Below are 144,179 nucleotides of genomic sequence, written 5' to 3' on the forward strand. Positions count from 1 at the left end.
AACAAACACGATTGCGAACAATAAAATGCGACGCTGTTTAAAGAGGCGGACCCAGGTTACGAGGAGAATTATCAGTATGGCATACACACCACGTGTCAAGCTTTTGCAACATCTAAAGAGACTAAATATGGAAAGTTGCCTTTGTAAGTTAACATGACAGTACCAAATGGAGAAGCCACACGAGAGAACAATTCATCGTGGGCTAAAGAATGTGTTTTAAATATTATACACAGCTTTGCAAGATAATATCGACGAGTTTTACTCGTCTAGGTGTGGGAGGTGTAGGCCTGATAAAATGCGATGTTGCTTCAGAGCCTTCCTTTCGTAATATGGCAATTTTATTCAACTATTTCAAACGCGGCACCGTAAATTTCTACTGGGTGCTCGAACACGGCAAGCAGGTCGCGGGGCAAAATCTTTGTAACATTTTATTACCGAAACAGCGATACTAGCAATGCTTGAGCTGCACTTGCTGTTTTCTAAATTGTAACCTCCTCAATCTCATCACTGTGATCAGGAAACAGAGAGGAAAAGTATAGCAGTAGTACGTAGAGAAATATTCAATTTCAAGCCCTTTAGCAATATCATCTAAACAAATTGCCAGTTCACTGTTGAATTCTCGATGGAAACAAACAGCTGATCAGGGACGCAAGCTTGGCTTGGCACTGGCTTGGCCGTTCATACAGAGCCAAAAGCCGCTGCAGGAAACTGGATTGCGGATCGTATTGAGACAAAATATTTTATACATTTTTGTTTTCTTTGTTTCATTTCTCTAATTGCTCTTGTGATGGCGTGGACCGCGCTTCGTGATCTCATATACCGGCGCACTGTTTTTAAGTTTAGTATGGCGCACGATAATACATGATTGCGTGCTTTAATTTAAAAAGGTTCGCGAGTATGGCAGCAACACTGCAATGTCGGGAAGAGGCACGGGGAAGAGGATAGTAGTAGAACCAGTAGCAGCTGCATGCCCGGGTGGAGCGACTGATGCCCAGATGGAGGAATGTCAACCCGATGCCTTTTGTGTTGGCCGTTCTGGCAGTTCCGCCGACTTTATAGAAAGAGACGACCCCGTCGCTTGTCCTCTTCTCTTTTCCTTCGGGCATCGGCGACAACATTGACGGACGACGTGTTCGACTTCGCCGTGCACGTGAGTATAGGTTGGTTTTTCATTCGAGTGAATTCTTGTTCAGATTTGCAACTTGTCGACTTCATCCTTATCACCTGTCACCGGCAATAAGTCACATACGTGTGATATTTAGGTGAAATAAATGATAATGCACATTTTCTGCTCCATTTGCGTGACTTAGCTACACCAGGACATGAGGTAAAGCCTTTGTCGCCTAGCCACTAGCAGGCAAGATCGATCACTCGCATCCTTCAGTTCACGAATCAACGCGCCTGCCTTAAAATTAGTAAGCTGCTCGCAAAGAAATCTTACCGAGGCAATTTTGTTTTCTGTGAACAATGCACCGTAGATTTGTCTTGAATAACGAAAAAAAAAACTTGAAAAATAAATGTTGCGACCTTTTAGAAAACGCCGTGTCTAAGAGCTAGACGCGGCATTTTGTAAAAGGCTCATTAAATTCAGTATGTTTTCGTAGTTTCTGCTTGAAATTATTATTGTCTATGAATTTCATGGCCCAATCTTTTGCTTTGGCTGAAAATCTCGGTGGCAAAAACTTTGTTCAGTGTCCCTTTAAGGGCAGGTGTAGATGCCATCATTTCAGTCGCAAATCTTTTTGCTAGTCGGTCGGCTGGTTAACAATAAGGGTACTAACTAGAGTTCCAGATTTCATCAGCAACACATCGTCATGGCTTCATCAGATGCTGCATTATATACATTCTATCCTCGTTTTTAAATAGGTGTACCGTATGGTCCACTGTTACAGGAAACAAGCGAGCTCATGGACAGTGAGCCATGTGGTGCTAACTGGCAGCGAGGCTTGTGAATGGGACGCATGCGCATAGAATCGGGGTGCGCCCAGTTTTGTCTGCCATTTCTCCGCCTGTACGCATGACAGCATTGGAAAGCGCATCCGTATTTTAGCTGCGCAATTTATCTAGCCCAGTGCTTCAGGGATTTCCTGTGAGCACAAAAAATGCATGATTTTAATCGTTGCTGCAGTGTTTTGCAAGTTGTCACCGTAAAGCACATCATATTTTTCGCATAATGCTCGCTGCAACTAGCAAGTTTCGATGACTCAAAATGCTGTTCAGGTCTGATGTAGCAAACATTTTAAGCTCGTCTTCGTGACCATGAAATATTGGTTTAATAAATAATGGAAGGCAGAGTTGGTATCAGTTGATTTACAGTGTGAAAATGAAAACTGCGAAAGACCGTGCCTCGCAAGTAAGCCCCGAGAGCATGAGCAGAGAAGTAGCAGATGAGGATGCTCATGCGCTGCATTTCCAAATCTCACCAGCACTAATGCTTGACGGACTGCTGGCCACGCACTAGCGTGTTCTTTCTGAAACAGGACTTTGGCCCTGTAAGCAAGTTCTTGAAGGGCATAAGTAAAACGTAGAATGGGCCACCTAAATGCACCCATCCTTGAACCATTGGGCTTATGAATTAGTGCCCCTTTCAAAATACAACTATTCTGAGCTATAAATTGTGACAGAACAGTGCACGAAGTTTATAAACGGGAAAAAAGTCTTTAAATGTCCCCTTTATACATAGTGTTCTTGTGATGTCACTTCTGCCGTTGTCGCCCTCTCCCGCCATGCCCGGATAACTCCCTGGGTACCTACGGCAGTTCACGTGCTGCAGTGCGGTTTGTTGGGGGCTCGTCATCTGTTGCTGTGAACGATGTGGAAGCATTGTGGTTTTTTGTTGTCTTACTCTAACGAGCTCATTGGATTAGGAAGGCCTCGCTCGTTCACTCGATACAAGACCAGATAATCAAGATGTGCGACACATATACCAGCCACGGCGTACACCGGCTGCCCGCCACAACCTATGAGGGCCTATTATCTTGCTTTCACTACAAATTGCCTGGCCCAAAAACAAGTGAAAGCTCAAAATCTCTCGAGCCGCAATTTTAAGAGTGGATGTGCGAAGCGCAGCTGCTCCCATCGAAAACTAGTCGTGCAGAGCTAGGCAAGTTTACAAGAGATATAATATTATGAATATATTGTCACGGCCTACGCCACCAAAGTAGCAATGCCCCCCCCCCCCCAAGTGTTTTAAACAGTGCTGATGTTGAGCTTGAGCCTCTTTGATTGCAATTTGTGGAAATAGTCGAGGAAAATATTATACAAGGCAGATAGCGACTTTGCGTGGTGTGTGTCGCGGTAATGCCAGTCATCACTTTATTTTTCGCGTATGCTTTAACACACTTTTCACTTTGTATTTTGCTTTTGTTGTACGCTAATGTTCAGTGGAGTCACTGAACATGATAGAGACCGTGTATAGAATTAATTGACTAATTAAAAAAATCCTGACGCCCAATTTGAACCGATCGGCTATACTTCAAAGTGAACTAATATTGTTTCCCATTCTTTATAGTTTGTTTCAATGCAATACCAAATCTCCGCGATCGCCATCACGATTTTAACCGCCTTCCTCGCCATCATGATTTTAACTGCGGACAAGTTTGTATGTACAGTATCTTGGTAAGCTATATCTGTTTGCAGGTAAATACTTGGCTATGGCACTTACCCGTAATGAAGTTGCACCTGAAGATGCAAATATTGCAAAATTACTTCAAGTAGCTTTTGTTAATCTGCACCAGCCAAATACGCTGGTACTTTTAGGAAAATCGGAATGTGCGTTCTCAATTTCAGGTTATAACTTTCAGCGAAGAAACACCCTAAGCTCTGCTCCCTCTGCGTGGACTACTAAATCAACTTGCCTCACTAGCAGCTCGTAATTTCTCAAACTTGCATCGTGAGGCAAAACTAAACGGGTGCAAGCACGAGGAGACAACATGGCAGTTGTAGGCGATAGATTCGGTTGGTGCCAGGGCATGTTGGTGGCGCATTTCGGAAGTGACGAAAAGGCGCTGCGAGATGCATGTGCACACTTTGTATAGTTGCTGTATTGGACAGAAAACTTTTTTTCTTATCTGAGCAGTTTTACCAAAGGAAGCTTCATCATATGGCGTGATAAATGAAGCGAATCCACAGGTTGAACCACATCATAGCCTCGCTGTGCTTTTGTACTTTTTTTAGCTCGCAAAATTTATTTGTACATATAAGTGACAACTTGCCAGTAATAAGGCAGCACTTGTTTCTTTACCATATGATCATCTCCGGTGTGCTGCTGCCTCAATATTTCAAATTCTAAGCATTTACACCATTGTATGCTAACTTTTCCTTCAAAGTGAGACAAGCCACATGTGTATCGTAGATCAAGAAGCATGCCAGTTTTACGTACTTGCAAGGTAAACATCAGAAATGCACAGTTGATCAAAAATACTAGTTTAATGGTGCATCTACATAGCAAAGCACCTGTGGCACCTTGGGAACAAGATAATGCCACATATGTTACAAGAGATAATTAAAAAAGACAGGGGACGTTCCGTGAACAAATAGAAACAAAAATAAAATGGCACGTGGCAGCGAGCGAAGGCGGCAAGGGGGGGGGGGGGAGCCCGTGGGACTTCAGCGGATGAACGTAAGGTGTGTGTTTAATATGTGGAAGAAAAAAAAATTCAAAATCTTGGCGACTGAAATGAGGGTGACTTAGTGAGTGCGCTCATGACGAGAGTAAACACGGTTATTATTATTATTATTTTTTTTTCAAATCTCTTTTGAAAGCCACAAAAAATCTGTATGTGGTGCAGCCTAACAGAAGGTCTGTGAAGGCAAATTATGAATTCGTCGTCGTACAAAGGCCTTTTTTTTTTTTTTTTTTTTCATGCGCACCATCCCCGCCGCGGTGGTCTAGTGGCTAAGGTACTCGGCTGCTGACCCGCAGGACGTGAGTTCGAATCCCGGCTGCGGCGGCTGCATTTCCGATGGAGGCGGGAATGTTGTAGGCCCGTGTGCTCAGATTTAGGTGCACGTTAAAGAACCCCAGGTGGTCTAAATTTCCGGAGCCCTCCACTACGGCGTCTATCGTAATCATATAGTGGTTTTGGGACGTTAAACCCCACATATCAATCAATCAATCATGCGCACCATAAATAGTGCTCAAAATTTAATTGCATATGTTGTTTTCATCCTCGCTGTATTCCGTGCTGTTTATGATGTAAAAAAAAAAAAGTAGCACGCTGAAGTGGTGCTGCTTTTGGGCAACAGTTGAAAATGGCGGGGTGCATGAATGCGGAATACTGCCGCTTACACTCAAATCACTCTTGTGGTCACCTCCCACTGTTTGCAGCATGTGTTGTGTATACACAGCTGCATATTTCCTAGCTAGAAAAATTTGATTTTAGGTGTTTCACGCCATTTTTCATGTAACTATTCCACAATTGCACACACTGATCAGCAGGCTTTCACTTGCGCTGAAGGACACAGGTGCCATAAAATTCATAGTCGATTCTTTCAAGAAACCGTATGTAAAGGCTGAAGCTTCATGCGTACATACACACACACATACCATATTGTTTTTTGTACTTTATGAAAGCTGGGAAGGTCTCATGTGCCTCCAAGCGTAACCTGTCTTATTTATTCTCCATCACCCCAAAAGTTTTGTGAGTTTCAAATAAAAGTACTTTGCGCATGGCCACTTTTGGGTAATTTTTTTGTGTAGGTGTTATTTGAGCAGCCTACAGTGTTTACTTTATAAGCCTGTATGTATATGTTGCATTATAAAGATGCAGAATGTGTGTAGCTGTACAATATAGATGAAGTGTAAAAATTAAGTGTGTCTATTGTAGTGTTCTTGCAACCAATCTTACCCCCGTATTCTAGAACGTCCCTCCACTCAACGCTTCACCTTCACTTGAGATGGCTGATGGAAGCGCCGTCTCTAAGCAGAGAAAATTGCTGCATGTCAGCAATACTCTGCTGTGATTCTCGAGTAGTGCAGCGTCGCTTTCAAACGAGCAGCAGCACAGTGCTCAACTCTGTCAAGTGAAGGGTGAAAGTCGAGTTAGGGAGCGTTTATGAATATGGGGATTAGTTTTGTTGTCTTGTTAACCTGCCATTAACACTGGATTGATGCTACTTTGCTCTAGCTGTACAGTGCTCTCCAAGGCTCAAGGAGGCACCGCACGGGGAAGGCTCGGAGCAAACCAAGCGTGAGTTTCCTTTCATTGTTACACTATGCACGTATTAAGTGGTAGACTTTAATGTATGCTATTTGTATTGTGCAAGTTTTTGGGGACATACAACTTCCAACACTTATATGTTCTGACGAAAATCACGCAAGAATGAGAGAAGCTTGTGCAAAAATTATGCAAGAGTGTAAGAAGCTTTTGCAGAAGTCTGTGAAATGAAGTTTTGAAATTTTGTGGCAATGTGTCATTGTACAGTGGTCAACAGTCTTGCTCAGCATGCTTGACTGCAGGGCTCCCGGCTGCACAGGCGCATCTACGGAGTGCCTTATGCATGATGGGCCAAATGTCAGCCTGCACACTGGTGCCTCTTATCCCCGTTTGTCTGTTACATCAGTGTCTCTTGTAAAGGGGATCAACTGTGCTACCTTTTTTTTTCGAATGTAATGAGTTCTTTTTCCAGATTATTGTTGTTTTAAGGTAGAGCCTCACATTTCTATCAAATACTGAAGATTCTATTTTCCCTTCTAGATGCTATGAAGTCACTCCTTGTGTTACAATAGAGTGAACACTGTTATGAGAAAAGCTACTTTATGGAGTTAACTCACTCCATATTGACTTAACACACAGAATTGGTGAAAACTACACTCCATTCCAGCTGCATTAGGAATAATATTCATTTGCATACTTCTGTTTCTTTTGTTTGTTTGTTGGCTGGAGGTTTGGAGTATAGGGTGGCCAGACAGAGGGCACTGTGTAGTCTTTCTTCATCTTCCCAATTTTGTGAACATCAATTGATAGCCGTATGCGAAGCAGCCAGCATGCTGAAACAGCGGTGCAAGCATGCAAGATGTTCACCATTGCATGCAGTCAGTTGCTGTGAGCAACCTACTGCATACAATTAACTGCGAGTGGTGAACTAACGCTGCACTATGTGTGCCTCCTGGAAAGCTGCAATGGTAAAGTGCCACAATCGTATAGTAACATGGATAACATCGCAATTTGTTTGTTGAATAATTTTGCAACAGAATCAATGGAGTTTTGGATAAATTTGTGTATCTGCCTGGTTCATCAAAGCTACAGAGTCAAATGCGGTATATACTCGCGTATTATGTGTACTTTTTTTGTCAATCCGGTCATGTGCGAAGCTAGTAGGAATCGCTGGCCTAAAAGCTCAACTGGGAATATATGTTGCAGGCGCTGTCACAGCTGTCTCAAAGCGGATTGTCATTTGTTTGCTAAGCCTGTTCAAATGCCCCCATTTTCTTGAAGTTCTTCCGAACAGTGCTCACAAAAACCAGTTCCCACGACAGGGTTATACCAGAGAACATAAGTACTCTCCAATAAATTTCGGGAACCCAACGTAAAGTAAGATGCAGACAAGGAAGCGCGATGCCAACACAGTGCTGTGTGTGTCGCCCTTCATGTGTGTGTGTGTCCATTCCTTGTCCCAGTCTTCTATTGCGTTGTGTTCCCTCCGATATCTAACCACCACACCCAAGCTTCTATGCTAAGTCTTATTCAACGCACTCTTCTGCTGGCTCCCATACTGAATATTGCATGTCCAAGAACTCCACGCTGATGTGCTTAGCGGTAGCACGGTTTCAGTTTTCTTCGGTAAGCTTTATAACAGCAATCTGCCTCGTATATAATTATTGTAGCCTATCACAAGGAACGGTAAAAACGCAATGGCCAGATGGCGAAACCGAAAAAAAAAAATGAGTGCGAAAACCTGTCTCATCTAGTTGATGTGACAGGTCCTTGCACGCGTTCAACATCTGTGCTGTGTCTCAGGAATACATTCTTGCCGTGGAAGAGGTGGGAAGATAGGAGGCAAACCTTTAGGCATTTCGGACTACACATAAACAGGTTTCAGTTTTCAAGTTCGATATTCTAGGGAAAGCATAAAAGTTCATGGAAGAAGGGACCTTGCACTCAGTCCATTTTGTGTAAGACTGCCCTCGCCTGCTCGACAAGAGATGTGCCTGACCAGAGCATCATGAAGTCAAATGTGTCTGTGTGTGTGCTGGCAAGGTGGCTCGGGCTGGTTGGGGAGGGCAAAGTATGCAAGCAAAAAGTTTCTTGTAGTAAAGCAGGCTGGCTAATTATACTGGCGAGCAAATTATGTGAGGATGCAAATTGTGCGAGTAAATATGGTATGTATTCTTGTATGTTTCAGCTCTATTGCTACGGATCCTGCGGATCCAACTTGGCATCCGGCAGCAACAAAGACAGGTTCTGCAGGAGGTGCGACAGCTGAAGCACAAGGTACGGCTCTTGTCCGTGCCTCAGCACGCCCAGCCAGCACAGTGCCCCTCTGACCTTCCCCGGCTGCCTGCTGGTACAATTGGAGAAGTGGAGGCAGCAGAGGCAGCTGTGCAGAGTAAAGCTGTGGCTGCGGCTTTGGTGTATATTTCTTGATTTTTAATATGCCTATGTAACATGCAGAAATTTAGTACTGCTTTAAGATGCTGTGTTTCGGGAAACAAACTAGTCAGGTTATCTCATGAGCCACTGTACTACAGTCGAATATGAATAATTCGTACTCAAAGAGGCCAGAAAATTTGTTCAAATTAAAAGAAGTTCAAAATAATGAAAGTTACCGTAATTACTTGAATCTAACACGCACCTTTTTTCCGGTTAAGAGAGTTCATGAATCGCATGTGCGTTAGAATCGAGTAGGAAAAAAAATGAATATGGTCATTCTATTGCCATCGCCACTTACAAAATGGCCGCATCCTACGTGCGTCGGCATGGCGCGTCGGTCATTTCTGCCTATGTGTTTCCCATGCGCGGCACTTCATACGTGTGCTGAGGAGTTCGTCATCTTGTAGTACATTAGCATCGACGGCATGGTAGGGTCGACTCCAAGAACTCGACGAGTGCACCACAATGCTGCTTCTAAAAGAAAAGTCGTCGCGTGTGCCGGAACGGACAGAAATCGGGCCGCATTGTGGTCATTCGGAGTTCCCGAAACGTGCGTGCGGGACTGGCGGAAACAAAAGCAGAATATTGTCGACAGCAAAGATTCACGCAAAGGCTTCAGTGGACCACAGCAGGGTCGGTTTCCACAAATTGGAGAGTTGCTCGGCGAGTATGTGATTAAGCAGTGAGCGGCACAGCGGCCCGTGACGACAGAACTGCTCCAAGTGCAGGCTATGCAGTTAGCCTTAGAAAAAGGGCTAATGCAGAGCCATTTTAAAGCGAGCAGGTGCTGGCTAACGAACTTTATGAAGAGAAAAGGCTTTTCCCTCCGAAGGCGAACGGGCATATGCCGGAAGTTGCCGGAGGAGTACGAAGAAAAGCTTCAGAGTCTTCAGAAGTTCTTCCTAAACTTGCGGCACAACAACGGCTACCTGCTTGGGCAAATCGGGAATGCCGATTACACGCCTCTTTACTTCGACTTGCCTGGCACCAACAACCGTCTAGGAGAAGGGGGCGAAGCAAGTTTGTGTACTGGCATCGGGCCACGGTAACACTAGAGGGACAGCAATGCTCTGTTGCACGTCAGATAGGCGTAAGCTTCCCCCGTACTTCATATTTAAACGGAAGACGCTCTCAAAAAGAGTCGTTTTCGCGAGTGGTGTGATCAAGCGGGCCAACGAGAAAAAAGGGTGCGCGTTGCAACCGATGTCTGAGGTTTTTTTTTTTTTTTTTTTTTGTCGTGGAAACCGGGCGCGCGTTACAATCGAGGGCGCGGTAGAATAGAGTAAATACGGTAAACGAGCGGAGGGCTCACCATGCAGTGATGCATGTGCATGGAGAAGTTTTATTCACAAATTACAGGACATCCGTCATTAATTAAAGTAGTCAATACATGTCTGTACACGTTGGCCTTGCAACGAGTCAACAAGTTTTGCGTGCAGTTTGCAAAGCATTTGTACTTCGGCTTCAGTATTCTCCTGGCAAAAGAAGTTGCGCGCGGCAACGTCCAGCGCTGACACTCTTCGAAACAGTGGAAACTCTGTTTCCACTGTTACCATCTGCGCTGCAGCCGGAGCGTGGCCAGCACATGATGAGAATGGAGGAGCGTCTCCACCTGGAGAAAAGCAGATCGGCATTCGAGAGAGAAACACTCCGCGGCAGCTTTTTTTTTTCTCTCTTCATGCGCGGTGTTGAAAGGAGAAGAGTCTCTACATAGCAGGAACGAAAAACAGGGAAGCGTAACACCGGCGCGTTGCAGATCGGCATGAGAGAGCCAACTCTCTGCGACAGCTTTTTTTCCCCTCTTTCTCTTCATGCGCAGTGTTAAGAGGAGAAGGGTCTCTACGTGGCAGGGACGGAAAAAGCCGAAGCGGGGCACAAGAATGTCGCAGATTGGCATTTGGCAAACATTCCCCCGCAGTCTTTTCTTTCTTTTTCTTCATTTTCTTCTTCAAGCATAGCGATGAGGTGTCTGAAGTGCCACCGCAGGATTGGGCGGGGTGCTGAGAGCATTTTTGGAGCGCGGTATAGCTTTGATAGGACCACAGCGTCAGTTCGAATTGAGTGTGTTGGAATTAATGAGATTCGACTGTATTTACTATAGTCTGTGAAGTCCGAGTGAACTGTCCTAAGCTAGCAGACGATGTAGGCGGCATCGTGTGTTTGATGGGCAGTGACTAGCAATATCCTGCTTAAAACAGACATTCAGTAATTTTGTTCATTTATCACCCTATTTCGTGTGCGCTGCGGCTCTCTCTACTTTGAGCTACAGTTCACCCTGCCTTGTGTTAGCTGATTTCTTACCTTTTAAAAATCTAACATGCACCCAATTTCGCAGTGTGAAGAAAAATGCACCTTTGTTTATTGTGATGAGATTTCTATAGCGACATGCCTTTTTGTTGGCTATCACAGAAAAATATAAACAGCAAATGGTGCGACAATCTAGTGCGACCTTTATTTTTCTATCAGTTTCATCTATGACCAAGATTTGGTCGCTCAAAGGTTGCCTCTTAGTATGCCTTGATCATGTTCATTTATCTTGTTGTGCTCTGCTTACAATGCATTGATTAATAACATGTCCAAGCTTCTTTTTGAATTCCACATATTTTATCGTTTTTCACATGTAGAAGCTACTCCTGGTCAAAATTCAGGCAAAGACATTGTAACCTCGAAGAAACGTGTATTGGAATTTGAGCACTGTACAAAGTAATTATACTATTTCATAGCTAGAATCAATATTTATTAAGGGTTATAACAGTGTTGCATTTGATTTCATAACAGCGAAACTGCATTCAGAGAAGGACTCTGAAAGGTTCTCACACTGAGTGTGAGAGGGCTGATGTGGAAACCATTTTAGGTCAAGTGAGTTGAAGTTAGCGTAAAAAAACAATGAAATGTTGTGATGCCCAAAAATTCAAGTTGTTGTTTTCAGTGTCCTCTTCTTGCAGATTTTTATCATATAAACATTTCGATGTGCTGTTGCGTTCACCCCAGCTATGCTTCTTGCATCTTTTTACAGTGCAATCACCTCCTGCAGATTGGGGGACGTGGCCTCCGAGAAATTAGTGTGAATGCCATGAAGGCTGTATTGGCACATGACGTGCAAGTGCTGTACAGCCTTCATGGCAAAAAAGGGAAAAGGGCCTTTGTGAACCTGAGGCTCTGTAGATTAGTGACAGGTTAGACTTGTTCATTGTTTTATGTGTGTGTACCCTTGTGTATTCTCTGTACTGCAGTGCTTCATGTGTACTATGGTATTTCTGTTCTTGTATGCAGATGTCATCTGCCAAAAAGCAGGGTGCGACCAGGCGGAGGCCCTCAACTTTATTAAGAGGTGGCTGCCAGGGTCTGGTGATCGCTGTGGAGGCAGGAAGCGGCGCTTCAGAGAAGCATTTGTTGTGGAGCAGCCCGATGATCCCCACTCTCAGAGTGCAGATTATCGGCTGCTCGCGGCAGCTGGCTTCCTGCCCAGCCACAGCAGCCAGGGCCTTGACAGCACCACTGTCACTGTGCCCCCAACGCAACCTGACCTGCAGTAGAGCGGGCCTTTTTTAGTTGTGTATATATATTTTTCAATGTATACATTTTTTGTGGTACCAAATAAATAAAAAAAAACAAAGAATAAATAGTCTGCAGACTGTCGGTGGTGCACTGTTCGGCTAGCTTATGCTGATTCGGAAGCACCATCACCATGTTTTAGTTACAAAAAAATGCTCTAAACTATAAATATTCTCGATTACCATGTGGAGGACATATGTGGGGATTGCAAGTGGGGGACATACGCTTTGAACATTTACTTCCTAACGACTTTTTTCAATCTGCTGTACCAAATACCAGTACCAAATAAAGCACTCGCTATTGCAAAAGATAAATTGGTAAAAAAATAAACTACGCTTCTAGTGTTAGCAAAGGGAATAAGGTATAAAAGATGAAATAGATCGAGTAACTGCTTTCAGTTCTCAGCATTCAATTTTCTGTTGCCCCAAGTATACAGGGCTGCAAAGCTACAAGAGCGGGTCATCGAGGCATATTGTTTAAATCTTCCGGTAAGAAAAATTCCCTACTAATAATGGTTACATAATGGCAAGCCAATCAGTAGCCAATATTCGTCGTGCAGGAAACATCGGTGTAATAACGGCATTTGATTGGCTGCAATGTGGCCCTGGATTGGTCCAATGTCGGTCGTACATCCGTAGCCAATATTCGTCGTGCAGCAAACATCGGCGTAAAAATGGCATGTGATTGGCTGAAATATGGCCCAATGTTGGCCGAACATTGGCAGCTTTGTCGGCAATACGATGGGCCTTCGTCGGCCCGATGTTGGTTGCATACTGGCTAAAACATCGGCAAAACGTCGGCCCATCATTGGCTTGAACGTCGGCCCGACACTGGAACAAGTTGCACTTCCGACGTCGGCCCGACGTCGGTGCCGATGTTAGCCGATGTTGGTCCAAGATTGGTCCAACGGTGGCGTGCTGCCTGGGTTGCTGAGAAGGTGACGCTGCAACCACCTGAGCGTATGTCGGCTTTGGAGTGGTATGCGAGCTCGGAACTTGCTCATACGTCATGGATGCCAGTTCCTTCCTGACGATGTTGAGGAGGCTGCCCGCAGAAGGTGTTATGCGGAGCTCACAAGACGACGAGGTGGCCTGAAATTGCAGCTCCTCGCGGATCATGGACCGTATCAACGCACGGAGCTCATTGTCATGCGTTGGCCTGAGATCTCCTGTGTCAGGTTGTAAACGTATAAGTTGAAGGTCGTCAAGTCGCTGAAACGTACTGATGATATCCGTGACCGTGGTAGGGTTCTTTGCCACCAAAGCGTTAAATGCGACTGCGCCTATGCCCTTGAGCAGGTGGCGAACGCGGTCATGTTCCGCCATCGAGCTGTCGACGCGACGGCATAGGGCGAGGACATCTTCAAAGTACGAAGTATAGGACTCGCCGGAGTGCTGGACACGTTCAGCCAGCTTCCGTTTGGCGATGTCTGCACGTACAGAAGGGTTGGAAAATATCTGATGGAGCTGCTGCTTAAAGGTAGGCCAGTCGGGGAAATCCAGCTGATGGTTGAGAAACCATGTCTTAGCGACCCCCGTCAGATAGAACGGTACGCGGGACAGCTTCACAGAATCATGCCAATAGTTAAGCGCACTCACACGGTCGTACTTATCCAACCAGTCTTCAACGTCTTCACCGCGAAGGACAGCGAACATCGGGGGATCTTTTTGAGGGGCGTTGACGGTCCATGAAGGCATGCCCAGGGGTGTAGGCGGGGTGGATGGAGCCGTGTTGTTGTTGTGCTCGTCTTGCGACATGACCGTGGGCTGACTGCGCAAACGGCGACCCGACCGGAGCTCCATGGATGGTTGGCAGTCGAAGATAATGAAGAAGCGCTGCAGGGAGAGGACCAGGGGACCGGAAAGCACTCTCCACCACTTGGAAGGTAACGTTTTTGCTGCGGACACTTCTTTTACTTGCCGAGCGTCTGCCCCACAACACAGGTCAGACTGATGATGATGAGTATGTACATATGACAAGATGACGCGCATGAATAATGCTCACAATATATATATATATATATATATATATATATATATATATATATATATATATATATATATATATATATATATATATATATATATATATATATATATATATATATATTGGAGAGAATAATTCCTCGTTATACAACAAAATATTTTATAGAGTATTTGTGAGACGGAAATGAAGTTAGATGAATGAATTCATAATGAAATACAAATAAAGGATTGATAGATAGATAGATAGATAGATAGATAGATAGATAGATAGATAGATAGATAGATAGATAGATAGATAGATAGATAGATAGATAGATAGATAGATAGATAGATAGATAGATAGATGAAGTTCGCGAAGAGATGTTTTGCACGTACAAGTTGGATGCCGCAGCAGACACCTTGAGATTTTCGAAGTGCCAGGTACTGACTGTAGTTTAAATAGGCGCCCATGTAATGTACATGCATCCCGCAGGAGTACGGTCAATAACGTGGGTTCAGTCTTTGCGAGCTGCAAGGCCTCGTTCACCGTCGCCTCGCGTGACTAACGTCGCAGGACAGGACATGTGAACAACCGAAATAGGAGAAAAAGCCCGCGCAATTGTGATAGCCTGATTGCCGACAAGATTAAACTGATGAATAACCAGAACGCGCTTACGATACGGCTGATGAAAAATACTGACACGATAGAGTCATACCAGAAACGCTCCGTAGTCGCGAGCTTTTTTGAATCACTCAGAGTGCAGCCCATTATTGTTCACCAGCAGCGAGTTACGCCAGGCAAGCTCAACATCAATTTGGCGGACGATGGTGTGCATACTAAGATCACTAAGGTCTGCTTCATCGAACGTGTTTTCCAAGCGCTGCACTATACAGCATTGTCACGTATTCGTGACAGTTAAATGTTAAGTTAAGATGTTAAGTCAGCATGCGCCTGACGTTGGGTCCGACGGCAGTGACAACGCGCCTTTGTTGTCCTGACTTGCAGCGACAGTGAGTCATCAGTGTCCGATTGTTGCGGAATTCTCGTGAATGACACGTATATAGTGCAGCAGCCAAATGACGGATAGCAGCAGCGAAGAGCGATCGTTATCTGACAACACGAGTTGGTTGATTTGTGGGGTTTAACGTCCAAAACCACCATATGATTATGAGAGACGCCGTAGTGGAGGGCTCCGGAAATTTCGACCACCTGGGGTTCTTTAACGTGCACCCAAATCTGAGTACACGGGCCTACAACATTTCCGCCTCCATCGGAAATGCAGCCGCCACAGCCGAGATTTGAACCCGCGACCTGCGGGTCAGCAGCCGAGTACCTTAGCCACTAGACCACCGTGGCGGGGCTGACAACACGAGTTAACCACCACGAATAACGACGAACTTCTCACCTCAACATAGTTCTTGACAGCCACGCAGCCGTTGCTTTGGTAGACACCCAAGCTGACTACTCGGTTATGAGTTAATCTATTGCCACCCACGGGAAGAAAGTTCGTACGAGGAGCGTTCCCATATGCAATTTGATGGAGGATAATCAATTACCATTCATTGGCGTCGATTATGGCCGTTTGAACAAAATCAAGAAGCAGCAAAAGTACTGCCTCCTAAGGACAGAACGCAACACTCTGAAAGCGCTGTGCACTGCAAAGTACAGCATAATAAATAGCGTGTGACTCTTTTTGAAGTGTTCTGTCTTGCCCCGAATACGACTATAAAGACTCACAGTGAAATTTTGTGGGTCAAAGACGGTAGGCTATAGCAGAGTGTCATGATTGTCTTGCCAAGAGTAAAGTGACTCTTAATCAAAATATCACATCATCGCCTCTGAGAGCAGTTCGGTGGTTCTGGCCGGCAACACTCCTACGTGGGTAAGGTCACACCAATCGAAGCATCAAGCGACTCTACCACAGTTGTGGGATAGTTATTTGAACCATGCTCTTCTTTTTCGTGACTATTGTTGGAAATAGTGAAGTATTCATTGTAAGCAAATGCAATGATACTTACTGTTGCACGGAGTGACGGGAAGTAATAATAGTTCAGCTTTAGCAATACTTTAATAAAGCTCCTCAAAAGAGTACAGCTTCTTCCACAGAGTAATATAGGAAGCATTAAAATGCTCTGCAATTTCCGATGAACCAGTTGAGGTAATCATGCTTTGAGTTCTTGTATGAGAATAGCCAACCAATATGTGTGATTATCGTGGCCATTGTGTGATTTTATGCAAAAGAAACTGCAGAAATTTGCATCATGATCTTTTGTATTTCTAATGAATACATAGAAAAAAGGTGATGGATGAAGGCATCGAACCGGTGACTTCATTGTAGTGGCTCTTCTTCAGTGTGAGCCCCCCTGAAGAGCGATACCTCGAAAGCATATGAATAATATGATGAAAAAACATACTAGTATTTAAAGTTTGCAAAAGCTACAAAATCAGAGATTTACAGAGACATGACGAGGGCTCCCAACAAATGAACAAGTACAAAATGCATGTTAAAAACTTTGTTTGTTTCCGCTTTCGTGTAAAAGAGAGCTTATAAACAGTAACTTTTGTAACAACTCCCAAGACAGCAGACTTGCAGCACAAAATCATGTGAGCCTCTTTGAAACAACCGCAATCGGTTTAGACTCCTTTGTGTGGATGCCACTCTGCTCCTTATCCATGTCACCTTGCCCAAAAAAAAAAACAAAATGTCTAGGACCGACTGTCATGTTGACAGGGTGAAGGGCCGCTCTCGAGTTTCCCACCACGAGCAGTGAGACATCAGAAACCAGCGACACCTTCGTTTTCGCGAGGACAACTGTCAAATGAAGTAAAGTGGTGCGAGAAGCAACCCGGTGTTGTGAGAATAACCGACACATATACCCTGATTATTTGTATTCAAAAACACCGTTTCTACAACAAACTGTTATCGTTGTTCAACACACCTGAGACGATTGTTTCGTTTTAAATAACTATGCAAAGAAAGCAAGTTTTCCCGTAAAAGAATGCGGGAAGCTTGTTTTGCAAGTGGTTATGGCAATGCACGAATGCACGAATGAAAGAATTTCTTTTTAAGAGGAATTGCTTCGAAATTTGCTTTCATAACATTCCTGTCGTTGTGCCGGCATATTCGAATACCGAGGCGCATCTTCCGGCCGTCAGGGGCACGCCGTGAGCGGGTACTGACCATGCGATTTACAAACGTAAGCCACACTTAAATACCCAGATACGCACATGTGAGTGCGGGAGAGACACGGAGCGCGTGCGAATGCTATGCGTCAAGGTAGGATATCTCCTATGTAGACTAGTTGTTGCAGTCACGTACAATCCCTCAATTTCGTTGTAACGCAAAGCATCAACGCAGATGTATGCTTCGTCGGGAAAGTTGGTCACACATTGTGAAATAAGATCAAAAGAATTGACTGAAAAGAAAAAAAAAGGTGCTGGTGAATCTTGCCGCTCAGCTATCTCAAGCGAATGCATTTGCGTCCGTGTAACTTAGGTCTCTCGTGGATCGAGCTAGAAAAGCTCGCACTATTTATCATAAATTAGCTGTTGTAGTTTAACGGCCCAAAACGACGACATCGTTATGGAGGAGGTTCTGGTAGAGGGTTCAGGAATTTTCGACCACCTGGTGTTTGTTCTCAAACAGTTGTAAGTGAACGGGTATCCTGTGTTTCGGCTCGATGTAAAATGTGGCCGTTGCTGCCGGGATTCGATCACGTGAGCTTCATGTCAGCGGTTATAACCGCTAGATTTATAATAATATAATAATAATAATAATAATAATAATAATATATTACTAATTTGTGTTTTGTGTCCCAAAACCTCGATATTATTATTAGGCATGCCGTATAGTGAAGGGCTCAGGAAATTTCGACCACTTGGGGTTCTTTAACATGCACCTAGAGCTACGTACACGGGCGAAAACCATTCTCGCCTCTATCTAAAATGCAGCCGCCGTGGCCGGGATTAGATCCCACCACATTCGGGTCAGCAGTCGAGTGCCATTACCTATAGACTAACCTGGCAGGTAGGCCGCCGTAAAAAAATTTTTAGTACGAATAGTGCATATATTTCTAAAGTCTGCTTAAGCTCACCCTAGGTTGCCTCTGTCACCAGTTATTGTTTTAACGTAAAGTGATATAAGCGGCTCTTGCAAGTGTTAAAAAAGACTGAGATGAAGAAATAGGCTTGTCAGACTACGTGCTGACGTTGGTCTAGTTTACTGGAGTTTAAGTAATCTGCATCTTTCCACGTCCACGTCACGCAACCACTCCGCTCAGATTTTTAGACGTATTTATTTATCTGTGCGTGGATATGAACTGCTTGTTTGGTAAGTAATAGTAGTAGGAGTAGTAGTACACTTTAAAAAAAGAGCGAGTAAAAAGGATGTCTTTTTGTCCCACAACAATAATCGTCATCTATATTGCGTTCCATCCTTGCGCTATCGCCCCGCGCCTGGTACATTCCGGTCACGATCGACATGCCCATTATCAGGGTTATATTGCATTCTCGATAGGAAAGTGGCCAGCGCTGAGTTTTCAAGAAAGGAAGCGCACGCGAGCCTGATGACGATTATTGTTCTGGGACAAAAAGACGCCCTTTTTACTCAGTAATTTTGAGAGTGTAGAAAACTTTATTATGTACATAATCCAGACGGGCTAGAACTCCAGTGCCCCTAGGAATATACAGGGTGAAGAGCGAAATTTGTGCGGCAGGGTGGTGCCCCTATACCAGGGCCCCACTGTAAAAAATTACTTTTAATTCAATCTCGTGATTTGTATTTCTTCTAAACAAAACGCTTACGTTCACGCCCCTGCATGAATGAAGCAATAATTCGCCACTGCTAGGTGTACGTTTCTATGCGAATTTACATTTTAGAAGTTCTATTTCTAACAGAGTTGAAGCATTAGCAGCGAAAAAACTCAGATTGAGGAGCAATAAAGCGGTCTTTTGGCTGTACACCAACCACTTGTTGGCAGACGGAAACCTTTCCTTTATTTCAGTAAAACGGCGTTGCGAAGTGCCTTCGATAAGGCTGACTGAAGGAGAGCAATCCATGTCCAAACCGCGATAAAGGACTCAGTTTTGTTGGGGTGGCGTGTTATCGCTGTAGCCTACACAAGCGAGACATGAAAGCAGAGTCTGAAGTTTAGTTCCGCCGTGAGGGCGTCGCGAACCCAAATAACTGCTGTTTGTATTTCTTCTCGCCACCGGGCTTCGTTCTTTTGCCTTCAGTGTCTGTCGATTCACTCTCCCCGTGTTCATGAAAGCTCCTCGCGTCAAATTCCGTCCTTCGCTTCACAGAGGTAAGCTCTGCGCCGTTGTTCGACTGAAAATGACGCTTTGCTTCTCAAGAATCGCTGCAGACTATCGCTGATATGCAGTGGCTAGCTCTGCCTAGAGACGGAGCTCCCATCAACTTTCTCAGGGGAAGGTAAAGCATTGTGCACACGAACGTTCCAGAATACAGGTGTAGTATTGCAGAATTCGTGCAAGCGCTAACTCACGATGAAAGCCCGCATGCAAGACGGAGTCGTGTACTCTCCTTTTCCCAGCGCGGATATTCCTTCTTGTTCAGCCTACACGGTCATCGAGGAAGCTCTATCCAGAAATCCGGAACGGGTGGCATTTGTGAGTTATTTCATTGTATCTTTTCACGCTGCATTGCAAGGCCTGGTGAACGGTAGCTTTCAATACTTCACGCTGTGCATTTTCGGGAACATCGGACCGAAGTTTCGCCACAGTCTTGAAGAAAGATGTTGATGTGTAGCAGTGCTGCGTACGGACAGAATCGCACTTGTCTAGAGCCGCGGAGCGCATGCCTGTGGACGCTGTTTTTCCCGACCGCTGCTATCTCACGTTCGCTACACGCTTCCGTTCGCACTTGAGTTAAAGGACTTAGTATTCAGCATAATTATGTTAGGCATAATATACGGCGGCATTCTTTGGAAAATTCAGCAGAAAACGGCAGCTGAAACGGCTCAGCTGGCCGCTTCAGACAAGTGGGATTCCATACGTCAATCGCTAAGCTGTCTATTTATTTTCTGTACATGAATGTCACAATAATTTGTGGTAGAGTACAATATAAAACTAACACGCATTGTTTTGATTGCCAGAGTGATACATTGCTTGCGTGGGCGGGAGTTTTGGTTCCGGCTTTGTCGCAGTGAGGAAGAACATGTGGTGACTGGAGGTGTTGTTCAAGCTCCTCATTTTTTTTCTATCTGTGGGACTTCTCACAAGAAGTGTTTAGTATATCTAAATGTTTATGCACAATTTCCATCAGTACGTCCATGTAATCGTGGCTTTTAGCTTCTAGTTTTGCTTAGTGTAGGGAAGTTCGCGATGCATGAGGTCTGTGGATTCGGCCAAATTTTAAACTGACTGAAAGCATATCCTAGGGAGAGCAGCTTTCGTGTGTGGAATGACGTTTCCTTCTGTTCACGGTAAGAACCGCAGATTTATGGCCTGTAACGTCATCTGAAGACGCTTTATGTAGTAGTCGGAATTTTCTGAAAAAACGACGATGTCTTGAGTAGACCAGACAAAAATGGTAGTTCATGCCTACCTGTGTGGCATCGATTAGTGCGTTGTACTGATGCAGTGCGTACGAAAATGGGAGGCGCTGAAGAAATAGCGAATGACATGACCTTAAGCTCAAATAGGATATCTAGTGTTGCCATCACAGTTCCTTCTCAATCTGTCTGTGTGACTTTCAGTTTGCCAGTAACCTGTCAAGAAGTTCATCGACGAGAAATACCTTGAGTTGCGCAGCTGATCCGCAGTGTCGTTTGGTGGTAAAAAAAAAAGATACGAGTCATCAGGGATTACGTTGATACGGTGGTGGTAGGTGCAGAATCGCAAGAATGCTATCTTAGAATTGACGCTTGGGGCAAGTTAAACGTGGTTATGTATTTTTTAAATGGGCAGCTAAAAAAAAAAGAGGGCGCAACAAATATTGCGCAAGGCCTTCTCACGAATAACTTTATTTGAAAGAACGCACAAAATTTAAACCACGAACAAATGTCGGATGGTCATACTTGATTGATAGTCAAACAAAATACAGAAAGACGTGTTCCAACAAAGATCAGAAACAGCTCGAAAAAAAGTTTTAACATGCGCGCATTGTACTAAGGGCTGAAATGATTGAACAAAAAATTCATAGTCATTCATTGCTACTGAGATCGTGCTTTTGCATTGATTGCCTTTTTTTTTTGTTAAAGGGGCCCTGCAACACTTTTGGATCGTGGTCAAAAAAACGCCGCCCATCGGTAGTAGAGGCTCCCGGCAACACACGAGCCGAATAATATAGCGCACCCCATGGCCTGTAATCTACAATAAATGCTAAGAGTCGGCTACAAATATAGCTTTCTCTTCTCTCTACAAATCATGGCTTTAAGCCCGGTAAGCTCATCTATGAGCCATTGGCTGATTTGAACACGGCGCACTCGGTCATTACAGAGGTCGCCGCGGGAAGCCACGACTTGTCCACGCGCGTGCGCGATCACCCTGAGACAGCCACGCATTCAAAAAAAAAGAAGAAAAAAGTGTTTAAAACCAGAAGGCGCGAGTAACGTGGTTTTTTTTTTTTCCTTTCCATCACTCTCTGCTTAGCTTCTAGTAATTTCGTCGTGACGAGAGCAGAGATAATGTAATTGCAGTAAGCGACAAATCTTTGTAAGTACACTCGCACTGAACGAATTCTTAAAATTTTTGTGCCGTTGAATTCGTAAGGCAATGAGCTCTTCCGATGAATTTGTTCCGTGGTTGCTCGAAAAAGTGTTTCAGGGCCCCTTATATTGATGAGACTAAACAATGTCTCTTGTAGTCTGATTCTTATGCCTGAAAAAACAAATGTTATCACAAAAATTAGGGGTGCATCTGCGTTATGCATGGTGACAGGCCACATGTGAATACGCGTTGCCTTATAGCGAACGCTGGTGTTCGGACCTTACATTGAAACAACGGCCTTTTTTTTTCAATGTACACATCAACACAGGAAAAACTAAACCTGTATACTAAAGTTATGCCTCGTACAAACGGTGGCGTATGCTGTGCAGCCTTGTTTTTTTATTTTGTGTCGCACGTGATGTTTTTTCGCCAGCTTGTTTTGAACTCTACATCAAGTGTTATGTTGTTTACTCTGCTCCTAAAAATGAATAGCATTGGTAGTATAGCTAAAGAGAGGTCGGTGAAAAAAAAAAGATGACCAAAAAATCTTTACCGTAAAGCACACTTAACCGTATGTGCCATGAACAAAGTGACTTGTACACTAAATTGGGCTTGTCTGTGGTCATGTACACATTGAAAAAACTCGCCATTGACTGAAAGCAAGACTAGAGAGGGACAACCGCTAAGAAAACTTGCTAGCTTTGCAACTGGCTGGACAAGCAATCTCTGAGGAAGAGACCGAAGGGGTCTCAAAGCGTAGGGTCAGTTTTCATTCCTAAAAACTGTAAACTAAGTGTAAGGACAGTCTGATTATTCGTATAATTATACCCAGCCAGACAGATCTGTATATATGTTTACCTTTAAGAAAAATTTATATATATGCCGTTGCTTGTACGTAAGTCTGGCACATCTTCGGTTAGAAGTGGCTCGGATTTATGTCAGATACCCATCCTGCCAGCAGTTACGACGTTAAAGGCATAAAACGTTGTTCTGCATGCCTATTTTGAGCGTATTTTTAGTGATTATGAACGACTCCTGCAATGAATAATATGGGCCTGAAATTTGATTCCACACAGATTCAAGGTTCTATCAAAACAACTAGAGCGGAGTTATTAGCGCTCATGAAGTGCTATGCCGTGGGTTTCCAACAGCAAGGCATCGGTCCGGGGGATCGTGTGTGCGCCCACCTAAAGAACAGCCTCGAGAACCTTGCGGCAATGTACGGCTGCATTTTCGCTGGAGCAACACTGGTGCTGGCGAAGACTTCCCTCACCGAAAGTGCGTAGCCAATGGGCGGCTGCTAATAAATTCTTAGAAGTAAGGGAAGAAGAGGGGTTCGAGGTTTCTCTTTCAGAGGAGTAGCTAAACTGCCACACCCATTCGTCCATTTTCGGAGGAACTGTGGAGGAACCTCTAGTACTCCCTCCTCCCAATGGTTACTCCTAAAGGGAGCAACAGTTGATTTCGGCACAATATGATAATTGGATTTTGGTTGACTTAGCTAGAATATTTTCAGTGTGCGCATGCCTGTGATTAAATTCACAATCTGCATGCAAGCCAATGAGGGTGGCGATTTGGGCTTGTTGGTATGGTTGCATGATGATGGATGGTAGCGCAGACAACGAACACGGACAAGAGAAGGCACATAGACACAACACAGCGCTAACTTTCAACAACAGTTTATTACACGCAGATCTCCGTGGTGTATGCGATCCACCACGCCAACGTCGCACGTGCGTAGCTCTAAAAACCATCAAATATAACCAACGCGCGTGTTCCAATACTTTACAATTTTATATTTTTCAATCTTTTTTTTTACTTTTTCTTTCTTCCTTTTATCCCATGTTACCACAAACCCTATCGCGAATACATGTAATCAAGTTCCTTATCTGTCAACACCACTGATGGGCTGCTCACACACGTGTCACCTAGCTCTGCAATTCTGCCGGCCTCCAATACCAACCGCGTCATCTCGTGCCTACTTCTATTGATTATAACCGTTTCCTTGAATTTCGGTGTGCACTTACATCTCTGGCAATGAAGGGAAAGAAAACCATCAGGAACAACACTATTTACTTTGTTATTGTGCTCGCGCAAGCGATCGTTTATGCATCTACTGGTCTGACCGATATAACACTTTCCACAAGTAAGTGGAATGAGGTATACAACACACATGATGCACTCCACAAATAGGTTTCTATGTTTCTTTTGGCATACATTTGATTTTCCCTTGTCTGGTCTTGTGCTTCTGCAAAGACTCACCAACTTATTGGGTGCCGAGAAAACTACGTTAGTGCCACATTTTTCCGCAATCTTTTTTATCCTGTGAGAAACCTTATGCATGTATGGAATTACGGCAAAACTTTCCTTTCTTGAGCTCACCCTATCCATCCCTTCACATCTTTTCTCCAGCACTTTTCTGTGCAATCCTTCAGCAACGGACACGACGAGGCTCTTGGGGTACCCGGCATTGCTTAGCCTCGAGACCTGTTGTCTGAAGCTTTCATTCATGAGGCACCGGCAGGACTTCTTTAGTGCCTCACTCAAGCACATCTTCGCAATGCCTCGTTTTACCAGTTTAGTATGCGCTGAGTGAAACTGTAGTAAAGGCTTACTTGCTCTGGGCTCGTAACACCAGCATGTCTTTTCATCTGCATGCAAGCATTGTGTTGAGAAATAAATTTCAGAATATTGAGAGGAAACAGGGGATTTGAGTTCGCGGCTACTGAGTCAGCAAGGGTGTACCACACCACGTTACGGCGCCGCTTGGAAACAAACTCGCATATGTAGGCAATGGGGCAATGGGGGGGGGGAGTCGTTTGCACACGGCGCGAGTACTGCAGTTACGAAAAAAATGGGGGTGGGGTGCTTTCCTTCCTTGAGGAGGAAAGCGCCCTTTGGCCTGCCTTGCGCAAACAATTGTATACATGTTTTCTTTTTTTGTGGGGGGGGGGGGCAAAGCCCTTTTTTTGGTGCACGAAACTGGCCTAATTTGAGTGTAGGCGCACCAATGTTTGAGAAACTGTACATAAAAAGATCTGAGGAGATGTTTGTGCCGCTGCTCGAAGGACTGCAAGGACGCAGTGGCATCAGTTCAATGAAGGAGATTGCTTGCGTCGCTTAAGAAACAATGAACAGCATGCCACAGGTGCGGGAAGAGGCAGCTCGCAAACGTAGAGAAGCAACAGGAAGTAAGAAAAAGAAGCGCTTTGGATGGACATCCGAACCGCACAAGGGGCAAACCTGTAGGTGGTATCCCAGTCAGCACCTGGCATATTTCCACTGAACAGTTAAATTTTTCACTGTGGTTGTGCCTTCTTGGAGATTAATAAAAAACCCAGAAAGGAATTAGCGTGAGTTGCACTTGAGGCGCAACGGTAAAGAGGCAGTGGAGCTAATGGGGAGCTTAGAACATAGTGATGCAAAGCCTGAACTAATTGCGTAGCTCATTGGTGGCCCTATTTGTTTCTTTTTTTCTCATCTTTTTATTATCTGTCTTTCTTGTCAATTTCTACTTATTCCATTCTCATCTCCTTTCTTTCTATTTCTTTCTGTTTGGTTTTGCGTTCTTTTTCTCGCAATTTCGCACTTTCTTTTTTTCTTTTTTGATACTATTTCTTTTTGATTTTGTCTTTCTCGTTTAGAATTTCTTTTCCTACGTTTCTCTCTGTCACTCCTCGCAACAGTCTCTTTAGAACACGTTGTATAGCGTTCATCGATGGGCTACACACTTTAAAAAAGGTAGGCAAATATTATCAGTCTCATCATAAGTACTTCAATGTTCTATGTCTTTTTGACCGTGTGTAGTTAGGTTCGCACAATTTTGTATATATATATATATATATATTGTAATGTACTAGACAGAGAACAAGAACAAGAGACAACATCCGATCCTGAGCCAGCTGTTCTTATTCTGTCTTCTTCTTCCTCTACCTTTTCTTAGCTGCCCAAGCGACCGAGCCCCAGCGTCTTTCTTCGCCTTGACACTCAGCCATGACTGCGCGCGCGTGGAGCTGGCGGCAAAGTTTCTGCTAGGTGGGCTTGGCTGCATCGTGGTGGTCGTCCCGAACCACAATGCAACATGGAGTGACGGTCTGGGGGAAGCGTCTCTGGTGGACGACACTGGCTGGCTCGAGCCGGTCGGTGAACGCCACGGTGCGCCTCTGCTTGAAGACCTGTCTGTGTACTCAGGCGGGCGGAAATGGCTTTGTCGCTGCTGTTGAACTCGTCCATGGTACAACGTTTCCTGACAACTCGTAGAATACCGCTCAGGCGGATGGCCCTGACTGTTCCAGCAAGGTCGCAGAGTAACCTGGAAATGCTGGTGTTTGTCCAACTACTGTTGGTGGACTGAACTGCAGTGGGACGCTCTGTGAGGCAGCCGTGTGGACGTTTGTGCTATTTCTCGAAATGAGTGGCGACGCAGCTCATGGTTGGGCATCAATACCACAGCAGAACTCTCTGAAGTTGTCCAGCTGGTGGCTTCTGGCGAACTGTCGCGTGCAGACATGGTGGGCTGGGAGGGAACAGCACGAGGGCTGGTCTTCGACAAGTTCTCAATGGCAGTGGCCTCAGCCTGACTAGGTGTCTGGATTTTCTCAAAGGAAACATTCCTTGGGAGCCAAGTGTCTGCGTGGCTGAGCGTATGTGCGTCTTCGAAAATGAATGTATGAGCCGTCTGCAAACATGGCTGTGTCAGGTTAGGGCGGATCTTGTTCGCATCCTCGGAAAGGCCTCCTTTGTGAAGCGGTAAAGAGTGCATTTTGTTTCCGACGATCATGGTCTAGTGGGGTTCAGTTGTGTCTGGTACGATAGATGTGAGCGCCTCCATGTCTTCAAACGACAACAAGCGCGAGGACAGCATCTCCTGAGGAAGGTCTGGTGGTGATGTTTCCGGCTCTAATACCAACGCAGAGTTCACGACCTGCAGAGGAGGACTGTGGTCACTTTGGTCAGGCTCAACAGCAGGAAACTCCTCGATATACTTCATTTTACGAGAGGTGTATTTTTGCAAGGCGGAAATGCTCTCGTGTTCAGTTACTGAAGCAATCAAAGCGTGCAGACCCGCTTCCGTCTGATCAAGGATGAGCGTGTTGAAATCCACAGGCACGTGCGTTTGATGACGCGGTAAAATGTCCAGTAAAATGGAGGCTGGCACCTCAGCATCTACCGAATGGTCTGACGACTCCGGATGGCGTTCGTTGGGGCCTGTCGCAGGGCGTTTTGCAAAACTTGCCGTGAGAGACCTACCGGACACAGGTGCACCATCGGGCAGCTGCTCCAGGACAGCAGAAATGCCTGTGCAAGGCAGAGTCACACGATGGTGAATGATCTCTAGATCTTGGTCACCGAGAGATGACAGGGTGGTAGGGGCTCGAATTGCATCCTCTAGGTCGGGCTGTTCCCGAGTTCCGTCCTGAGAGAAGGTTGAGTTGCATGGGCAGGTGGCACAGGGAATCGGACCGAAAGCAGCTATGAGCTTGAAGCTCCCCTCCGCCCATGACTGCTGCTTCCAACCTTCATACCGGTGCCACGTCGCTGGACCTTCCCGAAGACGGTCTTTAGCCACGGTCCATTTCTGAGATTCCGTCCAGGCCTCACGCATAGCTATCGTGTTCATGGTTGCCACCCAGCTGTCGGCGTCATTCCGGACCCCACGGAATTCCGGTAGTTCGCAGACGGCTGGTGATTGTGAGGTGGCAGGTGGCGACGCAGAGATCACCGACGCGTAGCAGTCGAGCTTGTGTGAGAGCTCGATCAGAGAAGACCGTAGCTCCCGGCGTCGCTCCGGTGTGCTTGCCTCAAGGTCGTGTGAGGCAGCTACATCCAACACTCCGTTAATGTCACACAATGCTGGCAACATTGTAGGGGCTCGCTAGGCCATCAACGCTGTCAGTATATTAGTCTCGGCGCGGAGCAGTGTGATGGTACACCGCAGTTCAATGGCACTGTCGCACGAGGCTTCTGAACCGCTTTGGTTCGCGTCCGTGAACAACGTTGTTCTAGTAGTACTCACAGTGGTGACACGCACGTCTAAGGAAGCATGAACAGCGTTTCTTGGCGGCTCGTATGTTGGAAGAGTACCGGACAGGGAATGCAGGCCGTGGGAAGCTTGAACAGCATTCCCAAAGGACAGGAGCCCGTGCGTATTACGGCCACGAAGTGGTAGCTTGGTGTCTATTTGGTGATGCCCTGGTACCACAGAGGAGCCATGGACACCGTCCACTGATGGTCCGATGGGCAGCTGAAGCGGCGGCCGGGCTGTTGACTCCATCGCCAAAGAAGCGTGAACGGCGTTCCTGGATGGAGAAGCCCGCACGGCCGACGAATCATGAAGACACGTACCGGTGGCTTCCCGCAGAGGGTTCACTTGTCGGCTTGCGCTGACGGCAGAATCCATAGCCAAGGACGCGTAGATGGCGTTCCTTGTGAAATGGTACCGGTAACGTGTACTGCAGCCGCCGAGGAGGCCTTGACGCCGTCCCCGAACGGTGGTGGCATTGGCGGCAGGTGAACAGCTACCGAGGAGGCCTTGACGCCGTCCTCAAGTGGCGCTTATCACGGCTGTCCTGGATGACGAGCCGGGACGTAAGACTTCTTCTCCGTCGACTGTGCCATTGTAATGTACTAGACAGAGAACAAGAGACAACACCCGATCCTGGGCCAGCTGTTTGTTTGTTTGTTTGTTTGTTTGTTTGTATCTTCTAATCCATGGCTCGTACCCACTCTGGGGGATTGGCCAAGAGACCATATAGTCTCAGATGGACGATAACTGCATTATTGCTTACAACGAAAAAAAAGGGGGGAGTTGTATAGTGAAGACAGTATGTTAAAAAAGAAGAAAGAAACCAAAGATTCAGATAGTGAGACAAAAGAATCAACGACAAAGTAGACACTAATAGCTATAACGTGATTTTGGGAGCCGACCAGACAGCTGGTTTTGCCAAACGCGATTCTTATTCTGTCTTCTTCTTCCTCTACCTTCCCTTAGCTGCCCACGCGCCCGAGCCCCAGCGTCTGTCTTCGTCTTGACAATATATATATATATTGAAAAAGGGTTTATTGGCGACTGTTGCGACGGTGGTCCTACGATAAAACACGATCGGGAATGAGCAACGGTCAAGCAGATGCCGGCGATGATCAGCACGAGCCGAGCGAGCGAAGCCCAGGACCCAGTACCCAAGCGGAGGCGATGTTGCTTGCCAACGATGCAATTTCTTCTTCACAATTTTCCCCCTCCGAAAAAGAGCCATCCTGGCGACCTAAGAGTCTGGAGGCCGAGGGCTATAATATGGCTTAAGGCGCGCGACGTGGACGATGTCACGTCCACGCCGGCGCATGTCGTCAGAAGGAGAAAGTGGCTCGATGAGAAAATTCACCGGTGAGGTCTGCTCCAAAACGCGGTAAGGACCCTCGTACTTCGGGACTAGTTTTGAGGAAAGGCCGGGGCTTTGGTAAGGAACAGCCAGCCATACAAATGATCCCGGGGAATAGCTGTGGCTTCGTGAAGAGCCGGCGTTGTTTTCTTTCTGGCGCTGCTGTTCTTGTGACGTAAAGGTGCGTGCGAGTTCACGGCACTCTTCCGCTTTTCGGGCAGCTTCGGACACAGATGGGCATTCGGATGCGTCAGGACGGTATGGAAGGAGAGTGTCGATGGTGTGGGATGGTCCGCGTCCATAAAGGAGAAAGAAAGGTGAAACTCCAGTGGTGGACTGCGCCGCGGTGTTGTATGCGAACGTGACGAATGGAAGAATGCGATCCCAGTTAGTATGATCAGATGTCACATACATCGCGAGCATATCGCCCAGTGTGCGGTTAAATCTCTCCGTGAGCCCGTTAGTCTGCGGATGGTATGCCGTGGTCTTGCGATGAACAACATGGCATTCAGAAAGCAGAGCCGTGACGACTTCTGATAGGAAGGCTCGTCCTCGGTCACTTAGTAGTTCTCGAGGAGCACCATGTCGTAGTATGAATCGATGGAGGACGAAGGACGCTACGTCCCGCGCAGTGGCACTTGGAAGGGCGGCGGTCTCAGCGTAGCGTGTTAAATAATCCACAGCGACTATGATCCATCGATTTTCATCTGATGTTGTTGGTAGAGGGCCATAGAAATCAATTCCGATTCGATCGAAAGGTTTGGCAGGGCACGGAAGCGGTTGAAGTGCACCGGACGAGTGAAAAGGCGTTGATTTGCGGCGTTGACATTCAGGGCAGCCCATAACGAATTTTCGAACAAAATTATACATTTCGCGCCAGTAGAAGCGAGGGCGAATGCGTTCGTAGTTTTGAAAACTCCAGCATGGCCACACTGGGGATCGTCGTGAAAGGTGGTGCATATTTGTGATCGCAAGCTGCGGGGGACAACCAAGAGCCACTTACAACCTTCAGGGGCATAGTTGCGTCGGTGTATCAGCCGATCACGAATGGCGAAATGAGCAGCTTGACATCGGAGAGATCGTGATACCGAGTGGTTGACGATCCAGAGAGACAGTCAAAAAGGGAAGCGATCCATGGGTCCTTGTGTTGTTCACTGGCAAACGAGTCGAGGTCGAGAGATGCGATGGAGTTGGTACCAGTGGTTCCGCAGGCCAAGTCGGGAGGTAAAGGCGAACGCGACAGGGCGTCGGCGTCAAAATGCTTGCGTCCGCTGCGATAGATGACACGAATGTCGTACTCCTGGATTTGCAGTGCCCACCGAGCTAGGCGGCCAGAAGGATCTTTCAATGTGGCGAGTCAACAAAGTGCATGGTGGTCCGTTACCAGGTCGAATGGGCGACCGTACAAATAAGGACGGAACTTGCGAAGCGCCCACACTAGCGCTAAGCACTCTTTTTCAGTGACGCTGTAATTGGCCTCAGCTTTAGTGAGCGTGCGACTCGCATAAGCGACGACATATTCGGAGTAGCCCGGCTTGCGCTGGGCGAGGACAGCGCCAAGACCAACCCCGCTAGCGTCTGTGTGAACTTCCGTTGCAGCTGCTGGGTCGAAATGCCGTAGAATGGGAGGAGATGTTAGCAGATTACGGAGCGTGGCGAACGCGACGTCGCAGTCAGGAGACCAGGATGAAAGGTCTGCGTCACCGCGTAGGAGGTTGGTCAGTGGTGACATGATCGACGCAAAATTTCGAACGAAGCGCCGGAAGTACGAGCATAGTCCGATGAAACTGCGTAATTCTTTCAGTGCAGTAGGTTTCGGGAACTTGGTGACTGCTCGCAGGTTTGCAGGGTCGGGTAGAACACCATGCTTGGACACGATGTGCCCTAAGATGGACAGCTCTCGCGCAGCGAAGCGGCACTTTTTGAGGTTCAGTTGGAGCCCAGCGTTGGTTAAACACGTCAGAACCAGTTGGAGCCGAAGCATGTGTGTAGGAAAATCGGGAGAGAAAACGACAATGTCGTCGAGGTAGCATAGACGCACAGACCACTTCAGTCCACGCAGTGTGTTGTCCATGAGTCGTTCAAACGTGGCAGGGGCATTACAAAGCCCAAAAGGCATTACATTAAATTCATACAGGCCATCTGGTGTAATGAACGCAGTTTTCTGGCGATCAGCTTCTGCCATAGGGACCTGCCAGTATCCTGATCGTAAGTCTAAGGAGGAGAAGAATTCGGCTCCTTGGAGGCTGTCAAGGGCGTCGTCAATGCGCGGTAATGGATAGACGTATTTCCGCGTCACCTTGTTTAATCGCCGGTAGTCGACGCAAAATCGAATTGATCCATCCTTCTTTCGAACTAGAACGACAGGAGATGCCCAAGGACTGTGCGATGGTTGAATAACACGACGACGTAGCATCTCTTCGACCTGGTCGTTGATGACGTGCCATTCTGCAGCAGAGACACGGTACGGTCTTTGACGCAATGGCTGGTGCGAACCGGTGTCAATGTAGTGGTGCACTGCCGAAGTACGACCCAATTGCGGCTGAGAAACGTCGAACGAATTCGCGAAGTGCTGGAGGAGATTAAGAAGCTCGGCGCGTTCTTGAGCACTTAAGGTGTCGGCGATGGAACTCGAGAAGGTGTCACTCGACGAGCATTCCAGTGGGGAAATGGCATGAAGTTCGGTAGAGGCGTTACTGCACGATTCGTCTGGCATTTTAAGGAGTAAAGAAGAATCAAGGTAATTCAATCGACCGAGACATTCGCCGGCAAGTAGCGTAAGCGGTGCAGGAAGGGGGTTGTGGATGGAAATATTGCTTCAGCCAGCATTGACGTCAAGTGTAGCGAAAGGCAAAGAAACGGCTCTGCGGCTCATGAAAATGTCGGAAGGTGTAAACATTACCGTAGCATCGTTATAGTCATCGCAGCATACCGGAACAACGGCAAGAGAGGCTGGCGGAATTTCAGTGTCCTCACGCACGACAAGTTTTGGCGACCGCTCAAGGGTTTCGTGCAAAGGTTCGTCACACAGGTGCGAAAACTGAACTTCAGCGCGTGCGCAGTGGATGATGGCATGATGATTTGACAGAAAGTCCCACCCGAGGATAACGTCATGCGAGCACACCGAAAGGACGATGAACTCGACAACGTACATAGAGCCTTGGATGAATATGCGGGCCGTACAGGTGCCGAGAGGTCGAACTGGTTGTGCGCTAGCTGTACGAAGCGATAGTCCAGAGAGCGGCGTGGTCACTTTGCGTAGGGTGCGGCAGAGCTGGACGGCTATAACAGAAACGGCAGCACCTGTGTCGACGAGGGCAAAGGTAGAAACACCATCGACAGATATGGCGACGACGTTAGCTGGTGAAGTGCGAGGACTTGAGCATTTTGACGACGGCGCAGTTCTTGCCTCTGGAACTGTGGCGTTCAGTTTTCCCGGTTGGAGGAAGCGGGTCTAGGACGCATTGGGGACAGTGATCGCCTGCGAGGAGATGGGGAGCGGGGAGAGTGAGTCTGAGGTGAGGGCTGGGGTGACCGAGACTCAGGAAGGTTAGTGTATCCATACTGCGGTGATGGATAGGGAGCAGGTATGTGCATGGGCTGTGGGTCATACGGTAACGGCCGAGTAGCGTCGTGGAGTGGTTGCAAGCGACGGCGACAATATCGTGCCACGTGTCCTGGAGTACCGCAGGCGTAGCAGATCGGTCGATTGTCAGGAGTGCGCCAGGAATTGCTGACTCTTGGTGCGGCCCAAGGTGTCGAAAAAGGGGCGGAGTGGGGAGCAACTGAAGACATGGGTGGCAAATGCTGCTGGCGGGGTCTGCTGCGTACCACCTGGGCATACGTTAGAGGCGCGGCACCGGGCTGCATAGCAGGCGCATGGACAACAGGCATGGCCAAGGGCTGCTGGTGGGCAGCGGCGGGAACAGCCTGAGCTACCTCTTCGGCAATAACGTCGCGGAGTGGTGAGGGCAGACGAGAGGACGGCGGCTGCTGCGTGAAGGGAATCAACGACAGTTGCCGAGCTACTTCTTCACGCACGAAGTCTTTAATCTATTGCAGGGTTGGTGAGTGGTCGGGAACGGAAGTGAGACTGGAGGGCGAGTCGGCGTGTGAGGAAAATGGCCGAGTCAGAAGCGCTGCTTGCTCAACTCGTCGAAACTTTGACACAAAGTGACAAGTTCCGCAACGGTGGCAGGATTACGGGCCAGGAGCAGCTGATATGCACCATCATTTATCCCTTTGAGGATGTGTTGAATCTTCTCCGACTCGGGCATGGTGGCGTTCACACGGTTGCAAAGAGCAATAATGTCTTCGATATAGCTGGTGAAAGATTCCGTTGGCTTTTGTGCGCGAGTCCGCAAGCGTTGTTCGGCTCTGGACTTGCGGACAGCGGGTCGGCCAAAAACGTCAGCAAACAACGTTTTAAAGATGGACCACGTCGTAATGTCATTTTTGTGGTTGTTATACCACATTTCGGCCACGCCAGTGAGGTAAAAGATGACGTTAGTCAATTTGTCCGCGTCATCCCACTTGTTGTTTGCGCTCACCAGTTCGTAGTTAGCGAACCAGTCTTCCACGTCGGTCTCATCAGCTCCGCTAAAGACCTTGGGCTCTCGCAAACGAAGAACGCCGGGGTTGCTGGGGGATGTAGTGGAAGAGCCAGGTTGCGCGTTGTTGGTAGCCATGATGGGAGGTAGTGTTCGGTTGCGCAGCTCCAGCTTCAGGCGACGGCGAATGGCAGCACCCAGGTTCAGGCGACGGGGAATGTCAGCACCCTCCACCAATTGAAAAATGGTTTATTGGCGACTGTTGCGACGGTGGTTCTACGATAAAACACGATAGGGAATGAGCAACGGTCAAGCAGATGCCGACGATGATCAGCACGAGCCGAGCGAGCGAAGCCCAGGACCCAGTACCCAAGCGGAGGCGATGTTGCTTGCCAACGATGCGCTTTCTTCTTCACAATATATATATATATATATATATTAGAGGAATGACACAAAAAACACCGTCCTTGTTGATTTGTCTGACTTCACTATTTCCTTCCTGTAGCCGAGTATGTGCCCATTCCAGAGCCCAGCGGCTCTGTCATCCTTAAATTTGGCCATGACTGCGACGTAGCATGACCAACTGTCCAACCAAACCATCTCTGGTGGGCGTCACCGATCCCGCCGCGGTGGTCTATCTTGCCTACGCTGTGGGCTGTCTTTCCGAGATGCAGAACTTTGGCGGGACCAGCAATGACTTTGACGGGGTGGCCGCCGCAAGTCTTCCTTGCGCAGTGGCTTTCCTTGTCTCACTGCAAAACATTCTGGGGAATGACAAAGGCTGTGTGGCGGCGGTCTACCTGGGCCTCGCAGCCACGTACTTCGGACGTCGGGCAATGAGGGCACCAGTGGGCACCACTAGCTATTTCGAAACGGTCATCACACGCCTATCAGCAGAATACGCTGTCGCTGTTTCGGGCTTAGGTGTAAGCCGTGCTTGCAGATGCTAACGTGCTGGGCAGGCCCGTATTTGCCCAACGAAGCATGCTTGTGAGTCCGCACAGGCTGCGAGACGCGGCCTCCGTGGTATGACGCTGAGGCCTCTGAGCTGCCGTCTGACTCTCCAATTCCATCAAGAAGAAAAGACGCTCTCTGGTGACTCCGTATCACGTTCGTATGAATTGACGCCTCCGGAATCGAACCACATGAGGCAGACGCCAGCGCTGCAGAGAGGCACCATGTTGCCGCTTCCTGCGAGTTGGTCGCCGTCTGACCGATCAGTGTCGTGTTTCCCGATGACGCATGCTACCTGCAGGAGTGCCATACGGCACTGTTGTTGTGCTCGGGTGCACTGCCCATCATCGTCATCAGCGGCGAATGCCAGGCTGGCAGATCCCGACACCACAAGGAAGTGTTGGATAGATGTGTTTTCGGCATCCATGAACTTGCGTGCAGTTCGAGAACACTCGGCCAAAGACTGCCGTGGAGTCTGAAGATGTATCTCCTGCTGGTGAATAAGGATGTCGTTTATACAGGACATCTGTGGTTGGGATGCTTCAAAATTATGTTTTGGGTAGTAAATGTCCGGGGTCAGAGCGCAGCGATTTACTACACCTCCATACATGATAAGCTGAACCTCACCAGACAAGAGGTTGTCTGCACCCAAAACCATGCCCGCGTGCAATTCTTCGAGGATGGGAACGGCGGCAAAGAACTTGCCCCCGGCGTCGGTTCACAGCTGCAAATCTAATGCGCCAAAAGACAAAGCGCTTACACTGACGCCTCCCAAGGTTTCCCCGGACCAAATTGGGAGGGTAACGGGGGCATGGCGTTGGTGTAGCGCAGTACGGGCAGCTCCAGTTTGTACAACATCCCTAAGGTCCCCGATTCCGTCGACGTGGCCTTGTACTGTAGGAAGTGGTCGCGTCGGGGATATAGTAATTCAATGTGGTTCATAGGGTTGATTCACGTCACCGATATTGTCATTGAAACTCGGCGGTAGGTACTCTTTCTCGACTGGCTGTAAAAACAAGACGAGTTTAGGGTTCGTGTGAGCGATGGATTCCGAACGTCCTCTCGGCGAGCTGTGCTGTTCAGCTGCAGCCTCGAGGATGAGCCCCTTCTAGCTTCATCCTCGGTAGTATTCTGGCTGAGCGCACATGGGCCATGATTAATCCGGCCGAAAACAGCAATGAGCCTTTGCACTTTATTACAGCAAGGTCCGTTGCTTAATCCCCTCGTATTTTTGCCATTACAGAAAAAAGGCCCATGGCCAAAGGAGCGTGGACGGCGTCGTTTTGTGGCTCAGGTGAAAGTAGAGTGAATGTTGCGATCCACGCTTTGGGAAATGCAAACCGCGTTTCTAGGAAGGCGCCCGTGCGCATTGTAGGTGTGAAGTATTACGCCACCGTTCAAGTAATTCCCTGGGACTATTGTGGAGGCCTGGACGCACGCCATCCGTTGGTGGTGGGATGAATACTTGTGGCGGAGGCCGACTTGCGGGTTCCATTCACGAGGAAGCCTGGCCACGCTCATTAGGAAAGCGCGTTACCTCAAGCAAGCAGTAGGAGGGCGCCAAAGAATTTTGATGACTGCGCCATGGTAAAGGAATGAGACAAGGAAGCAACGCCCATGCTGCGGGCCACCTGTTTTTTTACTTTGTTCTTCTGTTACTCTAGCCGAGTATGCGCCCGTGCCAGAGCCCCAGCGGCACTGTCATACCATATATACATATATATATATATATATATATATATATATATATATATATATATATATATATATATATTGTTATGGCGTTTATTAGCCGGCACACAGCGAGTCTACACAATGGCGACAGTAACGGCCAAAACACGGGGTCTCCGCGCGAGCGGCGTTCTCTTTGGGCAGACCCACTAGAAAGCACATAAGAGTTCGACCCACTTCAGTGTTCGGCGGCTTCTGTACAATTACCCCGGGGTCGAAGAGGGAGCCGCCTGGCGACCTAACAGCTTGTCACTACGAGCGGGTCATAGTAAGCCTTCAGACGCTCCACGTTGACTATGTCGCGCCCGCGGCGGCGCATGTCCGAAGATTGTTCAATTGGCTCGATAAGATAGTTGACCGGAGATGTGCGCTCGATCACACGGTAGGGACCTTCATATTTCGGGAGTAGTTTGGAAGAAAGGCCAGCTACAGAGGTCGGGATTGAGAGCCATACAAGGGAACCAGGAAGGAAGGTGGGCTCAGAAGTGGCGGAGCCATCACGAATACTCTTCTGCCGCTCTTGCTCATGCGTCGTAAAAGTCTTGGCAAGCTCGCGACACTCTTCAGCAAGCCTGGCGGTCTCGGAAATAGGTGTACACTCAGATGGATCCGGCGTGTACGGGAGTATCGTGTCGATGGTGTGTGACGGGTGCCTTCCGTACAGCAAAAAGAAAGGTGAAAAACCAGTCGTGCTCTGAGGGGCGGTGTTGTAGGCGTAAGTGACGAAGGGCAGTATGGTATCCCAATTCGTGTGGTTGGCGGCGACGTACATCGACAGCATGTCGCCGAGGGTGCGGTTAAAGCGTTCGGTCAGACCATTCGTCTGCGGGTGGTAAGCAGTAGTTTTGCGATGGACAGAATGGCACTCAGTGAGAATGGCATCGACGACTTCTGACAAGAAGACACGGCCTCGATCGCTGAGAAGCTCCTGGGGTGGACCGTGGCGCAATATAAATCGATGTAGTAGGAAGGACGCAACATCACGCGCAGTAGCCGCAGGGAGAGCGGCGGTTTCGGCGTATCGCGTTAAATGATCTACGGCGACGATGGCCCAGCGGTTGCCAGTGGACGTCAGAGGAAGTGGTCCGTACAAATCGATACCTATGCGCCCAAACGGACGGTCAGGGCAAGGTAGCGGTTGCAGACCGGCTGGGGACATGTGTGCGGACGGTTTGCGGCGTTGGCAAGCGAGACAGGAGCGAACGAACTGCTGGACGTAGCGGTACATCCCGCGCCAGAAGTAGCGTTGTCTAATGCGATGGTAGGTTTTGAATACCCCAGAGTGCGCGCACTGTGGATCAGAATGGAAGGATTCACATATCTCCGACCGCAGACTGCGGGGTATCACGAGTAGCCACTGCCGGCCATCGGCGTCGTAATTGCGTCGGTGTAGGAGGCCGTCACGAATGGCGAAATGGTGAGCTCGACGACGCAAGGCACGCGTGGATGGCGTTGCGGACGGATCAGAGAGCAAGTCGATCAGTTGGGCGATCCAATTATCCTTTCGCTGTTCGGTAGCGATGATGTCAACATCAATGGCAGAAACAACAACCGAGGATACTGAGCAGAGCACGTTAACTTCAGGCAGAGGGGAGCGCGAGAGGGCGTCGGCGTCAGCATGCTGGCGTCCGTTGCGGTAGAGGACGCGGATGTCGTAGTCTTGTAAGCGAAGAGCCCAACGGGCGAGGCGGCCTGAGGGATCCTTCAATGATGACAGCCAGCATAGTGCATGATGGTCAGTGACGACATCGAATGGGCGACCATACAAATAAGGTCGAAACTTTGTAAGAGCCCAGACGATTGCCAGGCACTCTTTTTCCGTGACGGTGTAGTTTGTCTCAGCTCTTGTGAGCGTACGGCTTGCATATGCCACAACATAATCAGGGAACCCGGGTTTGCGCTGCGCCAGGACAGCGCCGAGGCCTACACCACTGGCGTCCGTGTGCACTTCTGTTGGGGCCGTAGGGTCATAGTGGCGGAGAATGGGAGGAGACGTCAACAAGTGGCGGAGCTTCAGGAACGCGTTGTCGCACTCTGACGACCACGAATTGAGGGGCCCGTTACTTCCGAGGAGCTTCGTCAGCGGTGATATAATCGTGGCGAAGTTTCGTATAAAGCGTCGGAAGTATGAGCACAGGCCCACGAAACTACGCAGTTCTTTGACGGACGCAGGTTTTGGGAATTCGGCCACGGCCCGAAGCTTGGCTGGGTCAGGAAGAATGCCATCCTTGGACACGACGTACCCTAGGATGGTGAGTTGGCGTGCTGCAAAGCGGCACTTCTTCAGATTTAGTTGCAAGCCGGCATTGCTCACACGTGCGAACACTTCTTTTAGACGTTGGAGATGGGTGGAGAAATCTGGAGCGAAGACAACAACGTCATCGAGGTAACACAAGCACGTGTGCCATTTCAAGTTGCGCAGTACGGTGTCCATCATGCGCTCAAATGTCGCAGGTGCATTACACAGACCAAACGGCATGACGTTGAATTCGTACAAGCCGTCGGGTGTGATGAAGGCAGTCTTCGGTCGAGCGTCATCAGCCAGGGGTACTTGCCAGTACCCCGAGCGCAGATCGAGAGAAGAAAAAAATTGGGCTCCGTGAAGGCTGTCAATTGCGTCGTCGATGCGCGGCAGTGGGTAGACATCCTTGCGAGTGATCTTATTGAGCCGTCTGTAGTCCACACAGAACCGCACAGAACCATCTTTCTTCGCAACAAGAACAACAGGAGACGCCCATGGACTGTCCGAGGGCCGAATGACGTCGCGTCGGAGCATATCGTCAATGCCCTTCATGACGTTCCGGATCTTGTCTGATTCGGACATGCTGTCGTTCGACTTCTTGCACAAGTCCAGGACATCTTCAATGTAACTGGTGAATGACTCACCGGCCTGCTGAGCGCGTTCGCGTAAGCGCTGCTCGGCTTGCAGCTTGCGAACGGCAGGGCGGCCAAAAACGTTGGTGATAGCAGTCTTGAAACCGGACCAGGTTGCAAACTCGGACGCGTGGTTGGTGTACCACAAACTTGCAACGCCCGCAAGGTAGAACACCAAGTTTGTCAACTTGCCGTCCTCGTCCCATTTGTTGGGGACGCTCACGCGCTCGTAAATGGCGAGCCAGTCCTCCACGTCAGTGCCATCGGCGCCCGTGAAGATGGGTGGATCGCGGATCCTGGGGACACCGGGACATGGGGGTGGCATGGGAGGAGGCGTTTGCTGAGAGGCGTCGTGGGACATGGTAGATTGCAGCGTACGTGAGCGTAGTTCCAAGGGCATCGAAGGGGATCGTAGCACTCTCCACCAATTTGTTATGGCGTTTATTAGCCGGCACACAGCGAGTCTACACAATGGCGACAGTAACGGCCAAAACACGGGGTCTCCGCGCGAGCGGCGTTCTCTTTGGGCAGACCCACTAGAAAGCACATAAGAGTTCGACCCACTTCAGTGTTCGGCGGCTTCTGTACAATATATATATATATATATATATATATATATATATATATATATATATATATATATATATATACATATATATATATATATATATATATATATATATGTATATATATATATGGGAAAGAATTGTATACTTATGGGCTTGTTTTTTTTCGTGTTCTAACACAATATTGATGAAATCTAACAGACAATAATGCCTAATGCCAAGGAAAGGAAATAAAGGGGAGGTTTTTAGACCGAATTGTGAGGTAAATTTGAAGAAAGAAAAGTGAAGGAAAAGATAACTTGCCGTGGGCAAGAACCGGGTCCTTCCCACGGCAAGGTATATATATATACATATACAAGCCTTAATGTAGGATTTTTAGGGGGAAAATCACTAAGAAAAGTTGCTAGCTTCGGAGCTGGGCGGAGAAGCGCCGCCTGAAAAAGACCGAAGGGGTCTCGAAACGTAGGTTTTGTTTTTATTATACTATGCGCTAAATGCACGTACACAGTCCGCTTATTCGTATAAGTTTACTTAGCCAGACAAATCTGCCATCGTGTTTACTTTTAAGAAAATATCTTGATTGATATGTTGGGTTTAACGTCCCAAAACGACCATATTAATCCCGTAGTGGAGGGCTCCGGAATTTTCGACCACATGAGGTTCATTAACATGTATGCACCTAAATCTGAGCACACGGGCCTGCAGCATTTTCGTCTTCTTCGAAAATGCAGGCACATCAGTCGGGATTCAATCTCCGTCCTGCGGGACATCAACCAAGTACCTTAGCGACTAGACCACCATGGCGTGGCAAAGTGGTGAAACGTAGGAACTTTGCAACTATGCCTGTTAATGTGATATATCCTACCATTCTTATGTGTGTTTCAAGACGGTACTGCGCCCTTTGATGACGATTGTTTTTGTCAAATAAACCAAAAAACATCAGTGATGCTACGTCGATTTTATTGTTGATCTTTTAGGCACTCATAGAAAAACCAGTTCTTTTATATGTGTTACTTTTGTGGTCTATCATTTCGCAGGGGAGCTGTGTGGCCAGATCGTCGACAGTGACAGCACACATGTTCTTACAGACGTTGAACTGGCCGAAAAAGTGACGAAAGCAATTTTGTCTCTTGATCTCAAGGTACGTGAATTGAACAAGCATATATTTTTGAGAGAATATGAGCGCTCATATGAATTGAATAAATCTTTGCTCCCAGATAAACTATTCACTTTGAGCGAACAGTATTGAGACTATAAACGTTTGCATAAAATGGTTTATAGATGAGTGTAGGTGCTTCTCGCTATGGCTTTTTGGGTGCATCACGGCCCGTAGTGATAGATTAGTATAACATGCGTTCCCTAGTTTTCAATGTAAAAGGTTATATTTTAGTGGTTTATTTATTTTATTCATTCTAAAATACTCTTATGATGAGCGATTTTCAGCGCAAAGCAGCCTTAAAAATTGTCGTTTTACTAAATGTCGATTTTCTATTACTTATTAATAGGACTCCTAATACGAAGCTGATCAAGAGATCACTAAATTATGCTTGAATTTCAGCCACCTTTCTTGGCTCATTTCATATGCCACGTAACTTCTATTGAGGGTTCATGACTATGTCGAAGCACATTAAGCAGGTATGATAGGGCAAGTGGTACATGCCAGTTTGAACCGAATAATTTAGAAGCCAAGTGTGCACATATATGCAAGTATGTACATGATATTTCACATGTCCACCAAGAATGCCACTGGGCACCACGTGATATCCTCCTCTGTAAAGGATTTACCAGGGTGTAGGAGCGCTGGCTTCTCCACTTATTCACCAATTCTGTACTGTGCCCGGCAGTACAGAAGCATTTCGATTCGGCCTTCTCGGGCACATGCTGCACTGTGCGAAGTCTTGTGACACATATCAAGTGTTTTGGGCATGCCCTTCAAATTCCATCTACCCCCCCTTAACCCCACGCGAGAGAACTGAGAAGCTGTGCTGCTCAGCTTCTCTGACTTCCAAGCCCAACAGGCCTTAGGTGCTAGAGTCCAAGGCGCCACGCAGCTTCAAGGATACCGCACTAGGGATCCTTCTAGGGTTTATAAAAGGTGGGCCCTTTAGACTCGCCTTATTCATACCTCTCACTGTAAATATAATAATAAATGCTTTTCACCACTACCACTCGTCGACGGTTATTAAAATGGGTTGGTGGGTCGTTCTGCCATAAAAAACCTTATCACACAGCCTTTCGCATTCACCTCATGCAGTTATTAGGGGCTAAGCTCTTTAAGGCGTAGGTCTGTCAATCCTCCGTCGCTGCCCTACATAGCCACCGGGATGCGAGATGGGAGATGGCGGTACTTGGTGTGTTCCCTAGATGAACGCATTGAATGAGCGCATGGACGCATGAAAAGACAGACTAGCAGATGGACAGACGGATGGACAAACGCATGGAGCGGGTATGTGTCACAGGGGATGCGAGATGGCGATACTTGGAGTGTTAACTAGATGGACGCACGGACGGCCGGACAGAAAGACCAGAGGATGGATGGACAAATGAATGCACGCATGGACAGATGAACGGATGCATGGATGGACGCACGGATGGTCGCGCGGACGTACGGAACCAAGAACAAATGGACGGACGGAAGCATTGATGGGCTGACGGATGCTTGGCCCCACTCATCATCACTCATTCCGTGAATATGCCGTGATTTTTTTTTCTCGTATATCTCTTCGGTACTTGGTATAGAGGGTGCCAGCGGACACTCAGTTCGAAAGAGTCCAAGAGCTTCATCAGCATGTTGTCGTGAATTGCAGCATGACTGATCGCACAGCAACGCTGTTGATAACGGAAAAAGGAGAGGGAGAGGTGAAGAAAATCTGTACTTTACATCAGCTGAACCGGCCCACATGTAATGACTGCTTAGATCCTGCTGGTTCGATAAAGGCCGACCAAGTTCAAAAGGGTCGTTAAATTGAAGAACGTGGGATAAATCGAATATTCAAAATCTACACGCGTGCATGTTTATCGAATAATTTTTTTTGTATTTATGCGAAGGCACAGAGCACTATAGATGATGTAGGACACATCCATGACGAATGCAGCATTCACCCTCTGTATTCCCGCTCAAAAGCACGCCAAAAAAAAAAGTCGCATAAAGTTGTACATGCCAGCGGATGCCGCTAAGTGACTAAATAAGGTGACGCAACAGTGCCGCAAGGTCCAATCAAACCTTGGCAGAAGCGTGACGTCGTGCCTCTGAAGCATCAGCGAAAATGCTTTGCCCCTCCAACTTTTCTAGAAAACGTTCCACTAAGGCATTTATTTCTCTGCATCGACGCTCACAGTGGCGTGACAAAATTGCCTGCAGGTATAAACGTAGCTAGCGTTTCTGTAAAGCAGGGCCTATAATTAGACAGCTCATAGCTATAAATAGGTGGCTGTGAGGCGAAAGAATTGCGCATGTTTACTGCGATACCGACTGACTCTGCGGCCTGGCTCCCCTCACTCAGTTACTGTTAATGGCTTGTGGTTATATTATCTTGACTTGCATGCCGTGTCAATGCAATGTCTTTGTCTAAATTTTGACTGTTATGTCTTTAACAGTAATTTGTTCCCTGGTCCACTTTGTTATCTCCTTTCGCATATAACGTTACACTTTAAATTTTCCTTTCAATGACTTCCCATTTTCGGCCCGCCCTGATACGGTGAAGTAGTGGCTAAGGTTTTCAGCGGCAGACCGCCTGCGGAAGCAGGATTGAATTCCGGCTGCGGCGGCTGCATTCTTGATGGCGGCGAAAATGCTGCGGGGCCATGGGCTCGTGTTTGGGTGCACGGTAAAGAACCCCAGTTGGTTGATATTTCCAAACGCCACCCCTACGGCGTCTCTCATAATCATATAGTGGTTTTGGGGCGTTATTCCTCGAGTATCTATCTAAATTTCCGCCACGTTTCTGCTCCGTATGTAAAGACCCGTAAGATGCAGCGGCAAAATTCAGCTAATTCCCTTGAGGGATAGAAGTTAACTGCAAATCTTGATTCGAAAATGCCCGCCTAAAGCGCCATACCCTATTACTTAGTACTGTTTGTATGTTCTACAAGAACACAATCTTGTGCAGGGTCAGTTAGCAATGGGTCCTGTGTCTGGTTTCGTGGATGCCGCATCATTCAAGCACCTGGACCAGTCCGCCTTCAGAGAGTGCCCTGTCGGAGATCCGCGAGAAGCCGTCTTCGTTGTTGTCGACACGTCGGGAACCATGGGACTTCCGAAGGGCGTCGAGCTCACTCACCATAGCTTCGTTGCCAACTTCTGCATATCGAAGTACGTAGTCTTATGAGTGAATGTCGAACGATAAGCTTGTATCGCCGTTACATTTGTGTGACCGCATAAAGTTTCGCAAATGGTAAAGAACCGAGAAGCAATGCTAGTACACTCTTGGAGAATGCAGTGTGGCAGAGAGAATAACGTCAAAAATGGCGTGAACTGTACAGTGCGCATGGCGGATGAGCTTAGTTTTTTTTTAGACACGCAAACTGACGACAATAAAGAGGGCGAATGAGCATGCTTCATCGTATAACCCCAATACAGTGCACTTCATGTGCTTGCGCTTGGCGCTTTCCTTGATAAGACGCTTGGCGCACATGAGCTAGCGTATGCACGACAACAACACTGCAGTCGATATTGCAAGAAAGAATACAGTCATTATGAATGTCTTGGAAGCTTCAGGCGATTGTTTTTGTTGGTCATCTCGTTTCGTTGCTGCAATTGGTTGGCTTGCACCTTTGTGAAAAAAAATCACATAAGCTGCGACCAAGGTTTGTCTTGTTGTCACCTAGACTTACGACATTCCAGCAGAAGCTATTACTGCACTTTCCCCATACTTTCGTCAGTAGAGAAGTAGACCTTCAAATAGTTTCTTCTAAGGGAGACACGTTCAAGATTACTCTTATCTCTGAAACAGCCAGAAAATGCCATGAGATCTACAGCGATGTTCACGTTCTTCCAAAATAGGAACAAAAGCTCGTTTCTAATTTCTTCGTAATGTTGAACTGAACTCATTGAGCAGGTTCTTTTATTTGGAAATGAACGCGTTCCTGTTACATTTCAAGCATTGAAACGTGTCGCTGCAATAATGTTATATTTGCAATTTTTTATCCTCTTGTGGATTACCCTGAGCTATACTAAGGATACAAACAGCAAACCCACATCCAAATACGGATGTCATAGGAACGTGAACATCAGTAATAAGAATTGCCTGTTCGTGCGGCCACCTTACGTGTCGATGACCCTGGTTGTGCTAAAGTTGAAGCGATGGTCCATCTCTTTTCTATGTTCGCCGAGAGCGTTTCGCGCAGAGTTGAAGCTACTTACGTCATTTCTTCTGTAGGGCAGTTAACCCCTTAACTGCTTCGGACAAACAGAGCTCGTCCTGCCTCAACTGTCACCAAACGTTTTTGGACAAATAGAACTTGTCCAAGCGGAATAAGTACTCCTTTCTAGTTTTCAGGCGGAGAGCGCGCACATACGACTCACATTGCGTGTCATCTTCCAGATGGCAGCGTTTTAGCGAGGATTTCTTTTTACCGTTTGGCATGAGCGTGATTTTCGTATGAAAAAACGGCGTGCAGTGGCGGTGACCCATGCATAGCAGGCACATGAATACGAAAGAAACGCTATTCATTTTTGTCATCTTCTTTTTTTGATGATGATTACAGTACGGATATTTATCCGTACTGTAATCATCATCAAATTGAGGTGAATTGAGCAATTGCTCCGGTGATCATAAAGACTGCTAGGACAAAAACGCGGCAAGTGGCCGCCAGTTAAGCCGCCTTGCGTTACTACCCTTTGGAAATTGTCCACGTAGCCCCGAAGCTCCTCGAGTGAAATACCCCAAGGGTTCTTAGCCTACAGAAGTGAAAAAAGATGTGGCGTCTGTAACTATTTGGATGATAAGGTTTTAAAATTTCATTTGCAGCAGTTCGCTGGTTTTCTCTGCATTGTCCAGAAATAACTTTTAGTCATATATATGCACTGAGCATGTGGTGAAAATATTTTTCAACATTGACTAGCTGCATTTTAGGCAGTCAGATTCTAAATAAGAAATAAAAGTGGGCGCTCTTTAATGGAAAATTTTTATTAGAACGAGCAGTTGAGGAGTAACGCAATAATGATTTCCAAAAGCACGTTACCAGCGGCGGAGGCAGCTCGATCAGCAGACCGTGTGAGCCTGTTCCGCATAAGCGATTGTTAGAAGATATGTGTACTATATTTTTTGAAATTTATTTAAACAACATAAGCGTATTGAGGAACAATATCTGACATGTGGCTGCGCATCGAGTCTGCTGATTGTCAAGCTCGAATCATTTTCTCTCGTACATATTCGGCTAGGACAAACAAGTGCGACGGGCAAACGTGACAAACCTTCTTTTTCAGGCCTTGTATGTCATCAGATGAAACGGATACTGTGCTCGCTTCAGCTCCTATCGGCCACCTGTCTTGACTGCTGCTCGGATTGATGGCTGTCCTCGATGAATCGGTCTGCGTCCTTGCGCAGCCAGGCCTCAGCCTTCAAGAAATCACTGAACTTGCTGATGAACATAATGTAAGTTATTCGTTAAGTATTTCAGTATGATTCTTTATTCCAGACATGCGAAGGCATATACATGGCTCAGAAGACGAGAAAAAAAAAGACGCTCAATTATGGCTTGACAATTGCAAGAAAAAAGTTTCGCATATCTCACGCACCTTGCAAATCGACGTTAGGCGATGCCTGCCGATATGAGGACGTTAAATACACGCACTACCAGCATGAAGTAAAGTAGACTAAAATGTTTCATTAGCCCGTGTTGGTGGTTACGTGTGCACACATAACGAATACGTATGCATCTCTGACGTATCTGTCGCGTCCATGTGTCGATGGGTCACTGTGAAATGTGAGCACCAGGAGCTGAAGTACAGTTGTTTCTGCGACCGTCCGTTAATGGAGTGATGAGGGGTCCCTGTACACTAAAGAACTAGGTAATTTAAATTGACACCTCTTATAAAGAAGTGGTCAATGACATATGCGTTCCTCGTAGTGGTCACGAAATTTTCAAAGGCTATGTCTACATAGGCAACGTCTTACAATAATTGTGTGAATCAGGTCAGGTTGTGGTTTAAAATAACCACAATAACGATGTAAGCGACAATGAGAAGTGGTACGCTTATATGCCTTGCTTGTGCAAGCAAGTATGGCGGCCCTGGATGCTGCTATAAAAAAAGCTTTAGTGGATGGCGCTTTACTGCAATTGCCGTTATAGGTCGAGGGATCGAATCTTGACTGCGGCGACTACATTTTCGATGGAGGCGAATTCTTGTGGGCCCGTGTGCTCCTATGGGTGCCCGTTAAAGAGCCCCAGGTGGTAGAAATTTCCGGAGCCTTTCACTACGGCGTCTCTCATAAGCATGAAGTGGTTTTCGAACATATAAATCCTACTTATCAATCAGTCAATACGATTGCTGTTATCTCAACGTGACGGGTGTATGATACAAATACATATGTACTGTTTATAAGAATGCATAGCCAGGACTGCAACCATAGTTAACGTTTTACGAACATTGCGGTATAATTGACAACCAATTCCGAGAACTAAGACACATACTACGATTAGACTATTTTTTGAAGGCTGTAGTCCGTATACCCTGTGTATAAACTTGCATCGATTTACATGAATGCGGTATTTTTTGCTGGTTAGATGCAACAGCGCTTTTATTATGTTAAAATTTCTGAATATTCGTTCGAAATGAGGTGGTATAGTATTTCAGGCATATATCTGGAAACAATTTGCCGTACTATTCCAAATTAGTTGAAGTAGTATTCGATAAGTATTTGTAATCGATTCGGCTTAATGACTATTCACTTCAGTTCTAAATTGCACTCTTCGCACATCACTAAGCAGAGGTGGCCGACATTTCCAGTGTCTCTCATAATCATATCGCAATTTTGGGACATTAATGTCCAACAAATTTTATTACTTTACCTAATGCTTTGTACAATTTCTATTATACTATCTTCAGCCATTTCAATATGGTACAAATGTATTAGGCCGTTGTCGAAAGAAAACGTTCGCTAGATAAAGGAGACGAGATTACGACGTCTCTACACTCTAATATGAAATACGTATTCACGCGATAGATGATGAAAAATTCCATGAGTCGATATGGCTTTGCTTGCTTTTGTATATCGCTCATCTGTAAGAACCTTACTGATCACCTTAATGGTCATCACCTCTACGGTGGTGTTAGTGGTAAACATTTCATCACCCTTTGAAGAAAGTCTTTGTGCCGCCTTACCGTCATTGCTCACTCTTCCATGCAGATTACGTCTATGTTCTCATTTCCGACGTGACTTCAGACTTTAGCAGAAGAGATGCTCCGTGACGGAAAGCAGATCAGGAGCATTCGTCGCATCGGCGTGGCCGGTGGTGTACTTTCACAAACAACGTATGATGCGGCCTTCAAGGCATTCGAGAATCTCGACAGCTTGGTCATCATGTACACTATGACGGAGAGCGGTGGCATCGTCTGTTCAACTTCTCTGCACGAGGCGGTAGGAATTGGCATGGGATTTCCAGGGGCCATGGTTGAAATCAAGGTATTTGTATAACTGTTCACTACGAGTTGGAACGAATAGAATTTTGCAGTTTTGAAACTTGGTTCACGAGCACTATTTTCGTATTTTTGTGTATTTATGAAAGGAACCACCACCAACTCTAAAGGAAAGAATATCTCGAAATATTTTCTTTTTGTTGGGAACGTACCTAGCCCAGCTGCATTTTGTTTGTCGTAGAATTGGTGTATGTCAAAAAGATTGTGGGGCACACAAGTTAGATGATTTTTAACGCTCTTGTGTAAAGAGCACATTTTGCAGAAATTCCGGCGTCGGCAATGTTGGTTGTGAGCGAAAAAATATCTTCTTCGTGACCGAAAGTTGATAGATACAATCGAAATTAATACTGTTTAGTAATTCCGGCTCCGAGTTGGAAATCAAACTCGGGTTGTTTGCGTGTCCAGCGGGTGTTCTACCACACAGCCACACGTTTGTTTGCGAATACGATGAAGATAATTGCCTCTGCTTGGAAATGCAGTGATAGTAACCTTCATGCTTTACAAACACACGTGACCAGATGTCCATCGGGCACCAGAACATGCGAGTAGCATAATGACTTCCATGTTTAAAGCCAGTCACCCACTACAAAAGGCACACGCGTCCCTGCTCCTATTCTCTAAATTCGACGTAGCCGGTGCATAACTAGCTCGCAAATATTTTATTCATTTAGTATTTGGAGTGTGCACTAAGGACAGGATATAGCTGTCAACTGTTAAATTAAAGCTTAAGTAGCCCCGAAGTTCCTATTGCATGCAGTTATGTGGAGACTCTCGGCTGGGTTTTGCCACCGGAATCGCCGTCACTACCCATGTATGTATAGGTATCTGTATATATGAAAACACAAGAAAGGAAAATAATCCTGATAAAGGCTTTGATGCGCGGAATCGAGACACCGAACCTACGTTTGTGAACGCGCGGCGTTAGCCACTGAGCCACCAAAGAGATCTTTTGAACGACAATCTATTTATATCTACCACTGGGAAATAGTGCATTCTGAGCATTACGAGCGAGACAGCGTGATGAGTGCGCTCAGTGTAGTTCAGCGCAAAGATCTGCTTCTAGCTCGTTGCTATGCGCCGATGCATGCTCATTTCCCACGCATGCTTTGCTCCGCGGAGGGAGGGGGGCTTTATCCGCGCACTTATCCTGTGGTTGGGGAGAATCGCGCGCCTTTGGCTTTGATCGAATGATTGCGTTCAGTTGCCGAACGGACAAAGATCACTTCGCTCGCTGGACAGGCCGGGTTGTCGAAAAGAGCGTGCTAAACAAAACGAAGTAACTGGGACAGTAGTTAGTTTGCACTCATATCTCTACCGATGATAACATTTTGTGCATTGTTTTTGTTTAAACGGCACGTTGATTGCCAATCTGTAAACATTGTTAGTTAGCTGTCATCCTGTGTGTATTGTTTTCGTGTATTTTTTGTGCGTGAGCAGAACGCTGCACGTTTCAATGTGCTTGCCGTTCTCAATGTTTCATTCCAAGTTTTTGATGTCGCATTCATTGCATCGCCCTTGCGTTGAAACTGTCACTTTTTCTTGCTTGAGCAAAACAAGGTACTCCTGCATGGATGGATGGATGGATGGATGAATGAATAAACTTTATTGAGACTTTCGGAACGCGCTTCATCTCGTAGCGGGCCGTTTTCACGTCGAAACAGAAAGACAAAGTCTTTCTACTGCGTCGCATCTGAAGAAAAAAAAAAGTGGGATTACACTAGTCTTTCCACAGGACCAAAATAAAGTTCTTTTCCTGCTTCCTTCCTCGCACTCGTTGTGCAAGGCGCCCGCAGGGGTGTCTGCTCAAGCAGGTGTTTTGTGAGTGGTGTTACCACGGACCTGAGCCTATGGGCGGGGGGGGAAGGGGGGAATCAACTTTTTTTTCACTCTTAGCCGTGCATGGCATTGCCATATCTGGGGAAAGTAAATGTGGGGGTAGTGTGACTTACTCTGGGTGATTGGATTTCTAAGGCCTCCTGGCAAATGCAAGGTACCCCTTTAGCACCGGCTTGGCGTCTTTTTCGATCTTTCTCTAAATATCTATTTTTCTTTCTCCTTTCAATTATACCTTTTTCTGTATTGTCTTCTCTTCCATTTATTTCCTTGTTTCCTGGTGGCAAGTGATATCTTTTGACGTTTTAAGTCAGATTTGGTTATAGTAATGGCGTGCTGCAGGCTTTGTGCAGACCTGCTCACATGTTCTGTCACGTTGTAGGCGCGGTTGCCGAACGAACAACCTTTTTCGTGGAATCAAACTAATTACCCACGAATCGCCCCACAAAGAAGTGGCGTACAGATGCAAGTACACATCCCCCCCACAAAGAAAAATAAACATGACTCAGTCTCCAAGTACCACATTAGTCATTGTGCGTATCCTGACAAGAATGCTCGAAACATATCACCACTCCTTGCACCCAGGCACCTCACTGAGACAATCGGAAATAGCTACAAGGCCACGAAGATGGCCATTGGGTACTTTCTGGTGGAGGTCAAGAGCGAGACTCCGTATGAGAAGTTCACTGACCTTGTAGCGTTTGAGGAGAAGCCAATAACCCTCGCCGCTGACCGAGCCATGAACACCGTCGAATAATTCTTGTCAGACGACAACTTAGTAGATCTTTCGGATGAGGCACTTCTAGGTAGTGGATATGCTGAATGAACGACCACGTGATATATAAACAATGATTTTTCGTATAGTTCAATTCAGTATATTATGGAATGATTATTGGCGTAGACAACAATGCAATGTTTTTTTCACGTCGTCTTAGTTTCAGTGTTTCGGAGTTATGTCTTTCGATTATGAGTAACACCAATGTTTTCCAGATGATAACTCAGCTCGACAATATAACGTTTCATTTTAAAGCTTCCTGTTAACAGTTATCTGCCGTTGTATAGGCCTGATTGTGTGTGGTTTGTAACGGATACAATTTTTAATGAACAAATTTTGACCAAGAAAACATTTTTTTTCGACAGTTTGGGAACATCAGTTTCTATTTGAGGTATATTTCTGAAAGTGACGGTGATAACCAACTTGCAGGCATCTCCACTATCGGGAAATATTCATAAATAACAGCGCCCAGATTAGAAGAAAACCCCTGGCACACGCAGGTAGTGGACCCTGTGAGTAGAGTCAAGCTGGGTCCAAGTGAGCCAGGCGAAATCTGCTTCCGTATACCGACAGTGATGCGTGGCTATTACAAGCGACCAAAAGAGACAGCGGAATTCTTTGAAGGAAATGGCTGGTGCCGATCAGGTGAGTGGCAGTTTCAGGCACATTAAAGAGACAGTAAACATAAGCAATAACTTGGTATAGATTTATGAACTGTTAATAGTGATAAACTGCAATTGATGAATATATGTCACTATCAAAAGTTCGTTATCAGCGGAAAAAAGCTCCGTGTGTGACATCAGAAATTTCAGAATGCATTTTTCGCATTTTCGTGACACTGGCGTGACAAAGTTGGCTGAAATTTCTTGTGCCAGGTGATTGACACCCACAGATGGCTACGTACTTCATTTTTAGCTATCAGAATCTGCGTAGGAACCAATATAAACTCCTTAGAAGTCTATGACATTGTGGTGTTCGGTGCGAGACCGAAATTCGAGACTCCACCCGCATTTTTTTTTTGCGCGTTTTCTGTAGGGAGCCTTCATGTGCGCGCGCCTCCGTGTTTTAGGGTGGTGACAACTTCGAACATGGTTGCTTACTCTGGCTAAACCGGCCGCGATACTTCACGGGCCGACATGTTGGTTCTCAGTGGTCGCTCATTTACATTAAAGGCAGCGTGGGTTTCAACAAGACGGGGGTAGGTTTTTTTCCCTATATAGCAAGTTCTGAAGGATAAAGGATTGTATTCTAATGTTAGCCGCTGTTTTGTAGAAGAGGAAAGACATGTTCGTGGCTCAAGTTTGTTTAAAATACTGTTAAAACAGGCCGTTTTTCCCACCTGTTAGACCCAGCGCATTGGCGGTGTGAGAATATTTAGGGAGCCTTTATTTGCGTACGGGAGAACCTCGATGCCAATGTGAACCTACTTCAATGTCTGCGCGGCATTCCTGAAGCAAGTTCACTTTAGCACTGCAGACATCTCAAAGTCCTCCTGATGCAAAGCTCGAAACCGTGCTGTTTATATGATGGTACCCATAGCGATAGGGAAGGCAGATGAAACAACTGGGTAGCTCGCGTTGTTCTTTGTAAACCGCATAACTTCGCTAGCCTGTTTATCATACCTGAAATATTGATTTTGTCTGCAATATAATTTCATGCAGCAAACATAGTTCCTGCAAATGAGTCTGTACAATAGACTGCTTAAAAACCTTACCAGCCGTAAGCATTTCCCGAAAATAGTAGGGCACTCAATCATATTACACCAACCCTCCCCCCACAAAAGCCTGTATATTAGGCTAAAAGAAAAACAAAGGACTGCAACAACAGGAAAACCAAGTTTTTTCACGTCATAGTTTATTGCTAACAGCATCTAAACGGCGTATGACCCTAATTTCTTCAAACCGTCCAGCCTCCACTGCCAAAGGCTCGTGTCCTCGCAGTGGGCCTGAGATACACCAAGAAAACGAAAATTCACACGCGGCCCCGACGACGCATAGGGAGTCCATACTCATTTTCTCTACAAGCACTAAATAAAAACTCAGTTTACGACATCAAATCATCTATGTGGCTCGTTATGAAACAAAAGAACGACAAAAATTACGATGCAGAACATAGTGCATATTTGAGTTATGGGCCAACAACTAACTTGCTTAGTGCACATATGCTGCACCATTCAGGACCGACAGACAGACAGAAGGACGGACGGATGCAAACATTAATCTGTCACATTCTATGTGAGCGAGTTTTGGTGTGGTTGTGCGTATGATTGAAGGGAAGAACGAATACCTCATGGCAAGTCGCACAAAATTTAGTTGTGTTGCAAATGAGCAAGACTACAAGAGTCTACAGAGAACGCGGTCGTCGGCTCGTCTGCCTGCCTCTACAAATGCCCTTCCTCAGTGACCTAGGAGAAATTGCAGGAACCCGAACACCTGCCAGCAAAGTAAGACGTGAACGCGAGCGTTTGTAGGTGGTTCACGGGCCTGGCGTTTTCAACAACGAATGCGGTGACGGTTTCGGAAACCGATAAAGCGCAGATATGGAATGCATGCAGGACCACACATTCGACTAGTCATATCATTCTATTGGTCGACCGTGCTTCGACTACGAGGATAAACAAGCATACTCAACCAGCTTTCACTTGCATAGCCCGGCGTAGCCGAACGAAGCCTGATTCATTTATATACTGTGCACGTTGTCGTGTTCACTTTGCTCATTTTGCTTTTTCTCGCATGGCTAAGTCAGCCCTTTCAAGAGATGTGCGGTTATATACTCAACCCTCTCGCAATACAACGGGTGTTCACCTCACAAAGACAGGGAGAAGTAGTTGGCTCCAAGCAGTCTCACTTCATATGTGTAATCCAGCGTTTCCCTTGGCTAGAGCAAGTCGGGAAGCGGGACAGTCTTCAGGTGGTTTTGTATTGCAGCATGCAGCACCCTTGCATTTACACTTCAAAGTCCTTGTAGGTGCGCTTAGTGCAAGAGTGGTGTCGTAGCGTAAGCTACGTCTACGGTGTAGCCAAACGTAGCTCATACCGCAGCTTGCACACCCGCGCCAATATGCAGCTGGTGCAGTGCGGCGGAGCAGAAACGCCTGGCTGCAAGAAGCAACATGGCGATAGTAGGCATAGAAACCGGGACTGGCAACATGGTGCTTTAGCGGGTGGCGGCAAGTGTCCGGTAAAAGGCTGACACCACCCTAAAACACGGAGACGCGCGCACATGAAGGCTCCCTTGTTTTCTAGCTTACCAAGTGCCATGATGCGGTAATAGTGCTGTTTGCGGGATTTTCTAAATGTACTTTATTATTGCGCGAAAATTAATTTAGCTGTTTAGTGGCCCATTATATCGATCCATATTTCCTTTGCAAAGTGGTACCTTGACTCTCAGTCCTCGCGTCACTATACTATGTCATAAGAGTGCCACACATGTCGGAGTGTTCGCCGATTTCTCTATAGTAAGAGAATGCCGTGTGTTTATGAAAAGTGTTTGACGATTTCAAGTACATCATACTCAACTATGAGAGAGCAATGAGTCATCCCGGAGGCACAGTAAACATACAAATACTGTCTAAAGCACAGAAAGCATCTCCGTGCAGCTGAACAGTCATTCGATCGTGTGATCCTGGCCTGTGTTTTTTTTTTGCTCCAATGGAGGATAAATTAGTTTTTTTTTAAATCAGCAGCCCATTTCTAATCAGTTAACTTCAACCACAAAACCGCGGCGCTTCTGTCCATCACTTGCGAATGACAGCCGTGCTGGTTGGATTTTTTACTTGAACCGTTAGTACTTTTCTCGCATATTGCACCACGCGCATTAAGAGTTAAAGGTTCGTCATAATACCTAAAACACTGTTTCGAGAAGGAGCAATCCTGTGATCTCTGGGGAAAATCAGGCCATTCATGTTTATGACTGCAAACCAGTGCCACAAAGATGGGTCATTAATCAGTTATCTAAAATGCGCGAGAGGTGCTTAACTTGTCTCTCAAAAAACTCATAGTGCTCTTGCTTCGATTTTTTTCAGGTGACATTGGTTATTACGACGAGGATGGGCGTTCCTATTTCGTCCAGAGGCTGAAAGAGATGATAAAATGCATGGACAACCAAGTTGTTCCTGCTGAGCTTGAGCAATTGCTGCTTCAGGAGCACTCCGAAGACATTGCCGAAGTGACAGTGGTGGGGCTACCGCACCCTTTATACGGAGAAGCACCAGCGGCTGTGGTAGTGCCCCGGGACCAGTACGTGTGTCGCAAGGCCGCGGGGCTCTTGGCGGATCAGATTAAGGCTACCATTTCAGGTGCGGTTCCGCTTTTATGCCAATAGTGTTTCTTTATATATTTTGAATACTGGTCGTCTCTTTCCGACACCATAGTAGATGGGCATAGAAATTTGACAAACAGCTACAAAAATTATATCGAGACTCGACGAATTTCTGTCGTCATGGGCATGTCTCGTATGTATGCATGTATGCATGTATGTATGTATGTATGTATGTATGTATGTATGTATGTATGTATGTATGTATGTATGTATGTATGTATGTATGTATGTATGTATGTATGTCCCGAAAGTATGGTGTCCATGAGCATTTGAAAAGTCGTGGGAGTGGAACACAAACCGGAAGGCAAGACGTTAAATTCATATAAACCATTTGGCGTCACAAAAGCGGTTTTCTTCTGTTGTCTTGGGTCTTTCTCGATCTGCCAGTATCCACTCAAGGAAGAAAATTAGCAAGCGTGCCGAAGCCTGTCAAGGGAGTGATCGATATGTGGGAGTGGGTACACAACTTCCTTGGTCACCTGATTAATATTTCTGTTGTTTACTCAAAAACGCAGGGTGCTGTCTTTTTTCTTTACAAGCACTACAGGGGATGCCCAGGGGCTCTGTGACGGTTGAATAACGTCATCTTCGAGCATTTTCGCGACTTGTTACTGTATGACTTCGCGTTCCTTTAGAGCTACACGATAAGGATTCTGGTGAATAGGTCTCGCCATGTCTTTAGTGATTATTCGATGTTTTGTCAATAGTGTTCGACCGACTCATGATGTCGAAGAAAAGCAGTCTCTGAATTCGGCTGGCAGCTGAAGAAGTCTCCGGCGGTCGTCCTTTGACAGAGAGGGGCCAACGTCAAATACGTGTTCTGGTTCTTGATCAGGTGCTTCGTCCAATACTGAGAAACATAAACTGCCTTGCAATTTTACGATATTGTCGAACGAGCTGATAGCTGTGTCCTTTGGAAGGCACCGTCGCTAAACATTAAAGCTGGTCAACAGCAAGTTTGTGCGTCCACCAGTGAAACGGACGATACCTCGTGCAATTGAAATGCCATAGCTAAATAGTAGCGAGCCAGTTCGGTCGGCAATACCTTCACCGTCAAACGATTTGTGCCCTTCCACCAAAACAAGAGTGCCTAACCGTGGCGGGACGACCACATCATCATCAGTTATACGTGAAGTGTTACGTATCGCGCCTGAACAGTCGACTAAACTAGGGCTGTTGCGTACCTTGATTGAACAGTCAGGGATGTTGATGACAGCGCCATATTCTGTTAAGAAGTCAATTTCTATGATCAGGTCCTTGCAGCATGAGGTCAGGATGACGAACGTTAACTCGAAGAAAGAACCACCGATGTCGAGTCTTTCTGTGCACCTTCCGACAGGCATCAACAGTTCACCGCCTGCCATTCTCAAGTGAGGTTCCGTCCACGTAGTCTTTACTTTCCTGAGGCATACGGCGAAGTTATCGCTAATAATAGAAAAGTCGGCACCAGTGTCTACAGGGGCTGTTACTTGCTGTCCATCTACAAAAACGGTAAGATCTGTCGTCAGTTTCGTCGGTGTTATGACTAGTCGGCTTTACGGCGTCTTGTGTTAAGAGTTACAGGGGCCTTTTTTTCGCCTAGACGGCCTGCAACTCCACCCTCGGAGGTCACCGCCTTCAGTATGGGTGACCTCCTTCCACTGACCTCAGCAGTAGTGTGGTGGTGTGACGAAGGTGAATAGGACGGAGAGCGTGGTTGACGTCCCAAACCTGGCTGATAGTCAAGCACACTGTCGTCATTGTTGGCACGGTGGTTGTCAAATAGGACCGAGACAAGGGGGTCCTGGAGAATCGGCGTCCTCCAGGCATGGTGCGTAGTCGTCGCTGGGGCATCGATTGTCAGACGATGGCCGAAAGTATGAAATGTATTGACGTGGTGCCAGAAAAGACGGGAAATGTGGCCCACACCTCCGCAGTTAAAACAAAGCGGACGCCTGTCTACAGTGCGCGGGGTGCCTGTTTTTCGAAGCTGTGGACGCCGCAACGGCTCGTAATGTGGTGAACGCCACGTCATGTCGGGAGACGGCTCTTCGTACGGCGGCATGATGGCAGGGCGTCGTGGTGTCTGTTCGTGTGGTGGTGACCAAAGAAGGGCTGCTGATGGCACGACTGCGCAACCGTTGGCGGGCGGCGAAGCGCGGCTGCGAAGCTCATGGGTCGTTTATTGTGAGCAGGATCAGTTGTTAAAAACGCTTGGCGTATTTCTTCGCAAACGACTTCAGTGACAGACGCCGTGGGTGTGTCCGCGACCGGTGTCCACAACTTCAGCAGCTCTTCGCGAACAATCTCTCTTATGAATCGCGTAATGATGTATGATTGTCCGACGTCGTAGTGGTGACTTGATTGTGGGCGCTGTTGCACAAGCGATCGTACTGTCGGCATCGTAGGTGAAGCGCCCGTTCGATAGCCGTAGCTTCTTTGATGAAGTCTGTCACGGTGCTTGGTGGGTTGCGTAAAGTCCGGCAAACAACAGCTGCTTAATGCCTCGCATGGGGTAGCGCGACTTCTTGTCACCGGTCATGTGCGGGTCAGCTCTACGGAAGAGACGGGCCATGTACGCAGCAAATATTTTGACTGTTTCATTGGGTTTCTGAACCTGTAGCTCGAGTAATTGCTGTGCGCGGTCACGCCGGTCGACAGGGGCAAGTGTGTCAATCATCAGCTGTTTAAAGTGACTCCATGTTGACAAACTGCTTTCTCTGTTCTCATACCAAGTACGAGCACTGTCGTCAAGATAGAAATAGGCACGGGGGAGCCTTTGTTCAAGAGACCACAGATTGATGTTGGCGACACGTTCATATATTGATCAAGCCAGCCTTCCACACCTTAATGTGCGCCACCGCCAAAGCGATCAGGCACCAATGGCGAAAAAAGGGTTACCTGAGATGGGGTTGGCGGACTAATGTCTCGTAGTAACTGTTGTGGACTGGCGGTGGCCATTGGAAGAGGTGAGCGGTGCCTTGGGGGGGGGGGGGGGCGGCTCATGCGTAGGGGTGAACTCTGGAGGAGGCCTCACAAGCGACGACTGAAGCGACGCACGGGAGTTTCTACAATTGCGTCCGGGCTAGATGAACGGCTTCCCATGGGAGTGTAGAGCATCAGGCGGGGTTACAAGCCAGCACGTCCACCAGTGTTGTGGTGTAGCGAGAACAAAAATTATTAGAAACAGCTTGCGACGGTGAAACAGGCTGTTTGATGATGATGCTGATGTTAATGATGATAATGATCCTTGTTTCAAAATCAACTGTATGCCGAAGACCATCTTCGTCTTTCTTTTCTAAACCTATTGTCCCGCTACCAGGAGTCTGCAAAACACCTCGAATGTCGTTCTCTTCTACGCATATATCTGTGACATGTATGTATGTATGTATGTATGTATGTATGTATGTATGTATGTATGTATGTATGTATGTATGTATGTATGTATGTATGTATGTATGTATGTATGTATGTATGTATGTATGTATGTATGTATGTACGTATGTATGTATGTGCGCATGTGCGTATCTACATACGTAGGTAGGTATGTAGGTAGGTAGGTAGGTAGGTAGATAGGTGGGTGGCTAAGATAGGTAGGTAAGTAAAGCCACAAACAAAAATAAATCGGTAGAATAAATTTGCGACATGCGCTGTTGAGATTTGAATCTGTGACTCCTGACTCCGCAGCCTACCGCTTTAGAAAGCGCTGCCACGTGCCACTGGGTACTTGAAATGGTAACGGTGAGCATTTACCGCTGCTGGTACGCAGATATCGGAACGCTTCGGTGCGTTCAGTACCACCCTCCAGATTGTGCTAAGGGTGCGCTTTAAAGCAGCGCTACTTGATCTTGTTTCAGCTATTTTTGAGAGGCGCATGGAAGAGAGGCCTATTTTCGTACCAATTCGCAGTGTGCGATTCCGGACAAGCAGTGCATCTAACGCCATACCGCAGGAGGCGCTGAGGGACACTCCACGCGCCGTTATGTTCAGTGAGGAGACGCTGGTGTAGTCAACATCTGCTGATCAAATAGGAAGAAGTAATAACTGCGCCAGCTTTAAATGTGTGCGTGTTGTGTGTATATCTGTGCATTCTTATCAGGTGTCATTCTTCAGAATGGAGGTGCGGGCTGAGAGTGATGCGCTGATCTAGCATTAACACTGGCGTTACATTAGTCTGTAGGCTGATCTAGGTTCTTCAAAAAATGGTTCCGCTATAACGCAGAGACGAAAGTTATGTACGTTTACATAGAGTTGTTTACCAAGAGGGCCCTTGCAAAATCTTGATTTACCTCGTGATCTCATTCCTAGAAATCGGCTTGGTAGAAAAGGGCTGGTGTGTATCTTAGTTATCTTGAGCTGTTTTACCCCAGCGACATTGCGGCAGATGGGGTTGCGCGTACTAAGTATTTCCAGGTTTCGTTTACCAGTGTCTATTTACCATTTCTAAAGCTGTTCACTTCCGGCTAAGTATTCCGATGTCTCAGTTGAGTTACGTGTATTGCTGGCTCAGGGAAGCACTTAGGACAAGTTTCGTCTGAACATGTAGACACGTACGGGTGAACCAGCTTACAAAAAGTACCGCAAAAAAAACAACCATAATGGCATGTCGAGTGGTATGCAAAGGAGATTTGCCTCAGATAAGTTGTCACTGTAAGTAATTTTCAGCGTAAATAAATTGTATATGGCTGTAAATAAATTACAGCCAAGTTCTTTCGAGGATACCTTCTCTTGCAATATTATTTCACCATGATTAGAGTGTCGTTCTCACTTTCCGAAAAGCACTAAGTTTGGACGCCCTCAATAGCTGCGATATTAGTGGGCATACTGTTAAATATATGATTCTTTAAATGTACACTAGAGGGAACTCTGACGCTAGTGTCTATATTATTTGCAAGGCGTAGTGCTTAAGCCAGCAGGAGAATGATAAGTAGTACAGAAATTTGTATAATTTGTTCTATCGGCTCCGTTTGATTTCGTGTGGCCTGAGCCACTTTGTAACGGGACGACCATCGGGAAATGTGCAGCAGTTGCAACTCACTGAAGTTCACGTCATGAAGTTCATGAAGTTTACAAACGTTTGCTCTTTTACTTCGAACAAAAACAAACCAGAAGAATAAACATAGCCGCCAGTGCGTTCGAAGCTCGCAGGCACGAAGACTAGGCAAATTAGTGTACTACCCGTCATTCCCATGGGGGTGGAACAATCGTAGCGCCAGAGTCCCTCTAGTTAGTTTCAGGAAGTTATGCTTCGGAAGATTTCGTTCTAATATAAAAGCGCGTGAATCTTGTGCCCTCCCAATATATTGAACATGTGTGTGTTTCCCGGCCAGAGAGAAAGGCGTGCAGTAGCAACGAAGGTTACAGTTACGAGAGTGAGCGATTGGAGGGAAAGCCGTGGTAGCTAGAAATTGTTGAAGCGTTTTATTAGTTTATATTTGCTGAGGCCTAGTTATAGTTGCTATGGCTGAGCAATTCTGCAATATCTCTTCGCAGGAAAACTGGCTATCCACAAGCACCTTTACGGAGGCGTCTTTCTGTTCGACTCCTTGCCGAAGACAGAAACGGCAAAAGTAAACCGAACAGCAATAGTGGAACAGTGTGCTCATAAAGTAAGTTTGTAATAAATAAAGAAGTTGCAGTCGTTCAAGCAAATGTGTTCAAATTTTCTTGGTGTTTTCTTTACTAAGGAGACCATAATGCTGGCTTATAGTGTCGGGCAGATAGTCGTTGCTCAAACTCCCAGCACAATATTACACATTTATCGAACTGATGAATACAGAGCAAGGATATATAGAATATCTGATAAACAGTGATGTGATTATTTCTCTAAAGTTCAAGGAGCCGTAGAGTATGTGGGTGCAATCAACACCAGTTAAGTATTTTCCGCCTCTTCGTGGCCCACACGTGTCTCTCGGAGAGGTGGCATATAGATTCAGCCGCAAAGCGAGATGTTGCGTTGTGCTTGCGTTGAATCATAATCATCAATAGCGCTGGTAGTGCCACCCAGCGGCGAGGCTAGGTGGCCACACAGAGAAGATTTGGGCCTCTCTATGGCGTGAACCGGCTGGCGCGATTGGTCATCTTTTCACAGGGATTCGCGGCATGCGAAAACTGTGGGCCGTGTCCCGTAGGTGCCTTGTGGTGATTCGATCATTGGAAATGGCATCTTCGCGTAACCTTCTGTTAATTATTCTATTTGAGTGTCTTATTAGGAATATTGTATAAGGTTCTTTCTAGCGCGTCACCAGGGAGGTTTTTGATCGGCTGGCGATATTGTTGTTTGTAAAGGCTGTTGAATGTATGGATTGATTATGGATGATTGACACGATGTATGGATTGATTATAGTGCATCTCTCTGTGCGTGCGTTTTAAGAGCGGCACTCTTGTCCACGACCCCGCAACAAATATTTTATTATTGCTATATTATGGTATTGCGAAACAAAGAGAGTTTGGAGACCCTTAGCTTCACCTTTCAGAGTTAAAAGCAATGGTAAATCTGGCCCTTAGTGCGCCCTTCAACTGCAAAGGGCATACCTAATAACGTTTTGTTACATACACACACACGCACACTGTAGATTGTACCAGCGCGCGCGCGCAAATGTAACATACATTTTTTTTATCTAAAGCCAGAGTCGCAAAGCCTCCAAGATACATGCCGCGCGTTCGCCATCTTGGAGGCCATAAAGGGTCTCACAATGCCTCACAGATGGCTGCAAATTATCTAGCGTTTGCCATTTGCTTGATCAACGCCTCTGGAAAGTCATGATAGGTTTTCCGCTAGATCGACACAGTTTTCTATTTTTAGAGCTGTTTGAAAGTTCCTGTGTGTTTTTAGCGGTGATGGCTCCACTATCTCGGCCTCTTTCTACTTATTTCAGGCCTCTCAAAGGCGCCTACAAATTGCCAAATGAGCTTGTTTTCGCCATGACACCTGCTGAACAACATGCGTTGACCTCACGATTTAGCGCGCGCGCTAAACACTGCACCTCAAAGCGTACTTTTTTTTTAATCTATGAAATCATCCCCAGTAAGGTTGAACTAAAGGCGTACGTTGTCATGGCTGCTAACGGCAAGCCATTCATATACACCCTATACCATTTGGCAGTCTTCAGAGCTCAGCCTCTTCAGCGTATTTCAGTCATCAGTAGCGAGATGGCGCGACGTGTTCGCGTCGCGGGAGCTACAGTCGTCGCTTTTCGCGTTTCGTTGAGCGCCGTCTCCGAGGCGCATGGTCTCTCCTACGCGCACGCTTACCAGACGCATTATTCTAAAGGGCACAAAGGTCAGTTCTCTTGCTTCCGCAGCTGCGTTTACGAAAAGAAAACGCTGCTCTTAAAGAAATTTGCAAGAATTGTGGCAGTTGTTCACGCTCATTCTGTGTACCTTGTGCGTTCGTTTCATGCGCCTTTCTGGTTGAACAGCCCGCATTAAGGGTCGAGCTGCGTTAGTAGTTATTCCGCCCTCGTCCTGTGTTTGCCCATTTTGTGCGTGCTTTCTGCTTGAGCTGCGTGCTGTACGTTTTGAGCTGCTTGCTTTCCTTCGCGTGATTTCGCAATTTGTAGCTCTGGCATTATTTCTTTGACTCTTGTTGCTAAACTGTGCACAATAAGCGCTCAACTACCTGTGTGAAAACATATTTCACTTTCGTGTTATCATCGTCATTATCCTCATTATCATGAGCCTGACTACGTCCACTGCAGGACAAAAGCTTCTGCCATGTTCTGCCAGTAAACTCACTCATGTGCTTGCTGCTGCCATTTTATACCCGCAAACTTCTTAATCTCATGTGCTCACCTAACTTTCTGTCTACCTTTATAATACGCTTGCCTTAATAACCAGCGGTTATCCTGTCGACGCGCTATTGCCCGGCCCATGTCCATTTCCAGTTCTTGCATTCAACGATGATATCTTTAACCCCGGTTTGTTCCCTGATCCATCCTGCTTTCTTCTCGTCTCTTACAATTACACATACCATTTTTCTTTCGATTGCTCGCTGCGTTGTTCTCAGTTTAAGCGGAACCCTCTTTGTAAGTCTCCAGGCCTCTCCTCCGTAGCTGAGTACCGGTAAGATTTAGCTGTTATATACTATAAAATATCATCTTCAAACGCCACAAGCCTGGAGCGAGCGTGTGCTACTTCACTTCTTCTAATAAACCGTATTCGTTCAAAGCAGTCCTTGATATCGATCGTCTTAATATATTCCTACCTCTTGAGGGATACTGGCAATCTGCCTGTCGTGATTTGAGAGTGCTTGTCAGATGTGCTTCGCCCCATTGTTATTCTAGTTACTTCAACTTTGTGGTTCGGCTCCGCAGTTATTACCTGTCCTAAGTCGACATAGTGTTTTACAACTTCTAGTACACAATTACCTATCTCGAAGGGCAATTCTGTTCCGAGGTTGTTGTACATTATTTTCGTTTTCTGCAAAATAGTTTTAAGACCTACCTTTCTGCTCTCCTTCTCTAACTCTATAATTATCCGTCCCCTGAGTTACTCTTCCCATTCTAGGCCTCTGAAAACCACCTGTAGGCATGCGGTAAATAGCATTGGGGTGATCGTAACCACCTGCCTTACACCCTTCTTGATTGAGACTCGGTTTCTTTCATTAAAAAGCACTGTTATACCAATGCTCGAGTTATATCAATGCCTACGAAGGGAAACTAGCCACGTTTTCTTTTCGCCAGATTGCGCAGACATGAGGATTTTTTTAAGTGAACGTAAGTTCCAAAAAAAAAACAGTCGTTATATGGCACTTGCTTACGTATTTTATTTTTGTCACACTGTACCTGCTCAAAGCCTTCAAAATCATTATGTTTCATCTAAGCTAAATCACAGTTCCGCTTATACTATAGTAGGCCACTTGAACGTAAACATTAGATAATTTTAGTTTAGCGCGCGCAACGGTCTAGCGCACGCAAAGCAAGAGAGGGTGCAAGAGTGCACATGCGCTGAACCTAAGAGAGATGCGTGCGTTCGCGCACGCTAGATTGCGACGCTTACGTGTGTACCTAAGTTGCGCCTGCTACAGCCATTGCGTACCTTACTGGCGGCTCTCGTGAGATCTCGAACTGCCGAAATTAAACAGACGAGATGGCTGGTCCTTACAACATTACGATTGCCAACAGTCTCAGTGTGCATTTCGGTGGATTTGGAACGCAAATTAGTCAGCTGAAGCAAGTATATATCAACTGGTTCAATGGATCGTGATAACCGCTATGCCGGAGCACAACACTGGACGACCAGACAGCGTCATCAATGAAGCAGGAACTGAATCAGTTGGTGACGTGAAGCACCCCGCCGGATTGGTGGGCTGTGTACGGGGTGTCGTGTGTGTCATCCCTTTGAACTGTGGTGGTTGCTGATTGATTTATTAATATGTGGGGTTTAATGTCCCAAAACCACCATATGAATATGAGAGATGCCGTAGTGGAGGGCTCCGAAAAGTTCGATCACCTGGGGTTCTTTAACGTGCACCAAATCTAAGCACACGGGCTTACAACATTTCTGTAGTGGTTTCTGCATGTGCCTTACCACAAGTTGTCAAAATGATCGCCTGCAAAAGCATTCCAACTGTTAGAAAGTATAGGCCAGTTTTAGTCATGCATGTAGCCCCGCCGCGGTGGTCTAGTGGCAAAGGTACTCGGCTGCTGACCCGCAGGTCGCGGGTTCAAATCCCGACTGCGGCAGCTGCATTTCCGATGGAGGCGGAAATGTTGTAGGCCCATGTACTCAGATTTGGGTGCACGTTAAAGAACCCCAGGTGGTCGAAATTTCCGGAGCCGTCCACTACGGCGTCTCTCATAATCATATGGTGGTGTTGGGACGTTAAACCCCACATAAAAAAATAGTCATGCATTTAGCGTGCATGTGGATGCACGTTTGTGTCCCAAGAAGCTCAAATGATTTTTACTGCACACGGTGCGCTCAACAAAGCAGCTTTCACGGCACGTGAAGGCTGGCGCATCAAGACGTCGCTGTCATTGAGGCTATTTTTGTGTTTAGCGTTTAGCAATACCAGCTTGTTTCTCTTTTTAGGGGCGAAGCTCCTTATGGCGTGGCTTGGGCGTCCCTCGTATTTAACCACCAGTGGCACATACCCGAAATAGGTATAACACTTGACCTCCAAGGTGGTGCCAGTGAGAGATTTTATCTGTGCGTTGTTTAACAATAAAAAATAGTGCTCAATGTACATGCCAATGGCTGCTAATGGGGAATGAGAGACATGAGCATTCGGCTTTTATTCAACGCGCACGCTGCGATCCCTATTAGCAGCCATTGGCATGTACATTGAGCACTATCGGACAAGAAAGGGATGCTACATTATACTAGCTGAGTGTAACCTCCTTAGCTTTAGAAATATTTAGCGAGCGTTGAGCCGCAGTGCCATGAATACAATGAACTTGTATATACCATGAATGAACTCAAGGTGGTTAAAAATGAGAAGTAGATACGAAGCGCAAGCCGTAAGAAAGTAAAAGCCGAATTCTCCTGTCTCTCATTTCTCATTAGCGGCCATTGGCATGTAAATTGAGCCCTATCTGACAGGGAAAGGTTGCTACGTTACACTCGCTGGGCGTAACCTGCTTGGTTTTCGAAAGGTTTAGCGAGCGTTTGGTCGCAGTGCCATGAATACAGTGCACTAGAATATACCATGAACTCGAGGGGGTTAAAGGTGGGAAGTGGACCCAAAGCGCAGGCCGTAAGAAAGTGTGCGTGTGCCACCTCTCGTTTAGTCCTTGGAATGTCCGCTGGATGGCGGTGCTTCTATATGGGGAATATATGATAAAAAGATGCGAGATGGTGGGACATGGAGTGTTGAATAGATGAACGAACGGACACACAAACAGATGCATGGATGGACGCATGAACGGACGCAGGGGCGCATGCATGAAAGAACGCAGAGACGGGCGCACAAACAGACGCATGGACGGTCACACAGACGGACGCATGGACGGACGAATGCTTCGCCCCACTCTTCATCATTCACTCCGTGGATATGCTGCCATTTTTCGTTCTCTCGTAGTCTTGAAAATTTCTGAAGCATCTAGTACATGTAAATTGGCAGTAAGCGATCGTCTTCGCCATTTATGTCTCGTGCGCTGTTAGTTTACCTAACCTCAACACATCAAACCACCACTCATCTTCAGAAAACATCAATTTGTCTCATATGCCTCGACTCTTGCGTTGCGCAAATTTATATTGGGTTTTTCAACGTCTTCTTTTTTAACGAGATTGCGCGAAGCAACACTAAAAGGCAAGCCTGTTGAAGCACAGGCGTAGTACACGTTTTGTGTGTTGCGCACGGTAAACTAATGCTGTAGGAGGCAGCCTTAAACATATCGTACAGAGCTCAAAGCACATTGAAGACGTACAACCTTGCATACAGTAAACTTAAATTCTCTATTATGGACCTTGGGACCTAGATTCGCCCACTCATCATAAGTCACTTCGAGAAGATTCGTGGATCTTCCCCCCCGCCTCCTAAGCCGGCTTTATGGTTGAGTTATATCTGTGCTTTTTGGAACAAAATCGGGAACGATTGACAATTTATTGAGTGAATAAAACTCATACAACAGCTTGCGGATTTCAATAAGCAAGGCTGTTTGATAGCCAATCAAGCGTGACAGATTAATTGATTGTTTGATACGTGGGGTTTAACGTCCCAAAACAACCATATGATTATGAGCGCCGTAGTGGAGGGTTCCGGAGATTTCGACTACGTGGGGTTCTTTAACGTGCACCTAAATATGAGCACGCGGGCCTACAAAATTTCCCCCTCCATTGGAAATGCAGCTGCCACAGCCGGGATTCGAACCCGCGATTTGTGGGTCAGCAGCCGAGTACCTTAGCCACTAGACCACCGTGGCGGGGAATGCGCGACAGAAAACACCTGATGTAAATTACACGAACGTTATTGGGGGCGTTTTGTTCACACCGTCCAGACACGCCGTAGAGATTAAGGTCATCTGTTACTCCTCTCCGACAAAATGAGATGTTTCAGGAGCTTTCGTTCGTCCTCTAAGCCTTGAGACATTCATAAATGCATGCACAGACTTCATGTTGTGACTGAAGTACCGCTGCAAATGGTTGCGAAGGGATACTTCAGTGAAATATGTATGTAATCACATTAGGAAGAAAGCGAAAATGGTTGACATGTAATGGTTGTAATGGTATGCATTGTGGATAGGTGAAAGTATCTTGGGATTGGGAATGTGGTGAACTTGACACCCATTCTACGGTCTGTCATAGGTTGTCCTGGCGCCTTCTTCACCCTGGATGGTTTTTCCGGTACTGCGAAAGAAAATTAAAAAAAAACACCATCACAACGTGTACAACGTGCTTTCTAAAAAGGGAAAGCATGCAAAATTATGTCTGGTTATCTCAAATGGTGTAAGTGCGGCGATGGTGTAGTGGTTAGAGCATCCGCCTCGCATGCAAGAGGTCCATGGTTCAAATATCGGTGCCGCGCAGTTCCCAACCGGATAAAAAAAAATCCGCGTGTTGACGAAACTGCATTAAGAGGCCTGGGGTGCGGCCTCACCGGTAACCACTGCCGGGAACGCACTCCCTCACCAGAAAAGGATTGGCCACCCTGGTGCAGTATCTAGGCACTACCTCCCACATGCTTACGTCAAATAACCCACGGCCCTCAGTCCCCAGCAGCGGCGAAGCAACTGACCACGGCGGCGGTCAGATCTGCAACGCAGCAGAGGGTGCTAAGAATCTCTGGATCTGGACAGGCTGCCATTGGAACCTGAACCTGAACATTGGAACGCTAGAACCTTATCTAGTGAGGGAAGTCTAGCTGTACTATTCGAGGAGCTAGAGGGTGTTAAATGGGATATAATAGGGCTCAGTGGGGTTAGGAGGACAGATGCGGCCTATACGGTGCTACAGAGTGGGCACGTCCTTTGCTATCGGGGCTTGGCAGACAGAAGAGAATTGAAGTGGGGTTCCTAATTCACAGAAACATAGCTGGCAACATAGAGGAATACTATAGCATTAATGAAAGGGTGGTAGGTATCGTAATTAAACTGTATGAAAGATACAAGATGCAGGTAGTACAGGCTTACGCGCCTACATCCAGCCATGATGACGCTTCAGTTGAAAGCTTCTATGAAGAAGTGGAATTGGCAATAAATAAGAAAAAACACAGTATACTATAGTGATGGGCGACTTTAATGCAAAGGTAGGGAAGAAGCAGGCTGGAGACCAGGCAGTAGGAGATTATGTATGGCATTGATACTAGAAACGCCAGAGGAGAGCTACTAGTAGAATTCGCAGAACGCAATAATTTACGGATTTTGAATACCTTCTACCGAAAACGAGAAAACCAAAAGTGGACATGGGGGAGCCCTAATGGCGAAAATAAGAACGAAATAGACTTTATAATGAGTGTACACCCACGAATCGTCCAGGATGTGGAAGTGGTTGGCAAGGTACGATGCAGTGACCATAGTAAGGTACGGTCTCGAATTCGCCTAGACTTGAAGAAAGAACGACAGAAACTGATACGCAAAAAGCCAATCAATGAGCTAGCACTGAGAGGGAAACTACAGGAATTCAGAGTGTCGCTGCAGAACAGGTACTCTGCTCTTAGTGAAGAAACCAACCTTAGCGAAGATACAATGAATGATAATCTGACAAGTATTATTACGGAGTGTGCAGTGGAAGTTGGAGGCAGGGTAGTTAGACAGGACACTGGCAAGCTTTCCCAGAAAACGAAGAACCTAATTAAGAAGCGTCAAATCATAAAAGTGTCAATTACAACAGACAAAATAGAACTGGCAGAGCTTCTTAAGTTGATTAACAGGCGTAAAGTATGCGATGTAAGAAGGTATAACATGGAGAGAATTGAACACGCTCTGAAAAACGAAGGAAGCGTCAAAGCAGTGAAGAGGAAACTTGGGATAGGCAAAAGTCGGATGTATGCACTAAGGGACAAAGAAGGCAAAATAGCTACCAATATGGATAGTATAGTTAAAATAGCGGAAGAGTTTTACAGAGATCTGTACAGTAGCGGAGACAACAACGACCTTAATACTATAAGCACTAGCAGTAACCCAGATTACACCCCACCAGTAATGTTAGAAGAAGTCAGAAAAGCTTTGGAGAGCATGCAAAAAGGCAAAGCTGCTGGTGAGGATCAGGTAACATCAGATCTGCTGAAAGATGGAGGACAGATTGTGTTAGAAAAACTAGCCACCCTGTTTACGAGGTGTCTCTTGACGAGAAAAGTACCAGAGTCTTGGAAGAATGCTAACATCATCTTAATAAATAAGAAAGGAGATCACAAGGACTTGAAGAATTACAGGCCGATCAGCTTGCTCTCTGTAGTATACAAGCTATTTACAAAGGTAATTGCTAATGCTAACAGAGTAAAGAAAACATTAGAATTCAATCAACCAAAGGAACAAGCAGGATTTCGAACAGGCTACTCAACAATTGACCAGATTCATACTATCAACCAGGTAATAGAGAAATCCTCAGAGTATAACCAACCACTATACATAGCCTTCATAGATTACGAGAAAGCGTTTGATTCAGTAGAAATATCAGAGTCATTCAGACACTGCGGAATCAGGGCATAGATGAAGTATATATAAACATTCTGGAAGAAATCTACTAGGGATCAACTGCTACCATTGTGCTTCATAAAGAAAGCAAGAAAATACCAATCAAGAAGGGTGTAAGGCAGGGGGACACTATCTCCCCAATGCTATTTACCGCGTGCTTACAGGAGGTTTTCAGAAGCCTAGAATGAGAGCAGTTAGGCATAAGAGTTAATGAAGAATACCTTGGTAACCTGCGCTTTGCCGATGACATTGCATTGCTGAGTAACTCAGGGGACGAATTGCAACTCATGATTACGGAGTTGAACAGAGAGAGCAGAAAGGTGGGTCTTAAAATTAATCTGCAGAAAACGAAAGTAATGTACAACAACCTCGGAAAGGAGCAGCGCTTCGAGATAGGTAATAGTGCACTTGAAGTTGTAAAAGAATATGTCCACTTAGGGCAGGTCATAACCGCAGAGCCGAACCACGAGATTGGAGTAACTAGAAGAATAAGAATGGGGTGGAGCACATTCGGCAAGCACTCTCAAATTATGACAGGTAGATTGCCACTATCCCTCAAGGGAAAGGTATATAAAAGCTGTATCTTGCCAGTACATAGCTACGAAGCAGAAACCTGGAGACTTACAAAGAGGGTTCAGCTTAAATTGAGGACGACGCAGCGAGCAATGGAAAGAAAAATGGTAGGTGTAACCTTAAGAGACAAGAAGAGAGCAGAGTGGATTAGGGGACAAACGGGAGTTAAGGATATCATAGTTGAAATAAAGAAGAGAAAATGGACGTGGGCCGGGCATGTGGCGCGTAGACAGGATAACCGCTGGTCATTAAGGGTAACTAAACGAATTCCCAGAGAAGGGAAGCGGGTTAGGGGGAGACAGAAGGTTAGGTGGGCAGATGAGATTAAGAAGTTTGCTGGTATAAATTGGCAGCAGCAAGCACAGGACCGGGTTAACTGGCGGAACATGGGAGAGGCCTTTGTCCTGCAGTGGACGTAGTCAAGCTGATGATTATGATCTCAAATGGTATGCTTGAGATAGATTGCTGCATTTCTACTTGATTCGAGAACAAACTGTAAGATTTATGTTCTTTTTATTAGGCAGACGAATTGCCTCCGAAAATGAAAAACTCACCAAGTCACCACGCACCTCTCAATCTCGAAGGCGCCTATATGGCCGAACCGAATGTTTAAGTTGTTCAGGAGACTGCTGATGCTACAGCCACTAAGTCACAGCATATCTCGTGGGCAGCGAATGTGTCCTCTCTAATTTCTCACCGAGTTTGTGACGAGCGTATATAGTAAAAAAGAAGTGGAGCTCACGCACACTCGCTAACATTTTCGCGAGCCGGACTCGCGAGGACTCTCTCTCACAAAAAAAATCACAGCATATTCACGTAGTGAATGATGATGACTGGGGCGAAGCATTGGAGGGTTTTGTCGCGCTAAATTGTAGCGAATATCGCCCACTCCACCATCCAAGACGTGACAAACACTCTATCTATTTATAAAAAAATATTTGGTAAGCGGTAGCTACCCGTCGCTTAAGTTTCCCCTTCATTAAAATGACTTTATGGTCGGTCAAGTGGTGAATTGGTGATAGGGCGAAGTGAGATGTTTGCAAGGATAAAGTAGTGAAGTTTCCAAAGGTGGAACGATAGGTGGCCACGTATGAACAAGAGATGGACACAGTGAGACAATTTAGGGTAGTTTAACGCGCACTTACATACAATTACACGACCATTTTGCTTGCATATTGGCTGCTTCTATACAGTTTTTTATGGTTGGTGAAGTGGCGGATCGGTGATGGGGCGTAGTGGAATTTTGGCAAGGACGAAGTAGTAAGTAGTCGGTAAAGGTGGAAGTATAGGCGGTCACGTACATACATACAATGTATAGACAAACGCTCGCCTTAGGAGCTTCACTCCTAAAATGTTCTTCGACTGGACTCACCCGGAATCATACTCATAAGAACTATGTCTCATTCGTACTCACTCAGACTAGACACATGGCTCGATCTGCGTCTGAATGAGTACGAGTCAGTCGACTCAAGAGTCGGTCAGTCCAGAATTCAAAGGTTCGATCTAGGTGTCAATGCTTTTTAGAACAAATATCTCATGTAGTCGGCGCTCTTCTTGAAGCTCATTGATATAGTACCTGGGAATACGAGTGATAAGTGATTGCAAACGAGCAAGGTACTGTCTTGAAAAAATGACAATTGTATTTATCAAGAGCGTCCTTGGAACGGTTGGCGGGTAAGCCTAGGTATACTCCCCTACGTTAGTTACGCTTCTGATCAATGAACATAAAAGAATGTATACACAATACTAAATTGTAATACGTGTGAGTAGACATGATTGTGAACGTGAATATGGGTAAGGCTGATCATAATGCTGAAGGAGTGTTTATAGAATCATAGGTGAACCAAAATAGGAGGAACTCAGTCAGACTCAATTAGGAGATATACTCTGTGCTTTTAACACAATGGGAATCAGATTCAACAAAATTTTCCTGAGCTGGACGAAAATGTTTTTCCACTGGACTCATTCGATTCATCTTCCGCGGAACTCAATAAGACTCAAACTCAGCAAAACTTTACTCAGCCGGACACACTCGCATTCCAACTCACGGTTTGATCTGAGACTAAGAGAGTGGACTCAAAAGTGAGTTCTCCTAGGCATGGTGAGGAGGTGTTGCATTTCTTATCAGTTTTTAGGGCCCTTCGTTTTACCTCAGCACGCAAGATAATTTACATGTACAGTTCGTATAATATATCAGACATAATTATATAATGCAATTCATAGCGCCTGAAGTATTTTAGTGCATAGATAAACAAAAGTGTATGAGTACATGAGCCACGATTAGCAAACATACTTTCTGTTAAGCAAGAATGTGCGAACTTATTTTCAAAAGCCACGACTTTTACCTTGATGTAAGGAGCTCAGCGTTCGGTGCGTGAGGTTCTTTTTTTGTTTTTATTATTACGCTGCTTTTTTGATCATTTAGTGCAACTGAGGAGTAGCGCTGCCTGTTTTAGAAAGACGCATTGCGAAGTACATTAAGCTCAGAATCGGCCACAAGGTATGTCAGTGGTTCCTTGTAGAAATTCACAAGGAACAGTCGTGCAGTGGAATGGTGCGTGTGGTGTTTGCCAGTAGTTTATAAAGCATTATTCACAGTCATATGTTATAAAAAAAGAAACCAATGGTCAGTGTGTATATCACAAGCGCTTCCGCAAGTTTACCACCAGCAGGCAAATACTTAGCGCATACCCTACCATATGCCTAAACATACGTGGCATGTATTGACGTTTACGCAAATATTATAGTGACAGCTCTCTTCCTCCCGGAAGAAACGTAGAAGGCGAATTTGCCTATGCTTTTGACGCCGGGGCTAAACCGACGCCTATTTTCTATTCCTTGTGCTTACAAGTGCGTCGTCTAGCAACGCACATGAGCAGTGTCTGTTTTTTCCTGAAGATACTACTTCTGTAGTCGGCAAGACCTGGGCTCTTGTCACGGGACAACTGCCGTAAATAAGGAGAAAAGTATTGACAGCGTGTCACTGTTTGTTGCACGGGACGCCGCCATGGCATGCATTAGGGCCAAACTATGCGGCATCTCTGCCATGGTGTTTTCCCGGTGTTTCGTATACGCCGATCTCTGTCGGCATCAACGCTACCGATAACGATAGCCGAAACGTGTATTTCAGGACGACTCAGACATATGCACTGTGGAGGACGACGCCAAAAGTGGTTTGATGAACGGAGAACTAATCAGCGCTTAGCCGGCAGCGACTTCCGCTATCCAACAGCATCGTCGCTGCTGTATATGGGGGCCGGTCGCAGATCTATTAGTCGTCACTGTGGTCTGTGTGACCCACAAGTTCTCAAATATGCTTGTATTTGGCTTAGATTGTTCCTCAGAAACTTGGACAGCAAATGTTCGGAATTTTTTCGAACTGTTTCTGAGCGTTTTCCTTGGGTTCATCAGTAGTCTTAGTAGGCCTGTAGGTTTTGGCAGAAAACATGGCCTCAAAAGTTAGAGACAATTTCTAAGCTCAGAGGCTATATGTTGCAAGTTTGTGGTTATTCCTTTCGAAATAGATTGCACTATAAGTGGAATGAGCAAAAAAAATGACCTTTCGATGACACTTTGATGTGCTTGCCTTACTTATGAATGGAAAATTAGATATAAAAAAACTATAATGAGGAGAATTTCTTGTTGGTCCACTGATGAACGCTGACACTGCTTTGTGAGGACTCACGTTCATTTCCTTTTGTCACATTGTGTGACGCTGGGCCGGTGCTGGTGTCAGCGTTTTTCATGTGGTTGGTCACCTTCTTTGGAGCCATTTGTATAGTTGGTTGGTTGCGAAACTTTATTGAGGTCCTGCAAGGTGCGCTTCAGCGCGCAGCGGGCGACTCCCACGTCGGGACCGTTAGGCCAAGCCTATCGGCCGCTTCGCGGGCCTGCTGGACGGCCCAAAGTTGGTCGGCCAGGAGGGAGCTGCGTAGGGCCGCCTCCCACCTGACCGATGTAGTGTTGGGGTTAGTGTACATTGCCTTGCACTCCCAGAGCATGTGCGCCAGCGTGGATACATCCCCACATGCAGGGCAAGCGTCATTGGGAAACACGTCAGGATAAATAGCGTGAAGGGATCTCAGGTTAGGGTACGTGTCGGTCTGCAGTAGTCTGAGCGTAAGGGCCTGTGGCCTATTAAGATTTGGATGAGGGAGTGGATATATAGTCTCCGCGCGAGGTAAAAATATTTTGTTATTTCGTTGTACGTGACAGGCGCGTCCCTGTTTTCCGCAACCCCGTTGGCCCCGAATCGTTGCCCGGAACCAGCGCGGTCGGTTAGTGCGCGCGCGGCCTCGTGGGCAGACTCGTTGAGGTTGGGGGGAGCGCCTTGGACCTGTCCAACCTGTGCAGGAAACCAAATCAGTACGTGGTGCTTGATGTCGTCGCGGCCACCACTTTGGAGCACGCGCAGGGCTTTCTTGGAGATTACACCGCGCTCGAAAGCGCGAATAGCTGACCTAGAGTCACTATAGATGGCCTCCCTTTCACCTTCCAGGATGGCCAGGGCGATGGCCACTTGCTCGGCAATCGTCGGATCGTCAGTGTGAACCGATGCGCAGTTGGTGATTTGTTGTTTGGAGTCGACGACGACTGCGGAGAAGGCGCGGCTCCCACGGTACGCTGCCGCGTCGACAAAGCTGACGCTGTGCTCCTCACTGTGAATCTGCTTGAGAATAGTGGCAGCTCTAGCCCGTCGCCTACCACGATTGTTCTCGGGATGGACATTCCTAGGTATCGGTGCCACGGTGATGAGGTCACGAATCTCACGGGGCACCTGTCTCATCTTTTCGTCCACTTCAGCCGGAGAGTGACCGAGCTCTCGGAGTATATGTCTGCCGGTCTGGGAGCTCGAAAGGCGCGCGAGCTGGGCCCGCTCCTGCGCCTCGGCAATCTCTTCCAACGTATTGTGTACTCCGAGCTGGAGCAGGCGCTCGCTGGGCGTCCTGATCGGGATACCGAGGGCCCGCTTGGTAATCTTTCTGAGCAAGACGTTGAGCTTGTCACGCTCGGCACGCTGCCAATTGTGCATGGCCGCGACATATGAAAAGTGGCAGAGCACAAAGGCATTTACCAGGCGGATTAGGTTGTCTTCCTTGAGGCCTTAGTAGCGGTTGGCCACCCGCCGAACCAGCCGAACCGCGTTATTCGTCTTGGCGGCGAGCTTGAGTATAGTCTTGCTGTTGGAACCATTGGACTCGATGGTCATGCCGAGGACCCGAATGGAGTTGACTCTGGGTATTGCGCTGCCATCTCCGGTGTAGAGCTTGATATCACTCTTCGAGATCGGCTGCCAGTTTTTGGGCTTGGGCCCTCGCCTAGTGGGTTGGTAAAGGAGGAGCTCCGACTTGCTTGGGGAACACCTCAGCCCTGTGGGACGGAGGTAATCTTCCGTGGTGTCTATGGCCTCCTGCAGGGAGCGCTCGACTTGCCCGTCGCTGCCACCTCTGCACCAAATGGTAATATCGTCCGCGCAAATTGTGTGGTTAATGCCTTCGATACACGAGAGCCTCTTGGACAACCTGACCGTGACAAGATTGAACAGGGTGGGCGATATCACTGACCCTTGTGGCGTGCCGCGCGATCCCAGCTCTATCTCCTCGGAGACAAGGTCTCCCACACTGAGGGTGGCTCTCCTACGGGTCAAGAACGATTTGACATATTTGTAGAATCTGTATAGTGCCTAGAAATATTACTGGGTAGTGTGCTAAGTGCGTGCATTTTGTACGAGAGAGGGTGGCCCCGCATGTGATGACTGCACCAAGATGCCACAACCAACGCCGCGTGTCAAGTGGGTGCACGAACGCGCAAAATTCATCTCGTCCTGTAGCTTCCGAAGGAACCTCGTCACGTGTAATATCAATGTGTGAGAGCTATCTTCTGCTTTACTGTGAAGTTCGGCGACGCCAGATGTAGGCTGCAACATCCTGAGATGTTAAAAGCTAAGTGGCGTAGCAAAGAAAGGACGTGTTTTGTACCACTGTGACGAAGCAGTTAGCGGTCGAACAAGAAAAAGGTGCCTTGTTCCCGGCACCAACAGATCCAGCACTGTTTCCTGACTGAAAAAGTAGGATCAAGAAGGCAGACAGAAGGCTGACGCCTAAGGCTGTCGTGTGCGAAAAGCATTTTGAGAATGACTACATCAAACTATTTTTGTATGTGATTGAACGTTGTCGGAAACAAAATTGCCATTTAGGCAAATATTAGGTATCAATCTCTAAAAAAAACTGAAGATACCGCTTTGAATTTCAGTCACACCCCTTTTTCCCCCGTTTCAACGTCGGACTCCTTTTGCAAAAACGTTTTGGCTATCATAGGTGGTGAGTGTCAGATTGTTCATTGGCAGTTATCATTCGCTTTCACTCGAAACCTACAGGAATGCAGGCTAAGAGTTAAAGGTTTTTTGGTCTTCTGTGATAATTTTTGTTCTCAAGAACAAAGCATATTTTTAAAATAACTGGTGGTTATACTGTAAATGGTCTTTAAAATTAATTTCTTTGTGTACTGCAGCCACTTTGAGCACTATCTATCTATCTATCTATCCATCGCATCGCCTACTTCTGGGTGATCTCACGATCACCGCTTTTACTTGGGTTAAACCAAAATTACTGTTGGTGGGTAAGATAGTTTGATGAATATGACGCGCTGATCCTGACAAGAATAATGTCACAATTCCGTCACGTGCGCCATCAAACCCTTGTCACCACACCTCCGTTTTTTAACCCGTGAGCGTTAAGAAAAAGCTGACATTGACAAAGTTGTCCCTACAAATGCAAATAATAAACGTTTGTGTCCCAGCAGAGGAATCGAATCCAAGCATTCTGCGTGAAAATCGAGTATTCTACCACAAAGCCACGCCAAGTCTCCGAAACACTTTGCAAGAAGAGTCTAATGTTTGTGAAACATCAATTATAGCTTCAGTGCTGGCTATCCTATTTCTTGCATATATTTAGCGCCTGTTTCTAATGTTTCGCCAAATAAAAAATACAACAGAGTCACCTTCCATCCGAATGCTTTGCACAGCATTGATTTCCAAGTTACCTGGGATCTGCCTTTTTTTAGGGGGGGGAGAGGAGGAGGGGGCAGTAGTGAATGGTGAAATGTTTGTCACAAAATGATGTTGATTTCGTATTGCAAGGTGCCAGTACTCTGAAAGCAATCGAGTTGTTCTTATACAATAGAGCATTTTGTAAAAAAAACTCTCCGAAAATACAAAACAATTTGGCTCCATATCTGCATGTTACACTGCAAATGTCATCGAAAGACGATAAACTTGCGCCTGGAGAGAGTAAACAAAACGTTTATTTGTTGTTATGCGCAAGAAAATGAGTGAATGGATTTCTGGAGGCGCTGCATTAGAGTGCCTCGAGCATGCAGCGGAGGCGACCAAGCGTATCAAGTCAAGTCACGCGTGAGACATGAGCGCTGTCTGGCAGTTATCTTGGAAAACGACGCGCGAGTGCCCTCTTACAAAAGCGATGGAAACGCTTGCCTTTTCGTGCAAGCGTTGCGTGGTCAGCGCAACGTGGTAACCGCTATGGTCGTCAGAATTACTTATGTATGCCTTTACTAGTAAGAGACACACGTACAGAATATTGACGTGTAGTTATGGTGACTCAGATATGCGCGATAATTGCTTTTTGATTGACAACCGCACAAGCATTACGCTGAATCTTGAGCAATATTGGTGGGCGCTGCGGATGGGGTCGGCTGTTTGGAGTATTGTTAGGACACTTCGGTGCGGATTAGGGCACTGTTAAGGGCGGACAAACAGCCAAATGTACAGACAGACAGACAGACAGACAGACAGACAGACAGACAGACAGACAGACAGACAGACAGACAGACAGACAGATAGACAGACAGACAGACAGACAGACACAGACAGACAGGCAGACAGACAGGCAGACAGACAGACAGACAGACAGACAGACAGACAGACAGACAGACCAGAATTTTTGCATCGAACGCCCCCAAGAAAGACTATCGTCTTCAATAAAACTTGGCCTCGCGCGGGTCGGCCTCCTGAAAACTTCGCACGGCTTGCGGAGTGCATTGCAAGGTTGAACGCAAATGCACCCACTCGCACAGCAGCGCACCATGCGGGTGCCGCCGGCAGTCATCAGCTGCGGGGTCAGCTCCTAGCCAGCGCTCAGCACACTAGCCAGTATATTTCTAGACACTCTATGATTAGTATCCTAATATAAAGAGACAAGACGCCAGGAAACACCGCCAAGAACGCTGCATGTGCTTAGGCCTTTACGTGCCTGTTGACGCCACAGATATACACTATAGCTTCGTTTAACCATGAGTAACCAAAGCACCTCTTACATTTTATCTTGTTTTGTACATTTCTTGCAGAAATCAGTAAGTGTCAGTCACAAGCTCAGATTGTCGCATAATTATTTAGTTTTTTTTTTTATTCTTGTACCTGTGGATAGCGCGTTCTTACAGTCTCATACATAAATTATAAATTTACCAGTGCTGCCAATCTAGAAAAACTGCTCCTAAAATCATAAATACCTGTACGTAAACGTTTTAGAGGTTTAGCATGAAAGTCCTGCCTAAACATATCTTTCAAGATTTTATACCCAGGTGCATCTTTTGATTGAAGATAAATAATGAGGTTCAGTTATGAAGGTAGATTGCCTATTTTCAAGCACATCCGGAACAGTAATCAGTACTTTCCGCCAATTATCCATGTCTAGCCAACACTGGCCATAACATGAAAACAAACTTCTAACTGCTGCGTCCGCTTGATGACGCAGTGGTTTCCGCAGTGTCGCTTTCTTGCATTCTTTTTTGCGGTGATAGAGAGGTACGGTGTGAACGTGTCCAATACAAACTTTCTCTTGGTGTTTAAAGTTCGAAACGGGCTCCAGGATTACTGTTAGCACTAAGTGTGTTAGCGTTATTGCTTTAATATTAAATTCCTAATGCTGCGTGGATTCTCATTGCTAAGTGTGTTCAGATAATTTTTTACGTGAAGTGGTTTCATTCGTTGTACAGAGGATTTTTGTGCGAATTTCCCGCTTTTTTATGTTCCACTTGGTCTGCGCGAAGTTCAGGTATGTAACTGTTTGTCAGTAGTGAGTCACACATAGCAGCCAGTGCTAACCAGTGCTACATGTACGCGGGCAAACATGATTGTAAGGGGCACCAACGTTAACGAACCAAAGGGAGGAAGCAGCGTGGATATGGAACTCATCAAAATTTGTTCCCGCATATAAGTGTCAACTTGCAAATACCCTTGGGCAAATTGAGTCTCACGTTTATTTGTATGTGTCAATGCCTGAGCCAGCGTCTTCGCCAAGCCCGTCGGTAGTAGAATCGGTTGATTCCTGGCCGGAGATGTGTCGCTCCACGGCAACCTGGTCGTCATTATCGTCGTCATCGTCCTCATCGTCAGGTTTGTCTGCATGTGACGTTACGTTCGTCTGTGTCATAAGATTCGAGGTTGGGGGGTTAGGCCCTGTCCCTTCCTTGGGCAATCGTAACACTGAGGTATGGTGCTATATTTTCATTCATTTGGCCATTGCTCTGACGGTAACTATCGTCTTTAGGACGTCGTCACCGTGCTGTACCGACATGGCACGTCCATGCGTGCGTCATAACCAAAGGGACAGAGTGAGTCCAAAAGCAACGTTTCCTGATAACCTGTCTCTAGCCTTTTCACCTGAACGGCATCAAAGCAGCAACGCATTTTCTTTTTCGTTACGACACTCGTATCTTTTTTTTTACGTGTCCGACATTACAGTTAAGAGTACGCAATAATTTCATTCACGCTTTCCATGATAATGTGTGTCAGTCTGCTCCACATGATTCAAACACGCAGAACATCAATCAACTCGAATGCCAATATAATACTCCTCGTTGTATTTCTGGGATTTCATGCACCAAAACCACACTTTGTAGAAGCACGCCGTACTGCATTACTACGGAAGAATCTTTACCATCTCGCTGCTTATTATAAAGCATCTTATTCGGAGCACACGCGCAGAAAGGAAAATTAAATAGAGGCACTGAACTGCCAGCACACAGCGATGAAAGCATGGACCAAATGACGTCTTAGCAGGCATACACAAAGAGTGCAATAGCGGCATTACCGTAGTAACGCCATCATTGTGCCTATAGTGCATATCGCAACACAATGCGACACGTAAATGTATAAGCATATCCCATGTTAGCAAGCAATGGTAGGTGCCGTCCATATACGTTGGTTTGTGTTAGCGACGCCCGGCTCGTAAGCTCGACCCAACCATCTCAGCCAAAGCTACGCTACCCCCCTTTAGGATCACGTGAGAATAAGTGCAGCAGGGGCCAAAGCTGTTTTTAAAAGCTGCCTCCAAACATCGCTCGTCTAGACGCCTCCCGCCTCTCTACAAGTGGCGGCTGCAGCAAAGGAAGTTGCAGTGAACATACGAGCCTTGTTGACGTGTAGCTTTAGCTTTGAGCCTTATAAAAACGTGAAGTATTTTAACGGTGATGGCATTTGCGAAACGTCATCGCCGTTGCGGCAGCCTACGTCACACGCGTGGCTACATCTAAATTTGGTAAGCTTGCAATATTTCATTGTCATTTCCGTAGTCAATGTCTCACGTGTATATTTTAATCTGTTAGCTAATGAAAGAACAGCAGACCCAGTTTATTAAGAAGCTCAAGGGCACGATATGCATATGGGTAGTGTAAAAATACATAGGCACCAATTTTTACGGTGAATCCTCCCTAGTAAGAAATGTGCAGTGGAACTTATTAATGCAAGTGACCAGGACAATCTCGACAGCACTCATTCTCAATACGCTTGCGGTAATGCTTAAGCTAGATTATATGGACAATACGGTTACCTACCTGTCATATCTGCGGCTAAATTCGTGTGTACGCTCAAACTGAAACCGTGAAATACCTACAAAATGTAAACATTATGCACAAGTTTTTCGAGTGCTGCGTTTTGGTGAATTCTCACAGGTGTGAAAATCCCGTGAAGTGCACCGCAGCCAGAACAGCGTTGCCCGATACACTTGTGTCAGGTGTGTCATCACAGTCGCACATTAATCAGAAACAGCCTAGTGAGTCATCATTATCTGCTGCTTTATTGAACCATGCCTACGCAGAAAGAAACACATGACCGCGTATGACGAAATCTTTTTGACACGTGTAAGGCTTCTCCATATTAATAACAATAGAACCAGTAAAAAATCGCTCGCGTATCTTCACATATGTCAATCCTATTCCCAACATTAACGTGCTTTGAGGTAAAAATGCTCGCTATGTCTCCTCATAAAGCCTATTAATCAAAAATGGGGCGCGGCGCATTACAAAGACAACTGCTTGACAGAAGTAATCATTTCTGCTTGGTAAGTCGCTTCAAAACATAACCGTTCGACCAAGGCAAGGTCTCGCTTGGCTCGTCTTGCAATGATTCTTCTAAACAGAAAACTGAAAAAAAAAACTAGCGCATCTTTCTTGTGTCTTCCAGCACAAATAAACGTCACAGCTTGTCGGTATCCCACTTTATTCCTCTTTTCAATTGACAGACAGTGCACGCAGCAGCGAAAATACAGCATCAACTGCAGCAAGCCAAATGGCTTTTGCCTACCACGCGAAACCAAGTTATATCGACGACAGCGCCACCACGTTTTCTTGACGTATGTCAGGTGGAATTCGTCTTTGTGCATACATCGCATGCCGTGTTGTGATGATGACCACGGCGGCATGTGCGTTTATATTGTCTCGTATTGAGACGCGGTGGACAGCATCCATTCTTTTGCATCGTTGTTAGCCCTGCAGTGTTCCCCCGGCTGTAACTGCACCCGGTAAAGTTTTTATAACCTGCTGGCATAGGTCGGCAAGTTCACTAATGAGTCCACTCAGATTCAGATCGAGCCATGAGTCTGAGTGTTTAGTTAGCCCATGTGAGTCATATCTGTGCGAGTTCGAGTTCGATTTAGTCCCTTTGAAGAAAATTTTCGTGCGAGTCTGAGTGAGTCGAAAGCGGAAGATATATATTTTGAGTGAGCCTTACCGAGTGCCACTTTTTATTTTGCCGACCGATGGTCCCAACAACACATCTTCAGCGCTCCACTGAGTGTTATGTGGATTCACGTTAACACTCACGTCTACTCGAACACATTGCAAGCCAGTATCTTTCATACGCCATTTGAGTATAGATTGATCAGAGATGTGAAATAAAACTTGTTTTCGTCACCTGTTTTCGTCTAAAGCGATGTAAAGGTCCTCTTTCTCCTCCACTTGCTATAATGCACTGCTGCGGCAACAGCATCTGCTTTTATACTCCGTGCTGGTCCACATAAGAAGTGCTTCACTGTTTCCGTTTAAAATATATGCCTAAAGAGCATTGCCACAAACCAAACTGGTGTTCTAAGTGGTTTAATATGGTTTACGTTCTAACTAAAATTAGGGTTGAAGTCGCAAAGTTGTGAATTTCGTGTGTACTTGCACCACGCACAATAGATATGCTTTAAAACCCTAGGTTATATTAGGCATTAACATTTTCTAGATGATGCGTGTGTGTCCACACAAATCTATCGCATGATTTATCTAGCCTTTAGGGCCTGCCCATGAGTTTTCCACGCAGCCACATCGTACGTGCCGGGACACGTATGATGTGGCTACCGCACGTAAGCGGATGGCGAAAGAACTGCCACTTGCGTGCTGCAGGTGTGCGTGGAAGCGTGGTGCGACTGTGCAAATAACGCGTGCGAAGAGGCTTCCATATAAAAGATATCACACTACATACACGTTGTTGCGGGTTCCGTCGTAGAAGTGAGCTTGTCCCGCTGTCTCTGCGCAGCACTGTTCAGCAGCACCACCCCGACAGCCGTGACGAAAACTACCAGCAACACCATGCACCACAGCGTGTACTGGAAGCTGGCCGGCTGGCCGGACACGTCCCGGTTGTGCCTGGCTCGGTCTAGGAGCAGCTGGAATGCCTGCGCATAGAGAGACACTTGAGAGGCAGAACTATGTGGCGTGACGGAACAGCACATGAATTTAGAGGACTTCAAACGTTTGCGAAGCTGAAATATAAGCCAAAATAGAGAAGCGTTTAAGCGGCGAGGCGTCCTGCTTTCACTGCTTTTAATTTTGCTTGTACTTCTTCGTTCGCATATGCGTTTGCATTGAGGGAGGGAAGGGAAGTATTGTCGCAACATCCCCCCCTTAATAAGTCAAAGTATGGGAGAGGCTTTGAGCGTCCCACTATTAGCCACTGAAGGGGGCAGCCATCTACTCTGGCCCTGTCTCCCTCCCTCCCTACAGCCATCCGCACGTATATGTTCGTGCGATTCTAATGGTGATGAACGTTCTGCAGAGTATATGTGTTCCAGCTAAAGGGAGCAACATTAGGCCTATTAAATACGGTAGTCTTTCTTGGGATACCTGAACATGGAGGTATTAATCTGTCTGTCTGTCTGCCTGTGCATTCATCCGACTGTCTGTCTGTCTGTCTGTCTGTCTGTCTGTCTGTCTGTCTGTATGTATGTATGTATGTATGTATGTATGTATGTATGTATGTATGTATGTGTGTCTATGTATGTGTGTGTGTATGTATGTATGTCTGTGCGTCCATCAATCTGTCTGGGGGTCCATCTGTTTGTCTGTCTGTCTGTCTGTCTGTCTGTCTGTCTGTTTTTCTCTCGCCTCTCTGTGCGTCCATCCGTCTGTCCGTGCGTCCATCTGTTCTGTGTGTCTGTCTGTCTGTCTGTCTGTCTGTCTGTGCATCCATCCGTCTGTCTGTGCGTCCATCTGTTTGTCTGTCAGTCTTTCTCTCGCCTGTCTGTGCGGCCATCCGTCTGTCTGTGCGTCCATCTGTTCTGTCTGTCTGTCTGTCTGTCTGCCTATGCGTCCATCCATTTGTCTGTGCGTCCATCTGTCCGTCTGTCCTTCTCTCGCCTGTCTGGGCGTTCATCCGTCTGCCTGTGCGTCCGCCTGTCTGTCTGTCGTTCTGTCTGTCTTTCTCTTGCCTGTCAGTGCGTCCATCCGTCTGTCTGTGCGTCCATCTATTCTGTCTGTCTCTCTGCCTGTGCGTCCATCCATTTGTGTGTGCGTCCATCTGTCTGTCTATCTGTGCGTCAATCTGTCTGTCTGTTTGTCTGTCTGTCTTTTGGTCTGTCTGTCTCTCTGTCTTTCTCTCGCCTGTCTGTGCGTCCATTCGTCTGTCTGTATGTCCATCTGTTCTGTCTGTCTGTCTGCCTGTGCGTCCATCCATTTGTCTGTGCATCCATCTGTCTGTCTATCTGTGCGTCCATCTGTCTGTATGCTTGTCTGTGTGTCTTTCGGTCTATCTGTCTGTCTGTCTGTTTGCCTGTCTGTCTGTCTGTCTGTCTGTCTGTCTGTCTGTCTGTCTGTCTGTCTGTCACACGATTAAGCGACCCAGTGACAGTATATACAATTTTTCAACGCCCGGCCATCTTGAACTGGTGGCCGCATTCATACTTTTGAACATTGTCTACCAAAAAGCAATAATCACCTCTATGTGAGCCACAACGTGAATACCAAAATATTAGCTGGAGCGTTCCTCCACTAAAATAAGTATTGTGGTGTTTAGAAAAAGTGGGTAACGATTAAGAGTACTAGTTACAAGTTAGGTTGGAATTGAGTAACAGAATATGCACAAAAACTTGGCAGTTCCCACGTACTGTAGGAATCGATGATATGCGAAGCACGAGTGAGAAATGTTATGTCACTTTAAAATCAGCACAAGGTTACGAGGTGGAGCTAAATGACGCTGTACAAGACATCCGCGTCATTATTATTATGTTTGAATGTGTCATTTACTTTCGTCATCTATTCACGTCACGTGATACCAAATTTAGTATATGTGGAGCTAGCGAAACGGCCGCGAGCACGCTATGAGCGTGGTATGTTGTCATGTTTTTACATGACACGCGTGTCAGCATTATCATGTTTCACCAGTCATATATTTAGTCATCCATTGACGTCATGGAACATCCGATTTGGTATTCGTGGATCTAGGAAAACGACCTCGAGCGCATCATCAAGGGCCCAGTATACTCCAGTGTAGCATTGATGCGCGCGCACGTTGGGCACAGCGGCGCTCCGTTAGAAAAACGCGAGCACTCCATAGTCTGGCGCCAGGCGCGACTATCGTCCATTGGCACGGGCCGATCGCAACTAGTGCGAAATGTGACAAGCTGCATTTGGCCCCGATGCGTTACCCAGACAACACTGCGTCTCCCTGTTTTTGTTACGGAATGACTCTGGACGCGCTGAAATGCGCATGCGTCAAAGCCACGCAACGCAGGGCGGACCTGCGAGCATGTGCAGGACGGGCAATTCGCGTGGCAACGCCAGCATGACGCCCTTGACTGTGGAATGTAGCCATCTTCTGACATGACACAAGGATGAATGGATGGATGGATGGATGGATGGATGGATGGATGGATGGATGGACGGACGGACGGACGGACGGACGGACGGACGGATGGATGGATGGATGGATGGATGGATGGATGGATGGATGTATGGATGGATGGATGGATGGATGGATGGATGGACGGACGGACGGACGGACGGACGGACGGACGGACGGACGGACGGACGGACGGATGGATGGATGGATAGATGGATGGATGGATGGATGGATGGATGGATGGATGGATGGATGGATGGATGGATGTGCTCAAAGTCGCCGAAGTTCCCTAACAAATGCTTCGCATTTAAAAGCGTTCTGCCGACGATATTACTGTGACACCTGGCAGTCGTGGTGGGTTGTGCACAAGCACTTGTTTGCCAACAATACTGCCAGATGGCGTCCATATCTCACGAAGCGTGAAGTTATTGTATATGCTACCTTTATAAAGTAAACATGTACAGTAACTCTAAAGCGGTGTTTTGAGACAGAAGACTATCGTGTTTTGATGACATTTGCCACGCCGCACAGAATTGCGAGGCCAAGTTTATTTTACTGCAATAACATGTCTACAGGTTGGAATTGAGTGTTTCAAAAAAAAAACAGACATCATTGACCACATCTTTTAATTTACTTCAATCAAAGTTATCGGTGCCAATATTTTTTGGTATTATTCTAAAGGACATAAACAAAGAGTAAAGTGTACCTGAAAGATTTGTATGGTATTAGACGAAACAATTGTGCTACCTAACTACTGAAAGAAAAATATACATGAGAGCCCCGTGAAAGAACTATGGCTCTACGGAAAGGTCCGGTTCATGGTGCGTCAGACAATACGCCTTTACGAGCAATATTGCTGCAGTAATTGCGTCTTATCAATGTCGGCGTTATTCGTCTCCCCCGCACCGCTCTCCATGTCCTCCGGTATCGACTGCACCACGAAACAGCCGAAACACGAGACGCCACTCGCCTTCGCCCTTCCGCCGTTCCTCTTCTCCACTTCGGCCCGCCTCATTCACCTCCGATATTCATTCGGAAAACTAAGTGATGCAGATTGTGGAGGAAAAACTGCATTCGGAATTAGAACTGAAATTCCTCCACCAGGCCCGTGTAACATGGTTTCTGTGAAAGTGGAAGGAGTGTAAGTGGATGCTTTAGTGGACACAGGTGCGACATTGTCTGTGATACGTGCTGATTTGTGTGAACATTTGAGGAAAGTAATGACGCCTTACAACGGCCCCACGTTAGTTGCTGCCCAGGGGAACGTCATTCGCCCTTCCGCGTTTTGTACTGTGCGTGTTTTCATAGATGGCATCCGCCGTCATGTTCAGTTTGCTGTCCTGTCCCGCTGCTCTCACGAACAAATTTTAGGGTGAGATTTTCTATCATCTGCTTCCGCGGCGATTTGTTGTGGACAACGCGTTGTTCACCTCACTGACACCGACTACATGCTTGACGACGACAATCAGAAGCCACTTCGTCTGGTCGCTGCGAAAGACATCGAACTGCCGCCGCTACAAGAGCAAATTGTCAGCACTACGTTCAACGACATCTATCACGGGGATGTATTGGTCTCACCGTCACGACTTTGCGTTCGCAAAGGTATAGTTCTTCCGTCCGGTGTCTTTCGCTATTGCAATGGCTCGGCACTTGTCACCGCTGTGAACTCTACACCGGAGAAGATCTTACTGCCACAGGGCACTACTGTGGCCCGTGTTGCTGACTTCGAGCCTGTATTTGTCACGCAACTTCGGGCCATTGCATTCAAAGAACCTTCCGTCGGTGAGCATGTTTCTTCCTCCGCCTTTACCACCGCTATCAGCAGCGAATCGACATATTCACAGAGGCAGCAGCTGCTCGCATTGTTACAGAAACATGCAAATTCTTTCGATATTTGCTCGTCAAAGCTGGGCCGCACTAATACTACAGCACATCGAATTCAAACTGTTGGGACATCTATCGTAAACCGCCGACCCTACCGCGTGTCTCTAGCTGAAAGAAAAAATTTAGAAGAAAATTTTGTGGACTTGCTTAAACGGGAAGCCATCTGTCCCTCATCTAGCCCTTGATCGTCTCCTATTGTTTCGGTCCGTAAAAAGGATGGCTCTGTGCGTTTTTGCGTGGACTACCGGGCGCTCAATAGGATCACATGCAAGGACGTGTACCCTGTGGCACGCATTGAGGACGCCCTTGATTCCCTACAAGGCGCAGAATTCTTTTCAAGCATCGACTTGCGTTCTGGGTACTGGCAGATCTCCATGCATGAAGACGATAAGGAGGAAACGGCGTTCGCAACCCCCGACGGGCTATATGAATTCAACGTGATGCCTTTCGGACTCTGCAACGCGCCCGCGACTTTTGAGCCCATGATAGATACCGTGCTGCGCGGCTTGAAATGAAAAAGTTGCCTTTGCTACTGGGACGACATTACTATCTTTTCGTCTACGTTTTCTGAGCCCCTAGAACAATTGGATTACGTTTTGACGTGCCTTGCCGGAGCCGGGCTTCAAAGAAACATTAGTAAATGCTCTTTTGATAGCAAATATTTCAAGGTCTTAGGAAACGTCGTTAGCAAAGGTGGCATCCGGCTCGAACCTGACAGGATTTCTGCAGTCCTTCACTTTTCGCGTCCCGAAAAACCAAAGGAGCTTCGCAGTTTCCTTGGCCTCGCCTCCTATTTTCGCCGGTTTATCCAAAACTTCGCTTCTAATGCTGCTCCATTACACCACCTACATGCTTCCAACGTGCCTTTTCTGTGGTCTCAAGAATGTCAAACGGCATTCGACCTGTTGAAGTGGGCACTCACGTCTGAACCTCTGCTCTGCCACTTTGACGAAGCCGCACCGACTATCCTCCATACTGACGCTAGCAGCCTTGGTATAGAAGCCGTTCTTCTACAACGCGACAAGTCTTCCCTAAAGAAAGTTGTTGCATATGCCAGTCGCGTACTCACCCCTGCCGAAAAGAACTACACTATAACTGAGCAAGAGTGTTTGGCTGTGGGTCGGTCGGTCCAGACGTTCCATCCCTATCTTCACGGCCGTCACTTCACAATCGTTACGGAGCACCATGCCTTATGCTGGCTTTCTACACTGAAGAACTTGTCCGGATGCTTGGGTCGGTGGATAGTACGCTTGGAGGAGTACGACTTTGACATAACTTACAATTCAGGCAGAAAACATCAAGACGCCGACGCTTTATCTCGTTGCCCGCTTCCAACTACCCATATCTTCGTTGGTGAGAACTCAACCGCCACATCTACCAAAGTTCATACGCTCGCATGAATAAGGCAACCCTTTTCGGATGACGCGCCAACATTTATCTCCAACCAGCGGTCCGATTCATACTGCAGACGCAATGGACCACCTTTCGTGAGCTTCTCATCCACCCAACGCGCGACTCCATCGTCAACTCCTGCACTTTAGGCTGGACAATGGGATTCTCTACCGCTACGTCTATCACCCTGACGGTCAGCGCTGGGTTCCTGTACTGCCATGCTCTCTTCGACTTCAGGTACTCGAAGCCTTCCACGACGACTTGACTGCTGGTCATCTTGGTTTTAAAAAAAAACTCTTGACCGCATTCGATGTCGTTATTACTGGCCTGGCCTTTCTTCTATTGTAGCGCGGTACGTCCGCTTCTGCTACCCATGCCAGCGTCGTAAACTCCCCACGTCTGCTCCTGCTGGACCTCTACAGCCACTTCCGTGCCTTTCAATGCCGTTCTAGGTTGTAGGTGTTGACCTTTACGGGCCTCTCCCCGTCCCATCGGCTGGCAAACGATGGATAGTGACCGCCGTGGACCACCTGACACGTTACGCTGAGACTTCCACTGTTATTTCAGGCTCAGCTGTGGTAGTTGCAGACCTTATTCGTCACGCCATAATACTGCGTCATGGGGCTTCTCGTGTACTGCTTAGTGACCGCGGCAAAGTGTTCCTGTCACAAATGGCAAATGAAGTACTGCGCGCTTCTGGAAGTACTCACAAGACAGCTTCAAGCTACCCCGCTCAAACAAATGGTCTCACAGAAACATCGCACCGAACCCTTGCTGACATGATAGCCGTTTACGTCTAACCCGACCACAAAAACTGGGATACTCTTTTACCATTCCTGACATTCGCTTACAACACCGCCATTCAGCAAACAACTTGCTACTCACCGTTTTACCTCGTGTACGGACGCACCCCGACTACCTTTCTCGACGTCTACTGCTTTACCAGCCATGGGAATTCATGTCAGTCTTCTAGCGATCAATACTTTCCCGCCTTGCCCAGTCTCGCCACCAGGCTCGCATCAATACTGAAGCAAGACAGCGCGAGCGGAAGATCATCTATGATGAATCCCACCGCGCTGTGTCTTTCCTGTCTGGTGACGAGGTGCTGCTTTTGACACCTATTCGCACTCCTGGTCTTTGTGACAAATTCAAACCACGCTTCATTAGGCCACACATTGTTTTAGAACAGACTTCTCCGGTTAATTATCATGTGACATCACTCGTCGCCCCAACAGACCGCCGCTACCGCAGCACAGAGATTGTCCACGTTTGTCGCATGAAACCTTTCACGCGACGTTCCCCGTCACTTTGACTTACGGCGGCCAGGGTGTCCGCTTCCAAGTGGGGGCAATTAGTGGGGGCATTTGTTACCTACATCGTACTAATCCCTGCAAGATCACAATCACCATCATCTGCTTGTCTCGTCCTCATTGCGACTCTGGATCATCATCATCGTCATCGTCTGTGTACTGGCTCTGCCCGCTCGTTTTGCGAGGTCTTTCCTCAAATAAACGCTGACGCAGCCAAGACTACAAGACTACCACGACTTCATAATATATATATATATATATATACATATATATATATATATATATATTGTGAGACGACGTCAGGTACGAAGGAGCGACCGTTTTATTGTCAACCCAGACGCGCGAGCCAGCAACCGATCAAACAGCGAGCCGCTACGATGATGATGATCACGGTGCTTTGTATGCGCAGGTGAAAGTGAAAATGATGAGCAACATAATCAGCGCTCACACTATTTCCCCCCTACACGAAAGCGGTCTGCAAGACGTTCATTTAGTAAGTGTATGAGCGCTGGATATAAGGTTTCAGGCGAGACACATGGACGATCTCGGTCCCGCGACGACGGCGATCAGAAGCCGAAGTAACCGGCGCGACGCGATAATTTACGGCCGATGTTCGTTCAAGCACGGTGTAAGGACCCAGGTATCTGTGAATGAATTTTTCACAGAGGCCGGGTGTGCGAACAGGTGTCCAGAGGAGCACTTCGTCGCCTGGGTAGAATGACACAACTCGACGTGTCGCATCACAACGAACTTTTCGCTGGGCCTGAATGGTAGAGGTGTTGGCGCGGGCGATTGTGCGGCAGTGGTTGACACGGGCAGCGAATTCTTCCGGAAGGGACGCAGATGGGACAGAAGGCGTGGACAAAAAGCTGGTGTCTAGAACAAAAGATGGTGCACGGCCATACACAAGAAAAAACGGGCTGTAACTTGTAGTGCGTTGTATGGCAGTGTTATAGGCAAACGTGACGAAAGGTAGTATTGTGTCCCAGTTCTTGTGATCGGGTTGGACATACATAGAGATCATGTCTGACAAAGTTCTATGAAAACGCTCAGTAAGACCATTGGTTTGCGGATGATATGCCGAGGTGGTCTTATGGATTGTGTCAGAGGCCTGTAAAACTTCAGCGAGCACACGAGAAAGAAATGTCTTGCCACGGTCACTCAGGAGAACACGAGGGGCGCCGTGGCGCAGGATAATGGCACGCAGAACAAAGTCGGCTACTTCGCTGGCAGCTCCAGTAGGAAGAGCTGCCGTCTCAGCGTAGCGAGTAAGATGGTCTACGGCAGTAACAATCCAGCGGTGACCGGCGGCGGTAAGCGGAAGGGGTCCGTATAAGTCTATGCCGACGAACTCGAAGGGAGCGGATGGGCACGGGAGAGGCTGTAGAGGGCCGGCGGGAAGAGATGTCGAACGTTTTCGGTGCTGACATGATGGACAGGAAGTGACGTACCTGGAAACACTAGTGGAGAGGCCAGGCCAGAAGCAGCGAGTCTTAATGCGATCGTAGGTTTTATGAAAACCCAAGTGGCCAGCCGTCGGGTCGTCATGAAAGGCTTCTAAGACTTGGAGTCGAAGTGAGCGAGGTATGACCGGGACCCATCGGCTACCGAGAGGATGGTAAGTTTGTCGAAGTAGCGTTCCGTCATGAAGTTTGAAACGCGTGAGTTGTCGTCGCAAGCGGCTGTTGGGAGCACGAGATGAGCCGGTGAGCCGATCGATGATTGTACGGCAGTATGTGTCTGCACGTTGGAGCGAGGTGAGGTCTGCGGATTGAAGGAAGTCATCCGGTGCAGTGGGCTCGATGGGACTAAGACTGGTCATCTGCGTGGTCTCTTGGCTGGGAGGTGCTGCGCAGCAGGTAGATGCGTCATGATTTTGCAACAGCGGACAGCGTGACAAAGCGTCGGCATCTTGGTGTTTGCGGCCCGACCGGTATGTGACACTGTAGTCATACTCCTGCAGTCGGAGCACCCAACGACCGAGGCGTCCTGACAAGTTTTTTAATGATGACAACCAACAGAGCGCATGATGATCCGTGACGATCGTGAAGCGGCGGCCATACAAATAGGGGCGAAATTTTTGCACGGACCATACGATAGCGAGACATTCCTGTTCAGTGATGCTGTAATTGCGTTCCGCTGGGGAGAGAGTACGGCTCGCGTAAGCCACGACTTGCTCTTGTGAAGCCTGGTCACGCTGCAGCAGAACAGCGCCGATTCCGTGCCCACTTGCGTCAGTGTGTAATATAGTAGGGGCTGTGGGATCAAAATGGCGAAGAACTGGCCCTGACGTGAGGCATCGCTTCAGGGTCTGGAAAGCAGCTTCACAGTCATCTGTCCAAAGAAATGATGCACTTGTGGTCAGGAGTTTGTGAAGAGGAGCCGCGATAGTGGCAAAATCACGGACAAAACGGCGGAAGTAAGAGGCTAAGCCGAGGAAGCTGCGAAGGTCTTTGAGCGTGGTGGGCTTAGGAAAGTGCAGCACAGCGGCCACTTTGTCGGGATCAGGTTCGATGCCAAGCTTGCTGACAACGTGGCCTAACACTTTGATGCTGCGGCTCGCAAACCGACACTTCTTGGTATTTAGCTGGAGACCGGCTTTGGCTAGACATGTGAGCACCTCGTCTAGACGTTCTAGGTGTTGCGAGAAGCTGGATGAAAAGATGACGATGTCATCCAGGTAACAAAGACAGGTCTTCCATTTTAGGCCACGCAGCACTGTATCGATCATCCGCTCAAATGTGGCTGGGGCATTGCAGAGCCCAAAAGGCATCACATTGAATTCGAAGAGACCATCAGGAGTAGCAAACGCTGTCTTCTCTTTATCAGACTCATGCATCGGGATCTGCCAATACCCAGATCGTAGGTCGAGACTTGAGAAATATTCTGCACCCTGTAAGGTGTCAAGTGCATCGTCAATTCGAGGCATAGGATATACATCCTTGCGCGTAATTTTGTTTAGTGCCCTGTAATCAACGCAAAATCGCACTGATCCGTCCCTTTTCTTAACTAGGACAACAGGAGAAGACCAAGGGCTTGTGGAAGGTCTGATAACGTTGCGTGCGAGCATGTCATTGACTTGTTCCTCGATGACCTTGCGTTCTGAAGACGACACGCGGTAAGGGCGACGGCGGATAATACGAGAACCGTCTGTGGCGATGTGATGAGAGGTCACCGTAGTTTGACCTAAGCCATCCGAACAAACGTCAAAACAAGTCTTGTGTTTTGTTAAAAGGGCCATTAAGTCATTAGTTTGCGTTGGAGTGAGATATGGACTCAAAGTGGCTTTAAGCGCATTAGATGAGCCTCCTGGTGGCGTACACTTAGCGACTGACGGCGGAGACGATACAGTGACGACACATACCGGTGCTATGTCGATAAGGCTGGCAACAGTGGACCCCTCTGGCAGTAGTTGTGGCTCTGTTGTCGTGTTGTAGGCGGTGAGACTGGCATGACCACGCGAAAACCGCACTAGACAACATGCGATGGCGATTCCTCGGAAAATGCAGCGCTGATCGGGGACAACCACTGCGTCACCGTCAATGGTATCGCTGGATCTAATGGTGAGGATACGTTCTTGGGCCGGGGGCAGTACAAAGTCTGCAGCTGCAACAAGGTGAGGCGACGAAAAATCGTAAGCACTAGAATTTTCAGTGTCCGTAATGCGAATAACGGGCGGACCACACGAAATGACAGCGGAAGCGGCTGACAGGAAGTCCCAGCCCAATATAATCGGATGAGCACATGAAGAAAGCACAGCCAATTGTATATGGTGACGAATTCCGTCGATCAGAACACGAACAGTGCATTGTCCAATAGGGTAAATTCTATTTTCATTAGCACCACATAACACCGGACCAACATATGGAGTTTGCACTTTTCGTAGACGATGACATAGTTCGCGATCAATGACCGAAATGGCTGCTCCAGTGTCGACGAGTGCGTCAACCGAAATGCCTTCTACACAAACAGTTAGTAAATTTGCAGGGCGCGCAGGAGGAATTGGGACAATTCGACGACAGGCAGTTTCTCCTCCAAAAACTGCAGCTGCTAGTTTTCCGAGTGGCTGTCGAGGGGCATCAGGGCAGAACGTAAAGGCGAAGTAGTACGGCGGAAGGGCGATGGTGAACGACGGCGGGGTGAGCGGGAAGAACGAGGTTCACCGTGGGACAAAGGAGGCGAAGGCGAACGTCGTGACGAGGGAATGTAGGTTCCTGGAACGTAGGGGTCAGACCTCGCAGCCCGGTCACTCTCGTACGAAGAATAACCTCGTCGTTCATCTTGCTGGCGCCGACGGCAAAAGCGGGAGATATGTCCTCTTATGCCACAGTAGTAACAGACGGGGCGCGTAGGGCGCCAGGCAGGGAAGTGTGGTTGTGGTGGTGCCTTGGCTGCCATCGCAGCCAAATGGTCGTATACGACGTCCGTAGTTACAGGTGGAGTAGGTGGAGGAGGCCGTGACACGACTTCGGCATACGTAGGCACATGTAAGGGCACAGGAGGCGGGGCACGTGCGACGCTCGTCATCGACGCCAATTCGTCCTTTATAATTTCCCGCAGGTTAGGAGGGGGTGAGCGGGCAGGTGAAGTCGGTGCGCTGGCAGGAACAAGGCTGTGAAGTTCCTCTCTCACTATGGTGCGAATTAGAGCTCGCAGCTCATGCTCGCCAGTAAGACGAGTGTCATAGGAGGCGTGTGGAAGGCGCATTGAGTAAAGTGCGTCCAGGCGCTGGCAGGTGGTAATAATGTCCTGAACTGTTGTCGGGCTCTGCATGACAAGAGCATTAAAGGCGACGGAGTTGATGCCTTTCATTACTTGCCGAATACGATCGGCCTCCGGCATGTCCTTTTGGGCGCGGCGGCAGAGGGCCAGAACGTCTTCAATGTACGATGTGTACGATTCGTCAGGCCCCTGGATGCGGGTAGCGAGCTTCTGTTTAGCTACCTCAGAGCGTCCTGTAGAAGTGCCGAATATTTGACGCAGCTGCACCGTGAATGCTGACCAATCAGGAAAGTCGCGTTCGTGGTTATGATACCACGTCTTAGCAACCTCCTTCAGATAAAAGGGTACATAGCGCAGCTTATGTGCCTCATCCCAGTAATTGCAAGCACTGGTACGGTCGTAACTGTCCAGCCATTCTTCTACGTCCTCACCGCGAAGGCCAGAAAACACTGGAGGGTCTCGTTGCGAGGTACTCACGGTGTGGTGAGGCCCAGCAGGCTGAGCGGGTGGTGCGAAGAAGGCGGTAGGGGGTGGGTCGTTTTGCGCCATCACTGTTGGCAAGCACAGCCGTCGACCTGATCGGAGCTCCAGGGGTGACCGGTAGTGCACGAGGACTTGGGAATCACAGCACGCTCCACCACTTGTGAGACGACGTCAGGTACGAAGGAGCGACCGTTTTATTGTCAACCCAGACGCGCGAGCCAGCAACCGAGCAAACAGCGAGCCGCTACGATGATGATGATCACGGTGCTTTGTATGCGCAGGTGAAAGTGAAAATGATGAGCAACATAATCAGCGCTCACAATATATATATATATATATATAGCTATATATATGTATGTATATATATATATAATCACCACCGGCGACTGCCATTTCACCGTGTTGGAGCGAATCCTTCGCCTTCTACGAAAAACATTAGTGGTGGTGGTAAAACATCTAAATGGCAATAAAAGATTGCAGAGAGATGATTGAGTTGGGGTCTCATTGGCCTCCTCTCCTCCCAGCACGAGGTTGAACCCCTATTCCGAAGCACCAATAGCAAGTGCCACTCACGTCCATTGAACTAGGGCCTTCTGGGTCTTCAGGTCGTGACCGCCAAGCAGGGCCGCCTCCCAGTCATCTCTCGTGCAGATGGGGTTTAGGGGCATATATGAATTTGAGTGGAGAAATATCTGAACTGCATGCACAACTTACCACGCATCAAAAACGCTCGCTAGAGTCCTGATGCTCCTTCAGTAAGGAGCTGTTTAAGTAACGGCTCACGAGTGTACCAATGTCGCCTGTCTCTCAGATCACTCACGTATTGATAAAAATATTCAAAATGTCGTTAGGTCCAATAGTGAAATATACCGAAATTATGTCAGCTTGTTTGTCGACACACAAGGATTTATCCGCATAACTCAGAGTTTGATCGGAAACTGGGGTCAGTACTCGTTTAAATCAATGTTTATTCGCCATCTTACCTTCACGGCGACATTCAAGTGCTCGGTCTCCTTCTCGATAGGTTTGGCGTGCTCCGCGCCTGCAGCGGGTGATACCATCCTATTGGGAGACAACAGCGCCAGGAAATTGGCTGCTGGCGATGCCACTGGATGTGGAGCCGCAGCTGCATTGGGAACAGCCGCTGGGTTTTGAACAGCCCCCGCATTGGCAACAGCCGTGGCATTAGGAACCACCGCTGCACTGGGAATAGTGGGTGGACCGGCAACAGCTGGTGGCTTCTGTGGCGGAGCAGGCACCTGCACATTTGCATAACTGTTTTTTTTTTAATTTTGTTTACGAAATTCATGCATAGGCTCAACCCAATGTCCGTGTCTTTACAAACTTTAAAACAGCTCACAGGGCTCTCGAGCACTCGAATAAAACGCAATCCTTCGTAAGGTTTCTCTACCTCAATTGCTTTTTGCACTGGCTCCAAGATCGGAGGCACCTCACTAAGTTTCATTTTGCATTGCCTCCAAGATGTGACTACTTTTAACCAAGTTACAATGTCACGTGATGACGTTAGGTCACGTTAAAAACACTTGGCAGTGCCAACAAATGGGACAGAGAAGGTGCACGAACAACTCTTCTGCCATTCGTTACGTCACGTGATGTCAAAATTACGTCATAGCGACGTCACAAATTTTGGTGTGACGTTTACGTCATCCGGGGGCGATGATTTGTTTTCATCGCTTTTCTCCGAGCCGCGGGATGTGTGCGGTAAAGTTTCGCGTTTGAGGAGGGATAGTGAGGACACCTTTACTAAAGGGCTCCTAAACCTCCGACAGAAGCTCGAGTGCTCCTCTCCGTTTCCTCTATGGAGAACAGCTGGCATGACGTCAATCGACGCTGTGTGCAATACAAATAACGCTGCTTACAAGGGACACTGTCATTGAGCGAAGGAAAGCCTGCTTTCGGCTAGCCGATGCACGCGCCTTTTGCATTTCCACGTCGGGCGCTGAGGAAGGGCGAGAGGTCGTGAGAAAAGCCGACGGGCGCAGCCAAGCGAAGGAAAGAGCGAAAGGAGAAAATGCGTGCAACTCCACCAGCGCTCACTGCAGAATTGTACACAACTGCAACGCGACGTCCACATTTCGGCCTCTTGGTGGTTTACGGCTTCTTAGAGCATCGTGTACACTCGCACGTTAGTGTGCATATGCGGGATTAGGAAGGTCATCCGGGGTTATGAACATGAAATGCACATATCCGTTCATGTTTGAAAATTGGGTTCAAGTCCACCCAAACGACCGTCCTGTCACCGTCCCTTGTCCGCACTTTTTCGGTGCGCTTCTGCCAAATGTTTAGACATAAACGTAATCTACCTGGCCTAACTTCCCATCTTGCTGCACATATCCGGTGGCGAAAGCATTTAGGCCACGCCGTAAAATGAAAAGTTGGGCTCTAATTAGTTGCAAATTGAGAATAAATGTAAGCTCCGCCCACAGGAGTCTGTGTCGCAGTTTCCATTGACACCTGTCCGGTAACATTAACTTGTTTTTGTGACTGCAAGCACTGAAGGCGCATTTCAGGTATAGCTTATGCTGTAGAGACAGACACATGTGTACTAGGTAGCTGTAGACGTACATTACAAACTTCTCGCTCACACGTACCCAAAAAAATTGGTCATGAATCGGGCATTATATATATATATATATATATATATATATATATATATATACAAGGTGTCCCACGTAGCTTGAGCCCGAAAATATGCCGGAACACGTAATTACGACGTGACCAAATGTATGTTACTCACCGTTGCCCGTTGCCTGGAGTTATTCAGACTATTTTTTGTGTTCTAAACTATTGCTTAATTAGATATGCTTATTTAGCTAACTTTTCAAGAAATGATTAGACATAAAAAATTTCAGAGAGAAAGTTGTAGATCGCTTTGCAAAACGTTCGATTAGACAGTTCTGAACTCTATATCTGTTAGGTATTAGTGTTTTTCTGCTAATCGTAAATACCGGTGAAATACAAAAAATACGACGTGACAAACCCGTGCGCGCGTCAGTGCGCCCGATGATACTAGTGCTCCCGTACATTCCACGTACGAGCGACACGCTTCCCTTGCACTGGTTCATGACAGCGATAAGCAGTCACAGCGGTTATCGTTTTTGTCACTTATAGCAAAACGTGTTCTTCGTAAAGCCATCACCATCGTTGCGGCCCTGCCGAGAGAGCACAATGGGGCAAATGCTATGCTCATTCGTTCGCGGAACGTTAGAGAGCACTAGAATCATTGCGCGCGATGGAGTACGAAAGGGTTTGTCACGTGGTATTTTTGTATTTCGCGGGCATTTGTAAGCAGCAGAAAAACACTAATACATAACAGGCATATAGTTCAAAGCTGTCTAAACGGACGTTTTACAAAGCGATCTACAGCTTTTTCTTTGCTATTTTTATCAATCTCGTTCCTTGAGGTAATTAACTAGCATTTGAGAACACGAAAAATTGTCTGACTTACTCCAGGCAACGGTGAGCAACATACGTTTGGTCGCGTCATAATTACGTGTTCTGGCATAACTTTAAACTCTAATTCAAGTCACGTGGGACACTCTGCATATTAAACTCATAGCAGAGAGAGGGGGGGGGGTTAAAAAAAGTGGGTAACGATTTAGAGTACCGGGTACTCTACTATGGGAGAGCTTAAGCCGTCCCTACCATAACACACTCTGCTTTGTGTAATGCTACGGAATAACAAAATATTTTGCATAAAGTATTCCTGAGATGGATAACAGGTTAGAAGAATGAATTCATAATAAATATAGACCACCACGTGTCCCTGGTTCTCACTTGAAGACTCAACTTCCAGTGAAACTTCAGCAACTATTTCGACATCACTGCTCCCCCATACCCAATATTTTAGGTAGAGATGACAAACTTTTATTTCTTATTATGCCTGTTATGTATACTCACAGCCAAAAAGTACCTACTTTGTTAGCGGAAACTGCCTAGCTTGACTGTCATGCTCAGATGAATGACACGTGCGCTGCAACTGTGTGGACGGTGCCTGTACTTATTGTTAGGCTGTAAATAAATAACAAACGCTATGTTATGTGCATGGCTCGGCAGACTCCTACGTGTAGCACTTCCATCGGCCACAGGCTTTCACGACGTGTATGTACTAAACGGCACAATACAGAGTGTACACCGATCAGCAAAAGAGACCAGACCGAACACCGTTCATTGTTCCACCATTTTCAAATCGGAGTACACAGACCTCTAGAGGCTTAAGTAGATGCGTCAACTACAGCCTACACCGAAGACAACAAGCTGGGCACACATGTACGGTTATAGGGTACACGTATTTGCGAGTAAAAAGTTTCAAATTTATGTCGAGGGTTCCAACGTGCACCTTGGCAGTAAAAGTCCAATCACTGAGCACCAATGGCAAGAATTAAGGAAATGCTGAAATCGGTGAGTCTACCAAGTGACTCGCCTAAATCAAGAAACTAGGCGACAGGCAAGCCAACATGAACAATAAATTATGAGCGCCAATTAGACGAGGACGAACAAGCACGCTTGACACTCAGGCACCGACTTTCACCATTTTATTAAAGCAAGGGGTAGGGGATATATAACAGCACACGTGACCTTACATGATGCAGGCACAGGAGGCATAAAATAAGACATCACGAGTCAAACTGTCTAGCGTGACTCATAATCTTAACGTTTATCGATCGTTCCATACCAAAATGCCCGAACCCCCACATTTGGAAATCCAACAACACTTGTATAAAGCTTGAGTTCCGTCCTCAAGAGGAGAACGCGAAAGCGTAGTTTGATTCCCTTCACACGCCATTACCAGTCGCTAGCCAGGCTACGCTACCCCCTTTCCCCCTAGTTGCGCAGGGCAATAAGGTTGCTTATGCGATTGGCTCAAGTACCCACTGCTCGTCCGTAAGGCATCACCGGCATTTGCGTAGTTGGGTACTTATAATAGTTGATATTGCCATTAATCACTGTGCCTCTGTGCTTTAAAACTGGCCAGAATTTAAACCAAGCACTTATGTAATTAGCATGTTTTGATGCCTGGTATGATTCTACGCTTCTGCCGCGCAGTATTACATGCATCAAGAAAACTCTTCGTACTATTTGACACTCTTGTAGGTTCTTTCTTTGAAACAATTTCAAGCATTGGCGTGGCTCTGGGAAGAACATCTGCTTGCCACGGGGTAATACTGGGATCAATTCCCATTGAAACTGACCTTTCGTAATATTGAAATAATCGCATCTATCTCAAATTTTCGCTCATGGACAACGCCGATTTTTCGTTCACAAGTACGGGCCCAACGTCGGAAGTGCTGCGAAACCAGCCTCTGAATGCTATGGCTCTAATACCGTACAATCTATTTCAACTCGAGCCACGTGAAACTTGATAAGCCTTATTGATACCAAACCTGTGTTTTTGCCATTCATGCATGTTTGCGTGCAACATGGGCGTAGAGCGACAACCCTTATTGTATACTACCATATATTTGCTGCATTGTGGCTAGTGAACCTTTGCAAATATTCGTAACAAGAACATCTGGGTTTCTCGTCCGATAATCACGACATAATGATGAGCCATGCTCTTGTGAAGGGCTCCGGAAATTTCGAGCACTTGGGGTTCTTTGCAGGACTCCTAAAATTAAGTACAAGGACATCATCCACTGTGTCTGCAGCAAAACAAGACCCTCGTGGCCGGGATCAAACCCGCAACTCTATTCACATCAGCCGCAGGATACGCTAACTATGGCGTACCACAGCGGTGGCCAAATCTACTCAAAACGTATGCCTCGCTAAACATATCAGTCAGGCTTGGGAACATAGCACAGGGGAGAAACGCAGCAAAAGTATTCCTTGAAGGTGTTGCATTAGTGCTCTACGTTGTAGGCTGGATTACAAGCGGAGACGCTTTATTCACCCTAAAGTTGAAACATGCGATACGTTTTCTTACCTTCGCCATAACAATGGGTCGTTCCTCTTCTTTCTTATCTTCGTTTCGAACAGTGATATGAGTGCGTGAACTTCACTAAATGTCCATTCTTTTGCGATTGAAATGTTCATGTCAGACGACCATCCACAAATGGTAGATTAATCACGGAAAAAAAAACACATGTACATGCCAATAATAGCAACTAGCAACTATGGTTCGCAACTTTAAACAACCATACGGCTTGTTTGAGATTCTCTTCATCTCTTTGCTGTTGACATGGCACTATAGAAATCTGGACGTCACTGCATCGACTGTCTTAGCAGCTGGTCATGGAGCGAAATAAAAGAAGCGTGGAAGCTTGGGCAAGTTGGTAGGACATAACTGAATGCAGGAACAGCGATACCTACAAGTAGTTACTTCGTAACTACGGAAGCGAAAAAACAAAGACAGACTGTCCTTGTTTTTCGCTTCCGTAGTTACGAAGTAACTACTTGTAGGTTGCGCTGTTTCTGCATTCAGAAATAATTGAGGTGGTATTGTTCCGCTGCAGAAAAATTCTTAATTGAATTATCATAGATTTATTCTATCCATTGTATAATTCATATGTATATACACGTTATGTATGATCTTTTCTATCTGATTATTCGCTTCTTCGTCAATTTTTCAGAGTGGGCGTGAGTCATACATATATAGGCCATCCTCATCATCATCTCGTCTCATTCGAAGCAGCTATTGTTTACCTCAGGGCATGCATGCTTATGCTGCTACCCTTTCCCCCAACTAAAACAAATGAAGAAGAGGATGTGAACAGTGTTTCAGTGGTGGAGCAGACGGAATAGATGAACGGGGAGATATTGAGGTGAGCTGCTGAGCTGGGTTGTGAGTCCAATAGGGTGTACGAAGCATGTACATAAACGCAGTCACAAATCGAGTTGGTACTGTTTTGATAAAAGACCTCATATGGTCTCTTGTGTAGCGTGTCGCGAGGGCCAATGCCGGGCAGGAAGCATCCAGGCAGGGGCAAGGCAAAAGGCAGCCAGAAGGAAACAAAACGGCTATATTTTGAACGTATGTACTGAACGTGAACGAGGAAGCCTTCGACGCTAGTAGTGGTGGCGGTAAACTTTTCATTTTGAAATGAACTAGACAGTTTTTTTGCGCAGGAGTGGCAGTACCTAGTCTGGGACGCCATTGAAGAATACCACCGCTCGATTTCATGCCACCAAAGACCATTGCGTATCCAAGGTAGAGCAGCCAAGCAGGTGCTCCTCCCAAGCCTCTCTGGAGTGGATGAGGAAGGGGGGTGAAAAAGAGAGTGGAGTAGCAGGACATGAAGCCACAACGTTAAAGGTGTCGGCTAACATATGACAAGTTGAACACGTATAAGAGATATTCGGTACGAAGTCCCGGGTGACCGCTGGACTAAGGGAATTGTAAGTGTGAAGTCGGCGTAGTAGTCGTTCGTCCGTTTTCGCCAGATGGCATGCGGAGGCAGGGTAAAGTCGGCGTGAACTTCAATAGTAATCTAGAATATCACGGTAGCATGTAAGACTCGAGCTCCCAGGATCCGACTCAGGACAACAAAGGGCAGCGATCCGGAGGGGAGAATCGTGGGCCGCGGCATTCACCACTTCGTTGCCAGGAAGACCTGTGTTGCCTGGAGTCGAAGTTTCTTTTACGGAGTGAGGCATAAAGCACCAGAAAGTGGCTTCAAGGAGATGATCAGCCAATAGGGTTATGAAACCCTGGATGTAACGAGAACAGGGAGAGCCTGTTAAGATAATGTGAACAGTGTGATCGAAAGCAGCCAAAGCGATGGCAATCTCCTCTGCGTGAGTTTCACTGTAGACTCTAAAGCAGAGGCCATCGACGTGTTCGCCCTTTGTGATCACAGCTTCTGTGTAATGACCCAGAGTGGAAGGGGCCGAGACGTCTACGTAGGATACGCCGGGGCGATTGAAGTGACGCGCCTGAAGGGAAGCAGTACGCGCTTGCCTGCGAGCGGAGTGTTGTTCGGGGTCCATGTTACGGGGTTGTGGCTCCGCCCATAACTTCTGGTACCATAGTTAGGGCACTCAAAATGGGGGGACTGGGGCCAGCGATTGTGTTGAGACCAAGTCTGTGGAGCAGGCGGCACCCGGAAGGCGTCTCCGATAGACGACTAAGTTGGTTGACGCGATTGGCTGCCCGTAGCTTCGCGAAAGAGTTGTGCACTCCCAGAGCCACAAAGCCGCTATTAGATGTGGCGATGGGAAGGTCCAGCGCACGTTTATACACGGAGCGTAGAAGAGTATCAAGTTGGTGTTCGTGCTGACGACGCAGGCGAAGTTAGGGTGAGGAATAGAAAACTCGACTGGTCACAAACTCGTCGGCCAGCGAGAGGGAGTGGGTCTCTCGGAGGCCACCACGTTTAGTAGATAGCCGCCAGATCATACGACTCACTTGCTCAGTGGTGTGTTTGAGGGAGGATATGATGCCCTTAGTGTCCAATGAGGACGAGAGGTGCAACTCAAGAATCCGAAGGTGTTGGCCTGACGGAACAGGTCTGAGGGGGGGGGGGAGATATCTGGGGTGGTGGTTGGCATAAGACCAATAGAACGGCCGATTTGGTGGGGGAGTAATCGAGGCCGCAAAAAGCGGCGTAAGTGTTCACTAAAAGTCTGTCGTAGACGCTCCTCAATTTGAGCTGGAGAGCATGTTTTGTCCTTATTGTTATATCATCCGCATAGAGGGCATGGTGTACCCCCTCGACCTCGTTAAAGAGGGAAGGGAGCTTCATCATGGTCAAGTTAAACAGGAAGCGTTACAATACTACCGCCTGAGGTGTAACGCACGTGCCGAGTTGCGACGGGCCGTGTTCGGTAGAGTCAGGGGGAAGGAAGACCACGCGATTCGAAAGGAAAGGCGTGAACGTAGTTGAAGGTCTTCTGTACACAACCTGTAGTAGAAAGGTTAGCACGAATTCTACTATATTTGAAATTATCGAACGTGCCTCAAAGATCGAGAGCTAAAACGAATTTTTTATTGTGGCGCATAGTAGCGGGTTCTATGAGATTGTGTTGTAGCTGGAGCAGGACATCCTGCACCGAAAGAAGTGGGTGAAAGCAAAACAACGTACATGAATCCTGGGACCTCGACACCATTCTAAATCCCTCTCACAATGTCATACCTCTTGTAGTTTGACCGTTCCCTATTTTTGACTACAGCTGCACTCTTGTCACCCTTAGTCATTACGTATCATTCGTGCTCTGTTAGGTACTCAGCCCCGTAATTTATCTATACGCCAAAATATTTCTAATTATCCACTTTTTTGTAGCCTGACTTCCTGTACCTTATGCTCACTGCTTCTGTTATCATTAAAAATAATGATTGCCGATTTTTCTCTGTTGAACTTGAAATTGAACCTTACTCCCTCATTCCCCAGTTGTCTATCAATCCCTGCAGATCTTCCTTGTTGTCAGATTATATTGCTACATCATGTGCATACATCAATGCTGGTAATAACTGTTCAATGTGTTCTCCTTGCTTCCAAAAATACACGCTGAAGCTGAGTCTTCTCCTCCCTAATTTGGCATCTAGTCCCTGTAGATACAGCATAAATAACAAAGGTGACAAGGTGCATCCCTGTGGAAGCCCGCGTTGTATCTGTATAGTTTCAGATTCCTGTTTTTCTATTTTATAACTATCTTCTCACATTTATAAATGTTCTTTAGAAGATTACTTATTTATATTACCACATCTAATGTGTCCAGTATTCCCCACAAGCCTCCTTGAATCACACTCTCGTAAGCTCACTTGATATCTGAAAATACCAGCCACAGAGATCTGTGTTCTTTTTCCGCTATTTCATTACACTTCATCAATGAAAACAGATTGTACTTCAACCTCCTCCGTTTACGGAATACATTTTGTAGTTCTCCCAGCACCCCCTCATTGTCCACCCATTTCTGTAGTCTTCCCTGTATTTTCAGCATCACCACCCTGTAAACTGCTGTTTTCACTGTTATAGGACTGTAGATGTTTATATCGGCTTTGTCCCCATTTCCTTTATAGATAACGCTCCTCCTGCGTGGTTTCCACTCGTTAGAGGCTCCACCATCTATAATTGCTTTGTTCGATGCCTTTCTTATTGTTTGCTGAGAGTTTCGTCCTAGTTTCTTCATTCGCAAAACTAGTATGCCATCAGGGCCTGTTGATGCGTTATTAGAAACCATTTTCTCTTCCCTTTCCCACTCCCGTTGTCCCAGTGAAGCCACCGCGCTAATTGGTCCATCCTCATCTGCTATGGTGCATGCAGCGCTTTCTTGGTGTTTAAGTTATTCTGTCATCATTAGTTTTTATATATTCTATTGCCTCAACCCCTTCTAGTGTGTCCTTTGAACTGTAGGTATGAACCTCTGTTACGTGTTTGTCTTATTACTCAGAGGATGGAGATGGTTTCAAAACTTTGCAGCAGCATTTCTATCCTTTTCGTTTACTTCCGCTATTCATTGGGCCCCCTTTTTTCTGGTCTTTTCGCTGATCGAATTGGACGCTTCCCTTCTCCAGCTGCTAAAGTTATCCCATATTCTTTTACATCATATTATGATTCGCCCCCCTGTTACGCATACCTGTGTTCTCTGGAGGCTTTCTGACGTCTTCCTATGGCTCTTTACACTTCCTCATTCCACCAGCTCTCGCGCTCGTTTCTCCTCTTCCTGGTTGATTTGACTCGTACCTAAGCAAGCTCTAACTCGATCGAGTTAGATTTGTGTACATCAACTCTGTTTTGGTATCCTCGGTGATTACTTTCTCAATTTCTTTAGTTGCTCTTTGTGTTTGCATTTATTAGTAATTATCACCGCGTTGTCTCTTATAAGGAATTCTTTCCATTCTCATTTCCCTTTCCAAAACTCAGCTTGATACGTTTGCGATCCCTACCAAAGCTTCTGGACACATATTCATCTATGTTCATCACACTTAGCCAATCATACATCATATGTGACATCATTGCGTAATCTATCGTTGACTGAAGCCTTCCCACCTCTCATGTTATAAACCCTTCGATTTTAACAGCGCTGTGCAAATGAATAAATCATGCACTTCGCAGATACCCATCAGCATTCTGCATGTTTGGTCAGTATATCCATCCACACCTCCTATGTGTGCATTCATATCTCCAAATGAAATTATCTCGCGCTCTTCTCCTAGTTCGTCAATGCCATTTTCTATGCACTGCGCCATTTTTTGGTTTTTCTCTCTGGCTCTTGCTTCTGTCCACAAGTATATAAAACCCAAGAGCGTTATCTGCCGTGCCACTTTCCCTTTTAGCAATAAATGTTTGCTGTGCTCCTGCTTGACCCTTTGTCAGTCTTTACTTTTATGAAGGAATGCCACAATACCACCCCTGCCCCGCCGTAGTGGTATGGTGGCTAAGGTACTGAGCTGCTGAACTGCAGGTCATGGGATCGAGTCCCGGCTGCAGCAGCTGTGTTTTAAATCGTGCTGAAAAGGTTGTAAGCCCGTGTGCTCAGATTTTGAAACATGTGAAAGGACCCCAGATGGTCGAAATTCCCGGAGCTCTCCCCTACGGCGTCTCTTATTATCATATGGTGGTTTTGGGACGTCAGACCTCACAAATCAATAAATACGTACCACGCCCCTAAATATGTACCACGCCACCTGTTCTACTACGATATTCCCATGCGTGGTAGGGATTTTTAGGTGGTTGTCCGATGAGCCTAGGTTGTGCTTCTACAAACTCATATACCGTCAGCTTCTCCTCCCTTAGCTGTTTTTCTATCTCTTCCCATTTCAGCCTATTCCTGCCAATCTGCAAGTTGAATACCCACGTCTGAATTGGCTCGGCCGGCATGGCAATGTCAATTTCTGCCCTAAAATCAACATGTCTTCAATATCATATCGAGTCGTATCTGCCTATACCACCTGCTAAAGTGTCGCCCTGTTTGTTTTTTCTTTGTTACTAGCTATCGTCGACCCCGTAGGGCCCACGTGCCCCCTAAAGAGCTACTGCGCGTCCTGCAAGTCGCCAACCTTCCTTAATACCAATCCTCCCATCGAAGTGAATCCTGTCTCGTTGAAAACAGCCCCACCTATGCACCACCCCACCTAGTGGTGCGAGTGCCACAGCGCCATCTAGTGAGTGCTCTGAGTACTAGCGGTGGCTACTACGACACGGGATTAGCCTACGTCCTAAGGAGCTTCGACCATAAAAGAAGTCTTTAGAGAGTGTAACCACAGTTTAACTCAAGCCTAATTCGAAAAGTGCTGCGAGATTTCTTAAAAGGCAGCGCAAAAAACACCTTGAGGCAAAAAAGCAGCGTGATGCTGTAGTCGCAGCAAGCTTCTTGGGCCGCAGGGCCACTTGAGATGTTGAGCGAATGCGGTGACGTCATTCTCGGCACTTCACGCTATTTACAACAGTAGCACTGCTAAAGCGTAGGGCCCCTTGATTTCATTATGTAGTGGTTTGTCAGAATTAGGTCACAGAGGCTATGGTTGAAGATGCGATATATGCTCGTTCACGCAGCACTCGGCCCTTTGTTGTACCAGCAGATAACGTCAATCAGAAACAAATAGAAAAATTTATTACTACGAAATCGGTGGCTTGTAGACAATAATACCTTAAAGTAGGATCGAGCTTAATTTGGGAGTTACTGGAAACGTATCGTTCCCCGAAAAAAGGGGCGACACATCGTTGAGGCTTTGAAAAGCAGAAACTGAATATCTTGATAATTTTTCGCGATGTCAAAAGTGTTTGACAATGCGTCTGACTGTCCATGCTTGTGGTTTACTGCATGTATTTGCTGGCGAAGCCTCGAATTCAGTTAGATAAAAGTAGCACCTTTCCTGTCACTCTTGTTCTTCTAAGTGCTTTCTTTTTGTGCTAAAATTGTTTCATAAATGTTTTTTGTCATTACTTATGTCACTCATATTTTGCCTATCAAAAGGCGGCATTCCGAGACCGCAATATCGGCAACGCTGATGCAAATATGTATAGGGTGAAATGGGGAAGGAAATAGCCTATATCACGTCCTTAGCGTCTGAAATTAATCGCCATTACTTTTTTTTTTAAATTTCGTTCCATCTGTTCCGAGCGAGATTCATCAGGCGCCTGTAAACATTATTTGTATGATGTAGTCAATTGAAACGCGCTCTTATATGGGGCCAAAAGTGAACATACCAGCATTTATTACCACAACGAACTGAAGTGTATACAGAAAGACACACCTTAAAGGTACCCTGCAACACGCTTACAAACCACATCTAATGAATTCATGGTTGGGGTTTGTTGCCTTGTGAATTGACCACCGAACACTTTTCTGAATCCGTGAAGCCTAGTTGCAGATTTGTCGCACGCTGTAATTGCTTTGTATTTCCTCTCGTCCCGCTGAAAGCGCTGGAAGCTAAACGGAGAGGGATGACACGAGGGAAAGTGGTAGTCTCAAGAGGGCATCCTGGCCTTAAGCACATTTTATTAATATTTTTCCCTTCGAATGCATGGCTTTCAGCGTTATCGCGAATGTGCTTGCGCTCATAAGTTGGCCTTCCACGGTGGTCACGCTTAAGGTCCCCACATAAAACAAGTTTTTTTTTTTTCATGTAGAGACCTTAGTCACGCTAACAAGGCAGCTCGCAAGGCGCGATCCTGCCAATGACTTTGAAACTGTCCATATGGCGCGTTAATTTAAAAATATTACACTATTTGTAGAAAGAAGAGGGCCCGATTGGTAGCTCGCTTTCAGAATTATCCTAAACTCCGCGACATCGGCTGCACTTTGTTGTTTGGCTCACACATTTTCGGGAGCCTTGTTCAGCGATCAACAGCGTTTTCTGACCATGCTGAAAATTACAGCCGGGTCCTTTTTTTTTTGGTGCGTGTTCCCGGAGCATTGCTAGAAATGGTTGGAAATGTCAATCAGTAATTGCACGTTTAATTTTGTCGAAACACCTTTCTCAAGACGGCCTCAGTCAATGCGTACAGTGTGTTAGAATGTCTTCAACGTACATTTCGGCCTAACCAATTACGCAACTATAGGTTTTTATCAACTCTGAAGCTCACCAAATGCTTCTAAAACATACCCTATTTCTTAAAATATGCGCAAAATACTTACCAGTGCATTTCCCAATTTAATAATTTGTGTCATTGCCGCAATTTGGTGAAAAATTCAGTGAAATGTAGAATGATTCTTGTATGCTGAAACCACTTTTCTTACACACATTCAGAAGCTGAATTTTCAGCATTATATCGTGAAAATCGTATCTATAGCCTTTAAATAGAGTTTTCTGTGGTGTTCTTTGAATATGCCCTGTTGGGTGAACTGACACCACCTCGTGCCCAAAGTTGGCTAATAAATGCAGCATACAATCAAAATACATTTTCTCCTGTTTATGCGTTCCAATGCTGACCATAGTTAGCTAAACATACAGCAAGGCTGACCATGGCCGTCTTAAATCCATTCGAAGTTCTCACGCGTAGCCGAAAAATTTGACAGCTCCGAGTGGGACACATCGGAGACAAGCACGACACAGGCTACACCTCTGTTCAAACAATACAGCGGCCACGCGGAATGCTAAGATAGCTCGGATTTCACAGGCATGTTCATCTGCCCACAAACGGATGCTCCTTTACGAAGGAGTAAGCTATACGTTTTAGTTATCATAAGTTTGCGCAGTAAATACAGTTGCATAAACAGCTGTTTTGTTTGCTTTTCCTAGCTTCCTCTTATCGACGCTAGGCCTCGTCATGTCGAACTGACGTCATTCAGATGCGTCCAACTATAAGGACAGCTGTGGTTCGATGCCCACTTTGAAGCTGTTAGCTTGGGTGGTCTATGATGCTGCCAAAAGTCAGGACAGCCCCATGTTTACTGAAATGTACTTGCTGTTGGTCATCTGAGAACCAAACGCTCGAACTTAGACCGAATATTACGAAACGAAGTAATCATACAGGTCATGCTGTACAGATTCAGCGAGGTCCTCTTCGGTAGTCTCACAGGGTTCGTCTGCCCAGCACAAGGCTTGCATCTTCCCAGCGAGAACCATGCACTTTTTCTTTCTTAGCGCAAAGAAGCAGCGCCTCTCACAATCGTCACAAGCTACATTTTAAATTGACTTTTGGAAGTCCCATAGTTTGCCATTCTTGTAACAACCAGCAGATTGTGAATAATCAATCATTGTAACGACAAAACGGACTTGCAGCGCGTTCTTGTCCATGACAAGCACGTCCTCAGATGCCCTGTTCTATCCCACAGAAAACTGAAGCCAAATACATATGTAGCCGCATATAAAACATTTGATGGAAAAAAAAATTACTTCGTAATAGTGGGCGTAGTGTATAGCTTACCTGAACAATCTTGTTACAGCTGAAAACTATGCAAACAAGAATATTTACACTTGGTATTTCTATTTTTTTCTGTATGAAGCGAACCCAACACGACGTGTGCGTGGTATTGCTAATGCAGTAAGAGTTTGCGTTGACTCTGCCTGTTGCATTATTCGTCCGAACCCGTCACTACTGCAATTACTCACACTACGGCAAGAAAACGTTACCTAGTGTGTGGTACAAATTCTGCGGCTAGAACCAGAGCTAGGTTCAAATATCATCCGTTCTTATAGGGGACCATTTTTCTCTAAACATATCTCACTCTGAATGAGATATCAGCCGGGCCTATAGGGGGCCATTTTCCTCTAAACATCAGTCTCACTCTGAATGAGATATTAGCCGACAACCTAAAGAAGATACACATCAATTGATAAGGTTAGGAATGTTTAATTCTAGCGAATATCAATAAATAAGAGTAAAATCTAGGCTCCGTGATACATGATACATCCATGAAAACACATCGTCAAGTTTTAAAAAAGTGTGATTAACACATAGCTATGGTTGGGTTGGCAGCATCAAGAGCCTTGCGGACTGGGTTGAAGGTACTCTCGGAAGCGCTCGGCTGCTTTGGTCACAAGCTCTGAGCAGACACCGGCCACCAGAATCCCCCACTTTTCCATTAGCTCCACGCAATCTGCCTTATCCAATGGACAGTTGTCCGGTGCCGCCGAGGCGATTCCCTTGAAGCTTTCGATGACCTCCCAGTGCGGCGTGAACCTCATTTGCGGATCGGTAAACTTTATCAACTCCTTAAGATATAGGAAGTGAGCATTCGTAATAGTGGACGTGTAGGCTTCACCGTGAGGTATGAGGCCGGAGAAAGCCGTCGTCATCATCGCAGCTGGGTAGTTGGGCACTATGCTATTCATCCTACTGTGAGGCACAGGAAGACTGTCCTTCCACTTGATGGCTTTGGTAACAGTCAAGCCACTGAACGTGAGGCTGACTCTCGCTAGCGTGAGCCCATTATTGGGCAAGTTGCCAGACCGCAGATCGTACATCGCTATCAGGTCGTCGAAGAAAGCCTTGCCAGTATCACACATCTCTGCACGTATCGTGCGGAGATTGGTGCCGCGAAAGAGGTACATGCTGATTATCGCACTCAGGTCATTCATAAACCCTCTTGCTTTTCGCCCATTTTGCGTCGCCATTTCGGTAGCGATCTTGCAACACTGCTTTGTGTCAAATTCTCCGTAACCATACAAGCTCGCAGCCGCAGAAATTTCCGGAGTGACTCGGTCAAAGTCAAAATTTACTGCAGAAGTGCCATTATACCACGCTTCCAAGGCAGTCGGGATTGATTCCATGGCTGAGATTCGGGGAGCGTAGCGGTCGAGGCCTGCATAAAGGGCAAAGTTCACTAGACATGACACACAGTTTTTCTACGCCAAGATTTATAATTGCCCTACAGCAAGATAAGGCCTAAGATAGACACTTTAGAACGCGACCGACTGCGAAAAAAAAATATGTTGACATCAACTTTTAAAATCCGTTATTGCTTACAGCGCACTCTGAGACACGGGTGAGGATGGACACACACAGAGAAGTGCTGACAAACCACTGACTTGTACTTGGTATTACGTGGTTTCATTGTCAAAGGACGTTATCGACAGCATACTTTCGCGCAATTCCTACTATGAATGTTTACACCCATGTGTTCCTTCGAATTAAAATTCCGTTGTTATTCAGCGCTTCTCTTGCGTCTCGGGGTGCGCTGTAAGCCATTTTGGATCTTCGCCAACTTGCCTGGTAAAAAGACCTAGTTAGAATTCACGTTTAGGCCATCATAAGCAAATGAATAATGATACATGTTGCGTTTGCAGCAAGGTTATAGCCTTGGGATGGCTAGAATTTTATTACGTCTAATTTATATCATTATAACACTGAAAATAAGGGAGGCTATGAAGTGTGTTTGAAATATAAGTGCTTATACTAAAATGTGATTAATGGAGACAACAAAGACAAGGCCCTTGGCTTTCAGGGTGCCTCTTTGAGTTATGTACTTCAATTTTGCTTATAATTAATCACCAACACGATTAACAAACAATTGACTGGATTCATTGCATGGTGCGTCGGTATATGTTCTTGTTAATGCGCCCTCAATCTGTAGGTCAGCTTTTATAAAAAACAACAGGTATTAAAAAAGACAACCATGGTACTTTCGTCATAAGAGTGCTGATTCAAGTGCCACCACCGGTATGTGGGAGAAATATTTCACAATGCCCCATGGCTTGTAGTGTTAAAGTTTTCTTGTAAGCAGCTAATCTACACTACGATCTGGCTTCTCTCAACCAGCCTGGTATCAATATAGTAGAGCGGGCAATGCTACATGTCTTCTTAAAAGATGCACAGGAGCGCTCGTGCTTATTTCCAGTCGCTCACAATAAGGAGCGTCATGAATCGTTCCGCCCAGCTATGTCCTTATCGTTCTTGCGCTCGTGCTCTTCACCACTTGCTTAGCCTGACGGCCATGCGTACAAGACGCGACATTTGTTTATGTGACGTCCGATAAGAGAACCCAGTGTGGCAATTGCATACTGTTTGATGATTCTACGCACGAAACGGTACTCACACCCAATGCGACAGTGTCTCTTTGACACAGTGCTTACATGCAGCTTCCCGACGTACTGTTTTAAGTTATAGCTGTTGTGGCGCAACTCAATTCATACTAAACTCTCTTCGGCATCCAAATGTTCAGGCATTGCCTCTTATTTATTACAGCACAAACACCCTCTTGATTGAATATGTTAACAAAGAAATTTTAAAACAAATCTTTACAGAGTGATAAAAAGTACGATTGGAGTAAAACAAAAGCGGCAAGCATAGTCATCGGCATCCGAGGCGCCGTCATATAGCGGTTGCGATAGAGAAGCTGTTGGTTTGATCAAGTTTTAATGGCAGGGAGAATTATTAAGGGTGATCTAGACGAATTGGCTAAGGTACACTTTGGAAAGAGCAGTGCAAGCACGAAAGTGCTGAAGGGAGGGTGGCGTATAGTTATAAACGGATCGCAAAAAAAAGAAAGACGCACACCAAAGACCTTACTATACAAGCCTCCTACGCGAACGAACAATTTTGTTTCTGAGTAATAAATAAATGGTCCTATATTCCGGATGTACGTGGTCTCTTCTTTAGATGGTATCTTTCATTTCTCACAACATCGCCTTTCATCGCTTGCAGCACTGCTTGATTATAACCTAGCTGCAACCTCTTTTAAAATGTCTGTAATCACGCTTGGTTATTTCAAAGAACGCAAAAAAGAAAAAAGATGAAAAGAAAAAAACAAAAAAAACAAAGAAAGAAAGAAAGAAAGAAAGAAAGCGAGAAAGAAAGAGAAGCATTGATTCAGCTGATTCAGGCTGGGGCAAGCAGACACTTCGTTTTTCGAACTGTTACAATGGAACATTCACATCTGTAGATCTGACGCATCGGTATTTGGAATAGAGTCACTTTGCGCATTCAGGCATAATCTATTTGACTTTTGCAGATTATAGAGCGTAAGCAACATTGGCGTTACTCGTGAAATATTATGTTATCTCATAGGGAATATATTATCTCAAAACCATTAAACGCTTTCTAGAACGTTCCAATACAAAGAGCATGCAATTTTTGTATTCAGCGGCATGCAAAGATGCGCTCGCATAGTTCGCCAGGGACAATACGCCTCCTCCCATGTTTTGGTCTTCCTACTCACATACATTGTTGCTGGAGTTTAATTTTTGCTGTGCGCCGATTTGTGAACTGCATTCCATCGTCGGGGAGCGTGTTGAGTACAGTGTCCAACACGCAACAGGACGATGCGGACAACTTCTCACGCCGAACGTTTGCCTCGGTACCTGAAACCACACGCACGCCTTGCAAGCCACGTCTTCTTAATGAGAAACCAGGACGATGATTGGAGTTATGGTGTGCACTCGATTCTTGTGAATGAGTATTCCTCGTGGAATACTTCACAGAGCAACGGGTTAAATACGGACAAAAAAAGGAAACAGTGCTGTGTCCCTTCTCTGTCCGTATCTAACCCGTTGCGCTGTAAAATATTCTACGATGAACATCCACCAACTCCCCAACTCGCGATACTGCTTCATAATGAGTATACCTGCGGCCGGGTTTATTTTGGAAACATGCAGTTCCGTTTATTCCTTTTATCTGCGAGTCGATCGCCAAGCTCTCTATCGCACTACAATTCGCATGCCTGCATACGTTACACGTAGCCCTATATTTATCGGACCATAAGGTGAAGTATTTGCGGACGTAGTATCCGCAAACGTTTTTATTTGAATACCTCACTTTGTGCTAATTGTGCGCAAAGTAATAGCACAGCGTAATATAAGCATTGAATTATATATAAATGCCATAATTCTTACATGAATAGGTGTCATTTATTCTTGTTAGAGCTGAAGCAAACAAGAAATGCGCATTTTAAGGAAGATTCTGCGGGTGTGTTGAACAGATAAGTAATGCTGCAAATATAGGAATTAAGGTGGTTTAACTTCAACCCATCTGCAGGAAAACGCCAGAAGTGCTAAATAAAAGTTGCATAAATAAGCCTCTAACTCAAACAAAGGTAGACTAAACGGCGGTACGCTACTGTCTTTAGTCATAAGGCGATATGAGTTTAGCTGGAGTTGCTTGAAGCGCACTCGTCAGAGACTCGTCGACTCACCTTAGCGCAAGTACTTAGCGCAAGTACTTAGCGCAAGTACTAGTAAAACTATCTTTAGATGTCTCTACTATTCATGTGGTGCTTTTCGGACTTTCTACCCCATATATCAATCGAAGCTATCGTTAGACCCAATGTCGTGCTAGTGCCAACAAAATTACGTCACGTTTTTGACGATAATTGCGTCATACCTGTATTGTTGTTTGTTCAGCCAGAAGCGTTTTCTCCTCACACAGAAGGCGTTAAGCCTCATGAGCTGCCAAAGAACCACTATTCTCTGAACTTTATAACTTTTATGAAACCTCCGCGAAGAATTACAGTTACCCTTAAGGTAATGCATGCCCCTGCACAGCCCGATGCAACCACCCGTAGTAGACCAACTCGTACGCTTGAATTTATGTACTTTCGCCGGCGCCAAATCTTTTGAAAACGATGGCACTACCAGCATATACAGCTCATAAAGTCTCTTTTAGGAAAACAGTACGCGCCCAAATATTGAAGACGCCACCCTCGAACGTGCGCGTTTGATGCCTTCAAGATATTTGAAACGCCACCGATCGGAGAAAAGAGGTGTTTTGCTAGTTAGAGAAAGCGTCTACAAGAATGGATTCATAACATGAACTGCTTGACATTCGAACTATAGTACGTGCAATAACTCCCACCATTTTCATCGTGCAAACCTACACCTACCGTGAATTCAGAACACCTAAAATCGGAACGTCAACCAGCGCTTATGCTTCCTAATAGATAGCACTAGTCGCATAGCCACTTACGGATGTGGAAGAACGTGAATGGAGGCAGGAATCACGTAGCCGTAGTTGACAAGCCGAGCGGTCTACAACGAGCAACAGCAGCAGTGCTAGACTGGCAGCCACAACAGCTTAGTGCGACGACACCTACAGAATGTTTACTGTGATGAAGCGGGAGATTTGGGAAGGAGGACCGCTATCACACGCGATCTTTTCGCGGTGCTTTAACATAATCACCCCCATTCCCAAGATTGTCTCTTGCAGTGGTCCGATAGCCAAAGGTTCCGACTGCGCAGGTGGGCGGACTTTAGAGACAAGCTATGTGCCGGGCAGTAAATGGCGCTACAGCATAACTCGTTAGGGTTTTCTTGACAGTCCTGTCGTCTTTGTTTTGTTGCGCCAGTCTTCTAAGAATCGATCTAGAAACCAACCAAAGTGAATGTAATCAAGGTAAACGCGCATGTGTTAACATAGTTGATTTACCATGCGAAGTATCAAGCATGACTGATCGCGGAAAGGCAGGACACGCACTCACACAAACAGCGACGATTATCAAACGAAAATGTTTATTTTCAGTTGAAAACGAGAGCTTTGTGCGTGTATGTCTGTGTGCTACTCGGTCGCATGCTGTCACACTGTTCATACGTCTCTATGCTTGTATTTGACAACGCCACGGAGCTACCAACAAAGCCAAGTTCAAACACCGAGCTCACGTGACACACACACACACGTGTGTGTGTGCGTGTGCGTGCGTGTGTGTGTGCGCGTGTGTGTGTGTGTGTGTGTGTCTGTGTGTGCAATTGTATAAGCAAATACAGAAGAACCTGCCTGCTCAATAGCATTTATGACGATAAAGTAGTGTGACACCAAACGGCATCCACGCGTGTTCTATACCAGCTATTCTCAGGCCCACTCCATGAGGGCACACTTATGTGCTCCCTGAAATCACGTGGTTAGGCGCTGAAACAATCTAAGCGATTCGCGACTATCTGAAGCGGCAGCGGTTCCAAGCACTTTGCAGTTGACGAGATGATTGCCGCTTACTCCAGAGGAATATTTTTAGCGACTAAAGCCTTGGTCACACTCTGCTGCCCATTCATCTGACTTCACTGACCCCTGCAAAAATTAACGCTTCTATTATAAGTGTGCTTCGTAGGATATGAACAGCGATGCCTGTGCAAGTTGCGTGGTAGATGGTACCATACGTCTTCAAAAGTCGAATTTGGCGCCGTTTAAAAATCGGGGCAAAAAAACAGCGCAAGAAAAGTCAAAACACAAGCGAAGAAACACCTAAGACGAGTGATATTCTGTGCTACGCCCCTGTTCGCGCCATATTTCCACCTTTACATATGTGTGACCAGCTATCTAGAATTACCACACTTCTGCTAACCGGTACAGATCTGTCCTCACGGTGCCTTGACACCGCGAGTTTTTCTAAGAAGCAGTGGCGCAGCCAAGGGCGGTACATCGAGCCACTGCTCCCCTAACCCCTGTTACGAAAGACGGCGACGCCAACACAGTCCCGAAGGCACCACTGCTCCGATCTCCACCGACACTGTCACCAGCCGTTTGGTGGCGTAGGTTTCTCGGCTCGCAGCTGCTTCTGCGCAGAGCTGATAGACGAGCGGACGAGACGACGGTGAGTTAACTCTTTATGGGACACAATGAAAAAAAACACGATCAATTCATTTTGTCTGTATAAAACTGATGGTTACTACATCACTATGTGACATATAAAATTTTAGTTTCGTCAGTGCAAAGGGGGACTCAAAAAAAGTGGGACGCATATGTCCCACTGGTTGTTCAGACAACCAGAGAATGTGGGACAATATGGTCCCAGTAACCACATTCAAAAGGGCTGTTGGCAATAAAGAAAATGTGGGTACTAAATTTATTCAAAATTGCACTCTTGCAAACAGCAACGTCTGGCTTTATGAAAACCTTCACTTTCCGTTATGAAAAGGCAGGAAACATGTAGCACACAACGGCACGTTGCAGACTTTGCATACAAGTGCCGTCCTAATTTCCTTCGCCTTGGTAGAACACCACCTGCACCGTTTACGTCCGGTTGTCTTCACAGGGTGGTGGTCACCTTTGTGAAATCTGATTTCTCCAGGAACGCCCACCATCTTCTGTCCAGACTGACGTCCACGCTTCTTGTGCTGAAAAGCGGGAATGGCCGTCTTTTTCCTGAAGCTCTGACCGCTGATAAGCTCCCTTCCAAGGGCAAGACGAAACCACAAGTATTCGTTTGTTGTGAAGTGGCAATGCTGAATGAAAGCGTTGACTACAGCTGCATCTAAGAGGTAATAGAAGAGTCTGTACCAACCCTTTTTCGACCTACGGTCGCACATATATGCGTTACGCTTTTGGTCGAATCGGTCGACACCCCCCATGAACTTATTGTAGTCAGAGACTACTTTGGGGCATGTCACGCCCACCTTGGCTCCATTAGAAAGCGTCCGGTTCACTTCAACCACCTCAGATGGATCATGGAAGTTTGACAGCATCGTCACATTTCGGTTGTCACGCCACTAGTACGCCGTCAATTGGCCCTTTGATCGCCAAACATAGTCCCCTCTCTTCAATTTCTGGTCCACTTTGATTTCATGAGGTAAATCCTTCCTATTTCTTCTAACCGTGCCTGCTGCCATAATTTGTTTTTCTGAAAGCTCTTCCATGAGCTTGGTCGTAGTGAAGAAGTTATCAAAGTAGAGCGTACTGTCTTCGTCAACATTGTTGCAAAGAGAAAGAACGACATGTTCTCCAAGTGTACGACCAGCCTCTCTTTCTGCAGACTTCCCTTCATATATTTGAAACTCGCAGAGGTAGCCAGTCACAGAGTCCGCTCTACACCATACCTTGTACCCGCGTTTGATTGGTTTCATGGGGGCATACTGTTTCACAGCCGATCGTCCTTTGAAACGCACCATACTTTCGTCAATTGCCTGGTGGCCAGAAGGCTTGTACTCTTGAAGAAACTTTTTGTTCAAGGTGTCCACAAGAGGTCGTATTTTGGCCAGTCTATCAAAACCCTCTTCACCTTTACTTTTTATCTTCTCATTGTCGTAAAAGCGCAGTGAGTTCATAATGGCCTGAAACCTCTTGAATGTCATCACACTGGATATCTCCTTCACATTGAAAAAAAGCTGTCGCTACTCCAGTAGAGGTACAGATGGTGCGCAGTATTTACGCTCATCAAAATAAGAATGCCCAAATAGGCTTTCAGTTCACCTTTTGTTAGATCGTGCCACCCTCTTCGAGCCTCCTGCCTGGCATAGCGGTTTGTTTTAAGCACGATCATTTCAAGTACATCATCATTGAAGTACAGGCTGAATGATTCGGATGGTGTACAAGATGAGGACAACTAGCTTGAATACTGCGGTTCCAGGCTACTCACAGAGCGATTGTTGAGAACCGTAAGAGCTGTAGACCACAAAGCGGTTCCTTCCGAGGCAACATCTCGGCTGTCAGAGTTATCCGATTGGACTGGCTCAGGACTTCTCGGGCGTCTTTTCTTTTTTTGGGCTTCTTCCTGACGTACGATGATCGCCTCTTTTTTCCTGTGCTTGTGGATGGCTGATCAAGCGCGTTGTCATCTGAGTCACTTTCCTCGACCGGAGCCAGCGCGTGCACAACTTCATTCTCACTGTCTGCAAGTTCACTCTCGATGTCGCTTTCTCGAGGATCATCTGGAAGCCTGAACAGAAGCTCAACCGCTTCTTCAACTGATAGCGACCTCCCTGGAATGAAAAGAGAATGCAATAGCGCGCTAAAATTCTGACGTAAGCGAGAAGAAAATTAGGCCTAGGAAATTTCGCCAGCTCTGAGTTGCGTCACTCATGTTGCACAACTTTCCGGGTAGCCAGTACGACAATAAAGTCAGAAAACATAACACAGTGATTCTATATAGAAACCCACACGAGAAATAAAACTTTCACACTTACTTGTCATTGTGTATTTAGTGCACGTCGACTCAAAATACCCGCGAAACTGAGCGCGGTAAACGAATTCGAAACGCTTCGAATGAAACGTTATATTGTGCTGCCCCCTAGAGCTTCGTAGAAAATAATGTTAAAAAACGTTAGGTTAGGCACTCACCAGATGGCGAAAGCAGTCTCAGCTAAACAGCGGCGGTGGTTTTGGTGTGGCGCGGCTTTTAAACCGCAGTCAAAAAGTGGGTTGTAAATGTCCCACTGTCCCATAAAGGGTTAAAGCAAGGTTTGTGTACAGCATAGAAATAGACGCGTTACAAATTCGGCACTGGGGTCGACAGTTTAGAGACTCGAAGAGCCGAGCTCTCTTCTCTGACACATAGGTCTACTTCACGCGACGCACCGCAGGGCTTTTTTTTAGACACCGGGTGAATTCTTTGAGTAATCAAATGTCCAACCAGAAGCGCCACTGGTCCTGAGGTCAGAATCCTCTAATGGGGCTCGCCGCTGGGCCGCGTCATTCTCATTGAATCCGGAGTCGCTGCGCGTGGTTGCAGCCAAGGACTAGTGACGTCGCCACGCATTGCGTAAGACTCGCCAGACAGGAAGGCGCCGATTGCTTCGACGGGCTCGTGGGCGGAGGGGCTCGCTGTGCGTTGCACGAAAGAAAGGCGCCGCCGCGTGATGACGCCGTTGAGTTGTTCGCGTTCAGCGGGCTCGCATGCTGGCTTTGACACAGATTGCCTTTTTCAGAGGCATGCTCATTCGGAGTGGACTCGCAGGCATAACACCACATGAATTTTTTTGCCATGTGATACACTGCCAAAAATAACGCTCGCTACACTTCCCCCTCTGGACCCACTCGGTCCACCCAAAAACTTTCTGCCTACGTCGAATCTACGAGGTGAACCTTGTGGCATACTTTAACCGAACCAATTTTATTCACAAGTAAAACTTGCGTGTCTTTAACAAAGTTGTTCTCGTACTAAGCGAAGAACCGTCGATAAACTGCAGACCACCCTCGCCCATGTCCTTACCGGTGGCCATAACGACCATCAGCGAGAGCTACTGCACATGCGCCCGGTTGTGGACATGCTTCATAACCGGGGGTCTTGTCCCTATGCTTCAGTGACGTAAAAGTTGCCGATGAATGAAAAAAAAAAGCTGCGTGTGATAATTGTCTCTTCCTTTCTTTTGTTGCATTGCGAGAAAGCATTCTGTAGGGGGCGTCACTATAAGCTGTCGGGGCTGTTCGTCTAACATTGCTTCTTTCCTCGTTGTCGACCACTCGGCTTGCCATCGCCGGCCGCTCAACTTCTGCATCTGTTATTGTTCTCCCATATCCGTGAGTGGTTCTGCAACTAGCGTTACACATTAGGAAGCCGAAGCGCTGTCTGTTGTTTTGATTTGAGGTGTTGCGAATACCGCAAGCAGAAACCTGGAGGATTACAAAAAGGGTTCAACATACGTCGAGGACGATGCAACGAGCAATGGTAAGGAAAATGATAGTGTTAACTCTAAGAGACAAAATGAGAGGAGAATGGGTAAGGGAATAAACTGGGGTTAAAGGTACCATAGTTGCGCATTTTCGATGGAGGCGGAAATGCTGGAGGCCCGTGTGCTTAGATTTAGGTGCGTGTTAACAAGCCTAGGTGGTGGAATTTTCGGAACCGTCCACTACGATTCTCTCATAGTCATATGATGGTTTTGGGACGTTAAACCCCAACACATAAATTTTTACAAAAGGCACCACATTTGAAATCGAGAAGAAGAATTGGACATGGGCCGGGCACGCAACGTGTAGGCAGTATAACCGCAGGACATTAAGAGCAATCGGCTGGATTCAATGAGAAGGCAAGTGGATGAGGGGGAGACAGATTGTTTGGAGGATGGATGGGATTGGGAATCTTGCGGGGATAAAGTGGCAGCAGCGAGCACGGGACAGATTTGACTGGAAGAACATGGGAGAGCCCTTGTTCCTACAGCGGGCGTAGTAAAGCTGATAATGATGATGATGATGAGTATGCCGGAAGTTCAGCGTTGCACTTTAGAACTGATGGAGCTTGGTTGAAGTGTTTTTAGTGCCACTAAATCTATTTTGCTAATGTTTTTGTGTGGATACTTCCTCAATCTATTTTTGAGATCGGTGGCCTTTTGAAAAATTTGAAAGCAGCTATGCACGTTCTTGTGCGGAGTTTGCTATGTTTCTCACCTTATTTCTAAGATGAGCTGCACAAGTTGCGAATTTCGGTGGCGGCATCGCTACCGAAGAACTAGGCGCCGGCGACATTTAAGAAATTGTGTGCCAAAGTATGGAAACTACAAACACAGAAGACACTAAAAAAAAAGGGGGGGGGGAGTATTCGAGAAGAACTTTTCTTTAAAACCCGGCTCTGGTAAGCTTTCTGTCGACAGTTGAATGTCACACTGATAATGCACTCACAGTTTTTGACCGCCAACTACTAAAATTGTGGTGATAACGCGAGCGAAGCACTCGAAATAGATTGCGATCATCGTTGTGTGGCAGAAACACTACCGAACTACTGAAGTTTCTGACATTGCATGTACTTCAGTAGCAGACTATCGGGGTACGGGCATGCACCATCTTTGCATCGGTTTGCACCTACACCTGCTTTTCACCTATTGCCACGCTTGAGGCTGCATGGAGCGTCCAGATCCACGCGCTCACCTGCTCTTTTCAAGAGGGAACCGACCTGTGTAGTCTGTTTAGCACTAATGGGAACTCTAGAAGCACATGGCATCGCGAGGGGGCCAGCGCTGCAGACAGGGGTGGGCAGCAGCTCACTCGCGTTCAGACGCTCGAGGTGCTCAGTGTTGAACTGCGCTGTCTCTCATGGCGGCACGCACTGGCTGCATTGCCCGCATACGGCAGATCGATTTCTCAGTACTTAAATTCTACTGAATGAATATGATTTGCGCAAGCAGACTAAGTTTTGAAATGTTTTCGACACATCTGTGCTCCGCAACACTGGCGTAGCCAATGTGTGTCGTCCGAAAGTCACATATCAATATCTTCAGCGGTGAAAAACGTTCGTGGTGTTTGCGGCACGGCGAAGGCAAAATGTTCATGCGGGAAACGAGTAGAGTAGAAAAGTCTAACATTTCTGGAACACACCCACGCTGGGGCATGGCCCAAGATCCAGGCCATTCTAAAGAAATGCTCAAATTTTGTTAGCTTACGTCTGTTAAAGATGACTGGTGATGAAATAAAAAAAATCACCACCATATCGAGAAAGTGAATATTATTTAGAGGAGCTTGCTTGTGGAAAGGCACGGGGCCTTTCTTGGCGAGATCATTTCTGTAGGAAGGCTTGTCACTGAGCCGGCGCACGATGAGCACGTCGGAGGCAGCGTTGTCGGGCACGTTCCGCGACCGGTGCTACAAAGTTTTGGCCATGTCGATCGGCACGTTAACCCAATGTTTCTGGTATACTGGACGCTGCCATGAGTCAAATGCCTAACGCTGTTAAGTGGCAAACGTGGAGGTAACAGGCGTTGTTCAAGAGGATTTAGAGCAAGCAGGTGAGGAGAAAAAGATAGAAAAAATTTTTATTAGGTGGCCAATAATTGAATCTGGGAGGGCCCCTCTTTCCAGCCCAGAGGGTTTCTGGCAGGTGAGGAGGCTTGCGAAGATATCTGTACAAGTGCGTGACACTTGTCGTAAGATCTTTTCACGTGCTGCGGTGCATACGAAGCGACAAGAATGAAGTGGACATAGACGCGAGGAGGCAAACACGTAGGCCATCGAAAAATGACGCCTTGAGTGGCTTGTGCCATCTAGTGAGCATTGTCGGAATCACCGGAGAGGTGACCAGGGCGGTGACTTTGAACGGCGACTGGAGTAGAGTACACTGGCAACACTGGTGTACACGCCGGCGGCCGGCGGACAAAGCATGGGCTTTAGAAGCAAGTTCCTCATAAATAGTTTAAATTGATAAACACATTACGCATATATAAAAAGCAACAAACGACGAAAACAAGCCTTCCCCCTCGCCTTACTTGTTTGTCTCGTTGTTTTTGCTAATGTAATGTTTCACGTTCCTGCGCATACATTTGTATTGGTTCCAGAAAACGGAAAAAAATGCTTCTAAGCCCTTCCTGTTTTGCGCCTTGTTAAAAAAATAGTGCTCTTGTCTTTTCTTTCTGTGAAGTACAGCATATACATTACCTGTTTTTAAATTATTAAAGAGATATTCCGTCAGAATATATAAGCATGTTTTCAGACTAGAAAGTCACCCAAACAAGCCGTTAAACAGCAGACAAAAGAAACGAAGACTCTCGAGACAGCTTTGCCTGTCCTTTGATAAGGCACGTTGCAGGGCTAGTTGGCTGGGGTTCATTATTTATATGGGAATAGTGCACCACAAGTACACAAAAACAGACACAGTGGTGGCAGTTAAAATGATTCACAGACATTTTCCAAAATGATTTTCATTTCGTCATTTTGAATACATGTCTTTTGCATGCAATCCTGTTCTATATACGACTGTATATGCAGTTTATTGAAGTTCAACCCAAGCTATTTCCTTGAGTGGCTTGAAGATCGCTCCATCATGAGTCCACTGTACTGCGTAAAAGATTGTTTTTATGCTTGTTCGGGTGCTTATTTAAAGGTGAATGGTGGTACTGAGCAGCACTCTTAGACTCACTGCCACACGCGCGCCATCCGGCTGTGAAATATGCGCCTCACTGACATGAAATTTTGTCCCCGGAAAGAAAACTCTCTGACGCCTCTCGTAGTTTTCTATCGAAGGCCATTAGGCACAAACGAGTTGCACGCTCAGTGACGCGTAGTACAGGTACTTTATTCATGAAGGAGTTAAGCCTAAATTGGTAAACAAAAAAAGTATCGGGCGTGCATAAAAAACGTAGCGAGCATCAGGCCGCGCGACGGTCCTCGTCACTATGACGAAGTGGCGGGTGTGACTCCGATGCCTTGTTGAGCGAGGGTTCAAACATCGAGGCCCCCCTCCCGAAGCCAGGGTGATCGGTTGGGTGTGGCCAGTGGCCGCCAGAGTCGCCTTCTGTCCTGCCCCTCTTCCTCGAAAAGAATTTTTACCTGCGTTGATTTGCGACAGATAAACAACCAGCGGAATCACGAGGAACGAAGCGATTGCGAGATTATTATTTCATGAATGAAAGAAAACCAAACTTACTCAGAACAAGCTTATTTTGGTAATAATGATAATAATTCAATGGTTTTGCAAAGGTTGTTGTTTAGGCTTGTTGTTGTAGCATACTTAAATTATTTACCAGTGTGAGCAACACGCATGAGATCAAAATAACACAGAAAGCACTGAACATTCAACTGGAATTATATACCTGCTGGTAGCTATATAAATGCGCTTGTCACCACGAAAGCAGTGATAACCTAGCGGGATACACTGGGCTGCAATCAGTGAATGAGGAAACACCGTTGACATCTTATCACGTTCCTCGCTCTTAAGAGCAGGGGAAGCTGGATTGACACACTTGTTATAACGTTCGAAAACTTCTTGGTCTTTCTTAAGTTCACGCCCGATCCTATCTTTGTTTCTCGCAAGTACACGTGCATAACCACAAACTCGTCGGCACAAGTTTGCGGTTTTTACGTGCCGATACCGTGACATAAATATGAGGCACGCAGTAGTGTATGGCCCTAAAATTTCTACCATGTGGTGGCCGTCAATATTCAGCAACATCGCACAGCACACGGGCGCCTAGCTATACCATTTCGTCTCCATTAAAATGCGCCCACCGCGACTGGGTTTGAAGCTGCGATGAACGCGTGAGCAGCCGCGTATGGCAATCACTGTCCACTTAAACAGACATGTAATTGCTGTCCTCGAGGATCGAAACGTGCCAATTAAAGACTGCAGGCCTGGCCACACGTATCCGTCGCAGCGCGCCAGCGCGTTGCTTTTCGACGCGTCTCTACACGCTCTCCTTTGGGGAGAGAGAAAGCGTGGTTGTGGGAAGTTGCGTGCCCCCTTTCTTCATAAGGGAAGGGCTTGGCGCCGCGTCGAAAAGCAACGCGCTGACGCGCTGCGAAGGGTATGAGTGGCCAGGCCTTTAGCGGTGCCAGTGCTTTTGTTCCCACCGTCTTCAGTTCTCATCGTTTAGGCGTAATTTTGATTCGAGCACCTACACCAGAGCCAGTCCTCATTACCCTCAGTGGCATAATTCGTGGCGACATGCCATGGTTATATTAAGCAGATTATCATTTAGGTGTGCTACCTCTCGCTGGCGTTTCAGTAGGAGCGTCAAGCTATTGCGGAGTGATCTGAGACAAGCGCGAGCTTCAGAACAAAAGCCTCCGAAATTAAAAGGTGTAGGGACACTCTGCCACGGCGTTTCAAGACAATCGTGCTTGGGGAAGTGCTTTGTGCCAAGGAACGATAAAAAAGTGAGATTGTGCGTATAATGCATGGTACTAAACGCGTTGACATTTATTTTCTGTGAAAAACGTATCAATACAATGTGCGAAAACATCCTTTGGCCGATATTAAATAGAAGCTTTCGTGCGGTTTCAACACTGCATCTTCGCCATCATGTAAGATCAACCTATAGTCACATCCGTCAGTAGTATCAGCGAGAGTAATATTCATTTAGATCCTGTGCGCTTTCCAGCAGGGTTCAATTGCAAATGATCATTCAGTATTCAAATTCTTAGACTCCGTTCTGGCCTCGCGGCAAGATATTGATGCTATGTTAAGACCACTTACTTTTGCTGTAAATGCAGTTGTGAGAGTAAACTTTTCTCTAGTGTAGATAGCCAAGCTTACCAAAGACAAAGTTTGTGCGGTAATAATTTAACCATTATGATGAAACTGGCTACAAATAATGAAATGTAACCCTCTTGAGTATCTTGTGTGAGTACTGCGCTTGTTTCAAATGATTTTTATTGATTTTCTCGAAACTTACATTTCTGGTATTTTTTCGTACGTGGGCAGTCGTAACTGCTTTGAAAATTAACATTTTCAATGAAACTTGATGCGCTTCTTTATTGCAATAGATGGCGCGCAATGAACCTGACTGAGCAGAATCATGCTGAAAGATTTAACATTGCGGCCTGTTATACCAAGTTCCTTGTGCTAGTGCATACTATTTTGTTTTTTTATACACTGCAATTTGACTTTTCATTAGATATCATTCATTTCAGTTCATCGCGCAGTCAAAAATTTTGAAGGGCCTATAAAAATAAGTTTTCAATAAGCAGGATTTTAGTTAACAGTATACACGCAAGGCGCGCTTTCAATAAAAATTTCATTATGAAAAAATAATAAAGAAGTAGGGTTTACCTATTAACGGTCACCTAAAAAAGATCTGCTTTATATGCAGACTGACAGTTTTAGCGGCAATTGCATTTTTTACATTTTTTTACTTGGCCTCATACCTTACGGATGCAGATCGTTTAATCAAAATCTCCTAATACGAGACAACTTTTTAATCAACGAGTATCAGTTATTATCTGACATGTCATCGTATGGGTCACAGTTGTTTCGATTACTCTTACATGCTCTGCCCCTGAAAGGTGTTAAGCTAAAACATTACCTTCTAAAGGCAACTTGTGAAATGAAAACGGTTTTACACTCTTATTTTTTCAAATTATGTTTAGGCAAAAAAATGTCTTGCTTTCTTGAAACCATCTTGAGTGTGCCAAGTGTTTAACAGTGTATACAGTCGAGTAACTGCATCGCAAAGTGAATAGGTATCTTGTGAAAGTTGCGTATTTGGGTTCGGATCGCTTAATTTTATTTCTTCTATATTATTATCATTTGTTGGATTTGGGAGAAGCGAAGGAAAGGAGTGTAAAGTTAAAGTGTTTCTTTATTGATTCGTGCCATCGTTGATTTGCATGAAGAGGAGACGCCCTTGACCGAATTCCGAACGTGCACTCCACCACTTCGATCAACACCGCCCGCGTTCGAAAGAGACAAGACGAGATGAGGGACGAGGCACTAGACGAGCCGGGCATGTTTAGTGGGGGTGTGGAGGGCGCCAATGTCGAGACGCGACATCACGTTACTTTGAAATTCTCTGGATTCAAAAGTGGCTCGAGGCTACACGGAAGCAGATGGAGCCGAACGAACGATGTTTAGGCATATCTTCGCCCTACCGATCATCGCCTTTCTGGCTCAAGCTCCACGTGTTGCATCTTACACAGAAACTGGAGCCGATTCTCTTCTGGTGTCATATACACACAATGAAACTCTACAGTAAGCAGGGGCCTAAGGAGTTTGGTCCACGTTGGCTGTAAATATAACATGCAAGCCCGTTTTCAGCCAATGAACGCAGCAGACGCTCAAGCTTTGAGACGCGCACCGCAACACATCAATCGGGACAGTTCTGTGTGTGAGTTCTCGCGAGCTGTGGCTCAGAGGCTCACTTGCCAACGCGTAGGTAAACATGACGGTCACAGTGAAGATGACCAGGAAGCCAAGCACCACCGCGCCGTACACCATGAAATTCACGAAGGGCTGGTTTCTGTGAGAAAAAAAATTAAGAATTAATCCAGTCATAACAATACAAAGCAAACCGGATAAAACGATGACCGGAGATACACTTAGCTATTCGATAAAAAAACACTATGAAATGCAAAGACAACGGTGAATTAAGGAAGTCCGACAACACATGCTTCTGTATGTTGTGTTAAAGAACCGACTAGTTGGCGCGAAGCAATTTCCGACGTAGGTTTGAAGACCTATGGAGTACGTACCTATATTCATCTACACCTGTGCCTGCCCCGCCGTGGTGGTCTAGTGGCTAAGGTACTCGGCTGCTGACCCGCAGGTCGCGGGTTCAAATCCCGGCTGCGGCGGCTGCATTTCCGATGGAGGCTGAAATGTTGTAGGCCCGCGTGCTCAGATTTGGGTGCACGTTAAGGAACCCCAGGTGGTCGAAATTTCCGGAGCCCTCCACTACGGCGTCTCTCATAATCATATAGTGGTTTTGGGACGTTAAACCCCACATATCAATCATGTACACCTGTACCTACCTGCATGTACTAAGATATATGCAGTACTCATGTGAGCATGTGGCATAGCTATTGTACTGATTCATGTGTCGCTTCCTTACTCCCCAAATATTAGAAACTCTCTTAAGCACAGTGTCGGTTGTTTCGCAACAGTCAACGTGCTTTAAATGCCCGATAAAAACAATGAAAAGTGCGTACGTGTATACTCCAGGGGTGAGCACTTGTAGAAAACATCTCTCTAAACAAGCGGCTTTCTAAAGCATTGAAATCTTCTACTGGTACACTATGGACAAAAATCTCCTAAATATACCTTTTGATTGCTTCATTTTGTACAAACCAGTATAGTTACATACTTTTCGTGTACGCAAACTTTAAGAACAGTAGAGTTTAGATTGCTCTGCAACCAGATTGCCTACTTTGCAGAGTCATGGTGTCTAGCATATACTTTGATCTTGGCGGCACTACAGTGACTTCGACATTGCACTTTGGGCGCATTCATTTTTTCACCTGTTAGTTAACCTGCCGCCAGAACTTGTCACTGACTTCCTGTTCTATACATGGATGGTTTATGCCAATTGTAGGCGTCGCTTTTTGTGGGCCATTATAAACATTAAAAAAATAGTTCTACCTTGTTCACACTACTAGACTATAATGGTGATCAGTAACAACTAATCACCAATCTGTCAAAACGTGCTCGGTGAAGACTTCTCCTATATTTTGCTTTTTTCGGCCTACTAGCGCTGTTACCATGGCTGCGTTTTCATGTTCGAAGCCTAATTTCATATGCATCGTAAAACTAAAACGGTCAAAGAAACCCGTACTTTTTTTAATGGAGAAGTGAAGTGAAGTCAGGGAGTGAGTGCGTGAGTGAGTGGGTGAGTGAGTGAGCTTCATTACAAGATCCAGCTGTTTTGGGTCCTGGGCTAGACCCCCTTATGTAAACTGCAGAATACCGTGTCTACGAACGGAGCTTTGATCTGCAACCTCCGAGCTGAGCTGCTTAATGCGCTACCATTGACGGAGGGCCTGGGGAGAACATGTTGATTTGTGTATTTCTTCCAGCAGAATATGAATGTATGAAAGCTTTTCTGCTTAGCATAATCTCCATTCGTCGTCCGGATATACATGTTGAAATGAGCACATAATTTGTGTAGGAGTTTGTAATCATCGGTAATCCGCTTGTTGTTTTCTCTCTCTTCTCGTGTAGGGTACGGGAAAAACACGTCATTTTTAATTTATTTATTCATTCATTTATCACACTGTTAGCCAAAGGGCGGTACAGGGTGGAGTACTGATATACTTTTCACACATAGTTCAAAGGCACAGGCACTACACAGTGCAATCAAGACAGGCAACGCATCTGACAGCTTTCAACGAAACTACACCATACAGATCATAAAAATCGTAATGCAAACGAAAAGCAACTGTTGCCAAAAGTACAACGCCCAAAAGTATTCAAGCTTTACACAGTAGTGACCAACATTGGGCAGAAAGCAACACAATTGCAGACAACACACTCAACATACACTGTTCCATATGCTCGAAAATTATATTCATCCAAAATCGCGAACTTTATCATTATCTATAGTTGTTTGAACTGATATCAAAGCATACAAGCCGCCTTTTACTGGCAAAAAGGAAGGTAATAGCGCGTATAAAAGGTTACCTGAAAAAATAGTAGGCCAGTACAAGTTTTTCTTATCCCTCTGAAGAGTTAATTTTGGTAATAATATGCGGTAGCACGTTACACTCCTAAGTCGTTTTCAGGAAGAGGGAGTATTTAAAGGTGTCAATCTTTGCGGCTATGGGCCCAAATTGATCCGGATTGCTTGGTCTGACAGATCGTGAAATACGTGACATCCTGTTTTGTATGTATCTATGAGGGTTAAAGTTGAAGCAACCATGTTTCATTGAGTGGATGAATTTTAATCTAGCCACTTTTCCCTGCAAAGCTCAGGCAAGTTTAGTTGATTGAGCATTTCGGTCACTGATTCTGTGTACCTATATTTCGACATAATCAATAATGCTGCCTGTCTCTGTATCTTTTTCAATTTTTTTATTTCATTTTTTTTACGCGGATGCCATAATATGCTAACGTATTCAAGTGCAGGTCGTATTGAAATCGTGTATGCAATAAGTTTAACATCTCGGGAGGCAAGTTTTAGTTTACTTCGTTGTGTCCAAAGCTTACTTTCTGCGATTTTACATAAATTAGAACTATGCTTTTTCCAAGATAAGTCATCAGATATTGTCATGCCTAAATACTTGAAGTGCCTCATTTGTGTCAAGGAATTATTTTCTAGCATATACTTATAAATTAAAACACGTTTTTTCGTTTTCCTAGTTATGTGTGCATATACTGTTTTCTCGTGGTTTATTTTCATTTTCCATTGTGTGCACCAATTAGTTATCGATTGGAATGCTGAAGCTAACTCTAACTGTTCTTCATGACATGACATTTTAGAATATATCAGGCAATCGTCACCAAATAGGCCAACAATGATTTTGCTGCTAAGGTCATTTGTAATGTCATTAATATATGAAAGAAATAAAACAGGTCCTAATACCGACCCTTGAGGGTCGCCGGATGCTATATTTAATGTTTTCGATTTTTTCTCTTAGATCTCCACGTATTCCGTCCTATTAGGTAGATATGATTGAATCCACTTACCTATATTTTAAATAACACCGAGGCCAAGTCGCTTACCAAGCAAATATGAGTGCAAGACGCGGTAGAAAGCTTTCAATAATTTAAAGCAAATTGCATAGATCTGACCGGTTTGATTAATCACTTTAGCAAAATTGTGCCCTGTTTCTGCAAGTTGGGTGATTGTAGATAAGCGGCTCCTACATCCATGCTGGTTAGGATTAAACTGGCATGAGCTTTCGAGATGACTAAACAAGCTTTTTGTAGTATGTGCTCGAATATTTTGCAGCATGCACATGTAATGGATTTTGCTCAATAATTTGTTGCTGTAAGGCCACGTGTATTTTCGCAGCACGTAAGCCTACCTGAGTGGTATGTTGGCGGTACCAGGGTTGCCTATCGTTGAGATGTGCTTTTGAGTTGTGTGGTAGGTTATTTGACGTGACAGCTGGTGCGCCATCTCGTTAAGAATCAAAGCATAAGTCTCTGTGTGCACCGGATACCAAATTCTTTATTTGTTTTGATAATGTTTGGTTCCTGGCTATTAAGGAGGAGTTGAGGGGTTTGGTTTAAATTCCGGCCTCGCGGGATTTTTATTATGGTTACTTGCGAGTCACTTAATAGGCTGTTGTGTTTGTTGGAGGACATAGCTATGACTACGGCTATTTCCTGAGCCTCCGCTACCTCCTTGATTCACACTGTTCACATGTGTCTCTCATGTCGATATGGACTGCAGTGTGCGCCTTGCATTCAGGATATCAGCTAGCATCTCCGAATGCAGGTTTACTGCAAGTGCGAATCCGTCGATCAGTGTTTTGACTCTGGGTCACTGCAGTCCCCGTTGGTAACGGGGGTGTTTTTTTATTATTATCGGGTTGGTGGCCATGTTGTTCAGGTCGCACTGGGTATGTCATCTTTAGTGTTGTGCATGGTGATTTAGAAAAAAAATGTTAACGATTGAGAGTACCAGTTACTTTACTATGGGAGAGCACAAAGCCGCCCCTGCTAAAACCAATAGTTCTTTGTATGGTTGGTATGTTTCTTCGCGTGTATTGTTGTAGTAAGTCTTAAAAGTTACAATATGAACTGACCTTATATATTCAAGTGTTTGCTGTATTTCTAACTGAAGAAGCCGATCTGTGGTCCCATACTTTGTCTTCCTGCCACTTGTATGTAGAAATTTTCTGCCGAGTGCAATGAATTTTAGTCTCGGTTTTTTGCAAAATGCGGTATGCTGCCCTGTACGTCATGTTACTTATTACTAAGACTTGTATCAAGTGGATTACGTGGGCTTCTTTGCGCTTGAGTGTCATGGCGCTCGCAACTGCAGCATTTAGCCTGCGTGTAGTCTGGTGGTTGCAATTTTCGTTGATGACTAACATGTGTACACGAGCTTTTGGGAATACCGTTGTGGTTATGCTTTCTTGTGTATGTATTCTTACTTCCTCGTTTCGCCACTACTTTTTCTGCAAGTATAATAAAAAAATCCGGAATTGATTTTGCTGAAATGGAATTTTCGCGTCTTTATGTATGGCCATAGCACAACTTCAGACCACAAAAGCGCGACGTTTTTTCAAGTATAGCTCTAACAAATGACTGGATAGTGTGGTTGAGTTCTCAGGATTTCAGTTGCTAATAAAAATATGGCTGCTATAGTGTGATAGAAACGCCAATGCACTTACGTGTCACTTAAAAGGCGGTCTGCAAAATGACAATACCAATAAACAACTTATGTTGTCAAGCTGAGCAAGACAACGTGACTAGCTTTCGGAGCCATTACTTACATATGATTACAGCACAAAATGTCATTGTAAGACGTAAGAAAAGCGTGGGTTTGAGGGCTCATTCCCTTTGTTAGGCGCAATAATTATTAGTACTAGCAGGCAATCATCTCTGACATTGTCTGTTAGTTCTGATCAATACTGTAAGACGTAACAGATTTATAGACTGCAACACAGGGTTCCTTAAGGCCGAGTCACATGTGGAGAGTGAAGCCATTCTGTACAAAGGGCGTAGTGTTGTAAAATTCAAAATTCATGTATATGCTTTGCCCGTCAATTGCTGCTAAGGAGCGCACTTCTTTTTCTTGCTGATTCATGTGACGCGATTGCGGTTAGATTCTTGTTCTGCATGAGCACTTTGTTTTGTTCTTTATACTACCCACTCCTGTTTAAAGCTTTATTTGGAGGTTCACGCTACGCTACAAAATAATTGTATAAAATAAATAACTGTACAAAGGAATACAGGGTTGATAATCTACCGTCGCAGCACATTCAGCATCAAATGGGCAGGTTTATTTACAGGCGGCTGACTTTGAGAACCATTTTCGAGCTACTGAATGTATCTGGACCATTTACTACAGCACCTAACGCCGAGCAAAAACTTCAATATTCAGGTGAGGCACCCGTTTCATTAAGATAACGCGCGCCATGGTGGCTTAGAGCCAATATAGAAGCCGAACCGCAACCCCGCCTTAGGCGTATGGCCTCCCGCCAGTTTCGCCAGTAAAAGAATGGTGACAAGACATGATCTTGGAGGCCAAGAGGCCTTCCCTGATTCTTTTTTTTAAAGCGAACGAATTATATGCCTCATCAAATTTGAAATGAAAAAGGATGACAGGGTGACGTTACTTGATAGTGCGAATTAATGACTTCGTAACCTCAATATGGGGTGATCACCAGGTGAGGCGCACCAGGTGACTTACACCGGGTGAGGTGCAAACACCTTGCAGTCGTCACCTTCCCTGCACAATCATTACTGCCAAGAACCCCTCAAAGTTTCGCCAGGCTATTTCGGACATCATCGCTCGCTGGCTTAATTGACAAAATTTTCTTTGTGTTAACTCGTCATTTTTACTGCCTGAGGTTGTTTCCCTTTCGTGTATATCATTAACCACTTTTTTATGCAATAATTCGTCTTGAGGGTAAAAAAAATAAATGAAACTAAATACATTTGTGCCCAAAGGCTCCGCCAAACATAATGAGTGCTGAAAGCTGGCGTTAATGTGGCAGGTACAGTGCATCGCCTCAGAACACCAAGACGACGGCTTTCATCTTCGTGTTGTTTCAGGTGACTGCATGAAAAAAGCTGCCTGTTGTTTTAATGATTTTGTTTTTAGAGCTTGCTGTGAACCCCATTGTCATACCGAGAAAACGTTTCCATTGGCTCAGTTCTGTGCGACTTTCATGGATGCAAATTGTTTTGAAATACGCATAAAAATGATTCGGTCATTTCTTACAAACTTAGTCATGCAGTTTTAAACAAAATGCAGCGAATTCCTCGTCTCACATCACTCAATAAAACTACTTATTCTGAAAACTTACCTTGAGTTTTATCGGTGCGACTTTTTCTCGAGGTATTTTAGGGAGCTGGCTGAAGAAGAAGCGGAAGCTCTTGAGGAGGAGGAGGTGGTGGTGGAAATGGAGGAAGAGGGTAGTAGCCGTAGGGCACGTAGTTGCCCCGGTCATCTGGAGGGACGGACGGGGGCGAAAAGTATCTCGCAAACGCAGTCTCATCTGCGAGATGGGAATAGTCAGAGAAAATAAAACCACGCGATGCGACCCTTACGTATTCACCTTAATCATTATTATGTGCCCAACTAGATTAAAGTTTATACTCGCGCGTATTCAGCGTATTCCAAAGCAGTTTTGCTCAATCGCAATTTTCGCTCAATTGCAACAGCGCCAAGAAAAAAAGCACCACTTACGTTAGATGTTGTGTTAAAGAGCTTTGACACCTTGATAGAGAAGTTTCATTCCAGGCTAATGTACTCGTCAGTCGACTCACTGGTTGTCAGACCTATCTGTAATTCTGAGTCTAAGCGACCGCGGGTGAGTAATATTTTGATGAGTTTCAGTCCGAGTTAGTCTGGCTCAAGAAAAGTTTGGCGAGTACGAGTGCTATTGAGCCGGAAGCTCCAAATTTATTACATGGAAGAGTCTCAGTGATCTCCACAGGTTTTTTTGACCTATGCGCAAAGTTAATGTCACTTCGTTTTGAGTATTTCGAAAGATAGAACTACATTATCCCAAAATCGCTCCCTGCTAAGCAAAATATATAAAGTATAGTTTGATAGCGGCGAGCGCAGGATGGTACTTTAGCAATGGAACTGTGTTAAACGTGGTCATTATGGATTCCCCGAACAGCGACCCTCACAACAGAAAACCCTAGACGGCATGTGCCACAGAACTTGTGGTGACAATCTAACCACCAATCATCTGCTCAAAATAAAGTTGTCTTAGGCAACCGCACGTTTTCCATATAGCAGGAGGCATCGTTTGTAGTCGAAGAAAAGCAAGGCGAAACAGCTTTACTTGACCAAACACACCGAGCTGCTCGTGCCAGCGAAGCCCTGGATTGAAGACCCGATCATAACTGCCCGAGTTTGGGCGTATGAAAGCCTACGCTAAATTCAACGTTCAGCGTATGCCTTCATCAAAATTTCCTGACTGTCTGAGCCAATGATGACCGAAATTCTGTGTCAACTGTTTGACGTGTATTGAAGAACGTCGCTCATAATTCGCTTTGACCGAGTGAAATGGCTTTTAATTTTCTTCTTTTTAGGATACGGAGTGAAATTTAGTTTATTTTTCTGAAGTATCTCTTGCATTTGCAAACTGGCCTCGGTTAGCAGTATCCAGCAGCAGGCTTCGCTGAAATGTTGTTCTCTAATCAGTGTGGGCTGACAGGTTTTTCGTAACTATGGACGCTGATCCACTGGTAACTCACACTGGATAATCATTTATGAGTGAACGCGTACACTTGTGCCTAATAATTGGTGGTCGCAAAAGTACATTCAGCCCTACTGTCATTGGGAGCACGATCTTGTTATAATCAATGACGCACCAGACTGTGAGGGTCTGTTTACCGTATGTGGGCCAGGGTAGCCTCCTCCACCACATATCCCGGATACATTGATGCTGTATTGATGTTTCCCGCGTTAACGAATCTTGTATTGAATCATCATTCTCTTTCGTATTTGGCTGCATCGCCAATGTTAACGACAGCCGTGTGTAGGCTGATTCACTGTACGGTGGCCAGAGATCCAATGATTCAATATCGGGCCAAGCCGCTGGTATGATTAGCATATCTCTTTCGTAGTTTCCTCCTCACGTCGACAGTATTTTTTTTCTCAGAATGCAATTTGCAACGAATGGGTTCACTCCTTATCGCGATGACTACCGCACCACGCTAGGGCCAACGGGCTGCCTCATTCGCAAGACTGCCTCATTAGAAACATTTTACTACATTAAACAGAATTAGGCCTCACTCTAGGCCTACCAGCAAGAAATTTTCGCCAACCGAGCCTAAAATATAAAGAGAGCAATCCATTATTCTCAGACTTTCGCAGACACGCGACCCTCACAACAGTGCCGAGAGCCTTCAATTGCTCAAATCGGCGATTTGCAGACAGTCGCGTTGCGAATAGCTTGATTTTGTAAGCGGTACTAAAGGAGGGTGCATACGAGCATTAATTGATCACTGACCGATACAATCGTTCAGCGTACACAGGTCAACATGACTATACTGTCGGATGTAAAGTGTGAATTCCACTCACACTTTAGTGGTAAAAGTATACGGAGAAGCTACAATCTTTTAACACACCTCTTTAGCCTGTCTTTATGCCTTTCACGTTACCGTTTTACTGTACCATTGGATAAGTACTGTTTTATGATTAATATTTGTTGGAGTTTTATGGGAGATAAGTAACATGGTGCTATGAGCCACTCTGTAGTGGTGAACTACGTATTAGTTTCGGCTAACATGAGTTCGCTGTCACGCCACTGTATGAACACACATATTGGCAAGAAAACTAATCACAGGAAAGTAGTATCACTTTGTAAAGAGGAGAAAAATAACCAGAACTATGAAAGCATGCCATTTTGTAAATGGTTTTCAGGGAAATGTGAAAACACAATATAGTGAATTATTTACACCACTTAGTGGCTTCAGAGGGCAAGGAGCATAAGGTGAAGAAATCATAATATATGGTAAAGATACTGCGTTATCAAACGGAATTTCAATCCCGTTTTATCACTGAAATTATTTTCAAGAAGCCAACATCCCCGTAGAAAAATTTGCGTATGCTCCCGTGACGAAAACACCTTACCTGGCATAGGCTTATTCGGTGGGTGTGGGCCTGCGGGAAAGTACAGGAAAGAAATTGGAGTACAGTTACGACATAATAGCAATCAACTACGGTAACGAATAGAGTTTTCTACTAGTCAACATTTCTTTCGATTTTTGAATATTTCATGCGCAGTGGAATCACCTTAGATACACACGCAGGCAAAACATCGCTGAGGCTTCCTAAATAAATGAGCTTCATTATATAGCACACCAACCCGCTGCACTCAAAGACAAGCTAATAAAAAGAAACAGAAACACCAGCAGAAAATAATGCTTGGACGGAGTTCATTTGCTTCCTCTAGTAACAGGCAGTGCCACAAGCCGACAGGAAGAAAACAAAAGCAACTGCAGGACGAGTTCTCACAACTAAAACTGATGCCAAAGAACACACCATGTACTGAAAGCTAAAATGCAGGGTGGACCGGCCCCTACTCAGAGCGGAAAGTTGCGGCTTTCGCGACAGCTTCAAACACAAGAGTCCGTTACTAAGCATGAAATTTGAGTTCTCGGCGATGCATGCTTCTAAGAGTTTACCGACGTGGACGGCTTCAAAATCTCTGTGTTGTATGCACTCCAAAGTGACACCACCATAGGTTGACGTTAGCACATCGGGGCCCACTGAAGTGGTGTGGCTGTTTCATGCTGTAACATGGCTGTCCAGATAACTTTAATATTTTTTAAGCGCACATTCCTTCGCAGGACCCCGTCCATTTGCACCCTAAGGTTTGTTTCAAAATGGTTTGTTTTCTTGGGCTCTTCGTTATCTCTAAATAAGTTTTCAGTGACCTTAACTGGCATCTAGAATCGTACAGTGTCTTTTTTTAAAAGATACGTTTTTGTAAAATTTTTATGGCAGTAAAATTTATGTCACTTTCCCACACGACGTGGAGTTCACGTGCGGGTACGACAGGAGCGTTACTGTCATACCCTTACTGCAATGCCCTATCAGCATCAACATGTTCTTATATGATGCTCTGTTCGTACCAATAGTTATTTAAGGATTGCTAGTTTGGGGTACTACAACTACAAAAAAAAACCTTGGCAAGCTCGCAGTATTAAAAACGCGTGATTAAATTAGCAAGCAAGGTTCCATATCACTCACACACCAGTGACCTCTTTATAAGACAAAACATTGTCCCAGTAAACCCAGTCTTTAACTCTAATCTATGTCGGTAGTGTAAATCTAGCTTAATGAAAATATAGTACTGTACAAATGCTAGCATAATTACTGGCTACCCTACTGAAGTATAATATACCCAAACCTGAAGAATGGCAAATCAAGAAACGTCGCACTAAATATGGTCAACAAATGCTTGAGTTCACGCTCCAAGCTTTAGTAAATAGAATCAATAAAGAGCAGCTTTTTAACATTAGGAAAACCTCATTTAAAGAGCTGCGTAGAATTTTCCCCACAATATCACTATTATGAATATGCCTCATAAATAACGCCGTCCTTTTCTTTTTCGTATTTCGCTCTTTCTGAAGAAAAAATTATTTTTTATTATATTTTCTTCATTATGCCTATAAAAGCACGTCAGTTTTTTTGCGTGAAAGATAGTCTTGTACAACATAATATGTGTAGATTTATTATGTGTACATTTCATTTTCCTGATCTTTTTTTTTCGTTTGTTACAGCCTTTTATACGCTGTAGCACGCGCAGGGTGGCCAGGACACCCTCAAGCTGCTTGTATCAGCTTTTTTCCCCTGGTCTCCCACAACGTCATGTTGTATATATGTTCCATTGCACTAATGACACGCATCACCGCTTGAGCTTTTTTCGTGTACACACCATCTTTTTTGTTGCCATGAACGCTTTTCAATTTTTTTTCTAGTTTCGTTCTAGTAAACTTTATATTCATGCAATACTGGTCTAGTAGATTTTCATCGAATGCATGACAGAAATAGTACTTACCAAGAGATGCCTGATATATCTCACTCAATTCAGCTGGAATAAAATTGCTAGAGTTAGTGGCCATTTTAGTCAGATACTCAGCAAATAACATTTTCTCCCTAGCCACCACCCACAGTCGTTCCCCATAATTTCAAACGTCTTACCATCATCAGGTTTCGATCTTGGGGAGATGACAAGCTGTTATTGGGGAGGTATCAGATAACTACTAGACCACCACAGGAGGTGTGAACGCCCTCACGGGCACGATAACTCTGACGATTTCGAGCGAACAGATGAGTGTCATGCTGCTATGGTACTAAAGCATCTCGATGAGGCGAACGTAGAGCATCGCTGTTCGATGTCCTTGGACATATGTGCACCGAGTTATGTGCACCGCTGATGCTTTGGCCTTAGAAGGTATCGCGATACAGGAGAGCGAGAAAACGTGGCGCAAATCGTGACGTCTGGAAACAAATAGTTACGCTGCCGACACTAAACGCACGGCTACTCACCCATGGTTCTCAGTCAAATAATGCCGCAGATGGCAGAGAGCTTCTTCTTCATCTTCTTCCACTGAAAGTCGGCCATTTGCACGAGGATTGACTGTGCTATTGTTTGTTTGTTTTTTTCCTAAAACAACTTGGCTCACACCCACAAGGAAGATTGGCTCACACCCACAACTTGGCTCACACCCACTGTAACTTATAAAGAAAATTTAGATTAAATGCTTTCATCTCCCGAAGACGGAGCTCAAGAGACCGCCAAGTTTTTACTTCGTTGTCTAAAGTAGCTTTTGGTCTAAATTAGTAAATCGGAATAATCAATTCTTATCACTGGTTTATTTTTCTCATAATGCAAACAAATTTTCTATGTGCAGTAATTTTTGACTATTTGCTTTATGTCTTCTTTACCAAAAGTCGGTGTGAGCTAATTATGTAGAAGTTCAAGTATAAGTTTTAGTATTAGCGTCCATTCCTTTCAACTATTAGTGATTTACCTACTTTATTCGTAAGTCACCTTATGATTATCCACTTTTATATTCTCTAGTTGACGGAATAATTAAGTTATCTACTTCAAAATTTACCAATTCGTTTTCCTCATTACAATACCCACTGGTTTAATGGCCTATCCCCTATAGTGGGTACAAGCCAAAGCACATAGGAACAGGCAAGCAAGCGTATTGAATTGGGTTAGTTGGTGCGTATTGATCCTGAATGAAGAAACAACGCTGCAACAATACGGGGAAAGTCGAAGGTAGTGGAATACTACGCGTTTATACAGAGCAACGCAACGTGAAATCTTAAGAGCTTTTTGCACCCAGAAAAATGCAGAAGGTTGGGTCAGCATAGCGTTACTATCGCATCGCAAAAACAAAATGTCGAATATTTCGAACACAATTTCGCATTCTTACACCGAGATCTTGTTTCCATAGATGTATAATGATTGTGTTGTTTCTTATGTACGTATAGTGAGGTGCAAAAACAGTCAAACATGGTCGAAGAGCAGTTCTTGTGTGCTCTCCTATTTGTCCTTTCCTATAGCACAGTTTCCTCAATGAAAAAATAACATTGCAGCGAGAAATGGGAGTTCAATAATGTATTTAGCGTTTGAGTCGTCAAAAAGCTTTGAACAGCAGTTCTGATCGCTCCTTTTGCTGCGAACAACAGCCCCTGCATGCTTAAGGAGGTAAATAAAATTCTTTTATGTGAAATCTTGCATCATCGTAATGCTTATTTATCGCAGTAAATCTTCTACAATAAGCCCGAAAACCTCGCGTCTCTTAATGTTTCCTATTACAACAATAAAACAAGGAAAACACTGGCTCCACTCAAGAAATACAGTTTCAGAGGTGGCATATGCGGCCGCATAGCCCAGTAATTAGGACTTCAAGATTTCTTTTGGAACAATACATAATTAGCCGTGGTGACCATAGACGATTACCACGTACCTCGGAGTTTTTTTTTATAGATAGTGCACGTCACAATGACATCCCTTGACTGTCGTCTAGATCTGGTCACTAAGAGGACAAGTACATAGACACTTAAGTCTCATTACGCGCATTGAACGGAAAGGTTCGCCAGGTCTGGGCGTGGCAACTGCGCCGACGTGGTCACGCCGATGTATGCCGATCCTACACGGTTGTGACGTTTGGCAAGCAGTCAAACGAACAGACATAACATTGCGAAACGGAAGCGTGAATCTCACCCGGCGTCATACCATGTGCATTTTCACAACGAATGACTGGTTTGAAGCTTCTAATCCATTAAACAATGCTGAACTACATAATTCATCATCAATAACATTGTCATCAGCCGCTGTATCTAATAAGATTACAATTACTCACGTGACCTCTCAAGATCCGATGACATTGATAATGCTGAAATAGTCACGCTTGAGGCCTTGATCCTTCGGTGCAGTCTTCAGGGATCGCATAAGGGACCCTGTGAGTTATGTCTTCTAAACACCGTTGTTCAAGACAATATTTTTGAGGAAATTTGATAGCACTTATGCGGAGAAGGCGTAGGAAACAAAGTACCAAATCATCCGCTCGTTCTGCCTTCTTCAAGAAGATTACACTTTATTTGTCGCAGTACCACGCACGCAGAAAAAGAACGAAAAACGCGACAAAAAGCACAAGCATTCGCCGCAAGTCGGGGTGGTACAAGCGTCATTTTGCGTTCTGCACGTCGTCCTTTTCAACGTGCTTTCGAAAGAGCACTCGCTGAGCGTGGTCAGGCACCTCAAATCTTGCTTTCGGGGGACCTGATGAGAGCAACTGAATGTGAAGGTCTGGAAGCGTGCTGTAGTGAACCAAGTCTACTTCCGTCTGATGCTGCCTCCTTTGCGGACGCCTCCCTGCGTTACCTTTAGAAAAAGAAAGAGACAGATTTAACTTACTATTGTCCCTCCGGGGGTCAAGAAAGGCAGTGGCCCAGAGGCTATAGCTCTACCGGATCCCCCCCTTTGCTCATTGTGCGGCCAGACTGAGTCTATAGGTGAAGTCTTCGGCCAGCCTTAAGAAGAACACTTCATGAATTGTACCTCTGTTACATTTTTTGCGGCGCCTCTGGACCGTATGCCCTGGCTCCTTTTTTTCAACTCATATGGGTAGCTTAACGTAACTAAGCTGGGGTGTTACGGGCCCAGAATAGGATTCTATCGTGAGGCACGCTGTTGAGAAGTGCTTTGAAAATTTCGGCCTTGTAGTGTTTTTTTATCATTCTCAATGGTTTGCGAATGCGAAACTGTGAAGAGCCATCAGGAAAAAGAAGGGAAGACCAAAAGAAAGAAAAACAATATGTACACGCAAATTTCGCCTTGTTTGTAAATTTCTTTTAACGATGTTCACCGACAGGGGAGAAATTGACCTCACGCGACATGACCAAGCCAATACGAGGCAGTCTGCCCACTGGTCTGGCTATTTGTTTCGTCTGCTCTTATTCTCACCCATGTCGAAAAGAAACAGTCCCATGAGTGTACTGAATCGACAGAGGACACTTGACCGACTGTTCTAGAAAATAATAGTCGAGACCATCTTCTGAGAACCTTGCAGGAAGAAAGGACGATGACAGGGATATGTTCAACTGTCTTCGCCTTTGTACCACGATAAGCAATTACATTTTATTTTGCTTTCCTCTCGTTACAGGTAATGCACGTGTTTGTTTTTAAATGATTCACGCGTATGTAAAAATTTAATGTAGCTGCCTTTAGGACACTGGAGACCTGAAACGTGTTTCTGCCTGCCCCTCTTTGGCGTCTAAGTGGCACTTTTGCAATGCATGAAAATCCGGCCTCAGGTGGTAATAGCGAGAAAAAGGCGAAAGGCCACGCACCGCGTAGGAAACTTCACAACATCGCGCGTAGATGGCGCGGAGAGTCCAGAGACAGGCGCAAGAACGGACTACCCGCATGATTCGCAGGTGACAGTTGAGATGTTTCCTTGGCTGCAATACAGTAGGTTACTTTCTTGTTTCAATATTAAGCGCATACTGTATTTCTTTGCGTATAACTTTGTTCGAAGACAATGAAAGCTTGTTCGCGAAGACAATGCGATGGGTGTATGGACGGACGGACGGGTAGATAAATGGACGGACGGCCAGGTGGACGGACGGATGGACGGATGGACGGATGGACGGATGGACGGACGGATGGATGGATGGATGG

The 144,179-nt window shown here is 46.1% G+C and overlaps 4 protein-coding genes across 5 annotated transcripts; 2 read left to right on the top strand and 2 right to left on the bottom strand.

Annotated features, from left to right (window-relative positions):
* The first annotated feature begins 564 nt into the window (after window positions 1-564).
* On the top strand, window positions 565-12,878 carry LOC142766979 (uncharacterized). The gene is made up of 5 exons (XM_075868192.1): window positions 565-1,150; window positions 6,137-6,191; window positions 8,347-8,435; window positions 11,611-11,770; window positions 11,868-12,878. Exons 1-5 carry the CDS (start codon window positions 1,004-1,006, stop codon window positions 12,128-12,130), a joined length of 714 nt encoding a protein of 237 aa, XP_075724307.1. The 5' UTR covers window positions 565-1,003; the 3' UTR covers window positions 12,131-12,878.
* Window positions 12,879-19,351: 6,473 nt separating this feature from the next.
* LOC119179993 (luciferin 4-monooxygenase) lies at window positions 19,352-61,036 on the top strand. 2 transcript variants are annotated; one of them, XM_075869284.1, is made up of 7 exons: window positions 19,352-19,745; window positions 43,946-44,148; window positions 46,264-46,432; window positions 48,188-48,463; window positions 51,586-51,730; window positions 55,110-55,382; window positions 60,878-61,036. In XM_075869284.1, exons 4-7 carry the CDS (start codon window positions 48,239-48,241, stop codon window positions 61,003-61,005), a joined length of 771 nt encoding a protein of 256 aa, XP_075725399.1. In that variant the 5' UTR covers window positions 19,352-19,745; window positions 43,946-44,148; window positions 46,264-46,432; window positions 48,188-48,238; the 3' UTR covers window positions 61,006-61,036. The 2 variants fall into 2 exon arrangements, with proteins under 2 accessions (XP_075725399.1, XP_075725398.1); XM_075869283.1 differs by lacking the exon at window positions 19,352-19,745 and adding an exon at window positions 40,886-40,977.
* Window positions 61,037-83,282: 22,246 nt separating this feature from the next.
* Window positions 83,283-97,180, bottom strand: LOC142767793 (uncharacterized). Its single transcript, XM_075870036.1, has 3 exons — window positions 97,076-97,180; window positions 96,699-96,974; window positions 83,283-83,483 (listed from the first exon to the last, which is right to left on the bottom strand). Exons 1-3 carry the CDS (start codon window positions 97,178-97,180, stop codon window positions 83,283-83,285), a joined length of 582 nt encoding a protein of 193 aa, XP_075726151.1.
* Window positions 97,181-111,404: 14,224 nt separating this feature from the next.
* LOC142766980 (uncharacterized) lies at window positions 111,405-116,700 on the bottom strand. Its single transcript, XM_075868193.1, has 2 exons — window positions 116,460-116,700; window positions 111,405-112,362 (listed from the first exon to the last, which is right to left on the bottom strand). The coding sequence occupies exon 2, from the start codon at window positions 112,328-112,330 to the stop codon at window positions 111,539-111,541; it is 792 nt and encodes a 263-aa protein (XP_075724308.1). The 5' UTR covers window positions 112,331-112,362; window positions 116,460-116,700; the 3' UTR covers window positions 111,405-111,538.
* Between the last annotated feature and the right edge of the window lie 27,479 nt (window positions 116,701-144,179).

The sequence above is a fragment of the Rhipicephalus microplus genome, chromosome 7 (genome assembly GCF_043290135.1).
Source record: "Rhipicephalus microplus isolate Deutch F79 chromosome 7, USDA_Rmic, whole genome shotgun sequence".
In the NCBI taxonomy this organism is placed as follows: Eukaryota; Metazoa; Arthropoda; class Arachnida; order Ixodida; family Ixodidae; genus Rhipicephalus; species Rhipicephalus microplus.

Excerpts from the sequence above, each read along its gene's own strand:
- LOC142767793 (XM_075870036.1), bottom strand. The coding sequence starts at position 97,180 with ATGAAACTTAGTGAGGTGCCTCCGATCTTGGAGCCAGTGCAAAAAGCA. Across the intron at positions 96,975-97,075 it reads TTCGAGTGCTCGAGAGCCCT|GTGCCTGCTCCGCCACAGAA; the intron begins GTGAGCTGTTTT and ends GCAAATGTGCAG. Across the intron at positions 83,484-96,698 it reads ACTTGAATGTCGCCGTGAAG|GCATTCCAGCTGCTCCTAGA; the intron begins GTAAGATGGCGA and ends CTCTATGCGCAG.
- LOC142766979 (XM_075868192.1), top strand. The coding sequence starts at position 1,004 with ATGTCAACCCGATGCCTTTTGTGTTGGCCGTTCTGGCAGTTCCGCCGA. Across the intron at positions 1,151-6,136 it reads TGTTCGACTTCGCCGTGCAC|TGCTCTCCAAGGCTCAAGGA; the intron begins GTGAGTATAGGT and ends CTAGCTGTACAG. Across the intron at positions 8,436-11,610 it reads TGCGACAGCTGAAGCACAAG|TGCAATCACCTCCTGCAGAT; the intron begins GTACGGCTCTTG and ends ATCTTTTTACAG.
- LOC142766980 (XM_075868193.1), bottom strand. The coding sequence starts at position 112,330 with ATGGAATCAATCCCGACTGCCTTGGAAGCGTGGTATAATGGCACTTCT.
- LOC119179993 (XM_075869284.1), top strand. The coding sequence starts at position 48,239 with ATGCTCCGTGACGGAAAGCAGATCAGGAGCATTCGTCGCATCGGCGTG. Across the intron at positions 51,731-55,109 it reads AAATGGCTGGTGCCGATCAG|GTGACATTGGTTATTACGAC; the intron begins GTGAGTGGCAGT and ends GATTTTTTTCAG. Across the intron at positions 55,383-60,877 it reads GATTAAGGCTACCATTTCAG|GAAAACTGGCTATCCACAAG; the intron begins GTGCGGTTCCGC and ends ATCTCTTCGCAG.